The following is a 111,973-nucleotide window of genomic DNA, read 5'->3' on the forward strand; positions in this document are numbered from 1 at the left end:
TTTTAGTGTCTATGTCTTTTTCTTCTTAGTATGATAGATCACATCCCAAGTATCTGAAAGTGTTTACTTGTTCTAGTATTTTATTATCTATCACTATTTTACTTCTTATTAGGTTTTCTCCTTTGAATGCCATTATTTTTGTTTTTTCTTTAGATATTGTCATATTATATTGTTTTGAGATATCATTTAATGATCTCTGTAAATTATCTTCTGATGTAGCTAATACTATTTGATCTTCTGCAAATAGTAGTGTATCTGTCTTCATTTGCAGGGTTATTTGTATACCAAATAGGTTATACTGTTTCCAGATTGTTATAATTTTATTTATATATTGAAAAGTAGAAGTGAGAGGGTACATCCTTGTCGTACTCCTCTTGATATATCTTTCCATTCTGAGATGTGTTCTAATTTAACTGCTATTTTATTTCCTGTATATATTTCTTGAGTGGATTGTAAAAGTTGGTTTGGTATGTTTAAATCAGTTAATATTTTAAACAATTTTTGTCTATTAATTTTGTCAAAGGCTTTTTTATAATCAATAAAGGCCACGTGTGTTTCTTTTTGAAATTCTCTTCTCTTTTCTATTAATAATTTTAAAATAAAAATTGGATATATGCAGGATCGGCCTTTTTGGAAACCATTTTGTTCTTCTAGTAGTTTGTCCAGTCTGTCTTGTATACTGCTCACTTGGTATTTTGACTGATTTTTCTCTCTTTCTGCATGTAACTTGATTCAACTGGCTTCCTACCATAGCAGCCTTACAGAAGCAACAAGCAGAAGAATTAGCAAGAGATTGTAAATGCTAGCAAGTGAGCACTGGCAAGCAAGAGCACATTAGTGAAAATACGTTAGTGAATGCAATAAATGGGGAAAAAAAAAAAATTGAAAATGGTAAGATGAAAAATGAGATGAAACATGTAGCATGAAAATAGATGACTGATGGATATAAATGGAAGGTGTAAAAGAATTTTTAAGGAGAGAGGATATGAGTTAAGTGGTGGTTGCAACAATGATTTTGGCTCGATAGAATGAAAACAAGAGGATGGATATAAAAAGAATGCTAAGGAATGTGAAAGATAGCAATGTAGTGGGAAAGGCAATGTGCATTTATTTAAGATAATAAATGGCTATTTGAGAAGAAAATATAGTCTGTGCAGGATGAATTGAACTGTACAAGGTGCTGGATTTCATTGAAACAGATTAAACATGGATCATCACTGGAATCAAGATTAATGAAAGACAATGGCAAAGAAGATATCTGAGGCACTGAAAGGGCAGAAGTTACACTGAACCAAGACTTCTGAATGAACAGATGCAGAAGAACAGTGTGAGACTGATTTATTTATACAGGAAAAAAAAATGATACTGCCGAGATGAATATAAGTTCTGTAACCTGTGAATAATGTGTAACAATGATAAACATTTAAAAGCAACCTCTAAATAAATTGTAATAGCCCTCACCAACTCTAGGATAGTTCCCAGATTGTGATCAAATACTTTTTGATTACAACTCTGAGATATGTGATGGTACAAGTTTTAAGAAGTGATCTTAAATACCAAATATCATTTTAAATTCCATCATGACAAATAGTAATTATTAAAATTTTAAATTATTTTGCTGATAAAACCTGAAACTATGTGGGGGAGGAGGAGAAGAAATCATTATTTGCTTTGAACCTAATACTGATTCAACAATAAAAACTACTATGCTACAATATATACATTTAACTAAAACAATAAATTAGCAAGCTGATGTAATTATTCTATACATACAATTTGAAACCGTTCAAAAGATGAATGATATACACACACACACACACACACACACACACACACACACACACACACACACACACACACACACACACACACACACACACAAATATTATATTTCTGTGATAAATTTACATGATTCAAAGAACTATCAAATAGTGGCACTTCTATAAAAATGTAACAAATGTGTTAAAAGTTAGGATGTTCTTTTTTCCTATTGCCACTACAAATGCCCTGATTAAAATCAAATTTTAATAGAGATTCTAAACTTCATTAAATTCCATCCAGCCAATGTGGAATTATTAATATCAGTTTGAACTGTTTGCAAATAAAAATAATCTAAATGAAGCCAAAACTGCACAGATATCTTCTTATATCTCAAATGTTATTAATTTTAGCACATCTTGAGCCTGAAAATGATCCAAATAAAATAAATTAAAATGGCACAGAAAATATTCCTCAAGATTCAAAATACCAAATTTACAAAAAAAGAGTATGTACAGGCAGACAAAATGAATCTACTAGGTACTTAAACAATCTGCAATGTGAATTGCAAAATGTAAAAAATAAAATCCGCATATTCCATCTTTCAAGATGAAAGGCAGAACTGAATTCCATCTCGCTGTTGCACCCAATATCTGTTTTAGAATTAAACAGCATCTTGTAAGTTAATCCATATCCAGCTTATTCCAAAAAGTCATTAGTACTGAACTCCTTTCCCATTACACTTGGTTTCACTCTTTTGCATTACTCAACCAATTTCTTCATTCTCTAGAATTCCAGATTAACAATGGATTCTTTCTTCAATATAAAAGAGAGGTCTTATTTGTGTTATACCTCTGAACAAGCATCATTTAAAGGGTCAAAGAAATTAAGGATATTGTTCCTGAACAGGATATAGGCACAGAGGCCTTCTTAGGAAGCAAATACCCTATGGGTAGCAATGTGAGTAGCATCTGTTTCGTAACGAAGGCTATTGGCTGGATGCTTAAAAGAAATTACATTTATGCAAATCTTCAAGTGGTAAATGAATTTCATCATCTGGTACTTCAATACAGCATACATTACATGATCAATGTAGCCAGCTTCCTGTAAGAAACTCATCTTTTTTTACTCATTACAATTATTATTTCTACTTAGCATCTCCACGAAGTTCCAAGACTCAATGAAGGATAGCTCTCTCCTAACTACATAATCCAATTAACTCCTTTCCATAGATAATATATTTTTGCTTGTTAATTTTTGTTCTCCAGCTGGTTTGCCTGTTGTTGGAAAGAGCAACCCATCTCCTTATGAGAGTAGTTCCTCACATCATGTCAAAAATCCTTCTGACATGTGCTATGGATGTGAAACATACTACAAACCAAAGCATCTATGGTTAAGTCAAATGGCTGGAATTGCCTCATTTTAAATTCTGTTAAGCATTAGCAACATTTTAGGCCTTTTCAGCTGAAGCAGAGCTAGCATATTTCAGATAGGGATGGTAAGGTATGTTTCCTCTTGAAAATTCAAGTTCCCACTCGAAAGAGACAAACCACCTAATAAACCCAATGTAACTGTTCCTCATGTTCATACCAGTGTCATATCTCTCTCTTTCCATTTCTTACTCCATTCTCTAATTTGTGTATGTGTGTGTATCATTTTACCATTTTATTTATACAATATACCTCACCCATTTACTCACCACTTTTATTTATAGCATTAGAGTGCAGCTAGATAATTTGAAAGCCTATCCTTGCTCTATACCAGTGAGATGTTGGATGGTATCCATAGAGTAATATTTGCATACAATTACCATGCCTGTGGAGCTCAGCAAGTTTCTTTCTCTCTTGCATCATTATTATATACTTCCTCTAATCATTGTTCACTCTGTTGGGCATATCACTTCAGGATTTGAGTTTTTTTTTGTTTTTTTTTTCTTTTCCAATTACTTAAAAATTTATTTTAGAAAAAATCTTGCAAAATAACCCTGTTTGCACTTAAAAAATTTAGTATTCTAATCATATAATATGTTACATATTTAAGGTCAGTCATGGCTCTTTACCTCAATATGTTTTCTTCATATTTTACTTATCAGTCCCTATGTAATTCACCTACCAAATTTAAGCTGTTCTTATTTGTAATGTATCCTAATTTGTTGTAAATAATGTTGTATCACTTGGGTTTAGATATAAAATAAATAAACTTCAATGTGTGTTTTCCATTCAAAATATTACATTTGTAATCGTACAGTTGCCTCTCACTATAGCATATGTTGTTGTAACACGCTCACTATAACAAACAAAAAGTCTTTACCAAAAACCCGTCATAATGGCATTAAAAAAAAAAAAAATTGTAGCAAACTGTCCAGTCTAACAGATCTTTCCTGTATTTCCTATAAGTTTGCTATAGTGAGAGATGAGTGTAAATGTCATTCCTTTTATGTGCTTTATTCTTTATTATTTTGTATTAACATAATTTTAAACAGTAATAAAAACTGCAATTTTATAACTATTACCTACCCTGCCAGAAGAAATGTTATATGATAATGCATAATTTTTGTTTTGTGATCTAAAACAGCAAGCAAATCATGGCTACACCTAACCTGACAATATGATGGCATCACAATGTTTGCCTAGTCTTAACTCTCAATAACCAATTTTCTAGAAAGCTTGACTTTCAGTCTATACATTTTTTTTCTTTCTTTAATAAGTACAAATGTCCAAATCACCTCAACCTTAGAATGTGTACATAATTTGTGAGGTAGATTTTTTTTTTTTTTTACAGAAATATTACTGAATATCTGTCATTCGTTCAAAACAGCAAAATCAACAACTGATGATCCACCTGCTTTTTAGCTTCTGATTTCCTCCACCATTACACAGTCTTTTTCTGCTTTTTGCCACAACATACTGGCATTCATAAATACCCTCCAGTTGTCCCACATCTAGAAATCTGCATGTCACCAACTTCCACATGTAGCCCAAATTTAAATTCATCAGACCCAGCATTTGTCACTCTTCTCATCTCTATCTTTATTGTATGGAACAGTCATTTTCCTTCTGTATTTCTCAAAAATTACAATGTACAGTAGTTAAGAGGTTAAGAGAAATGTCAACCCCAGCCTGCTGTTCTGATATAATACCACTGTGCTAGAGATTCTGTAATTTTCATGTGTCAAAATACCAAATAATTTGATTCTCATTGTACAATTCTGACCTCATTAGTCATTGCTCTTGACCTTCTCTGCATTCCTCACTAAGCTGTGTGTTTTTATTCCTTTTGCTTTGTTGCCTCCTTCACTTTCAATAATTCCCACATCACACAATTTTCATTCTACTAATCGTTCCAAAATTCAAAATGCTTTTGTTGGTAAAAGCATATTTAATGCTTAAAGGCTGAAATAATTCGTGTTATACACAAGTTCCAACCTCTAACAGAAAATGGTTCAGTATATCATCAACACTGTTTCCCATTGTAAATATAAAAAAAAAAAAAATTATTTAAAGAAAATTATTTGTCTATAATCAGTGTTCTAAACACGTCAATTCACATTTCATGCACACAAAATAGATGAAACTCAGAAAACAAAAACAGCAACTCATGACAACATTCAAATGGATTTGATGACACAATAACCAATCACAGGCACTGATTTCTGGGTGCTATTATCTCAGTGTACACCATGCCTCACCACCTGGGTGGTTTAAAACCACTGGAACGCTAAGAATTTGAGCCGCTGTGCCATCTGCATGTGTGTTCAAAGGTGTCCATATTTGTGATAGTGAAAAGAATCTTCTTCATGAAGTATTAGTATATTGTGTTTAATTATCGGAATCACTCGAAGCCAGGAAACAATTAGGGGAGTCTTTAATAGGAATAAATGCAAAAATATAATATTGGTGATATTGCTATTCATGGATGCACACTCTGAATATACCCCCCTCCCCCGATATATATATATATATATATATATATATATACACACACACACACACACACACATATATATATACATCTACCAAGATTAACTACAAAAGTTTTACTGATTTAGAAGTTTTACATTAATTCTGTTTGGAAATTACAGTTGCCTTGTAAATCACACACACACAAAAGCATTTTGTGTTTAAGTCAAGGTTTCAAAGAGAATGAAAGCTAATGTAATAATAAAATATTTATTTACATTTGTCACCTGCTGACAAGTGTATTCTTCTCAGGATAACTATGCATCTTATGTACAACTCAAGTCTCTGCAAGACCAAATACATGCAATCAGAAGAATTGCAATGAACCCTTTAACCTTCCAGTTCTGTTGTTGCTGCAGCTGTTACCTGAATGAATAGTCATTTTCAGTTACTAGACAATGAAAATCATCTTTTAGAAAAATATACAATATATATTACATTACTCGCTCAAGAGAGCCATGACACGTAGGTTAAACTATTCAGATAACAGGTCCTACTGCCTAATAAATAAATTCAAAAATAAAATAAAATAAAATAAATATATATATATATATATAGATATATATGCAATCCAAAAAATTCCTTTGCATTCACCCAGAGTTACTGCCTGGCTCAGGTTTACAGCTTCATTTATCATTGGGTCATTCTTCTTTGAGAACATTTACCAGTCAGGTCATACTGTTTATCATATCATGATACCTCTGGGCAGTAACTTGCTCAGTTACTGCCCAGAGGTATCATGATATGATAAACAATTTTGTTGTGCCACAGCTACAGCGGTGCCTGTGCATGGATTCCTTTATCCATTTCAGTCATTTTCTTGTAGAATGTCTCTCCCCCACCTCCACACATGGTCGATCTGTACAGGAAGTTCTTCAAGAACATTTCACGGAAGCCATAGTGATCAGCTGTGCATTTCCCATTGGATGGCCATACAATCTGTGACTTCTGGTTGTGGAGATTTCTCAAAGATAGGGTTTATTGGGATCATCTTGATAACTTGCCAACACTGAGAGACAGCATAACATAGCATGTGCGCAACTGCGTTCTGCAGCTGAATATATTGTGCACAGGATGCAGTTTGTAGCATACCAGGAAAGGCAGCAGTACAGTCTGTGAATGCATAATGGAAGTGAATAAAAATGTATTATTTATGTTTGTGTCACTTTTCTCCTTACACACACAGAAAAATTACATCTACATTTGATACATCATACAGTCTCTCCCCCCCCAAATGGTGAATTTTAGAACTACTTTTTTTTCCTCTCAGATATTGCTTCCGCATGATGCAGAAGTATTCCTTAAAAGTTTTGTAACATTTGGATCACTGAATGGTGCTCCATAAGGCCATCATCATCATCAAATTCCTGCCATGTACCCTCAAGGGGTGTACAGGATATGATAGTACTACATGAAAAATTTACATAATTACTAACCTCCCATCTACAATTTTCCTCCACATCAGTCTATTACTTGTCAAGACTCCAATATTATCATTATCAGATCTATATTTCTATCGCCTGAGTCACATTGTACCGTATCAATCCACCTATATCTTGGTCTTCCTCTGGGTCATTTTCATGCCAACCTGGCAGAGAACACTTGTTTTGCTAATCTTTCTTCGCCCATTCCACCATACCACCTTCGCCCATTAAGTGACCATACCATCTGAGATTAGCTCTGCTAACGCATTCCTGAATGCTGACAATGTCAAGTTCTTTCCTAATATCCTCGTTTTTAATATGACATTGCCATTGATGCCATCTGTTCACGCCTATAAGGCCTTAAACAGGGATATTTTAATTTTGGTCACTCTGTATATCACTAACATCTCCGATTGTCCTGCCTATTCTTACATCATCAGCCACCATCAGCCAATATTTGAACATCTGTCAGATCCTTCCCAATATCATTAATGCATAAATTGAACAACAATGGTCCAAGGACTGATTCCTGGAGGAATAGTCCTTTGTCATCTTAAATCCAGCAGATTCACACCCACCATACACCACTTTCTGATACCCACTTATCCAAGTCAATAGTGTATGTTTTAATCCTACATTCTTCAGTTTATGTAACAGCCTTTCATGTGGTATTCTATCAATTGCCTTAGCAAAGTCCAACAATATCACAGTGTATCCATTTCTTTATCCAATTCATCTGTAAACATAATTATAAAATAAGAGAAAATTGCTAAAAGATGACCTCCTTTTAGTAATCCCACGCTGGTACTTGTTTACCAGCATGGGTTTACTAAAAGAAGGTCATGAAAAGTATAGATTATCTGTCAACTTCTTTTTGTAGCGAGTTTGCAATGACTTCACTACAATCTTCATCACCACTTCAGATGTACTGATAGGTCAATAGTTCGATACATCTCTGTTTTTGCACAACCATTGTATGGCAGAACTCATATATTCTTTCTGTTCCTGTAGTATCTATTCCTGAGCTGAGACAAGCTATACAAAGAATGCCAAAGACCTGGAAAAGGCAGTTTGAGACAAATTTCATTCAAACACAAATAATTATAAATGTATTTATTTTTTAACATTTGCATTATAATAAATTACAAACGTCAAATTTTTTTAAAATTATTAAGTACGTTTTAGTTATACAAATCCAATATACATACAGCAGAAACAAACTTAAGAAATTTAGCAGAGTTCTGACTGTACTATTCAAACTATTTGAATTTAAACTTTTAATGCAAACAGTTTCAACAAAGCAGTTGGAACAAGACAAGATTGTGGCGTCAATGAGATACAGCCCTAATGTACGAGTAGTAAGTCAGTCAATTGTGCAGAGACATTTTGTTTAAAACGGTCTTTAGATTTTTTAGTTATTGAAAAATTAATTATAGAATAAAGCTGCATTTATCTGTGATAAGACAACAAAAACAGGTAATAAAAAATGCCTCATACTCCCTAAAGACCTTTGCCTATCCTTTGAGTTATGTGATACCACACTTTGGCAAACACCGTTTTAGCATATGTGTTACCATATCTCATCTGTTCATATTGCTAAATTCTTATTCAGGTTATGCAACAGCTTTTGAACTTCCTTCTTATGCACCTCTATCTCTTTTCCAATATTGTACTGGTAGAACTGTGTGCCATGTTACATGGCATTGCATGCACCTGGTCGATAGATCTTAGCAAAGTGAACACCCATTATCTGAACGATCTCATCAGCTTCTAACACAAGGGTATCATCTGCATTCAGAAAGTTATTCTTCCAGATTCATTCTTTCTTTTACTTGCGGCATAACAATAAAATTCTTTAGCCTGCACAGACAATTTAGCTTTCCATTACAATACAGCTCCTCTGTCTTATTATAATTCTAAGACAGCTGAACTGTCTTATTCTCATGACATTCCTTTCACTTTATCTTCTTATTATGGTTCTCTTGTTTACTACGGTTGCACATTAATTTCACTTCCACCCTATTTATTACTTTGAACTCTAGGGATACATTTAGATACTATGTCAATTAAGCACTTTTTCAATGCTCCCCATGCACTGCTGTTATCATTCAGTAAGTGATACCATGGGACCAGAAATAGACCTGTGTTTGTCAAGCATATAATATAGCCTATACCTGTCATCACATTTACAACTATATATATATATATATATACTGCTGGTTCTTCATAACAGAAATAGACAGAGAGAACAGATGATGCTAAACTGAAGTACTTTATTTTTGAGATGGATATTTAATATCACAAACTTATAATACATTAGCACTTCAGAGTAGTGACAAAAGTACCAGTAATTGAAGTTCTTCCAACTCGTTTTAGCTTCAAATGAAGTTACAAAAATAACTGCAAGGTCCTGCATTCTACTGGTGAAAAGTTAATACCAGTCAGTACCATTCCATGTTTATGGAAGAAAGCAAGAACATCTGTCAAGTTCACTGACTCTATCCAACAATACATTGAATATTTTCGTGTATCAATTCCTGAAGGATTGATATGTACTCCTGATTACATTCCTATTGAATATTTCTCACCAAAGTTCTGTCACTGATTATCAAATTTAATCTTTCAAGTAATTACTCCAGAAATACAGACTATCTTTATCTTCAGTTTTTATATCACCATTATCATTACTGATTCCTTTTACAGTACTCATTACTCCATTTTGAAGCTTTTTTTTTTTTTTTTCAATAGCCTCCAGAATATTTTGTCCTCCTCGTGTTTTTTTTTATTCCATATTCTAACCAGTCTCCCCATGACTTTTGTTTAGTTACTGTAATACATAAGCTTAGCTCACTTATATTTTACTCTCTATTCTCTCATGGCATCTGTTGACTTGCAAGGACATCAATTCACCTAAGACACCTTGGTGAACTGTTACAGTCAGAAATGCCTATGAAGACAGAAATATAAGATCTGACAGACTGGAATGCTTGTTACCTAATTTGGAGCAAAATTTTTGACACAGGCTTCAGCTAAACTGGAAATATGAAGCCTTATTGCTACAAAGAAACCAACCCTGTAGTACTATTAGCTAAAATATTAGCAAAAGGTCCTAGATTAACAAGGGAACTGATTTTTTATGCACAAATCCAAGAGATACACTCTGTCTACGATATTTATGCAAAGTAGATATTATATAGTGCCTTCATTCTTAAAAATTTTTTTTTGAAAAGGTGTGTGTGTGTGTGTAGGGGGAATCAGTGTATTAAACTCCTACCATATTTTTACTCTGAATGCTATATAGGAATTACTCTATTTACATACATATTCATACCCGTAGTAAGTTTTGCAAAGTATTATCCTTTTGATTTCAAATTCTAGTGAAACACTTACCTAAACTTCATATATGTTGACATGCTTGTCGGCACTACCACTTAATAAATACCTAGGGAGTGACCAATCCACACAAAAAATGTAATCTTCATGACCAAACATATCATTTAATGGTGCCTTTGAGCTGAAATCAAAAAATAAAACAAAATTTAAATACATAAAAATATTCATTATCAATTATAAATTAATTATATTTCACATTACATTATACTTTTGTAGTAGTATTCTCTGGTCTTTGAACAGATCAGATGAGAACTAATCTTTATTAGCAGTGGGGATTAGGACAATTAAGCTAAGAAAATTAAATAATCTCCTAATCAAGTATTTCAGCAAAATCTTTAAATCAATAATCTGGTTAAGAAATAAAATGGAATTCAAGCGGTCTTGCCAAATGGTCAGTCACCTGAAAGTGATCACTTGGACAAATGCTTTTACTGATGTATGATATCATTATCCATACTAAAATAGATGATTTAGATGAGTTAAATGATAAAATGGATGAGTTGTTTGAATGAAAATAAATGCTGCAAAAAAGAATATATTGGTGATGTGAGTGTGTGTGCACATGCACACACACACACTCACAAACTTTACTAAAAACATACTGTTTAAATGCAAATATTTCAGTTTGTTTATCACTGAAGAATGATAGGATGACATGTTGCAGGCTATCTGTTCAGCAAATTGGGCCATCTCAAATCAACAATCAGTGATACCATACTGAGAGAGAAGCTCATGAAGTCAACTACAAATACTACCTGCAGTTGGATGACCCTTCACACTCACTGAACTTGATCACAGAGTGCCACAAAGGATAATTTGTATAAACCACCATTCGTCAGCCAAAACATGAATATGGAGTTCCGGGCATCAACTGGAACACGAATCAGCACAAAAACATTTGGAACCGAGGCTCACAACATGGGTTTCCACAACAGGACTGCAACATGCAAGTCCTACATTACGTGAACCAACATGCAGCACTGTCTTCAGTGTGCAAAGAGCATATACAGTGGCATGTGGAAGCTTGGAAAGCTGTGATAGGATGACTTTAAAAAGTGCTGATGGCAGATGGTAACAGAAGCAAACCAAACAGTGAGTTACTGCTTGATCATTTTGCAAGGATGTATCATCTAGGTGGTGCTACTGCAATGCCAGATGTGACATTGACTAATAGGAGAATAAGATTTGAAAAAATGGAGATACTTAGAATACTGCAGAAACTTAATGCAAACAAGCCATGGGATTAGATTATAGCCCATGTATTATGATAATCTGCAAGGGAATTATCAGCTTCTCTGATCAAACTGTTTAATTTACACCCCCTGTCCAAAAAGAAACCGAACTTTTCGAAAACAGAAGAAACTGGTGGCGCCACCTGTTGTATCTTTTTGTTGTCGAAAGTGGCAACCTTCATTAGTGTTGTGTCAACTGTTTATGACATTGTTTCATTAGAAACTGAGTTTCAAACAGAGAGCTGTGTTTGACTTTTGTGTTAAACTTGGTAAAAGTTTTACCAAAATAAATCAAATGCTTCAAAAAACATATGGTGATGAATACTTATCCCATACTCAAGTTTACGAGTGGTTTAAGCGATTTCTAAGTCGTTGTGAGACGCTTGAGGACGATGAAAAGTCGGGCCATCCAAAAACTGGACTTAACGAAGTCAACATCCAAAAAGCATGCGATTTCATCAAAGAAAACCCGAAATCATCCATGAGATTGATTGAAGATGAATTGGGGATTCCAAAATCAACTGTTCACAACATTTTGACCGAGAGTTTGGGCCTTCATAAATTGAATTCGCGATTTGTTCTCCACAAGTTGACTGATGACCAAAAAATGTATCGAATTGAACACTGCAAGGACCTCATTAAATCATAAGGACTCAAACTTCCTTGAAACGATTGTTACTGGTGATGAAACGTGGTGTTTTGAGTATGAGCCCGAAACAAAGTGCCAGAGTGCTGAGTGAAAACCACCAGAAGAGGAGCATCCGAAAAAAAGTAACTTAAGAAGTCAAAAGTAAAGACAATGCTGATTTGTTTCTACGATTCCATGGACATTATCACAAAGAATTCATTCAGCATGTCCAAATGGTCAATGGCGAGTTTTATCTCGAAGTTTTGAGGTAATTGATAGCGAGAATTCGTTGCGTACGGCATGAATATCGTGATCCAGGCAGATGGTCACTTTTGCACGATAATGCACCATCTCATCATTCGAACATTGTGAGACAGTTTTTGAGCAAAAACCAAGTTTGTGTGTTGGATCATGCCGTATTCACCTGATTTCTTTCTCTCCCCCGACTTCATTTGGCGATGAAAGGAAAGCGATACGACACCATTGAAAACATTCAAGTGGCAGTAACCATTACCCTCAACAGTATCCCAGAAAACCAATATAAAAAACTCATTTAATGAATTAATTGACTGTGCCAAACGCTGTATCGAAGCTGAGGGAGAGTATATTGATTGAAATAAATGATCTGAATAATTATAATTGTTGTGTGTTTTATTTTCTATCAAAAGTTCGGTTTCTTTTTTGGACAGAGGGCATAACCTCAGTACTGGGAAGGTACCAATGGAGTGGAAAGAGGACAAAATAGTTCTTGGCGCCTCCAACGCAGAAGTAGCAAGTCATAGGCCAATCAGCATTTCAGGAGTGGTGGTGGTTAAGGTACTGGAAAAATTAGTAAAAGGCAGAATTCAGGACTGGATGAATAGGAATATGACACTTTATAAGTGACATGGTTTTGTGAAAGGTAGGACTAGGTCTTGTGTTAGTAATTTGCTTACTTTTTATAATAAAGTGACAGCAGAGTTGAATAAGGGATATGCTACTCATACATCTGGATTTTTGCAAAGACATTTGACATAATTCCACATAGAATTCTGTTGTATAAATTGGGACAAATGGTATGGAGGAGCTCAGTCCAGGAGAAGGCAGGTGATTAGTGGTGTATCACAGGGCTCAGTACTTGGTCCAATGTTGTTTAATTTGTACATCAATGATACAGGAAATTATTTGGCAGGAAGTATTCAGTCGTTTGCTGGTGATATAAAACTGGGAAGAGCTATAGTAAATGATGGTGATGTAGAGAGCCTGCAGGATGACTTAAATAGACTTGCAGTATAGCCAAAGGTAAATGACTGCCAGTTCAATGTCACTAAGTATAAGGTGATGGATGCACTTTGGGAAGAAGAGATCACAAGCTATGTACTATATTGATGGAAATGAACTGCAGGAAACTGAGGCCAGGGATTTGTAGGCGATAGTGGACAGGAAGTTAAAGTTTAGAGGGCACAATGCAAAGGTAGCCAAAACAGTACATCAAGAGTATATGGTGTTGAAAAACACACTAATGAGAAGGGAAAGGGAAGTTATTGTTCCCCTTCATGAGACTTGAATTAAGGTCACATCTTGACTACTGCACAGAGATCTGTTCATCTGGATCCCATAGGGGGATGAAGAAGTGGTGGAGAGGATCCAGAGGTGAGTGACAAAGATTGTGGTAGGTCTATGGGATGCTTCACCTGAGAACACATTGAAAGCCTGTGAGCTTCAAAAACTAGCTGATAGGTAGAAAAGAGGAAACATAACAGAAGCATGTAAATTAAAGGGATTTTATATGATTACATTGAAGAATTTTTTCAATAGAAGGAAGGGAGAGAATAAGGGGAACCATGGAAATTATGTAAGAGTGTGGTTAGCAAAGGTGTTAGGATTAGATTTTTGCTTGGAGGGTGAGGAATAGGTTGCCAGAGGTGGTTATGAATGCTTCATCTCATCAGTAAATGATTTTGAGGGGAGGGGTATGATAGGTACTGTGTAATAACAGCTAGTGGGTGTTATTACACAGTATTATTAGTTGGATAAAGGATTAAACTAAATTAATTATAGTCTAACCAAGTGGGAAAAAAACTTCCTACACAGAAGTACATTGGCTAAGCAGAGGGAACTGTTTGAAATGGTTTTTTGCTTTGAGAAAGGAAATAAAACGGTTTTTAGAGGAACACGAGGATACAAAGAACTAATCACAAAACTATGTGATCCTCATTTTACGAGCTTACTCGCCTTTCTAACAGACATCACACACACCACATGAATGAATTCAATGTGAAGTTACAGGGACATAACCAAACAATCTCAGATTTAGTTGGACACCTAGATGGGTTTATAAGTCAACTGAAGGTTTTTAAATTCACCCTAGTCAGAGGAAACCTAGTACATTTCCCTTCCTGTAGGGAGTTGATGGAGGAGAGCCACGACATTGATTTCAAGTTTTCTGCGCCAATATTAGACCAAATTTTGGAGGAATTCAGTAAGCGATTTTCTGACTTCAGTGACATGGGGCCACAAGTGACATTATTTAACAACCCAATGAAATGCGACATTTCAGAGCAGCATGACACTTTGAAGGTCACACAATTCCAATTGATTAGTGGAGTTGTGTGACGTTCAAAGTGACCCCCTTTTTCCAGTCAAGGGTGGAGATAGGCACTGACTTTTGGAAACTGGTACCAAGGGAAAACTATACTACTGCATTGAGTGATTTCAGCTTGAGAATTGCATCTATGCTTGGAAGCATATACATGTGAATGCACTTTCTCAACTATGAGGGCAGTTAAATCGTCACAAAGAAGCCGACTGACTGATGGCCACGTTCAGGATTTGTTACAAATATCGTCATCATCCTTGAAAATCGACTTTGATGAATTTCTTGCCGCATATGAATGCCCACAGTGTTCTCATTAACTTGTGTTACATGCAAAAAACCAGAAATATGTAATTAAATTTAATTTAACAACTTATATTTAAAATCGATCAAGTATTTTATATTGTTCTCCCAGCAGTAAAATGATTTAACAAATATAATAATTTAATACATATAACTATTGCCTTGAAAAAAATGCAGAGTTTATTTTTATTTAAGTTCTGTCTAAAAGCGTGCAGCCCGTGAAGCTATCACTCATCATATATTGGCCCTCGTATAGAATGAAGCTGGTCACGCCCGATCTAGATGATGTCTTTGACATTACAAGACACCCAAGTTTGCAACTTTATTCCTTCATAAAAAGAGTTTCCTCCAAACTCAATTTGCCTAGCACAGCCTTTGGTCTTTTATCCTGTTGAGTGCTATCATGCGATCCCTTTGCACTTGATTTGAAAATATAAATGTGTACCCACTTTCTACTCTAAATCATCAGTTATACAAATTGCCACATGATGATTTGTCTGAATTTATGGTTGCAATCTTCAGAAAGTGTTCTTAATTAGGTTTTGGACACCATGTATTTAGTATTTCCTTTCATCCTTCTGTTTTTGGCATGTACAAGAGTAGGCAGAATGTTCTCACTGACAGTTAACACACTTAATTTTCTATTCCAAGAAAGAGTTATTATCATGCTCTTTTCTTCCACATCAGGCACAGGTGGAAGAACCACACAAAGCAGTTTGGGCATGCCTATATTTCTGACTTTTAAAGCATCTTAGCAGATCAGGAATAAAAAAAATTTAACAAGACAACTGAGATATTCTGCTTTTATTCATGTTGGAAGTCTGGATGTATAAAAAGTAATGGTGATGTTTCTGTTGGAAAACCAAGTAACCATTCCTACATAATTAGGATTTGCACCATACCTGTGACTCTTTGATTTTTGAGTTCTGAACATAACTCTTCCTTTGGAACATCAAGGAGGTCACATTCTTATATTACACCTCTAGAGTGTTTAATGAAGGGTGTTTAATGAAGTGCTATGATAATTGGTATTCCATCAGTTGATGTTGTTCTCAGTAGTTTTTTTTTTTTTTTTTTTTTACTGTTGCTGACATGCAATTTCTACAAAAATAACAACAGAATGCAGTTTAAGGACACCATATTCTGGTCACATATTCTGGAACAAATCTGAAAACACACCCAAAATCAACTTCACCAGAGTTAAAGATCGGTACTATCAACATAAGAAGCCTGAATGGCAAAGAAATGGAGCTAGCTGAGGAATTAGATAAGTACCAGATCGACATAATAGGGGTGACTGAAACAAAAAAGACAAAAACTGGTGACATCTTTCTGAGCAATAAATACAAAATGTTATATTCAGGAAATGACAATCAAGGAAAAGAAGGATTAGCCATAGTATTCAACACAAAATAAGAGGCTAATCTTCTTGAACGGGGCAGTCTCAAGTACAGTGATGTGGGCAAATATGAGAATGGGGAACTGGACAATGAGACTTATTTGTGCCTATGGTCCCACAGAAGGTTCTACTAAGGTAGAAGTGGAGGAATTTTTTGATGCTTTAGAAAAAGCAACTGACACAATGAAAAAGGAAAAGTTGGTCCTTGTTGGGGATCTAAATAGCAGAGTAGGAAATGATTGTGAGACATACAAAAATATTTTGGGAAAATTTGGAGAAAAGAGCAAAGCTAATAATAATGGCAAACATCTGTTGGATTTCTGCTCAGGACATGGACTGGTTATTACTAACACCATGTTCCAACATAAAAATGTGCACAAATTCAGATGGACAGAAGAGGCTAGGAATAAGAAAAGTCTCTTTGACTATGTTATTGTTGATAGTGATGTTTTCTCCCTGCTGCAGGACACCAGAGTTTACAGAAGATTTGAAATTGGAATTGATCACTATTTAGTCCTGAGCAAGATAAAATTGAATTTCATATTGAAAAGAATAACATGTAAGAAAGTTTTAAAGCGAATAAAAGTTGAGCAGCTTTCAGATGTGAACTGCAGACTAAAATACACAAAGATTATTGAAGAAAAAATGAAAGAGTCTGAGAACAGAAACCAAACCATGGAGATTCAGTGGCAAGCCTTGAAGAAAACCCTGATTGATTCAGCCAGAGAGGCATGTGGTGAGGTTGTCTGCAAGGATAGAAAAATCAGGACTCCATGGTGGACACAGGAAGTTAAAGAGGCAGTGAAGGAAAAGAAGAAATCATATCAAAAGTTCCTGACAAATAAGTCAGCTTTTGCTCTTAGAGAATACAGAGACAAATGCAAGAATGCAAAACACTGTGTAAAACTAGCTAAACAAAAGTCATGGGAGGACTTTGGCAAGAATATAGAAAATAAATATCAAGAAGGTGGCAAAATATTCTGGAGGTTGTTGAAGAAGCTTAGAATGGAGGAAACAGTGCTGTAAAAGGAGTTAGAGATGATAAAGGTGACATGAAAACAGGAGAAAAAGATATCCTTGAAGTATGGAGTAATTACTTCGAAAATTTGCTAAACGAAACAAGCAGTGATGACAGCACAGTGGTAAAAAAACACTACCCAGGCATGCAGTCAGGAATACATATCCATTCTTGAAGTAGAAAAAGCTATCAAAGGCTTGAAATATGGAAAGGCAGCAGGAGTAGATGATATTCGATCAGAAATGCTGAAGTATGGTATTATAAAAGTTTTACAAGTGGCTGCACTGAATAGTTCAGAAAGCCTGGACAGAGGGACGAATTCCTGATGATTGGAGTAGAACTCTAATAGTGCCCATATATATAAAAAGGGAAATAAAACTGAATGTGAGAATTACAGAGGTATTTCCCTACTGAGTATTCCTGGTAAGATCTATGCAAGTATACATGAGAAACAGTTGATGAGAATTATTGAAGAAAAGCTTGTTGAAGAACAAGCTGGATTCAGGCCAAATAGAAGCTGTCAGGATCAGATCTTCACTTTACGACAAATAGTCGAGAAAGCATGGGAATATAACAAAGATCTGTATTTAAGTTTTGTTGATCGGGAAAAGGCATATGGCAAGGTGCCAAGAGAGAAGTTATTCAATACGCTACAGTTATATGGTGTCAATGGGACATTATATCAAGCAATACTTAGTCTGTATTTGAGTTGTAAGTCGGCAGTTAGAATTTAAGGATGTACTGGAAGATGGTTTAATGTTAAATCTGGTGTGAGACAATGATGTACATTATCCCCCCTGTTATTCATTATCTATATGGATCACATTATGAAGGAAAGTTTTATTAAACATGATATCAGAATTGGAGACATTAATGTCAGCTCTTTGCTTTATGCAGATGATGTTATACTTCTGAATAAATCCGCTGCAAGTTTGCAAGATTCTCTGACTAAAATGAATAACTGTTGTAATAGATATGGTATGAAGGTCAGCATTAAAAAGACAAAGACAATGAAAATAGGTAGAGTTGTTGAAAATGTCAACTGTGTTGTGAACGGGGAAGCTGTGGAACAAGTAAAACATTTCAGCTACTTAGGCACGATTTTTAGTGAAGATGGTAAATTAAATATGGAAATAGATAACAGAATCAACAAAGCTGGTATGGTAGGACGTCAATTGAATAAATTCATATGGAATAAGAGAGAAATTAGTCATAACACTAAATTAGCTGTATACAAGGTAGTGCTCAAACCAGTTTTAACTTATGGATCTGAGAGCTGGGTCAGAAGTAAAACACTTGACCAAAGACTAGAGACTGCAGATATGAGAGTCCTGAGAAAGATTAGAGGCGTGAACAGATGGCATCAATGGCAATATCATATTAAAAATGAGGATATTAGGAAAGAACTTGACATTGTCAGCACCCAGGAATGCGTTAGCAGAGCTAATCTCAAGTGGTATGGTCACTTAAACAGAATGGGTGAGGAAAGATTAGCAAAACAAGTGTTCTCTGCCAGGTTGGTAGGAAAACGACCCAGAGGAAGACCAAGATATAGGTGGATTGATACGGTACAATGTGACTTAGACGATAGAAATATAAGATCTGATAATGATAATATTGGAGTCTTGACAAGTAACAGACTGATTTGGAGGAAAACTGTAGATAGGAGGTTAGTAATTATTATGTAAATTGTTCATGTAGTACTATCATATCCTGTACACCCCTTGAGGGTACATGTCAGGAATATGATGATGATATTCTGGTCTCTGGTTGGTCCTGTCGGGTGAAATTCTTACGAAAATTACGGACCAATAATAAGCCAATCTCAGGGGTATGGTCACTTAAACATGCTGGAAATGAAAGATTAACAAAGCAGGTGTCTGATGCCAACAAGACAGGAAAAAGACCAAAAGGTCTTTTTCCTGTCTGAGAACTAGTAGCCAATGAAGTTAAGAAGTGATCTAGAAGAAAAGAATATAAGATCTGACAAGTGACAGACTAATTTGGAAGAAACTTGTGGTGATGATGATCCATAGTTAATGGATTATCATCACCAATTTACATCGAAGTAAATCGATGATGATGATCCATTTCATGACTGTCTGTGGAGACACGTGCAGTGAATCCACCTATTTCTTTGATTGTGAGTAAAACATCTTGGTGCTCACTCTTATGAAGTTAATAACTTTTTCCTGTTTGACCTGTGTAAGGATTTCTATATAAACAATGAATGTTACATACACCTAGATGCTTGTGGTCCCTACAAACTTAAAAGTTTCTGAATCGTGTTATAATTGATGGGTTACATCTTCTAACATAAAAACAATGCATCCAATTTCTGTGAAGATACTGTAATGGTTTATACATATTACAATTTATCAACCGTTCTTTTCAGATAGGAGGTCAAACAATCCTCCCCACCCCCCCACCTCAAATTCACTACTTCAAATCTTGTGCTAAAATGGGCTGGTAAACAAACCAATGAACTACGATTTGTTTCTTTTGTATCTGCAAGCTCACCAAAAAAAAGTATCTGTTAATATTAAAAAAATTACCACAAATAATTTTTTTTTACCTTCTTGTGTCCCATAATTTCACCACTTTATCATCTGATCCTGATATAAAATGATGCTCATTCAATGGAGACCAGTGAACCGATCTAACCCAGAGGGCATGAGACGTATATGCACATTTCACAAGTGTGCCATCTAGAAAAATAAACACAAAAATACATACAAAAAATAATTGAAATTATTCTTGAAAAAAAAAAAAAAAAAAATTTTTTTTAAATTATTATCATCATCAAATTCCTGCTATGTACCCTCAAGGGGTGTACAGGATATGATAGTACTACATGAAAAAATTACATCATTACTAACTTCCTATCTACAATTTTCCTCCAAATCAGTCTGTTACTTGTCAAGACTCCAACGTTATGAGATCTTATATTTCTATCATCTAAGGCACTTTGTACCGTATCAATCCACCTATATCTTGGTCTTCCTCTGGGTCGTTTTGCTGCCAACCTGGCAGAGAACACTTGTTTTGCTAATCTTTCTTCACCAATTCTGTTTAAGTGACCATACCACCTGATTAACTCTGCTAATGCATTCCTGGATGTTGATAATGTCAAGTTCTTTCCTAATACCCTCGTTTTTAATATGATACTGCCATTGATGCCATCTGTTCACGCCTATAATCTTTCTCAGGACTCTCATATCTGCAGTCTCTAGTCTTTGGTCAAGTGTTTTACTTCTGACCCAGCTCTCAGATCCATAAGTTAAAACTGGTTTGAACACTGTCTTGTATACAGCTAATTTAGTGTTCCGACTAATTTCTCTCTTATTCCATATGAATTTATTCAATATGGAATAAGAGAGATAAAAGAGAGAGAAACACCATACCAGCTTTGCTGATTCTGTTGTCTATTTCTATATTTAATTTACCATCTTCAGTAAAAATCGTGCCTAAGTAGCTGAAATGTTTCACTTGTTTCACAAGTTCTCCATTCACAACACAGTTGACAATTTCAATGATTCTGCCAATTTCATTGTCTTTGTCTTTTTATTGCTGACTTTCATACCATATCTATTACAACAGTTACTCAATTTAGTCAGAGAATCCTGCAGACTTGTAGCAGATTTATTTAGAAGTATAACATCATCCGCATAAAGCAAAGAGATGACATTAACATCTCCAATTTTGATATCATGTTTAATACCACTTTCCTTCATAATGTGATCCATATAGATAATGAATAACAGAGGGGATAATGTACATCCTTGTCTCACACCAGATTTAACATTAAACCATCTTCCTGTACTTCCTTCAATTCTAACTGCTGACTAACAACTCAAATAAAGACTAAGTATTGCTTGATATAATTATAATTTTTTAATTATAAAACATGATTTTATTTTATTTTCAGAAAAGCCTACAATTGTCTTCCATTCAATTATTATGAAACCATATCATACTAGAATGGTAAAAGTTAAGAAAAATTTAACAAAAATCAACATTAATGGAAAGTGTAAACAAATAAATGTCACTGGTACTGAATGATACCAAGAGATGAATTGCTGAGAAAACCTTCAATTTTGTAACTGAATTTAATGCATTCCATACCAAACAAAATTTGATGACTGTACCCAAGTTTCGTAGCAGAATGAACATGCAAAACTAAACAGCAGAAAAAAATCATCTTTCCTTACTGTATCATTTCTGGCATTCTCAGCAATGAAGTCATTTCAAAGTAGAAGGTACACACACTGGCCAATCTGTTTTCTCCATTAGTCTGTTAGGTATGAAAAAAAGGAGATAATTCCAAAATGAATTGCAAACCAAAAACAGTATGACTGATATCACAACACCAGTTGAAATAATACAATTATCTGAAATGTTATGATAATGTTATTTACTGATATCTTCATTTTTAATATAGTTCTGTCATCTACGGAACTCTATTGCTGAAAATCTCCAAACTGATCCACTAAATTATTATCATCCATACTGATACTTGGTTTTAATCCTTTAGCCAAGGAACAAAACAATGTTTGGCATATGAAACATATTCATGTCTGAGCTACTCATATATAGAGGCTAATGACTTCCCCTCACTTGCCTTAGTACATATCCTATAAAGCAAAGCACACAGATCCTTTTGGACGTGTAAAATGGGAAGTGCGACGACCCAGACCCAGGGGAGAGATACCTAAGTTGAAGTAATGCAGAAGTCGAGAAGCAGGTTCAGTGTGTTTGCAGTTGAACAGTAAAGGAATGCTAGCTGTCAATTCACTGGAACAGTGACCAGTGAAGTATCTGTAGAATAGAAACGGTACTAAAACACTGGGCCTGTGAGATAGAAGTTGAAGTGAATCTGCAAGAGAGAGAGAGATCATCTATGCACCTAATTGCTTAGATGATCTCTAGCAATTAGGTGCATAGATGGATAGCATTGAGGATTTTAAGAGAAGTTTTAGGTATACTACTCCAAACATGTTAATCTAAGCATGGGCAGATTTGGAATCCATATATATAGTTAAAAGTTGGTTCAATGTAAAATAGGCTCTTGAACAAAAGAGAATTCCAAGTTTCTTGGATGCTGAGGAAGCTATTGATGTGATGTGATGTGTTTATGCCAGGAAAGACTGGAGGAAACGTTAGTGCAAACAAAGACATCTGATCTTGTCTTGTGATTTGTGTATTACTGAGGATAAGGGTAGGTGAGCTGGGATCACCTACTGGGATAAAGGATATAAGCGGCAACCAAGTGCTGCCACTTCTTGGTATACCTAACCTTATCAGAATACTGTCTGAAATAATATGGATTCTACAGATGATTTTCTTCAGTTTACAGGGCAAAGAAAACCTGCTTGCCTGTGCCAGAGATTGACTAACTTGGGAACCTGTTGAAGAAAGGTTTAGAAAAAGTTCCTCCAGTTGGCTACTAGCACCTAGGAAACAAGTGCCACTTCCACTGAGCTACACAGGCATTTAGATCAATGTTTAAGGTACTAGGTGGAGATGATCTTGTAGCCTGCATTGTCAGGGTACTGCATGGTTTGTCAAATGTCAAAAGTCTATTATTCATTCAATGGCTTAAATTCAAAAACTCCAACTTCTCATTCAGCACAAAACAGGTGTAAAAATCTATCAACAATTCCAAAGCGGACTTCATAAGAATGAAATGCAATAGGTTTCTGGTACCTCACTGAGGCTGTTAGGCATAATTTCTTCCTTTCCTTGTTTACACATCTCTCACCATCCTGATGGCACCATGATAATCTCATGGTAAACTGATGCCAAGGATAGTCCTCTTGGCATCAGTTTTTCCTCCAACTCTTGTTTAGATGACCAAGGCAAATCATCTCCTGCACTACCACAAGCTGCCCACTGCATGATTCCATTTTTTGCTAGAAGGATATCAGAAAAATCCTGATTATTCTTGATACTAATAAAGCTCCTAGTTCAGATGGTTTCCCTTCAGTTGTGCTAAAAATTTATGATCCAGAATTAACACTCAGTGTAACTCTATATACTCTGTCATATTCATCTGGCATCTACTCAATAAAAGCATGAAAGGGAGATGGAAGACGGCCATCAAACTGTTGTCCCACTGGTGAGACCCATCAGTTAGCAATCATCAATCTGATAAGGGATGTAACCAAGCACATGGTCACTGATACCTTCTTAAGCTAGCTAATTCTAACTTACACACTACCTTACATCTAACTTAGACTATCTTATGTCCAATACTGTGATCTTGGAGTAGCTCTATTTGGGATCTTATTTGCAAAGTGTCACTGGTACAGTATATTATTATGGCTGGTTGTCTCACCAAGTCGACCATTGTTAGAGAGTACATCTCTATGACTGCATGCATAGAGGCATGATGAGAGCCTCTGTAGACATGCCCACTTCTTCCCAACCATAAAAATGCCATCAACAGTGGTCTTAGTTGTTTGTGATGAGCACACAAGTACACTAGGATGGGTGACCAACTCCATGGTTCTAAGAGGATCACTCAGAATTCTCTCTCTCTCTCTCTCTCTCTCTCTCTACAGGATCCTTTCTAAAACAGAGGCATACCAGACCTGCCCTTCCAACAGGAGTTTTAAACATAAGCTATCTTATTTGACCAGCAGTAGCAAAGCTCCACTCAACGTCTATTGATTATCTGCCACAATGAGAGTCATGAATATTCTTTCACTTACATTTTCACAACAATGGGCAGGAATCACATGGTGGCAACATCTATCAACAGCCATTGCAATGCTTTGTTTTAATTAGACAATCTGATTCCCCTGGTCTGTGCAAGTTCTGAGCTGGCTGTTAGCTGAAACGGTTGACCAAATGGGCTATCCAGCATGCTGTACAACTGAGAAGTTGTACAGAAGAAGGCTCCTGACACTGATTTAGAGTTTGTCTAAAACTAACTTTAGGAAGATGTCAAAAGATAAGAAAATGAAATGGAAATGCCGAGTTGCATACATACATATATTATATATATTTTCAGTAGCAAATAGGAATATTAACAAAAGGGTTCCAGCAACTCTTCAGAAAATGTATGTACAAATACAAGAAGACATGACTGGCATAAAGGAAGAAATTATAGGAAAGAACAATGCAATAAGGAAAGAAATAGAGATTTTCTAAGCCGAAATTAATGATCTGAAATCATCACCCGAATTCAGTTTTGGCTGCAAACCTGATAATCAAAAATTAAAGAAACAATCAACACAAATGTAGAGCTGACAAATGAAAATAAACTATTAAAATAAGAGATACATGATCTGAAATCAGAAGTAAGAGATATACAACAGTGCTTCAGATCAAACAACATTGAAATAAATTTACTACCAGAGCTACTAAATAAAAATATATGCACCTTAACAAATAAGCAGTATCACTACTAGTAATAGCAAATGAGGATATAGTGAATGCACATAGACCACTATAGTGTGGTCTATGTGCATTCAGCCACGATTCACATTATGGACCACTCCAACTAAGGAAAATAAAGTATTGGCATATATCAATGATGGAGTATGTACTTTGAAGGAGAATGATTCCATATACATCTTTTTTGATATTAATCCACTTGTTATCTAACTGCACAACAAAAGTGCCAAAATAAAATGTAGTGAAACAGTTCCATGAACAATTGAAACCTGTGCCAGTATATATAGACCAGTTAACAAAATTGAATTAACAATTGCTTCACCAGACAAAAAATTAGAGCAAATTGGGTAGTTAAATATGTGTGGGTAACACACGTATGGGAAGATATTTAAATAAAAAAAAAGACAACAGTAAAATAATTTGGAAAAGAATACTAAAAGACATTAGTGAATGAAACAGAAAAACACACGTAAAGCAATATGCATTCTGTGTGATCTGTGTTATGTATACTGTGACCTAACTGAAACAATGTGTAAATGGATGTAAAAGATCACTTAAATAGGAATTCCTCTGCTGCATGAATTACAGGAGTAAAAAATGGAAACTACTCAATTCTATAACCAGAAATAAAAAGATTACATGTACATTCCAGAATGGCAATGATGTCACATCAATGAGCACAACTAGGCTCAAGAAAATGAATCACCAACTTACCAGTTATGGTGGCTGCGCCTTTGATCTATATCACTGTATCTATGCAAAGTCGATAAGGAAGAGATCAAGAGCAAAGTAAACAACTTACAAAAAAAGGGGGAAAAGATGGATTATGATCAAAGTAATGCCATAAAATTATAAATTATAACTAAATACAAGTTAAAGATTTTAACAAATATAATAAATAAAACAATCAAGAAATCAAGAAATAAAAAAAAGATTCGTTGACTCATTGTTGATAGTGATACCCTTATGCTGGTTCAGGATACAAGAGTGTGCATAGGATTTGATATTGGAAGTGACCATTACTTAGTACTAAGTAGGATAAAAATGGACGTCACATTGAAAATAACAGTATGTAAAAAAGTTTTAAAGAGAATTAAAGTTGAGCAGCTTTTACATGTAAATTGTAAACTCGGCTATACAAACATTACTGAATAAAAAATGAAAGAAATTGAAAACAAGAATCAAACATTGGAGCCTCACTGACAAACTCTAAAGACATTGACTGATTCAACTAGAGAGGTATGTAGCGAAGTTGTCTGCAAGGATAGAAAAATAAGAAAGAACATCATAGTGGACACAAGAAGTTAAAGAAGCAGTCCTGGAAAAAAGAAAGCATAAAAAATGTTCCTAGCAAATAAGTTGGCAGATGCCCTAAAAGAATACAGGGAAAAATGTAAGCGAGCTAAGCTGTGTGTAAAAGTAGTTAAACAAGAGGGGTGTCATGGAAAGATTTTGGTAAGTGTGTGAAAATAAATATCAGGATGGTGGCATAATGTTTTGGAGGCTATTGAAGAAGTTTAGAAATGAAGGAAAGACTACTATAAAAGGAATCAAAGATGATAAAGATGACATGAAAACTGAAGATAAGGATATCCTAGATGTCTGGAATAATTATTTTGAAAAACTGTTAAATGGCCAAGCAGTGACAAAACTACTAGAAAAATTTCAAGAGAAATGCAAAGAGGAGTACATATCAATACTTGAGGTAGAAAGAGCCATTAAAAATTTGAAATGTGGAAAGGCAGTTGGAGCAGATGATATTCGATGAGAAATGCTTATGTATGGAGGTAGCCAGTTTTGCACTGGCTACACTGCATAATTCAGAGGGTCTGGTCAGAAGGTCAAATTCCCGATGATAGGAGTAGAGCTCTCATAGTACCTAGTACCCATCTATAAAAAAAAAAGTAATAAAGCTGAATGCATAAATTACAGAGGAATTTTTCTACTAAGTTCAAAGTAAGATTTATGCAAGCATACTTGAAGAGATTGAGAAAGATTGTGAAACAGAATCTTGGTGAACAAGCTAGGTTCAGGCCAAATAGGGATCGTCAAGATCAGATTTTTACTTGAAAACAAACAGCGAAGAAATCATAAGAAAGTGACAAGTTGCCCAGAGAAAAGCTTTTCAAAACACTTCAATTGTATGGGATGAATGAAGCATTATACAGAACAATACATATTGAAAGACAACTATATTTAAGTTGTCTTTCAGCAGTTAGAAATCAATACAGGAAGATAGTTTAATATAAAATCAGGGGAAGACAAGGATGCACATTGTGAAAGAAAGTAGCATTAGTCCTGATATTAGAACTGGAGATGTCAAACACAGTTCTTTGGCTTTAGGCAGATGATGATTTACTCCTGAACACGCCAGTACAAGTCTCCAGGATTCTTTAATTAAATAGAATAACAGCTGCAACAGATTTGGCATGAAAATCAGCAATAAAAAGACCAAAACTATGAAATTGGCAGGAACATACAAAACTTCAACTATATTCTGAATGGAAAGCATAGAGAGCAAATAAAATATTTCAGTTCTTTAGTGAAGATGGCAGGTTAAATCTGGAAATAAACAACAGAATAAGCAAAGCTGGTATAGTGGTGAGCCAGTTAAATAAATTTATATGAAATAAGAAATTAGTCAAAACACTTAGCTAGCAGTATACAGGTCATTATTCCAACCAGTTTTAAGTTATGGATCTGAGATTTCAGTTAGAAATAAAGTACTTTATCAAAGATTAGAGACAACAGATGTAAGAATTCTTGGAAAAATTAAGGGCCTGAGCAAATGATACGAATGGCAGAATCATATTAAAAATGAAGATATTAGTAAGGAACTTGGCATTATTAGCAGAGCTAATCTAAACTGGTATAGCTATTTAAATAGAATGGGTGAGGAAAGGTTAGCAAAACAGGTGTTTGATGCCAAGATGGTAGGAAAGAGACCCAGAGAAAGATTAAGGCCTAGGTGGATTGATTCAGTCAGAAGGGGGTTAGAAGCAAGAAATGTTACATATGATAATGTTGGAGTGCTCATAAGTAATAGACTGGTTTTGAGGAAATTTGCTCGTAGAAGATTAATAATAATGTAAAGTTGATCATGCAGTGCTGTCATAGTAACCTGAATGGTTCTAGGAAAATTCACCGTAAGACATTTTGCATTAATTTTTGTAAATAATCAACGGATGATAAAGGGTATTATAAAATCATTAGAAAGGCAAATCTTTATTAAGGTGAATGTCAGTGATACATGACAATGAAATCATTTAAAAATTGTGCAAATTACAAGAGATGCTACGAAAAAAAATTTTTGCTGCAGATCGTCAATTCAACAAATCCATAAGTAACATCCCTCATTGGAAGAAATACTAATGCTGTGAAGCTTTTAATTTTCGTGTTGAATTCAGCATCTGTGTGATATTGTAACTTCAAACCAATGGCAACATTTTTGCGATAAAGATTTTGTTGACGTAAATATGTTAGAAAAAGCGTTGATAGTTGCTTTCTCAAAGTCAACTATTAATGTTTCGGGATCTAATGATGAACGTAAGCCTTTTAAAGCAGTGAATAATCTGCGGTAAGTTAATTCTGATTTGCCAGGAAGCAAAGCAAAAAGCTGCCATGGAATCCTTAGGAGTCTCATGCCAGTCCCAAGCTTGGATAAAGGAGGAGGGTCAGTCAGATGAGTGTCTATGCTCTGACCGTAAAGAAAAAACACGATTGTTATCTGATGCCTATACGATCAACAACTACAATGCCGGCTCGGACGTTGCCTGGATCAACAAGATCTGCAATACCAATTGAGCTATCGGGGTCGGATCGAAAAGTGGGATACCAAAAGGAAACAGAAAATGACACTAACAGAATTATTATCAATAGGAACATAGAATGTACAGACACTTTGGATGTCAGGAAAACTAGAATTACTTCACCAGGAAATGAAGAGATATCAGTGTGATATACTAGGATTGTCAGAGATGCAGTGGGCATCATCAGGAGAGAAAAATGGATGCTAAGTCATATGGTCAGGGCATGACACCAAACACGAAGAAGCAGTTGGCTTCCTTCTTAACAAAAGAGCTAGAGAGGCACTATTAGGCTACAAACCAGTCAATGAACGAATCATAACAGCAAGATTTCAAGCAAAACCATTTAATATATCAATAGTCCAGATATATGTACCCACATCTGACAGCACAGATGAGGATATTGACTTATCCTCATCTGTGCTGACAAATTACAAAGATCTGACAGAGACAACAGGAACAATACCAAAGCAAGATGTACTAATTATTGAATCAGATTGGAATGTCAAAGTCGGTGCTTAAGTAAATGCACTCAGAACACTGATAAAAACATTAATAACAAGAAGAGACAGATGGATTGGATATATCTTACAACATGAAAGTCTGACGAGAAGAATAATAGAAGGCAAAATCAAAGGAAAAAGAGAAAGACCAAGACGAAATAAAGAGGAAAGCAAACAGAAGAGAAGAATGGAAGGAAATGCTACTGAACTACCAGTCATAAGACTGATGCAATAGAAGAGATATACATAAATGGGAAATATAAAAATTTTTCATGTTATATATTTCAATTAAGGGGTTAAGTTCTCATTCAGATTCAAACTATTTCTGGAAATTTATTGTTAGTATTCTATAAAATCAGCAATATCAGTTTGTGTCAATAAGCTGGATTAGGATAAGACAAATCAATTTTAAACATCTTTTTAAAATGCATCACTTTCTATTAATGGTAAAAGACAAAGTAATAAAATGAAATAAGTTATAAATTTTGTTATTTCTTTTATTATTCTTGGCAAACTAAGCTGAATGTAGCAGTTAATAATTTAAGATTGAAACAAAATTAATAACATAAAACCGAGAAGCTGTATCAGACCTTTTGTTCGTGGGTCCCATAATCTGATATGTCTATCAGAAGATCCAGAAAGAATACAACGAGACAGAGGAGAATAAGAGATTCCAAAGAAAGCCTGGGAGCCATTCTGAAAATAGAATTAAATAGCATAATCAAATAAACTAATCATAATATAATGCTGACTACAATTTGTAATCACAGGCATTTAATATTTACTGCTCATGCTCATAATAACAATTCTGAAACTGAATTATTACAAAGACATTCAAATTAAACACATACCTGCTTCCAAGAAGAGAAAGCTAGATTATATGCAATTTATGCATAACCACTACCACAAAGTGTGTGTATTATGTATATAGTACACAAGTGTTTAGTAGTAGGTCAGATTGATAAAAGGGGCAATTTATTTTTTAAACGAACAATTACGATCAGATAAGCTAGTCACCTACTCTACAGACCAAACATTGTTTTTTTTTTTGAGTCACTGTTTTCATATTTATTTTAACATATCTGGCTCAACGGCTTATTGTGCCAATCTAGCTGGCCATTACAGGGCATGTTAGTAATAAAAGTGGTCATAAATCAAAGTTCATTAAGTAATAAGCCTAATTAATGGTTAATCTTATGTACACAGTTTGCTATGTCTGTTACTGGCTCTGTTTTCTGGTCAGTTTGTTTTGCAGGATAAAAATAACACTAATTCTACTAATAATTAAAATAATGCTAGTAATACTGTCACATATAACCATCAAACTTACTTTCAGTTACAAAGCCCTTATAAAGGTTTATCCCAGAGAGGATTCAAAGCCAGGTCTTTGCGATGAAAGGCACTGATAATATTAACTGGGGCATGGAAAACTCTCAATGCACTTAATGCTTCCAATAAGCAAGGCAGTAGAATCACACCAGATTATGAGACCAGTATTATATCTCTTAACTGCATTTTCTTCTGGCTGTATTTTTTCTATTTTACAGAAAGAAAAACCTGGCATAGCCTCATTCAATCACTATTCAATACTAATGACAGGAAAGGAAGTAGAAGAAATAGTTCAGTTACAAAGCGATCACTTTGCAAGAGTGTATAATACAAGTGATTTTAAACTTGCCACTGTGACAGACTGTTAACGAACTGAGGCAGATGAACTGGAGAGACTCAGCACATTAAAAAATATCAATGCAGACACAGCAGTCAGACAGGATGGCATGCCAATCTGTGTGCTACGAGAATGTGCCAGAGAACTGACAGTATCTCTGACAAAGTTGCTTAATATGAGTCCCAGTGCAGGCAAAGTTCCACAGGAGTGGAAAGAGGGTAAGATAATTCTGTTTACATAAAGGTGGTCCAAGACAGAGATTGCAAATTAGAGCTCAAATTATGAATTGAGACTTAACTTCTGAAACAGGAATTCAGTAAATGAAATTTTTCATTTTATGGAGGGTGGAGAAAGGATATCCTTGGAAGTTGAGAATGAATGCCATTAAGAAGGGGGAAGGGGAGTGAGAGCTCGATTTTTCTCTCATAGATTTGATTGAAATGGATTGCCAATGGATGTCTAATTACAATGAGACCATCTTTTCTAGCTTAATTGCATATATTTAAATTATAGTTAGCATGTATATGTAAAACTAGTTCATAAAGATACCAAGTTTTGATCATTACTTAATGTAACCTAGAGTTCAAGTCCCAACTTGTAAGGATCAAATGGACAGTCATACAATAGTAGTTTCCTACAATGTATGTGAGTATGCAATTCTGTAAACTGAATGTATATAATTTACAATAATATACTCAATTGTATTGCAATGATGAACAGATACACACTAACTGTGACTTTAGTCCACCAAGTTCAATATCCCATATGCGAAGAGAATTATCCACTGATGCTGAACAAACTTCATTGGTATCTATCCACTGCACTCCAAGAACTGCATCACTATGACCTGCTAATGTCATTAAAGGAAACTAGAAAAAGAGTGAAAAAATAAATTAATTCTAATTAAAATGTGATATGTTATAAATAGACATGATGTAATTTATTTTATACTTCCAAAAAATACATGGAAATCATATTACTTCCTCAACTAATCTTGAAAAGAACAAATGGCATGTATTTAATGTCAAGAATAAATAAGTATAAAACATATTTGAAAAAATTAATATATTTGAAAATAGCAATGTTCACTGATAATCCACATTCCACAAAGTTTGTTTGTTTTGGGTTTAATGGCACAAAGACAGCCTGGTCACACTACACCAGTACATAAGATAATAAAATAAACAGCATAAAAATGGGAATAAAATTCAGTATATAAAAACAAAGTGCACTGAACAAATGTAAAAAGAAGTATAAAAAAGGAGTGTAGGAAAATTCATAAAAACATGCATTTAAAAAATCAAGTATTAAAATAAAGTTATATACACTAATAATCTGTAAAAATTTAAAAAGGGGGGGAAACGCTTGATGAATTTAATAAAGATATGCCTGAGTGTATAGAGCTCAGTCACATTCACAACCTGTTGATTAAAATCTGAATGGTGGTTACTCCAGTAACACAACACTCACAGTAGGTATTTCATCATCCGTCAATAGACAAGAGTGTTTAATATGATGGAGTTAAATTTTTTTATTGACTAATCCTATGTAAAAATATTTAATATCTTTATATGATTTTTGTTCATTGATTAACTAAAAATGAAATAAAATATGTATAAAAATATCATTATGCTAATAAAATTATATTTGTTAAAATGATATTCAACTGTAATAAAAATATAGCAGTAGCTGTTGTAGTTTTGCTATTAGTATGATAGTAGCTGATAAGCAAGGCCATTTAGCCTAATCACACTTCATGTTTTTAGTCGTCAGTGCAATTAGTATTTGACTTAGCAGCAAAATCAAGAATCAGCAAGATGTACATACCTTTCTACATTGTAGGAATTAAAATACCTGTAGATGTATTTTATGCAGTGTACTTGAAATAGTCAAGTGGAAAAGAAACTCTAACACCACAGATAAATGTATCAATCCATCATTACTGAAAACTTATATTTGCTGTTCATGACTTCATTCACACAACTGCAAATAAGAAAATATAGTATATGCTCTACTGTGATATGAAACAAACTGCTGATGGACAGGAGAGATAGAATATATATATATAGAGAGAGAGAGGGAGACATTAAAAAATGGAATGAACAGAAGAAGAAAAGGGAGAGTTGTAAGAAAGAAAATTTTAAGGAATTAATGGTTGTTTCTTGTGGATTCCTTATTATTCTAGCTCCTATTGAAAAGTTACTGTTATAATTTTTGGTTTCTTGAGTGAAGATTAGATGGAAAACTGTTTTCAATTAGTGGACCTGACAGCTGTCAAATAAAAAAAAGGAAAGAATGTTTCAAAATAGTAATATTCTGTTTCAGTGCTGGCTGAATTTTATGAAGTAAACTGTTAGTATTTTTGGTGCCTGCTTTAAAGAGAAATTGAATATGCTTGGGTTAAGGCATGTATCGAAGACACAGTTTTGAGTTAGCATTTTCTTGTGTGACTATTGATTAAGGATCGATGAAGAACTTGTGTTTTAACTTTCAAAACAAATTCTGTCAAGTCCTCTATTATGTCTGAGTCTTTAACTACGAATGTGTGTGTACGACAGGATTACACACACACACACACACAAAAAAAAAAAACCTGTCATCTTCTTCTTCTTCAGATTAATGGACTATTTAGGTCTAATGCTGCCATCACTTAGCGTTCTATCTGTCTCTATTATAAACTACATTTGATGTAAAGTGTTCATCCAACTGTCTTAAGTCTCTCATTACCACATCCATCCATCGTGTTAGAGGTCTTCCTGTTAATCTTTTCTTGTCAATTTTATCTGTAAGTGCTTGTTTGATTAATTGGTTATCTACTCTCTAAATATGAAAACACTCAATTCTCTTGCTTTTTATAAATGATAGGATGTTGGATCTTTGAAACAGGTTTCATAGTTCTCATTATGTCTTTGTTAATACAGTCCAGTATTCTGATTGTAAGATGGTCTAAAATATTGAATGATAAATGCACGTAAACACAAGAAAGATATTTAATTAACCAAATATTTCAATCTGGAAATAGCAGACCACCTTCAGTGGTTTAAAAGAACAGTTTTAAAAAATACAAGCTAGAATACTAACAATAGATCGTTAAAAATAGAACACGCCACGTGATGTTATATCATTAAGTATTAAGTATAAACGGAACATTTTGAAGTAAAGACATGATTGAAAAAAAAAATAATAATAATGAGTAATCTTGATTAGACTTTCCCAGATTTTTGATATAGATATACAGTCATTACGATTCAGGTTGGGACGATGGAGTAAGGCCTCCATGCTTTCCTTGAACAAACGTTTGAACTTATAATGGGATCTATGTAAAAGGCGAGTCCTGGACCAAAAGATGCTGTGGTCAGTTTCAATCCCGTGTCGAGCCAATCCAGACTTTTCAGGTTTGTTGTGAAGAATGGAGGATTGATGTTCTTGGATTCTTTTTTCAAGAGAACGTCCAGTCTGTCCAAAATAGGAAAGATCACAATTGCAACGAATTTGATAAACTCCAGGAAGAGAAAAAGTTGAGCGTTTGTCTTTAGGAGAAGGAAAATGAGAAGACAATTTGTTAATAGGTGAATACGTAGTTGTTAAATCATATGTCTTCAAAATTCTTGCGATAGGTTCTGAAATACCGGAGATATAAGGAATAGGCACTCTACGTATTGAAACTTTGTTGTTTTGTGGAGAATTATAAGAAATGAGATGTTGAATACTTTTTTAGAAGAGCCATTGAGTTTCATGTGTTGTTGGATAGTAGAAAGTTCTTTCTGTAGATAATCAAAAGTAGAACAATTAGTTTTGGCTCTTCTGATGAGGCATTTTATAATTCCTGTTTTTTGACAAGGATGATGGGCTGATTCTTTAAGAATATAACGACCTGTGAACGTTGGTTTCCTGTATGCTGTAGTTGTAAGAATATTTGAAGGTGACCAGATGAAGAGAACATCTAAAAAAGATAACTGGTTGTTTTCTTCTATTTCCATAGTAAACTTTATACGATGATGCAAGGAATTAATACTGTTTAAAAAAGAAGGTAAAAAGTTTTTGCTGTGAGGCCAAATAGTAAAGATGTCATCTATATATCTTATCCAAAAGGATGGTTGAGAGAAAATAGATGAGAAGAGGACTTTTTCTAAATGTTCCAAATAAAAGTTGGCTAAAGCAGGAGAAAGAGGACTTCCCATGGCCTGTGTTTACGTGCATTTATCATTCAGTCTTATGTCACAAGTATCCTTAAAACGTTAAGGTCTAAAATATCTTTTCAGTAGTTTTCTTTCTAATGTGAGTTTTTGAACATGATTCAAAACCATAGGTTAATATCGACTGTAGATAAGCTTAAATAGTTTCCTTTGGATTTTCTTGATAATATTCAGTACTTCAAGAGTTATAAAATTGCAAAAATAACTACAACTGGCCTTCTCAATTCTCTCCTCTATCTCTTGATGCATATCATTGTAGCTGTTAATGTTGACTCCTAGATAGTTAGCTATCTACTTGCTTGAAGATCATTTTCTCCTAATTGTTGTAACTGATGTAAGATTTTCATCTGGTGGTGGTGACTTGTTTAGTAGTCTCTCAAAATATTTTCTGAATTATGTATAATGTATAATATATTTTCCACTAAGTTGATAGGCTCTATTCCCAGGTCTATGTATTTGGTGTTTCACTATGCTAATACAAGAATTGTAAGTTTTGTTTTTATATATTTTATTAACGAAGTACACACTGCTTGGAAAGAAGTCACCAGACACCCACAATGGCAAGGTACATTATGCCATGTAACAAGTCATGTGTTTGTAGCTCATATAAATTGGAGAAATATGATGACCCAAAGTGAGTGCAACTGGCTGAAATGACTGTGAGGGTGAAATTGCTGTGAGAAGAGTACTGACAGAGTTTGAAACAGGCATTGTGATGGGATGCCACATTGCAGGCCTGTCTGTTCAGCAAACTGTTGACAAATTAGGCCATTCCAGGCTAACAATCAATGATACTATATTGAGATGTATGCACAGAGAATCAACTGCAAGTGCTACCTGTAGTGAATGACCCACCACACTTACCAGAAAGGTTAGTGTGGTGGGTCATTCACTGCATTCAATTCATGAAAGAACTCTGCATTCAGCATTTCATTGACTGAAATGCTGAATGCAGAGTTCTGGGAATCAACTGGAACATGAAGCTACACAAAAAAACATTCAGAACCAAGGTTCACAACACATGGGTTCTATGGTAGGACTGTAAAAAGTGCCACATTACACGAACCAACATACAGAGTCGTCTTTAGCATGCAAAGTGTGTGTACAGTGGGATTTGTAAGCTTAGAATGCTTGTTATGGAGCAATGAATCACTCTACATTCTCTACTGAGCAGATGGACAGCTATGGAAGATACCCAGTGAACATCTCTTACCAGAGTGCATAAACACAACAAAAATTCAGATATGGTGGTGTAATGGTATGGTCTTATTTTTCGAGATTTGACTTTGTACCTCTATTTGTGCCATGAACACTGACTCCAAGAGGTATCTGAACTTTCTGGACAATTCCTACTTTGTGATATGGAACTAACCATTGTCTCTATCAGCAAGACGATGCACCATGTCATAAGGCTGTTACTGTAACTGCATGGGTTGTGGACATGAATGTCACCATAATTGACTGGCCTCTACAGAGCCCTGATCTGAACCCTATTGAACATTTGTGGGATGAACTGGAGCATCAGTAAGATCAAGGGATGGCTATTCCACTGATCACTGCAATCATCGCAGCGAAAGAGGTCCCACATCTTATGAAGGTGGGTGTCATTGCTGATTGTTCTTCACATTCTGGTGTCCATTGACTTCTTTCTAAGCTCTGTGTGTGTATGTGTGCAGTTGATTCTCTGTGCACACTTGGAATATATGTCAGGTGGATATATTCCAGGTGTGCAGTATACATCCATGGAATAGCAATACCACCAATATTATTTTTTTGCATTTATTCCTGTTAAAGACTTCCCTAATTGTTTCCTGACTTCATGTGATTCCTAAAATTAAACACACTATACTAATGCTTCATGAAGAGGGCACTTTCGACACATAAACCTTGCATTGCATTCGCAACAACAGCCCGCATGTGGTCACCTTTGACTTTTGAGCAGATGTATAGAAGGTACAGCAGGTCAAATTCTTAGCGTTCCAGTGGTTTTAAACACCCAGAAGGCAATGCAGTATGTGCACTGAGACAATAGCACCCAGAAATCAGTGGCTGTGGTTGGTTATTGTGTCAATAAATCCAACTGAACATTGTCATTTGTCATGAGTTACTCTTGTTGTTTTCTGAATTTCATCTGTTTAGCGTGCATAAAGTGTGAACTGACGTGTAGGACACCGATACAGACAAGTTTTTAACATATAATTTCTGCCTGAGCTGCTGCAGATTGTATGATTGTAGTCAAAGGAAGTAAGCCTTGTCCTCCTCTTCCAAATTTTACATGTTTGAGTATTTAAATATAACAACCAAATATAGCATTCTTCTTCTTCATTATTGTTTTCTAATATATCTTAAAGCAAACACATTGTCTCCCACTACACAGATTTGGTTACAATTAAATGATAAATTAAAATTATTCAAAGTTATTCTACAATTAATGCATTGGATGAATTAAGATGAGTACTGATGCGCTATGCACTCTTAAAACTTTTATACATCAATAAAAATGCATTCATAACAGTCGAATTGATATGAATTTTGTAGCGCAGGTTGCATAAGCCACACGACAACACACCCAACCTAAATGGACACACAATGCCACTGATATATATATATATACATATATATTAACTCAACATATAGAATAAACTTATATATTAAAAAAAAAATTAGTGACCCTTCTACTCTCTCTCTCACGCACACATTCATAACCTTAAAATATGGGATCTTCTGGCATTAAATACAAGATATCTGCAGAGGCAGAAGTTAACATGTTTTAATTAGAGATTCAGGTAGACATAACAGAAGACATGGCAAATCTACATGCTCTACCACTGGAATTTACAATTTATGCAACTCAAACATTTCCATTTTTGTGATAAGATTAAAACCAAAATTTATCAACCTCCATTCCTAAGAAAAGAAATGGAAGCAATCTATGGGGGAAAAAAAAAAGAAAAAAATGTATTAGTTTATTAAGCCACCAATGTGCTTTTAGAGAAAACTAAGTTGTATGTAAAAGTAACTAACTAAAAAAGTAATGTAAAGATTTTGGGAAGGATATACAAGACTGCAGAATACATCAAACTGTTCTGTAGGTAAGTAAGAAAGCTTTAGAAATGGAGATAGTGGCAGCTGTGTTGATAAGTGTACCATGAAAGAAATAAACAGACATAAAGGATATATAAAAACTGAAAACATGGATATTTCAAATATCTGGAGTTCATTAATTTGAAAATCAAAAAATTATTAAATATCTTAATAGATGACAGCAGACTAGGAAGTGAGTCCCACCAAGCATACAGAAATGTTCTGAGAAAATGCAAAACTAATAATAATGGTAAGTATCTGCTGGATTGTAGCTTAGTACATGGAATATTTAACACTAACACCATATTCCAACAAAGATATGCACAAGTTCACATGGAGAAAAAAACATGAGAAATAAGAAAAGCCTCACTATGTTGTTGTTGACAGTGATATATTCATGTCAGTTCAGGATAGAAGAGTGTGCAGATGATTTGAAATTAGAAGTGACCATCACTTAATTTTAAGGCTAAAACTGAACATCACATTGTAAAGAACAGTATGTAAGAAAGTTTTTAAATTAATTAAAGTTGAGCAGCTGTTAGAGGTAAATGATAGACTCAACTATACAAACATTATTAAAGAAAGAATGAAACAGTTCGTGCTACATTTGTGAAAAAAATACAGCATAAAGCATAAGGTTTAACTGAAAAAACTGATGTTAGCACACAGCTGCCACTAGATATTGAGAAGAAACCTAACAACAAATGAGTAAAGAAACTGAGGAAGTCATGATTATAATTATCATCATTGACATAATGCATATTTATAAGATTTGGTTAACTACATTAAATTACAGACATTCTGAGTTGCTAAAGGAAACAAATTAAACTACTGTGCAACTATGTTTAATGTCTTTTTCTGTTACTTTTGTGTAGTAGAGCAGTGATACCTTTCTCCTTCGATGGCTATCAGCTATACAGGCTAAATATAGATATTAATAAACATCAGTGAAACACTTTTCTGAATATGAGCATATCTTCGTTTTCTACAAGAATTAATATAGTATGCATATGTATTCATGGCTTGTCTTTTTATCTTTCACCTAACTACAACACAACTATTTAATACAAAAATTAAATTAATACACATTTCTCTAATGAATTTTAAGCTTTCAGCATGAAGGAAAAACAAAAACTTTTGACTAAAAAGTTCAGATAATTTTCTCTGAACTTGAAGATATTAGCTGATTATAAAGAAACGAAATTTATAACGTCGAACCCTCTATGGAAATGTATTATATGAAGCATTTCCAAAATGCTTCATATAACACATTTCCAGAGGGGTTCCAAATAAAACTGAATAAATAAAAATAAATAAATAATATTTTATTATAAATAAAAATAATAATTATTAAAAATAACATTTATTATATTATTTAGCATAAATAAAATGTATTTGTTCTAAATAAAGCTTTTAGCCCACAGATAAATTATTTGTACTAAAACTGACCTTATGTACAATTTTTGTTGAATCTGTTTTAAGCTTTTTCCTGTTTCCACCAATGCTCCCATCACATGTGACTTCCTCCTCAATTTGCAGATCTTCAATGTTAGGAAAATAAGTTTTCAAACTCGATTAATTATAAATCAGACTATATACAATTATTTATTTGCTTCAAAATATCTGAAACACTAGTTAACAAAAAATAAATATATTTAATAAAATAATACCTAAGGTGAGCAGATTTGCATTAAAAAAAATATTCATTATACAAATGAATGATTTTAGTTTCAATAAATCTGTGAAGTGAAAGATAAGTTCTCATGAAACAAAATTATTCTTTAGTGTGTTAACACTGAAGTCCGTGTGGTTAGCCTAGTAGCTATGCGCATTGCAACCATATGCCTGGGAAAGGAGTGCCCCGGGTTCGATTTCCATCGCCGACGTGAGGAGCTTAAGGATCTTTCTCAGACATAGCCAAGTTAGCCGGTCTTGGGTGTGGACAGCAGGGTTTTTCTCCCCAGTTTATCTGGGGGTTTTCTTCTTTTTTGCAAGCAGGCAAACAGCCCTGTGAACATGCACATCTACAGATATAGGACACACCTGGATGGGTATGGCTTAGAAGGGCTAAGGATAGCTCTGTAACAGACCACTAGGCTTAATACATGAAGAGAAGAAGTGTTAACATTATTACACTGATTTCCTATTGGGGAACATTTTTTTCACACAACCCAAAATATTTGTGATATTGTAATTCATCATTATCATAATTAGCTAAGAAGGGAGGAGGAGAAAAAAAAATAATCAGCTAATGCCTTTTATTCCCTTATAGGGAGCAGGCGAGATCAATTCAATCTACCAAGGAGTATAGAGGAAAGTATCCTGTACTATGATAAATGCTGAAAGTTTTTTCACTTGGTTATACTATAAATTAAAGTTGAGCAGATAGAGTTGATACCAAGAAATTATATTCTTAGTTTCATCCCTTTATTCAAGTGTAAGCAAACAAAGTCTGTGCATGAAGTAACGTCATGTGAAATCATTAGCCTCTATATACAAGTAGCCCAGTCGTGAAGTTACTTCCCACACAAACTTTGTTTGCTTACACTTGGATAAAGGATGAGACCAAGTATATAATTTGATGATGATCAGCCCATTTTCCACCCCTACAGGATGAAGGTCTCTCCCATTGCAGGAGGGTTAGGTCTACTTCTCCCATGGTGATCCAGTCCATCTTGGGAGAGTGTGTATATATATATATATATATATATATATATATATTCATAAAATTTATTTAACTGACTAGAACCCGAGGAAGTATAACAAAAACCTTTAATAAATCATGACTAGTTTCATCGGTGCTCCGACTTCTTCAGGTGAGAAAAAAACAACAACATACACAACAGACTTATAAAAATAACAAGGTAAAAAACATGGACTTTCCAGCTTAATAAAAAGAAGTAGAATAGTAACAGTCATATTTGAATAGGTGACCGCATGCATGAGATGAATGTGTGCGACAGCTAATTTTAGAGCGCCAGTACTGGATTCAATTCATGCCAACGGTAGCACACAGTCACCTATTCAAATATGACTGTTACTATTCTACTTCTTTTTATTAAGATGGAAAGTCCATGTTTTTTACCTTGTTATTTTTATAAGTCTTATGTTTTTTTTGTTTTTTTTTTTTTATTACATAGCACCAGATTGCTTTGCATTGAGTTTAATGCTTGACCTGTTTTTTACTATTGTGTTTAAAGTGGGCACAGAGAATCCAAGATTTTACTAAATGCATGCACACGTGTTCCAGCATGCCAATCTACATGTCGCAAAATTGCCATCTTTTCTTCTACCGAAATACATTTTCTGTCTTTTTTTTCCATGCTACTCACATGGATAATCCACCACCGCAACTTGAAAGCAACTTTCACACGCTAAATTACATAGCAGAAATTGTGCAATATCAATTCATACTGTGATTAAAAAATCATGTTATCGCTCATAACTATATTACTGCCGCAAGCGTGCAGGTCACCGTGCTGGCCTTTTTTTTTTTTATTACATAGCACCAGATTGCTTTGCATTGAGTTTAATGCTTGACCTGTTTTTTACTATTGTGTTTAAAGTGGGCACAGAGAATCCAAGATTTTACTAAATGCATGCACACGTGTTCCAGCATGCCAATCTACATGTCGCAAAATTGCCATCTTTTCTTCTACCGAAATACATTTTCTGTCTTTTTTTTCCATGCTACTCACATGGATAATCCACCACCGCAACTTGAAAGCAACTTTCACACGCTAAATTACATAGCAGAAATTGTGCAATATCAATTCATACTGTGATTAAAAAATCATGTTATCGCTCATAACTATATTACTGCCGCAAGCGTGCAGGTCACCGTGCTGGCGGAAACAAAACTACAACCGAAAGCAACGCCACCTGGGAACAGAAATGCGCAGATTTCAGCAGAAATCAATTCGAAAATCAGTATTGCCACCCGAGAAAAAAACGCAAATCACGGGAAATAACGTCCACATCAAGTTGTTAATGGTGGGAAAATGATATATCGTAAGAATAGGCCTTAAGACGGGACCAACGGAAAATGATGTAAATGGCAGGAAAATGTAAAAAACGGGGTTTTACTATATATATATTAAAAAAAAAATGTTAGAGATGTGGAGAAAAAAACAAGAACAAGTGCATAAACTTGGATTGGCCCTTCATACCACCCATGAAAACTATCAAGTCAACTGGCAAATCACCAAAATACCATACACAGAATTGAATACTTATGCATGCAAATTTAAAGAGGCTAGTCAGATGACAGGAAGTCTGACTCGGTGTAATAAAAACCCTGGTATGATATTAAATCAGTCTGTTGCCTGTCAAGACTCTAACATTATCAGATCTTATATTTCTATCTTCCAAGGCACTTTTTACCATATCAATCCACCTATATCTTGGTCTTCCTCTGATCTTTTTCCTGCCAATCTGGCAGAGAACATTTGTTTTGCTAATCTTTCCTCTCCCATTCTGTTTAAGTGATCATATCACCTAAGATTAGCTCTGCTAATGCATTCCTGAATGCTGACAAAAATTAGGATATTAGGAAAGAATTTTGCAAATTCTTTCCCAATATCCTCATTTTTAATATGATATTGCGAAGTGTTTTACTTCTGATCCAGCTCTCTGGTCCATAAGTTCAAAACAGTTCAAACACTGTCTTGTATACAGCTAATTTAGTGTTTTGAACAATTTCTCTCTTATTCGATATAAATTTATTCAATTGACTTCCTACCATACTAGCTTTATTGATTCTGTTGTCTATTTCCATATTTAATTTACCATCTTCACTAAAAATTGTCTAAATAGCTGAAATATTTCATCATCACATCACATCACATCATATGATATATGATATTTAGATTCTTTCCAAATCACTGGAATCCCAAGTCATCAACTGCCTTCCCCTGAATCCAGCAAGTCAAATCAGGATACAAGACAAACAGAAATAATGAATAACTAACTCCTCTATTTCACATCCAAAGTAATGATGTTATTTCACACTTATCACTTGTAAATGAACTAAAAGCTGTCTTAGCTTGCTTATCTGTATTTTTTTTTTTTTACATGTAACAATTGATCTGAGACAGATTCAGGTTATTATGTTCAACCAGTCCACCTTATTCGCAGTGAGTTAAAATGGCTTTAACAGTACAATTAAACAACAGTAAGTAACATTTCGTTTATTATTATTGACTGAGATGAAATAGTTCAAAAAAATTATAAAACAGGTACTCATCCCGTTAATAAATAAATAAAAATTCACCACATAAAGAATTTTTCTGGATTGCAGATTTGGATTTAGCACAGGAAAACGTCGCTTAAAGTGATTAATTAAACCATCAATTAATCACGCTAAGCGAAATTATGTTAAGCAAATACAATAAACAATAGGAATGATTATAATTCATACATCAATTAGTGTAATTTTTGAAAAAAAAATTACAGTATAAGCTATATTAGAGGATAAAACCATCAAAATTACTAAAAATCAATTGCTTAAATTTTTACTTGACATCTAAAGATTTCATTGAGCTACTTTTTTTCCAAAAAAAATTAAGTAAAGATGTTTGAATCGTGCTCGACTTTTTCATCTTGTCATGCAATTTTACGATAGCTGGCAATAGCTTTATCAAGAATTCAGCGGACTCTGAAGCTTCATTTCATATCAGGATCAGCATCAAACAAAATTTCATTAGCATACTCAATGGGATTGAAAACTAGCTCAAGTTCTTTTGCAGTTAGCCTCTTAGTTGTAACATTCTCTTATTGTTCACACTGTTTATCTTCTTCTTCATATGCACGCTGTTCGTCTAGTTGAAGGAGGTCATTCTCGCTTAACTGTTCTGAATGGGAATTGAGAAACTTTCTCACACCTTCATTATCCAGTTCATTAAATTGAAGTTCTTTTCCAATTGTGCTTATTTCTTCAATAATGTTAGATCTTGGATTTTGTGCACGATAAACTAACATAGGCTTGAGTTTAAAGTCACCTTCTGCATTGCTTCCTAATAAAAGCGTAAGACGATCTTTAGATACTTTGTATCCTGGTTGAGATGCTTCAGCTTTAGCTAGGAAAGTTTTTATTGGTATATGCTTCCAAAAGAGACCAGTTTCGTTTATGTTGAATATTTACCAATCATCATAATCACCCTCCTGAATAATGCTTTGCAATTGAATACATTTTTAGTGCATCTAAATAGCCAACATCCTAAATTCCACTTTACAATGGAACTAGAAGCCAATGACTGCCTGCCCTTCCCAGACACACTGATCACACGTCTTCCAGAAGGTTCCTTATCATTTTCGGTTTATAGAAAACCCACACATACAGGGAGATATTTACACAAACAATCACACCATCACCCTTCTCAACAATATGGTATCTTAAAAACACTAACCCATAGAACTAGAGCAATCAATTCCAACGACATTGCTCTCACTGCTGAACTTTCTCACCCGCACCAAACTTTCCTAACCAATGGCTATAATCCCTATAAGATAGATAAAATACTAAATGCTCCACAAATCTCCCACACACCACAGAAGACTACAACAAAACTATCACCATCCCATACATGAAAGGCACATCTGAAAAGATATCTAGGGTGCTTAACAAACACCAGCTGTGCACTGTATTTAAACCTTATGTGAAATTGGCAACTCTTATCCATTCACCTAAGAACAGATTCACTCCTTTATCACATCCAGGAGTCTATGAAGTGCCCTGTTCTTGCCATCAAGCCTACTATGGACATCTGCCTCAGTGAACACAAAAAACATATCCGGCACTTTCGTTATGGCAAGTCGGGTCTGGCAGACCATGCTTTGGATACCCCAGCACACAGGATCAATTGGTAAAAAACAAAAGTACTGCACAGAAGCTTCTACAAATCAGAGAGATTGTTCCTGGAATCAACAAAAGCCTTAAAACATACTCCAAACCTTAACAAGTATGGCTGTATAAATCTACCAAAGATCAGGGAGACAGTCATCCTAAGAAAAATTAATATTTATTTATTTTAATTTCATTTTTTTCAAACTTTGGACTACTTTTTTTTTCAAAAGTTTCAAAGAAAGACTACTATTTGGACTACTGTTTTTTTTTTTAATTTTTTTTTTATAACTTAGATGGTGCCATATTAGGACTTTAGTCTTGTGTTGCACGCTGCAATTACTTATACTAGCCCCACTGTTACACCGAATTGTGGTTGTCTCGCATTTGTAACAAACTTTGTTTGTGTGCTCTGAAGATGCTGGATATAATACCAGTGAAATATTAGCTTTTAAGTTAATAAATAGTTATTTTCTTATCAATCTGTGTTCGCATCAATACCGTTTAAAACCAATTCAACATGTGTGACGAAATCATAAGCCTATCCACGCGTTTAAAATTTTAAAACAGTCAAACCATCCTAAACTTGCAGTAAAGCTTTCACATTCCTCTTGAAATTTGGTCTCTTTTAACGAGGCAAAAATATTGAGAGCTTTTGCCTGAATATTCCCTGTGCAAGAGGTATTATTTTTTGGTTATAATTCTCAATCCATAGTGATAGAAGACACTCCATCTCAATCATCAAATAGCTTCTATTTGGGGTGCTCTGCATGCTTCAAGAAGCAGTAGCAACTCTTCCTTGTTCTTTGCTCTTATTTAATATAATCTGAACTGTTGACTCGCTGTATCCCAGGTCTCACACAATCATTGTATTACTAGCGCTACTTTCATGTCTCTTAATGACTTCCAGCTTTTCTGATTGCTGCAGATTGGCGACAAAAAATTTCGTGGAATGTAAAATTTCGCATAATTTAAAAAAATTGCTTTAACTGATTAATCACTCACTTAAAGAGGGAAATAGTATAATTTTACTCAATCGTGCTAACTGATTATTGTGCATATTGAATTCGCGTTAAGCAAGGTTTTCCTGTATCTCAATATACGTTAGATCGGAAATTAATTTCCACTGCACAAAAAACTGGATATAAATTTATTTCACATACTGGATATAAATTTATTTCACATTGGAAAAATTTTTGCTAGCAACTATGACATGAATCCTTATTGAGAAATTTGTATTTTTTTGAAGGAGTCACTTTTCAGTTGTGGTTCAAAAATTTCATATCCATGCTTCATACCTATGGAATTTGAACACACTTTCTGAACAGAATTATGCAATAATTCTGTTAGAAAATGTGGTTTAGATGTTTGCTGCATTTGCAATTTCATCATATATTTTCAACCTGATTTTCCAGATAGCTGTTGACAATAACCACCAATGGAATCTTGGAACATCTTTAATGCTTGTCTGACCTTCAAGGTAGCAAGATGCCAACCACAACACTAAGTGGGGCAGTGCATCAGAGCTCCATAATCATCACATACAGCATTATGAATTTCAGTTTTTTTTTTTCCAAGTAAACTTTCCATTTTGATGTATGATTGCTGGTCATTGTGTGATATCTGACCTTAATAAGATGTCTCATTTAGCAGAAATAGAGTGGTAACAGAAAAACTAGCACATTATATTTTTGATCAGTCTTACATCTGACATGAAGGGGTAAACTATTAGAATGCTTCCAGCTTTGTGTAATAACTTGTCAGGAAACTGAACAGGCATGCATGATACAAAGAACTTTTGAAATGAAACTTGTATACTTTAAGTCAGATACAAGGATTATTATTCTTCTTTTTTTTTTTTTTTTAAAAAGTACACATTAATAATACTTACCAGTTGACCATACTTTCAGCATTCGATCATATGATCCAGTAACTGCCTATAAAATATGTAAATTTCTAAATTAAACAAATTTTACATGTACATTCTAGATAAAGATAAACCAATTCTGAACTAATATTTACTAATTATCAGAAACAAATGACAAACTGTTTTATTAATATTTTATTATTTTAAGTTGAGTAAACATGGCAATATTCACATGAATTAAAACAACCATGAAAACATTCTTCTGCAAACAGCCACCTGAAATGTGGCATTTCTGCTCTGATATACCATGCCAGCCAGAGAGTTTCCAACATAGGATATACTCTTTATTTTTCTGGCTAAAAATCTCTCAGTCACACTCTCTCAGATTCATTCATTGTTTCTATTGCTTTCTTAACATCACCAACCATTCATAACTTTTCAATTTCCTTAAAACAGTGATTTCCTCCAATGTAATTTTTCTAACAGTCAAGTAAATCTAACTCTAAATCTAATAAGATAAAAAAAAAAGTAGTGATGCTTAAGGATCAAAGATGGATAACTGGGAGGAGACCTCCATGTAGCATTTTAAGGAATGCAGAGAACTGACCAAGGCTTCTGACCTAGTATCCAATTTCACATTCTTGTGGGGCACCCCATTAGTAAATATCCAAATGGATAGTGAATGAACAAGGGTAGGCTATTTGGGATTTAGCCAACCAAATTGTATTCCTATTGGCTTAAACCATAATGCAAAATGATGGCACAAATGATACAATTTCATGCCAGATGGGGAATCACCTGGTTAAAAAGGCCCTATTGTTTTCATCAGGGAATCAGCAAAAAAATTCAGCTACTGGAATAAATCCAAACTGGACATAGTAAAGTTTAAGATTGGCATCATCAATGGAAAAGAAAATGTTGAAAAGGAAAAGTTGATCATTCTTGGAGATCTAAACAGAAGAATAGGAAATGAATACCAGATATATAGTAATGTTCTGGGAAAATTTGGAGAAAAGATAAAAGTTAATAATAATGGTAATACCTGATGGATTTCTGTTCAGGATATGGACTAGTTATTACTAACATCATGTGTCAACATAAAAATGTGTGCAAATTCACATGGAGAGAGGATGCAAGAAATAAGAAAAGTCTCATTGGTAATGTTACTGTTAGCAATGTTTTCCCACTGGTTCAGGACACAAGAGTATACAGAGGATTCAAAATTGGAAGTGATCACCAAGTAGTGTTTAGTCAGATAACACTGTATTTCATATTGAAAAAGAAGAGTGTGTAAAAAAAAAGTTTTAAAGCAAATTAAAGATAAGTAGCTTTCAGAGGTGAAATATACAAACATTATTCAAGAAAAAATAAAACACCTTGAAAACAAGAACCAAACCTTGGAGATTCCCTGGCAAATCCCGAAGAAATCATTGATTTAGCCAGCGAAGAATATGGTGAGGTTATTTTCAAGGATAGAAAAATCAAAATTCCATGGTGGACTCAGGAAGTTAAGGAGGCAGTCAAGGAAAAGAAGAAAGCGTATCAAAAGTTGGTGATAATTAAGTCAGCATGATCTTAGAAAAATAAAAAAAAAAAAAGCAAAGGATTGTGTAAAACTAGTGAAACAAAAGTCAGAGGAAGACTAAAAAAACATATAAAACAAATATCAGGAAGGTTGCAAAATATTCTGAAGGCCATTAAAAAAGCTTAGAAATGGGAAAGAGTACTGTAAAAGGATTCAGAGATGATAAAGGTGACATGAAATCTAGAGATAGATATTCTAGATGTCTGGAATAATTACTTTAAAAGATTGCTAAATGAAACAAGCAGTGACAGCATGGTGGTAGAAAACACTTAACAGAAATGCAAATCAATACTTAAAACAAAAAAAAAAGTATCAAAAACCTGAAATGTGTAAAAACAGCTGGAGTAGATAGTATTCGACCAGAAATGCTCAAATATGGAAATATAAAAGTTTTGCAGTGGTTACACTGCATAATTCAGAAGGCCTGGACAGAGATCACATTCCAGACAATTGGAGTAAAACTGTCATAGTACCCATCTATTTATTTCTATAGTTCTCCATTCAGGAGAACCTATAGAAATAAAACATTTCAGCTATATAGGAACAATTTTTAGTGAAGATGGTAAATTAAATGTGGAAATAGACAGCAGAATTGACAAAGCTGGTATGGAAAGAAGCCAATGAATAAGTTTATATGGAATGAGAGAAATTAGTCAAAATACTAAATTGGTAGTATACAAGATAGTGTTCAAACCAATTTTAATTTATGGTACTGAGGGGAGTTAACAAATAGCATTAATCGCTGTAACATATTAAAAATAAGGATATTAGGCAGGAAAAGACCAAGATCTAGGTGGATTGTTATATTAAAAGTGCCTTAGAAGAGAGAAATATAAGATCTGATAATACTCAAGTTTGGAAGTTTTTTTTTTTTTTTTTTTTTACATAGTCTTAAGAAAAAAAAAAAAGACAGGATGTTATAATCTTCAAAAACTCTAAAGCCTACCTTCTGGTGGACTTGATTCACATCTACACACTGCAGACTTCTCTGATGACCACGACATAATGCAACACATTCAACTTCATTTGTAGTTTGGTCCCACTGCCAAATTCTTGCAGTGCAATCATGAGCAGTACTAACAAATGTACTAACAGGGTTACCTATGATTAAAACAACAGAACCAAGGATATCTTTTAGCACTAGAAGCACTTAGAACATATTAATTAGTTTTCAGTTCATGTTAAAAAAAAAATGATAAAATAAAATAAATAAAAAACAATTTACATTTAGTCCTTAAAGCCACTTATTCCACATTACCACAGATGAAAATTTACATTATTTTTACCTGATGTTAAAAAGTAAATCATGGGGATTTCAGGAATTCCATAAATTGCTGAGTGTATAAAGATGTCCAAATGATACAGTTCATAAATGATATGAGCATAAACCGCATTTATATCTGCTAGCAATTTTACTAATAACAGAGCAAATTATCAGTAGATAATAGGTTAGAAATAAGTTCAACAAGCAATTAGTTTATGGCTTTTTGTAGAAATATCCCAGCATAAGCAGATTTGAAGTGTCACCCTTCCATCTTAAGGGGGGGGGGTGACACTTCAAATATCACATTGCTGATATATATTTTAAAAGAAAAATTTATGTTAGTTATAATGCCACTTTTAAATAAAAGGTAATTTTTATCTAATTTTTTTTTTCTTTTTAATGTGAATGCCATCCACGAAAGATGACTGCAAACTTATTACACATATTTTAATACCATATGGTGGGTGGACTAAGGATTACATAATCCCATTCTCCTGTTTAAAAAAAACAAACTAACATGCTACTTTTTCAAGCTGCTTCAGGCATCTAATAAAAAAAAAGGTGATCTCAAACAACTATGTCAATGGGATTTGAACTTCATGGCCTGCTGTAAGAGAGCAGAAACCTGCCAACTTGATCAATCACACAAATTAACCTTGCCTTGTATGATCTTCATGAGTTATTTTAATTATATTACAACACCAAACAAACCAAATTATAAAACAACACAAAAATAAACATCTTCAGAGCAAACAACAAAAGCAAAAGAAGCAATCCATGAAAAATGTTCATGTCACATGTTAGAAAATACAGAGAAAAGGCCATGAATAAAAGTAGCTAAACAAAAGTCAAGGATAGATACTTGAAATAATATAAAAGAAATCATGCAGGTAGAAAAATGTTTTGAAAGCAAATAAGAAAGCTTAGAAATGATGTAAACACAACACAAAAATAAATTCGTAAAGCTGATAATTAAAACAAAGAAAATGATATTCAGAATGTTTTGAGTAATTACTTAAAAATTATTTAATGAGTAACAAACAATAGTAAAGTGGTAGAAAATATCTTGGAGGAATGCAATTAGAATTACTATCAATATTTGAAGTAATACTGAAATGTGAAAAGGCAGCTGGAGTAGATGATATTTGATTAGAAATGTGTAAACATAGTGGTATAAAATTTTTTTAGTATGTACACTGCATAATGCAGAAGGTCGAATTACAGATGAATAGAATGAGTTTTCACAGTACTAATCCATAAAAAGTGAAATAAAACTGAAACAATAATTACAGAGGAATTTCCTCATTGAGTATTCCAGAGAAGAGATTTATGAAAACATACTTGAGAACAGACTAAGAAAAACTGCTAAAGAGAAATGTCAAGAAGAACAAGATGAGTAGGCCAAATAATTTTAGGACCAAATTGTCACTTAAAGAGCAGAGAACTCATGGAAATATATATGAATCATCTGTATTTAAGTTTTGTAGATCTGGAAAAGACAGATGCTTCATACAATGGAAACATTTTTCCTGCTTGGTTTATCTTTCTTAACTAATGAACAATTCCTGGACTGCAATTATCCTTTCAACTTTTTTTTTTTTGACTAAATTCTAATGAAACTCCATATACTAAAAAAATTGTTATATGCATCATCCATTTTTGTTCTTTTTTCTTGTGCACATGCTCAGAAAAATAAGTGAGCACACTTCTTGAGTCCTGTTTGTTCACTGCCAGTAATGGCTTTATGGCAGCATTTGAAATAGCAATGTAGTTATTTTTCATAACATGAAAAATAACTATATTTGATTATAGCAAGAAAAAATCAGAAATTATGGGATTTTTTCATTCCACAAAGTTAATGTACTATTTTCATAACTTAAGTGCAGTGATAAATTTGACGGTTCTCATAATGGCATAGTAGTAAGTTTCTAAAATAACATTTATCTGGATAAAAGTAGTAATAAAATTTCAAAACTATTCAGATGAAGAAATGTAAGTGCTAATTTCTTAAATTTCATTTCGAACTAAACAAGACTTCAGTGACCAAAGAAAAACAAAATTACATCTCAAAACTGTTCAAATACAAAAATGAAATTCAGAATGATTTGAGATGGAATCTCCAGTTGTTTGCCAATGATGTAAAACTTGGGAGAGAGCCATAGCTGATGATGTAGAGGCCTGCACGATTATCTAATTAAACTAGTAGTTCGGGCCATGGATAATGGTTCCAAATTCAATGTCTCAAAGCATAAAGTTAAATATATAAGCTGCACTGCACAGATGGAACTGCAATGCAAGAAATGGAGGCTAGAAGTTTAGGGATAATGGTGGACAGAAGGTTGAAGTTTGCAAATGTGGACAAAATATCTGAAAGAACCACTTGGTTGTAAACAGGCACAATTACTAGCAGAGATTAGGAAGTTATGATCCCTTTGTATAAAGCTTTAATATGACTACATCTGGACCAACGTGTACAGATTTTGTCTGGGTTTCTTAGAAAATGTGAAATGGCAGAGGGGATTCAGAACTGACCAAAAAATACTTTCTGTTAAGAAGACCAAAGTTTTGTGGGATATCCAAGTGTCTAGATTTGACATTAAAGTTTAGATAATAGGTAGAAAAGAGATATGATAAAAAAAATATAAGTTACTAAAGAGTTTTATAGATAACAAGATGTCATCCACAAAAGTTGTGTGATAAGCAGAGGTTTAATGACTTGATTTTTTGCTTTGAGAATAATAAACAAATGAAGAGAAGATTGTGAGTGTTTTGCTGGTGAGCTGGTGAACAACTCTAATGAAATATATGATTGTGCAAGTAATAGTTGGTGGGCCTCCCATTATGAGTCAAAGGCAGTAATGTTTGTACTATGTCACAAACATCCTACTTGCGACATAAAAGTAGGGAAAAAAACATGCATTTAAATCAAAATCTTATAAAATTATAGCATGTTATAGCATTAATTAGCAAGAGAGTATCTTGTATCAACAATAGGTCAGAATGGCAAGTCCTGTTTATGCATCACAGGGACCTCATATATTCATGGAACCAGGTGTCTAAATTCGACATTTGCTTCCTCAGACCAGTTCAGCTTTAAGTTGTTGGTCTTATTACGTTACTGGTGTTAATGCCATCTAGAAGTGAATGCATTTTTCTATTTATTCTATTGAGTTGCTTTTGTCAGCTTTTGATACTAAGATATTTTTATCTTTTTTTAATGTTTTTTAAAGCCCTTCGTTCACTATTAGTAGGTGGTTTTGTTTGTAAAAGTAAGGAGGCTGTTTGCATTTGAAAAAAATCTGCAGCATCTCTTGGAATTCTTTGAAGGCTTCTTTCTACGCTTGACATAATATCTAATTTTGGAATCCTAATGGGTAAAATTGCAAAGTTAAAACCTCAGGAAAATCTCACATAGTAGGATTCCAACATCAGATATTATAGCAAGTTCTTTGCACAAAGTTCCCAATTCTTTGCTATCAAAATAACTAGCAAACCTAAGTCCTTACTCTGGCAAAACATCTTCTTATGCAAAGAATACACTTAAGCATCAAAGCCATCACAATAGTTTCTACTGATATACTTGCAAGCCTGAACATATAAGGATTTTGTTCAAGAATGTACTAAGAACAGAAACCATATAACTATTACAAGACCTCTTCCCAACAGACACAGTGGATCACTTTCAACAGTGCATCAGTAGCATTTTTTAAATTCCGAGATGAACATTTTGAACAGAAAGAAGGAATACCAGAGGGCTATTCCCCACCTCTCTTGCTAGCAAAGCTATTCATGGAGTGGTTTAGGGAAAAAAAAAAAGCCTTTCAGTATCAGGGAACACAACCTAAAATTTAGCGACGATATGTTGACAATATTTTCATCATCTGGCCTGGTTCTATTACAATTAGAATGAGAAGATTTCATTACCTACCTCAACAACCTGCACCCTTGAATTAAATTCATTGTTGAATTAGAAACAAACAGGTCTCTACTGTTTTTGGATACATATATCTGAAAACACACTCAATTTCTCAGTCTATAGGATGCCAACAAGCACTGAACATTACCTACACACCACACTCCAACACTATCTGGCATAAAAAATAGGCATCACCCATTCCTTAAGTGATAGGGCTTACAGAATTTCTACTAACACAGAAAAAAAAAAAAAAAAAAAAAAAAAAAAAAAAAAACAAGAATTACAACTTGAGTTCAATCCTACAGAAAATGGTTGCAATAGAATATTAATAAAAAAAAATCCTACATCAAGCTCCAAAACAATCAGATGAAGAGGAAAATCAGGACTAGAGGAGTAGTGATTCTCCTATATATACAATCAGTCACAAACAAAATAGCAAGGTTACTTCATCAACAAAATATAAGGGTCACCTTTTACCCAAATCAAGATCTCTAATCACCTGAACCATAACCTCCTAAAGTTCCACATCCACCACTTAAAAATCCAGGTGTCTACAAGATCAGTTGTAGTTGTGGTTTACATTGAATAGGGCAAAGAGGCAAGTTTGGAGAGGTACGCTGATCAGAACTTTTCAAGGTCGTTGAGAACAAAAGAAGACAAAAATCAGGACTGGCAGCACATACAACTGAAACAAAACATCAAGAATTATGGCAAACAAGCAAAAATGCCTCCATACAGATTACATTTTTTCTTAAGAGCATTCAAAGAATCAGATGAAATATCCCCCACAGTGCAACAAAAAACAAGGGACAATTGTACATTAAGTTTGGTCATCACTAATTCATCACGACATGCTCGTATTTATCAGTAATATAGAGCAGTCCATGAATGAGCAAACATCATAGCAAATGAATGCTTTTCTTTCTTTTTTCCAGAGATCAATCCATTGTTATTTATGTTCAAATATTTTTACTATGGTTGTTATCTGTTATTACCTGTTTTCTAGTGTTTCTTTAGTTTATTCATGTAATTATCCTGATGACATGAAACAAAAGAATTTCAAGAAACTAGTATATAAATCAATAAAAATAGTTCTCATTCTGTGACACTTTATTTTGTGGAATAATACAGCAAATCATATTCCTAGCATGTCTTCTCACTAAGCCTATGCAACAGTAGTATATTTGTTCCATGGATGATCTCAAACTGAGATCATCCATGGAAGAGAAAGAAGAAACTTCTGCTAGCTGAAAGGCTTCCAGATTATACCTTAAGAAATTGCATCAGAGGGAAAGCTGTTCCAAAGGACAACAACAAAATGTGTGTGTGTGTGGGGGGGGGTTGTTCTGTATGTTTGCACTTGAAATTTGAAGTGGGGGTTAAGAAGCAACAATGTGCATTTTAAACATCCTTTCCTCTACAGATGCATAACTATAATTTATTTTGACAAATCATTGAGACTACTACTGTGTTGTAGTAACAACTTGAAAATGAAAACTAATCACTACGTTTTGATATTCATATCAAGGTACTCGCCTGAAGTAGAAGTACACCTATGTCGCCAGCCTGGGTGACTGAGTGGTTAGCATATCTGCTCTCTCCAACCAAAAGGTTGCAGGTTCAAATCCCACTGTGGGCATAGATGTTTGTAATCGTTTTAGAAGTGTGAGATTAATTACACAGGGTAAAATCACAGCCCCAAATGCTGGAGGACTGAATCAGCTTTAAAAAGTTCCATATTTGGTCTCTAGAGCAGGATTTTTGGACTAAGAAAAAACAAAAATATTCAAAAACATTTTTTAAAAGTTAATTAAAAAAAATAGACAAAACATCCTTAGCTCATCCCACGGTACTAATGTGCTATAGGTTTTCAACCTTTTGTGGGTGGGAATCACATAAAAAAAATGTCTGGAATACAAAGAGATACCAACTACATTGCTCTGAGCAGAAATGTTTCCCAGCCACCTAAAAATGGCAGAATTTTAAGTATGATGAACTCTACCTTTTGTATATACACATACATATAATTTTTTTTTTCCTCCAGAGATCAAGATAGGATCACTGATTACCAAACTATTCATGCTATGATATATTATGGTCACTTATAATCCACCTTGGATCTCTTTCTGTATACTCCAGATAATCACCTTGATATGATGATCAAAACACTAATGAACAGTGACCATGGAGTGTTTTAGATACATCATGAAGTCAAAACTAGTACTTATGCAAGAAGTAACTGAACACAGGTATAAATGATTGTAGCGAACTGCTGCGAGATGCATCACTTCTGTAATGGATACTTCTCTCCTGTACAGCTGTGTACAAATCCCATATTTATCCAACCTTAGAATACTGTTCTTTATTACACTAAAAACCTCCTCAAATATTCTTCATGCTATCCAGATGAAAATAAGGCTAACTGATGAACTTCTTTCAAACACTTGCTCCAACTACTATCTCATAGATTGTCCATCTTTTCTGTAGTATTTCTATGGGTGCTGTTGCAAAGAACTGCAATCCATCATTACACTGCTACCCACTGCACATCAATATCAATATCAAATTCCTGATTTGTATTCACAAGGAATGTACATTAACTATTTTAATTTCTATATATTCTCCATTCAGGATGTTGTTATTGTCAATGTACGTGCCTATTTTCATAGTATCTTTTTTTTTACTGCTGATTTTTGACCCAAATTTATTTCAGTTCTTCAATTTAATTACAGAATCCTGCAAACTTCACTGGCTTTATTTTGGATTATAACTTGACCTGTATAAATTAAAGAGCTGAGATTAATGTATCCAATTTTGATATAAACAGAAGAAAGATTTGGTATGTGGTTGGCTAATACAGAAAAAATCATAACAAATCACAGTAATAAAAGACAGTGAGTTTTTGAAAAGTTACTCCTTAATCTTGTACATGCTAAGACTTGTTTCATTTGCTATAGATTCTTTGATGTTGTCTTTGTTTTCACTTTAGTTTAAATTATACAGTCTTAAAATACTGAAAAAGAGTGCAGTTTTGGCCATGCATAATAAAAAGTGCAATATTTAGAACTTTTACAATTTATGTGAAGATTAAAAATTTTCAAAATGTAAAATATGCCAACTTCAAATATTTCAAGGTGTACAGAAAAAATTCATATAGATCTATGATCAATCACATAAATGCACGCATAGCAGTGGTACACTCAGGATTTAATCTTGGAGGGGGCCGAGTACTCAAGATTTAATCGGGGGGAGGGGCTGAGTTGAGTAGACGATTTGAGAATGCACACTACGCATTGCATACGACCTATTACTGAGCATCTGCAGTGTTCGCCAATACATGATACCCGTGATCTCTGGCAGGCTCTGACAAACAAAATATCGCCCGAGCACTACTTCGTTAGCCTTGCGTTCATAACAGCCGTGATTTTCCGATGGCCAGAGGGTATTCCCAGCTTATGTGACCGCTAATTCATAAGTAGTATAGAAATAGAAGATACGACACAACATAAATAAAAAAAAAAAAAAGAAAAAAAAAAGACTTTTAATTAGGAAAAGATTTTTTGAAATTTTTTTAGTCTTCCCCCTTTTTGAGGGGGGAAGCCCCCCCCCCATGGAATGCAGATGGTAAATGCACAAAATCTTTACATTTCACCACACCTAAAATGATTGCACTGGATAACGTGCAATACTCATCGCACTCAGTTCTTCAAGATGAAGGATTTACAATATTAATAAGTAAGCTCCACAATATAAATTGCCTTATTTGTGCCTATAGCCCCACAGAATGCTCTACTAACGTAGCAGTGAAGGAATTTTTTGAGGCTTAAGAGGAAGCAACTGACACAACAAAAAAAGGAAAAGTTGGTCCTTGTTGAGGATTTAAATAGCAGAGTAGGAAATGATTGTTAGACATACAGAATATTTTGGGAAAATTTGGAGAAAAGAGAAAAATTAATAATAATGACAAATATCTGTTGGATTTCTACTCAGGACATGAACTGGTTATTACTAACACAATGTTCCAACAAAAAATGTGCACAAATTCATATGGAGAGAACAGGCAAGGAATAAGAAATGTCTCATTGACTATGCTATTGTTGATAGGGATGTTTTCTCCTTGGTGCAGGACACCAGAGTGTACTGAGAATTTGAAATTGGAAGTAACCACCATTTGGTCTTGAGCAGGATAAAATTGAATTTCATATTGAAAAGCAGAACATGTAAGAAAGTTTTAAAGCGAATAAAAGTTGAACAGCTCTCAGATGTGAACTATAGACTAAAATACACAAACGTTATTCAAGAAAAAATGAATGAGTTTGAGAACTGGAACCAAACTTTGGAGATTCAGTGGCAAATCCTGAAGAAAACATTGATTTAGCCAGAGAGGCATGTGGTGAGGTTGTCTGCAAGGATAGAAAAATCAGAACTCCATGGTTGACAGAGAAAGTGAAGGAAAAGAAGAAAGCATATCAAAAGTTCCTGGCAAATAAGTCTGCTTCTGCTCTTAGAGAATACAGAGACAAATGTAAAAAAGCTAAACACTGTAAAACTAGCTAAACAAAAGCCATGGAAAGACTTTGGTAAGAACATAGAAAATAAATATCAAGAAAGTGGCAACATATTCTGGAGTTTGTTGAAAAAGCTGACTAATTGAGGAAAGAGTGCTATAAAAGGAATTAGAGATGATAAAGGTGACATGAAAACTGGAGCAAAAGATATCTTTGAAGTATGGAGAATTACTTTGAAAAGTTGCTAAATGAAAGAAGCAGTGATAGCACTGTGGTAAAAAAACACTCAACAGGCATGCAATCAGAAATACAGATGGCTTTTTCTTCTCCATACTTGAAGAAGAAAAAACCATCAAAAGCCTGAAATGTGGAAAGGCAGCAGGAGTAGATGATATTCGACAAGAAATACTCAAGTATGGAGGTATAAAAGTCTTACAGTGGCTACACTGCATAGTTCAGATGGCCTGGACAGAGGAACAAATTCCAGATGATTGGAGTAGAGCTCTCATAGTACCCATATACAAAAAGGAAAGGAAATAAAACTAAATGTGAGAATTACAGGCATATTTCCCTACTAAGTGTTCCTGGTAAGATTTATGCAAGTACACTTGAGAAACAGTTGAGAAGAATTGTGGAAGGGAAGCCTGATGAAGAACAAGATGGATTCAGGCTAAACAGTGGCTATCACGATCAGATTTCCAACTTGAGGACAAATAGTTGAAAAATCGTGGGAATATAACAAAGATCTGTTGAAGTTTTGTAGACCTGCAAAAGGCATATGACAAGGTGCCAAGAGAAAAGTTATTCAATTGAGCATTATATCAAGTCAGTCCAGTTGTAAGTCAGAAGTTAGAATTGAAGAAAGTACAGGAAGATGGTTTGATATTAAATCTGGTGTCAGACAAGGATGTACATTATGAAGGAAAGTGGTATTAAACCTGTTATCAAAATTGGAGATGTTAATCTCAGCTCTACTTTATGCAGATGATGTTATACTTGTAAATAAATCCAGTACAAGTTCTGCAAGATTCCCTGACTAAACTGAATAACTGTTGTAATAAATTTGGTATAAAAGTCAGCAATAACAAGACAAAGACAATGAAAATAGGCAGAAACATTGAAAATATCAACTGCATCGTGAATGGAGAACCTATAGAAAAGTAAAACATTTCAGCACAATTTTTAGTGAAGATGGTAAATTAAATATGGAAATAGACAACAGAATCAACAAAGCTGGTATATGTTAGGAAATCAACTGAATAAATTTATAGGAATAAGAGAGAAATTAGTCAAAACACTAATTTAGCTGAGTACTTCAAACCAATTTTAACTTATGGATCTGAGAGCTGGGTTAGAAATAAAACACTTCACCAAAGACTAGAGACCACAGATATGAGAGTCCTAAGAAAAGATCAGGGGTGTAAACAGATGGCAAAATCAAATTAAAAAGGAGGATATTAGGAAAGAACATGACATTGCTAACATCCAGGAATGTGTTAGCAGAGCTAATCTCAGGTGGTAAGGTCACTTAAACAGAATAGAAGAGGAAAGATTAGCAAAAGAAGTGTTCTCTGCCAGGTTGGCAGGAAAAACACCCAGAGGAAGATCACGATATCTTCTAGTGCCTTAGAAGATAGAAATATAAGATCTGATAATTTTATACAGCGAAGGTTTTTCAGAAGCCTGAAATATTTATGAAGAAACCAGAAGTAGACTTTAGAAAAAAATTGCTTTTCCTAGGTCACAAATTTATCATGACTTCATTTTGATTATTAAATCCATAATTATTCTGCATATAATAATTCTAAATCAGGTTTTGTTAATATTTTGATTCTGTTACATTTTTTTTTTTTTTTTTTTTTTTTATGTTGGGCCAATACACGAGAGGTTGGTTGATCAACCTATAGTACATTAGTACCATATATGGGTTTCTGTTTTGTATATGGGAAAATGTTCCTTGTCAAATTAAATGGCAGTTTTTATTAAATTTAAGGAACATAAAATTTTAGTTTTGAATTTTAATGTGGTTACATTCTTAGGTGAAGTATTATCATGCACTTTTTTAAATCTTTTTATAATCTGTTATAAAATCAATTTTTAATGCGGTTTTGTTCAAAAATTTTTGTTGCAAAATTTATTCAAAAGGTTTAATGTTTAATTCACTATGCTACAGCCAAATAGCAAACTATTGCTAACTGTTTATTCAGCCAAATCATGCTTTGGGGGTAGTACCTATAATTATTAGCTCTACTCTTTTTCTCAAAATTTTCCCAAAACAGCATCTGGTTGTGTTTCTTTAAAAGCATATGCAGCATGTAGCCAATATCAATCCGTTCAGTTCCAATTATACATCCGGCAAACACCAGCTTCTCTTATTTCACTCTTCTCAGTACTATTCTATAGAACAATCTTCCTTACATAGTGTTCCCTAAAAATTGGCATCAACACACTCTTCCCAATCCATGATGTCTACAGATGGCACTAATGTGCAATCAATCTCTCATCTCAGACTGATATAAAAGAACATATTAATAATAAAAATTTATACCAGGTCATTTCTTGGACAGGGGAAAGCCATTCATCTCAATATGAGACTAGCTAAGTCACTTTTATTTGCAAGGGAGAGGAAGAAGCTAATTAATGATAAAACGTAATTTTTATTATGCATAAGATATATAGAGGTTACACCAGGCTATGAAAAATGTATTACCAACAGTTTTTTCCCCCAATAGTATAATTTCCTTTCATGTCATTAATATATACAGTTACAACTATTTTAGTTGTAACCCAATATAAATCCAACTTCATTTTCTCCTTCTGTCAAATATACCGATTGTTAGCTTACACATTTCAAAAGCTTTTCCTCCCATGGTGTCAACACAAGTCCCTTGACAATGTTAAATATTTTTCAACACTTGAGCCTTCCAATATATATGTTCTAAACACTATACTAATTAATATTCTTTTTATTTTGTCTTTTTCATTTGGTTAAGTGTTACATTTTGTATGCCTTTACTCATTGACTATCTTTTTCTCAATATCCAGATTTTTCATTTTACTCTATTTGATCAACAAAGATTGGTATAACTCATGTGGCTGCTATGATTATCATATAACAGTGTTTTCCAAACTGTGCAGCATGGGATATTTTAAATTTTTTAAGGAAAACACAGTGATACTTGACATCTGTCAGCTGGTGGTGAAGTAGTAGCTCAAGGTAGTTCACAGTTTCAATATTAGTGAATACTAATTCTATTTGTGATGTCATATCTTTGTAAAGCTGGGTTTTCAGCAGCTGCAAGCTGAACAGGCACACTCACACATTCCATTAGTAATTATAATTAAAATAACGTTTTTTTTTTTCTTTCAAGTTATGTGTATTATTTTCAAATGGCTACAAAACCTAACTACTTAATAGAGTAAACTGTTAGATATTTCTTTTGACTTAGTGGTGCCATGAAAAAAATTACTGAGACACTAAGGGCACACTATGAAATGAGAAAGTTTGGATACACCTCTACCATATGAAATATCATTAACATCAAATAGTAGTCATCTAACTGGTTTCAGTCACCAATGCTAACATAGCATCTCTGAGTTACCATTCTTGTCAGCTAAAGTTGAAAAGAGCAAAACTTCTTTGAATTACATGCTTTCTGTATGGTCACAACCAATGAGAGTTTAACAGCTTAACAAATTTTTACATATCCACAAGTTGGTTTTCCACAAATTTGCACTTCGTTATTTAGTCCAAAGTATCAAGACTTATTCTGTAGCTCATTCAGTTTTGACAATGCTCTTAAGAAAAATCATGGGTTTAAACCTCATCTAGGATGCAGAACCTTCATTAGGTCATTTTAACTGAAGGTTGATTGGTCTCATGCAGAGTAGTATGGTTTTTCCTCCTGGAAACTAAGTGTTTTTCATCCTGCAGAGGCAAACTGGCCACCTTGATGATGAAGAAGACTGTGATCAAGAACCGACTGTCCCTACTAGTAAAGAAGCAATGGAAGTTATCTCTGTTTTGAGGCAGTACATTGCAAGTGCATCAGAAGACGATGGGGCATTTATGCCTTATGCACTGTGGAGAGGCAAGTGGAACTTATGAGTGCAGAAAAAGCAAAAACAATCACAATTAAAGATTTTTTTAAATAGATAAATGTAAGTGATTGTAAATTCATTTATTTTCAGTTAGTTATTAAATTTTGTAATCTAGTATATAGAAGCCTTTTTTTAAATGTTTTTTACATTTCCTGCTATTTATACTGTTTTCATCAGTCCCCTGGAAAGTGTAAAAAAAGGGTTTTACTGTAATTGGATTTAAAGAATCCAAGTTATTTAGCAGTACACAGGCCAATGACCCTAACATGGCATGGAAAATGTAGGGATAAAGACTTATCTAATTTTACATTTTATAGTAGAATCCGGAATTTCTTATCCCCTGAAGGTATCCTTCCCTGCCACCAGTTACAAATAGTTCCACTTAAAAATGCACTATTTCAAACTGGTTGTTATATAGCTGAACACAATTCATAGATGTACCACATGACTTCACTAAAGTTACGTTCCTAATGTGTGTTACATGATTATAAATATTTAAGTGTAATATTTATAATCATGTAACACGTCTTACCTGAACGTGTACGTTATGTTCAGGTAAATGTGAAATTTCATGAAGACTAAACTACATTCAAACATGCATGTTATATTTTTGATAGCTCTAGTTTTGTTATATATTCAGTTCTAGTTTTGTTATATTTCAGTTTTCTTTGATTTGGCATTTAAAGGAGTCCCCTTAAAAAGTGCAAAACTGGCATTTTACTGTGTTAAATGAACTTACTCTAAGTTAATATTCTCTATAATTATCTGCAGTATTTACAGAGCAAATCAGTTTAGTCATAGTTTAACAGTTTGTTAAACAAAGTAAAGATAGTTTTTTTTTTTAAATGATTAATATTTAAAAAAAAAAATATGTAAAACAGCAAACAACTAACTTAGATTAATCCATGCAACAGCCAGAACAGCATCTTCATGAGCAGGAATTGTGAGTTTGTGCTCACCACTTAATGTCCAAATATGTAGCGTATTATCATAGCAGCCAGTAAGAATCCTGTGATAAAATATTATATATATATTCAGTAACTATATTCAGCAGCTGCTTAAAAACTGACACATAAATTTGCACAATAAACTTCTAATAAATTAATTCCTACAGTGCTTAAGAATCTACCACAGTTCATCATCTGGTATATCATGACATGTAACATGTTACATCAGTAAGATATGTGCTATAAAAATCGATACTGTACATTGTGCTCCACAGTACAGTTCAGCCTGTTCCTATTATCTACTAAATAATAATTATTGTTATCAATAAATAGCAAAATGTGAACTTCAAAACTTGCGTTAAACCATACTTTTAAAAGACTATACTGAATATTTTAACTATAACTAAATTCATTCCAATTTTAAGTGATTCTAATCATTGAATAGTGCGTGCCCTGCCAAAAATGATACATTAGAACTCTGTTCAGATTCTGCCTACAAATGCAAATATGCATATTATTTGGGTTGATCAACTGAATAGAAAAAATGTAGACAGTGCATGGGAGATGATAAGGCAGTAGCTAACAAAAGCAGTGCATACCAAGAGCTCAGCAAATAAACAGAGTAAGAAATGATTGAACAGTTAAATCAAGCAATCAGTGTTACAAAAGAAGTTATGGAGGTAGTACAACAGTTTGCAGTGGACAGATGCATGAAGAATATAAACTACAGGCCAGAAAAGTGACAAGCATGGTTAAAAACGTAGAATATGAGAGGAGATTGGTCAGTCAGGTCAAAGCTAATCCAAGGGAATTTTTCTGCATTGTGGCAAACAAGAGGAAAAATAATTATGGCAGGTTGACAGTGGTTGATAGTTATGGTAGCAGAGCAAGCAACCATAGCAAATGATATAGCTCTGTTTTTGGACTCGTCCTATTAAACTTATTTGTTAATGATATTTCGTGTGGGTTGACTGAGATCTTCAAATGTTTGCCGATGCTGCAAAGTTAGGCACAATTATCAGGAGCAGTGCTGATTTTAATTCACTAGACGAAGATTTGAATAGACTTTTAGCTTTAACAAAGAGTGGAATTGCAGTTTTAATATTAATAAATGCAAGGTTCTCCTAAAGTAGAAGTGAAGGAATTTTTTGAGGCTTTAGAAAAAGCAACTGACACAATGAAAAATGAAAAGTTGGTCCTTGTTGGGGATCTAAATAGAAGAGTAGGAAATGATTGTCAAACATACAAAAATATTTTGAGAAAATTTGGAGAAAAGAACAAAGCTAATAATAATGCCAAATATTTGGATTTCTGTTCAGGACATGGACTGATTATTACTAACACCATGTTCCAACATAAAAATGTGCACAAATTCACATGGAGAGAAGAGGCAAGGAATAAGTCTCATTGACTATATTATTGTTGATAGTGATGTTTTCTCTCTGGTGCAGGACACTAGAATGTACAGAGGATTTGAAATTAGAAGTGATCACCATTTAGTCTTAAGTAGGATAAAATTGAATTTCATATTGAAAAGAAGAAAATGTAAGAAAGTTTTAAAACGAATAAAAGTTGAGCAGCTCTCAGATGTGAACTGTAGACTAAAATATACAAACATTATTCAAGAAAAAATGAAAGAGTTTGAGAACAGGAATCAAACCTTGGAGATTTAGTGGCAAGCTCTGAAGAAAACACTGATTGATTCTGCCAGAGAGGCATATGGTGAAGTTGTCTGCAAGGACAGAAAAATCAGAAGAACTCGCTGGTGGACACAAGAAGTTACAGAGGCAGTGAAGGAAAAGAAGAAAGCATATCAAATGTTCCTGGCAAATAAGTCAGCTTGTGCTCTTAGAGAATACAGAGACAAATGTAAGAAAGCTAAACAGTGTGTAAAACTAGCTAAACAAACTTCATGGGAAGATTTTGGTAAGAACATAGAAAATAAATATCAAGAAGGTGGCAAGATATTCTGGAGGTTGTTGAAGAAGCTCAGAAATGGAGGAAAGAGAGCTGTAAAAGGAATAAGAGATGACAAGGGTGATATGAAAACCAGAGAAAAAAGATATCCTTGAAGTATGGAGTAATTACTTCGAAAAATTGCTAAATGAAACTAGCAGTGATGAAAGCATAGTGATAAAAAACACTGACCAGGCATACAATCAGTAATACATATCCATGCTTGAAGTAGAAAAAGCCATCAAAGTCTGAAATGTGGAAAGGTAGCTGAAGTAGATGATATCAGACCAGAAATGCTCAAGTATGGAGGTATAAAAGTTTTACAGTGGCTACACTGCATAGTTCAGAGGGCCTGGACAGAAGGACGAATTCTAGATGATTGGAGTAGAGCTCTCATAGTACCCATATATAAAAAGGGAAATAAAACTGATTGTGAGAATTACAGAGTTATTTCCCTATTGAGTGTTCCTGGTAAGATTTATGCCAGTATACTTGAGAAACGGTTGAGAAGGATTGTGGAAGAGAAGCACAAGCTGGATTCAGGCCAAATAGAGGCTGTCAGGATCAGATATTCACTTTACGACAAATAGTTGAAAAGTCATGAGAATATAACAAAGATCTGTATTTAAGTTTTGTAGATCTGGAAAAAGCATATGACAAGGTACCAAGAGAGAAGCTATTCAAACGCTACAGTTGTATGGTGTCAGTGGATCATTATATCAAGCAATACTTAGTCTTTATTTGAGTTGAAAGTCAGCAGTCAGAATTGAAGCAAGTACAGGGAGATGGTTTAATGTTAAATCTGGTGACAGACAAGGATGTACATTATCATCCCTGTTATTCATTATCTATATGGATTACATTATGAAGGAATGTGGTATTAAACCTGATATCAAAATTGGAGATGTTAATGTCAGCTCCTTGCTTTATGCAGATGATGTTATACTTCTAAATAAATCATCTACAAGCCTGAAAGTTTCCCTGATTAAATTGAATAACTGTTGTGATAGATATGGTATGAAGGTCAGCAATAACAAGACAAAGATAATGAAAATAGGCAGAAGCATTGAAAATATCAGCTGCATTGTGAATGGAGAACCTATAGAACAAGTAAAACATTTCAGCTACTTAGGCACGATTTTTAGTGAAGATGGTAAATTAAATATGGAAATAGATAACAGAATTAACAAAGCTTGTATGGTAGGAAGTCAACTGAATAAATTTAAATGGAATAAGAGAGAAATTAGTGAAAACACTAAATTAGCTGTATACAAGACAGTGTTCAAACCAATTTTAACTTATGGATCTGAGAACTGGATCAGAAGTAAAAAACATGACCACAGACTAGATGCCGCAGATATGAGAGTCCTGAGAAAGAGTAGAGGCATGAACAGATGGCAATATCATATTTAAAATGAGGATATTAGGAAAGAACTTGACATCTTCAGCATCCAGGAATGCGTTAGCAGAGCTAATCTCAGGTGGTATGGTCACTTAAACAGAATGGGCGAGGAAAGATTAGCAAAACAAGTGTTCTCTGTCAGGTTTGCAGGAAAAAGACTCAGAGGAACACCAAGATACAGGTGGATTGATATGGTAAAAAGTGCCTTAGAAGACAGATATATATAAATATAAGATCTGACATCATTCTAGCTTTGACAGATAACAGATTGATTTGGCAGAAAATTGAGGTAGGAAGTTAGTAATGATGTAAATTTTTCATGTAGTACTATCATATCCTGTACACCTCTTGAGGGTAAATGAAATGTCAGGAATTTGATGATGATGAGGTGTTGCACTTGGGGATACAGAGATATAAGGTTATGTGCTGTATTGGCAGAGTTGTACTTCAGGAAGTGGATAAGATTTGGGGTCTTGGAGTGATTGCAGACAGTGGACATAAGTTCCAAGAACATCATGCAATGCACATTGATATGTAGGGGTAAGGAGGTGGTGCCTCTATATAAGGCATTGGTCAGACCACACATGGACTATTGTGCTCAGATTTGGTCACCTAGTTTTCACTGTAATGTAGAAAGAGGATCCAAAGACGAATGACGAAAATGTTTCAAGACTCTGGAGTGTTGGTTATGAAAAGCATTTGAGGGAATGTGAAATACAGAAGTTGGTGTCCTTTCCTTCATGCTTACACGGTGATCAGAATACATCATGAAAATTATGGAAACAACTACCACGTTAAAGTAAAACTTTAGTTTAATTTTCATGATGTACAAAGGTTTGGTGGATAAGAGGAAAAGAGAAGAGATAGAGATCTTCAAGTTGGTTGTTAAGGAATCTTATCAGATTAATACAGAAGGAATTATAAAAAGATTGGATGTTAAGATGGGAAGAACAAGAGGTCATCCCTGGAAGTTGTATAAAGAAGTGGTGAAGAAGGATGTGAGGAGTACACTTTTTACATGAAGTTGTTAGTGAGTGGAATGCACTGCTGGAGTGCAATTATGCAGGTAGTGTAAATAACTTTAAAGCTCATTATAATAGACATGTTGCTGATTGAGTGAGCCTCCCACAATGAATCTGTTGAATTGATGGAGGTTACCAAAATAATAATTATCATTATTATTATTTCCTTTCTCTAATTACTATGATGAGTATTAAGCATGTATCAGTGATATGGATTTCAGGGTAAATGTTGAAATTATGAAAAATTCTATGCCACCTCCCTCTGCATATCTTATTGGCAGTGGCATGTTACAACAAACTAACCATTTCTTCATCATCATATTCCTCATACACTCATGTTCATAGAAAGTGAATCAGCTGCTGTAAACATGTTTTTCATAATTAAATTTGAATGCCTATTTGAAAAGGAATAATAACACAATAATCATCATAGATAATAAAGTAATCAACATTTTATTTTTGATTAATATTTGGCTCTTTTTAGTACAAGATGTGACATAATTCTTAACACTTAAGCCCTCATCTCTAGTAAAATTCCAAGCGAGTGAAAAGAGGGTGAAATAATTCCTTTGCATAAGGAAGGTTCTAGGACTCCAGTAGCAAATTATAGACCAATCAGTATCTCAGGCACAGTGGTAAAAGTACTAGAAAAATTGGTAAAAAAAGAGAATTCAAGAATGGGTAGATAAAAATATGATACTGTATGAGGGTCAACATGGTTTTGTGAAGGGTCAGTTATGCCTTAGTAATTTACTAACTTTTTATAATAGAGTAACAGCTGAGTTGGATAAAGGAAATGGCTACATGATGATTTTGCAAAGGCATTTGACAGAATAACACATGAAACTCTGTTACGCAAATTAGAACAAATGGGGGGAAGGATAAGACATTGGTTAAGTGGATAAGAGGGTAGCTGCTGGAAAGATATCAAAAAGTGGTATATAGAGTGGCAGAATTGAGGCAAAAGCAGGTGACTAGTGGTGTGCTGCGAAGTTCAGCGATGGGACCACTGCTGTTTAATTTGTATATAAATGATATAGGAAATAACCTGAAAGGAAATATTCAGTTGTTTGCTGATGATGCAAAATTAGGTAGAGTAATAATTAATCAAGGTGATGTGGAAAGCTTGCAGGATGATTTAAATAGGCTGTCAGTATGGGCAAAAGTTAATAGGTGTCAGTTTAACATCGAGAAATGTCGTTATGCATTTTGAGATAAGCCACGTGTCACACTGATGGCACTGTACTCCAGGAAATAGATGAAGCTAGAGATTTAGGGGTGGTGGTAGACAGACAGTTAAAGTTTAGAGGGACATATTGCTAAGGCAGCCCATATGATTACTTTGCTATTGAAGAACACATTAATAAGTAGAGATAAGAAAGTTGTTACTCATCTTTCTAAGGCCATGATACACCCATATCTGGATTACGATGAATGTGCTGAAGTCTAGTCCCCTGGGTTTTTTGGGGATGAGGAAGCGGTGGAGAGGATTCAAAGGCAAGTGACCAAGAATGTGACTGGCCTGTGGAATGTTCCCTATGAGGATAGATTGAAGGTGTGTGGATTGCAGAAGTTGGTTGATTTCAGAAAAAGAGGGGATATCATAGAAACATTTAAGTTGCTTAAAGGGTTTTATAGGATAAATGCATGGGAAATGTTTCAGTACTTGACTAGAGGGACCAGAACAAGGGGTCATCCCTGGAAGCTTAATAAAGGTGTAGTTAGTAGGAGCGTAAGGACTAGATTTTCTGCTTCGAGAATTCTGAATGAGTGGAATGGTTTGCCAGTCAGTTGTGAGTGCTTTGTCTCTTAATGGGTTAAAGGAGAGATATGATAGATTGGGTCTCCTGCAATGAGTCTTCAGACTCCATGGAGATGCCCATATAACAATAATAAGTAGAAAATGACAACAGACTTGACAAATATTTCAAAATGGAGTGGACAGTGATATTTTCACTAGAAAAACAAATATTGGTATCAAAATTTAGTTCAACTACAATTTTACTAACATTCAAAACTAAAAATTTGCTTTTTGCTGTTTAGTACTTCGTGAGTCCTCCTCTTGCCTTTATTATAGCTTGGCATCAGTAGGGCATTGAGAAAATCGATTTCCTCATGGATGCAACTGTAAATTCACGGTTTTCCATACCATTATAATGGCTTCTTGGAGTTCCCCAAAGTGTTTTCGGCTTCTTCTTGTGTATTTAAGTCTCCATTTGGTAACACAAATTCTCAATGGGGTTGAGATCTGGGCTATTTCCTGGCTACGGTAGTAGCTGAATCGAGTGTTCAAGCTGCTTATTAACCTGCAACAAAAAAAAATTAAAAGCTCTATTTGACTACTAAACTCAATTCGTATGGTACATTTTAGAGTTACAATAGCATTACTTACACTTTTTGCCCAATGACGAGGGACAGAGTCATCCTGAAAGATGCAGTTCATTGTTACAGTAAAGTGGTCTCAGATAGTAGGCAGCAATTCTTCTAAAATTTTCTGGTATATGTGTTACGGTAAAAGTGATAAATCTGGTTATTATTAATAATTACCGGTTAAAGTGAATAATTCCCAGGAGTCTGGTAAATGTAATAAAAACATGTTTATAGGTTTTCATTCTCAATAGAAATTATAACAGCTTAGGTTAAGTTAGTTTATAATGAAAAAAGTAAGGAAAGTACTCCTTTTGCACCCAATGAAATCAGAAATCATTATAAACTAACTAACCTTTATCGGTTGGAAATCATTATAAACTAACCTAACCTTTATTGGTTGGTAATCATTATAAACTAACCTAATCTAACCTTTATTGGTTGGAAATCATTATAAACTAACCTAATCTAACCTTTATCAGTTGGAAATCATTATAACCTAACCTTTATCAGCTGGAAATCATTATAAACTAGGGATCCCAGATACATTGGAAAAAAATACGGGACACTTATGACTGAGGGTGAAAGTTTAGTATGCGCATCCATCACATATGCCAGTCTTACAAAATGATTCTAACTTTCCAAGTGTTTGTGTGGTAAGGTTTACTAAGTATAAGTAAACAAACACTTGGAAAGTGTTTGTTTACTTATACTCATACAAATAGTAAATCAAATTGTTAGGCTACATATTTTCATTAAGCCACTTTAAGTTGCCTTCAAATGGTTTCTTACTTATTATTATGTAATGACTGTAATGACAGAGAGCAATGTTTGTAATAGAATAGAAATTTTAACTCATCGATTTTGTTATTCAGTCTTGAACTCTAAAATACAGGACAAAAAGCTGTCCCAAAGAGTTTTCTCGGGACAACGGGATGCATTAGCCAAAAATGGGACGTCTGGGATCCCTATTATAAATTAACCTAAACTTTATTGGTTAGGTTAGTTCATAATGAAAAAAGTAAGGAAAATACTTCTTTTGCACTCAATGAAATCAGAAATGATTATAAACTAACTTAACCTAACCTAAATTAACCTGGATGTCACATGTTGAACCAGAGTGTAGTCGTAGGCAGATTAATGGGGATAAAAGATAAACGTTGTTGTGGGTCGAGCTTAATGATTGCAGACAGATAAATGAGGGATAACAAATAAAAGTTGTTGTGGGCAGATAAATGGGGATAATAGATAAATCAGAGAGGAACTGATCAGTGTTTTTCTCCATTGATGAGGAAAGAGGTACAGCAACGACGTTTATCTATTATCCCCATTCATCTGCCCACAACAACGTTTATCTTTCAACCCCATTAATCTGCCCACAACAAACTACAACTACACTCTGGTTTGACATGCGACATCCAGGTTAGTTTAGGTTAGGTTAGGTTACGTTAGTTTATAATGATTTCTGATTTCATTGAGTGCAAAAGAAGTACTTTCCTTACTTTTTTCATTATAAACTAAACTAACCTAACCAATAAACGTTAGGTTAGGTTAGTTTATAATGATTTCCGATTTCATTGAGTGCAAAATAAGTACTTTTTTTACTTTTTTCATTATAAACTAACCTAACCTAAGCTGTTATTATAATTTCTATTCAGAATGAAAACCTATAAACATGTTTTTATTACATTTACCAGACTCCTCTAGGAATTATTCACTTTAACCGGTTAAAGTGATTAATTCTTGTAAATTATTCAGTTTAACCGGTAATTATTAATAACAACCGGATTTATCACTTTAACCGTAACATATATACTGTTGCATTCGCTGAACCTTTTGTGAAATCATCTGACAGGCTGAGAATTTGACTCTTGATGCCAATCAGAGACGAATTTTTCTCTTAATCATCTTCAAACTGTCTGTCTGCTACTGGTGCCCTGCAGGAAAAGCTTTTTCTCATCAGAAAAAATCACTCTTTTCCAGTGATCAGGGGTCTATTTGGCATGCTCTTTACACCAATTTAACCAAGCCAATCTCATTTTTTGTTTAACAAGGGCTTCTTTTTAGAGCACCTGATTATTAGTCCCTATCCAATGGGTCTTCTCCTGACATTTACAGAGCTTGCCACAACTCCCATTTGTTCTTCCCAGTCCTGTTTCAGTTCTCTGGACAATGCGCGGCAATTTTTGAGGCAGAGCTGCTTTACAACTCGATCTTGGCACAGTGTAAACAGTGACTTTCTTCCTTTCAGCAGATCCAGTTTCCATCACTTTTGACAGCAGTCGTACCACGTCAGACTGACTACAAGATACTATTTTAGCTATTTCAATAGCCATATCTATTCAAAGCTTGAATCATGCTTTTTCTGTGAGGTGTAACTGCATGTAGCCATAGCAATCTCAACACAAAAATGTGAAAACTAGCTCTTGCTGTTTATTTGTAGCATAAAAAATTCTGATGCAATAGCAGCAACTATTGCATTATACAGAAATATGTTAGATACAATACAACAAAATATCTAATGAAAAAGACTATTTATCTACTAAAAACTATATTTATGTAAAGTGATGCAGTTTCTATGAACATTAGCGTATATATCCTCAAGGGGTGTAAATAAACTGTGATGGTGCTATATGTCAAGTTTACATTATTATTAACCTTCCTATAAGCAATTTAATTCAAAATTAGTCATATATGTCAGGACTCCAATACTGTCACATATTTCCATCTTTTATGGCACTTCTAATTGCATATATTTGCCTAGATCTTGGTCTTCCTTTTTTTGCCCCCCTCCCCTCCCCATCTTTAAACAACTATTTTGCTAAGCTTTCCTCTCCAATTTTGTTTAAATCACAATATCACCTGAGATTACTTCTTATTACACATTGCCAAATACTCAGAAAGTCAATATCCTTCCTAATATCTTAATTTTAAATATGATTTTACCATTGATTCCCTTTCTTCACTCCTTTAATTTTTCAACGGTCTCTTTCTAACCCGAGGGTCTTGTATACACATAATTTAGAGTTTCAATTAATTTCTCTCTTATTTCATATACACTTATTCATTTGACTGCCAACAATGTCAACTTTGTTTCCTCTGTTGTGTAGGCCAGCCTGGTTGGCTGAGTGGTTAGCGTATCCATTCTCCAGATAAGAGGCTGCAGGTTTGAATTCTGCCAAGAGAATGGATCTTTGTGATTGTCCTACTAACCAATTACCATATGTACTGCTGTGATCTGTGTCCTGGCACAGTACTTTTGATGTCTTTGCCCCATAAAAATCAAATTAAAAAAAAAAAAAAAGTGTATTTCTACTGGCTTCTTACTTTTTCACCAATTATTACATATTGATCTTGGTATTCTTCCTACCATTCCAAACACAATGTTCAATGCCACCTTTGATTTTTTTTTTTTCTTTTAATCAAGATCAGAAAGCTTGTTAGATACCAAAAAGTCTCTTGTTGCTGATGAGATTTCTCCAATTGTTCTACAAGTTTATGCTCCATTGCTGACTACTGTTTCTATGTGGGCTTTTATTTTCTCTTATTCCATTGATACACCTCAAAGTCTAGAAATTAGCCCCTATTCAACTCAATCTTAAGAACAGTGTGAAAAATCTTAGATTACCATACAGTTTTGATCATTTCATTTCCCTCCCCTAAATTAATGGAGAAACCATTACAACTGAACTTAACTGCTATAGACACCTGATCATCATCAAATTCTTGATGAGCCACTCAAATTAATAATAGTCAATATGGATTTATTACTGTTGAATAACATGGGATCTGTTTACATATGCCACCCAGCTTTAGACAAATGCTAGGGAAAATATTACTGAATCTCAAGTGGTTGCTCTTGATTTAGTACTATATCAAGAGCAATTTGCACTTGAGTATCAAGATGCTCTAGTGCAATTATATCAAGTGATGATGCCATATGATTTTTTTTTTTTTTTAATATCCGATGTAGAGAAAGGAGGCATCTGTTCACATTTTGTTTGAACAGCTAAGGGTTGTAATCTTTGGGAAAAGTAGAGTGGGTGAGACTGTTCCAAAGGACAGAAGTAGATGGAATGAAAGACGAGGCAGTGAAGGTGGTTCACTGTGTTTTGAAATAGACTGTAAAAGGGTGTTGGTTAGCAGTGGCTCTTGTTTTAATGATTTTGGAGGGGAGGTTAATTGTCCAACTTCATAAAACAGCACATGATGGTGGTTTATCAAATTTCCTATAAGCTGTGTCTTTAGTTTTGTTGTCTATGAGAAAGAAATAATACAGCTTTCCTTTTACTTTTCAATACATATTATGCAGGGAAATCTTAATGGAGTCCAAAGATCCCCTCCACAGAACTTGCCTGGTCATTTTCCTCTGGATCATCATCCCAAGAAACCTAAGTGACAAAATCTGAGTACAATAATCCAGATGTGGCCTTATAGACTGATTGGTCTATAATTTGCTATTTCTATCTTGGAGCCTTCTTTATGCAAACACACAATTTTGCAATCTTCCACTCCCTTTGCTTTATAAGAGCTGATTCTAAAGTTAAACACCCTAGTCAAAGCCAATGCAAATTCCTTTTCACATTCTTATAATATGCAGACTGATATTGCACCTAACCCAATGGGCATATTTGCTTTGAGATTCTGCAATATCTGACACATTTTTAATCCATCAATCTCTATTCCTATATCATCACAACTGCCACTGCATATTTTCACATGGACTATACACACTCCCAAAGTGGTCACTCAGTAACTCAACTGTTTTATCTACTTCTGCAGCCTCACTACTACTACTACTAGTAACACTCATTAAGATGATACTTCCGTAGTCATTCATCCTTTTCTCACCACACAGTGAAGGAACGCTTTGGGATTTCCTTTGGCCTGCCTGGTTAATTTCCTCTGATAATCTGATTTTTCATTCCTTAGCATGCTGGTTCTTATACTATTCAAGAGCTTGATATTGACTTTCCTGACATTCTCTCCCATTTCTGAGCTCCTGCTTAATGAATACTACTCATCCATCTAACTCCTAGCTGATTTAACTTCCTGACCTAGGGTATACACCATGATAATGCTTCCTTGAGCGACTTTCTTAACCATCTCCCATGATTTGCTAACATCCTTCCAGATTCTTATGACATAGCATTGTTTCCAAATGCCTTCTAAGCTTGTCATAATCACCTGCCACACAATTCTTTATATACCCTTTGTAACTGAAAATTTTAAGTTTGGGAACCTTCCAAGTCAAGAATGTATGATCTTTCTCTCTAAATGCAATTTAGAGAGAAACAATTTGTAAGCGTGTACCATTGCAAAGGCCATCCTTGATACTTAAATTTCGAATAAGCATAACAACTGATCCTACTTTCAATTGTAATTTATGCACAGGGAATCCAGGAAAGTTTAATGAATTCAAATATTCAATCTGATATTCTAATTGTACATATTCATCTATTTGATCTATTCACAACCAATGTATTGTATTTTTTGCCTGTAATTCTCAGTTTTTTGTAACTTCAATTTTTTATTACTGTGTTCTACCTTTAGTGGATAACTGAAGAAAGCTGTAAAAGTCTGAAACTAGTTGTATCATTATCATTAAAATTTAATATTTTATCTCGGTTTAAAGTCATTTAAAATTTATTCTCTAAAATATATATATATATATATATATATATATACTAGGGGGCTATGCCCCCCGAATGTTGAGTTCCAGACTGGTAGGGCGGTTCTCCTTGAATTCTAATGACTCAACACTCAGGGGGGCTACCTTCGCTTGTCATTTCTGGAATCCTGATATTGGATAAGGATAAAAAAAAAACACAATGTCTTATGGCAAAGTCTTTATTTATAACACTTCTTTTCATACAATATTTTTAATACTTTCAATTAATCCTTGATAACGCTCGATTCTCAGTTTATTTTGATTATGTAAAAAATAATTAAGATGTTGATTTTCTATTCAAATGTATGCATGAATAACGTATTGCTGATGTAACCGGCCTCCATAATAAATAGGATTGAACTGATCTATGTTTCTGTACATCAAACGGTAGGCATAGTACTGTAGCACTGACATCTGTTTTGATGTAACCTCTCCTATCTGCATTATACTTGGTGTCCAACCTAAGTCGCCATTTGGAAATAATAGTGGAAAAATCATGGGAACTATATGCGTAGACAGTTTTGGTAGCAGAACACCTTCGTCACTGGATTTAGGATAAACATGTAAATCAAAGTCTGGAACTATACCATCCTTTGAAACTATTATTGCAGCACATTCAGACATTACTGGTTTATTATATACTCTTTTGTCAGGCCCTCTTGTAAAGTATAAGAAATATTCCTGTTGGTTTTCTTCTACTACATTTTTCAGTGCTCTGCATTTTCCAACACATGGATGTTTTTCTAAAATTTCCAATGTAACAGTATAAACTAGTTTCTGATCCGAAATTTGTTCTATAACGCAAAGCAACATCAGGTTCATACATATAAATCTGACCACAATACGATTTATTAGTTGTACATGATCCATAGAGAGATGTTGGAGCAATATGATGTACCTGTCCCTCTACTCTCAGAATTGGCAGCCATCTGTCTGAAGTTATATCTGCTTGAAATGTAGCAAAAGCAAACATCGAGTTGAATATACGAATATCATTTCTAAAGCTTCCAACACAAAATATTTGTTGTAATTGAATAGAGAATGGAGATAATTCTGACAACCTCACATTACTATTATGACAGCAACTCTGTTTGCAAAATTCATTTTCAAAATATATTGCATTACAATTTTGGCACTTTTCAGTCATATCCCCGACATCGTGAGCTGCTACTGAATCGAGGTTTGTAGTCTGAGCTGATGACTGTCGTTCCCTACTTTCGCTCTTACGTTCAGCAGGTGTTTTTGCTGGCTCTATGGATGTCGAAGGTCCCTGTTCTTCTTGCAGTTGTTGTTCCCTACTTTCTATCTTATGTTGGTGTTTTCGCTGGCTCTTTGGATGTCGAGGGGTCCCTGTTCTTCTTGCAGTTGTCATTATCTACTTTCTCTCTTACGTTCAGCAGGTGTTTTCACTGGCTGTTTGTATGACGAAGGACTATTGTCATCCAAACTATGATTACGTTTTCTTCTTTTCCGATAAGACATTCATTACGTTATTTTAAGAAAAATTAATTATTAAAGGATTAAGTAATGCATTGTCTGTAATGCAGGTATCCTTTTTCATTCATTTCTGTTTGATGTATGAACCTTATGAAACTTTTTAGAACATTCCCCGTTTTCGCTTAAACACGATGAATCATCTGTGTGCTGTCTGTGTAACATGTATTTAATAACTTTCGCTAGTCAAAATCAAGAAATTAAAATATGTGTCAGTAATGAATACTGACTTTGATTTGATTTGACAATCAAACTCACTGTTGTAATGGTCGACAATGAGTTTGATTGTTGTAATCCTGAAGCAAAAGTTATTAAATACATGTTACACAGACCGCACACAGATGATTCATCATGTTTAAGTGAAAACGGGGAATGTTCTAAAAGTTTTGTAAAAGGATCATACATCAAACAGAAATGAATGAAAAAGGATACCCGCATTGCAGACGGTATAAGAATACGTCCCCGTGTAATGAAATCAGCCCCCCCCCCCCCAGTGCCCAACCCCCGAGTTCCAGACTGATAGGCCGGTTCTCCTTGAATTCTGATGACTCGGGAAAAAAAAAAAAAAAAAAGAAAAGAAAAAAAAAAAAAAAAAGGGGGGGGGGGTCATGGTTATTTATTGTGGCATACATGTTATTCTACAGTTATTGATAAGTAATTTGCAATATTACTATTTTAAGAACTTGACGAATTAGAACATGAGTCATGATAATTAATTAAACATAATATGGATTTTACTCATGTAATTGTTTTTTTTACATAAGGAACTTGAGAAGAAGTACTATTTCCAATATAAGGTGTATAATTTCTGTCCATCACTTCTGTTTCGATTTGGGATATGTAGCAAGGTTTCACAACTTTATATAAGCATTCCATGAGCTAATTACTTTTATGGAAAACCTTTATCCTCTTCATAAGGATTTGATGAAGGTTCATGGAAATTAATATAATCTAAACAGATGTTCATCATGGTGCACAGTCACTGATCTACCTGTTCAGTCAAAATATAACCCACACTGGCAAGGAATTTAACAGACTCTGGGGTGGGCCAAAGGCCAAAAGATAAACTTCATCTTTTGCAGAGCCTAGAAAAGTAGAAATCTTGTTAATAAGGTGAAATGACACTTGCATGCCAACAAATCTAAGTAGCTTGACTAACTCTCAGAAACACCTTTAACATAAGGAATGGTAACACATGGACCACCTCTGTATTGCCACCACGATGAGAGACATTTGACAAGAAGACTCTATAACGATTTTGCTGACATAAGATTTGATAACGCCATTAGCAAGTAAGGTGGACATGATGTCACCAAAGAGAGTGAGCTTGATGCACCAGTCTTAATGGTGCCAGATTTTTGACAAGTATGATAGTGTGAAAGTCTGGCATGAGTTTTCTTTCTAAAAACCAAGAAATGAAGGCTACCATCTGGTTGGCAAGGTATAAGGAAATCTAAAATTGCATTCCATTTTTCCTATTCTACCTCAAGAGTGAGCTAGATATGATGGTAAAAACTGCTCATCTTATTGACGAACTCTTGTAGATCTGTGAAGAAACCATGTCAATCGCCAGGATATCATCTACATATCAGCAGCATAAGGATGGTTTAGGAAAGATGCTGTTCAGTATTTATCCGTATCCTTGAATCATTCCATGAAGTATTTAGCCAGTGAAGAAAGAAACAGGACTACTCATTGATGTACTCATCAATTTGCTGGTAAAGCTTAAAATGGTATGTGAAGTAAGCAGAAGGAATGATAAAGTCAAATAGGCAGACAATATCTACTAGACAGTCTTACTTGAAGAAGTCAACTGTTTCATCTAAAGGAACATTTGTGAATAAAGACAATATCTAAGCTGAAAAGGAGATCACCTGAGCAAAGATATAGCTATGATATCTTTGCTTTGAAATGAGAACTATCCTTGATAAATAAAGAGGACGCCCATGAATGCCCAAAGTAATTTAGAAAGAGGTTTAGTAATTTTGTAGCAAGGAATGCTAATGGTGTCCATTACAAGATATAATGGAATATTTGCTTTGTAGACTCTTGGAAGTCTATACAAATGAGGATGCTCCTGGTAATATTCAAGTTTCTATGAAAAATGTGCAGTGATGGTTAATTGTTGACTAAGTTTTCAGCCTGGGTCTAGATTGCCAAAATTGATATTGATGGTCACTGATTAACTAGTGGGCCTTTGGGTAGTGAAGAAGTTGACTATTGATGACTTTCTCCATTATTCTGGAGAGGACTGAGGTGATAGTGATTAGTCAAATGGCAGGCTTTTATCTCAACTTTTTTGGAATAGGTTGGATATATGCTTGCTTCCATGCAATGGAATAAGTGCAGCTGAGTACAGAATTGTAAAGATAATAAAGGACAGGTATATCTTGGAGCACATCTGAGTACAAATGGGGAGATGCCAATAGGACCAGAAACTTTAGTCTCTAAGTTGTTTAGTATTCTTATGTCATTTTGCTGAAAACACACAGGAAGCATAAGGTGCTCAGTTTCTGGTATGGTAGGAGATGATTTTGTCAGGTCATCTATGCAGGAGTTGGAAGAAAAAGTGATTCTAGAAAATCAGGTTTCTCTTTAGGTGTTGTTACAGTAGTGCCATTTGGATGTGAGAGAGAGAGAGAGACAGAAGTGGAAAGGCAAATAAGTATTACACAGTGTAACAAAACAAATGATTTATAGAAGGAAGTGAGTTTAGTTAGGCATTATGCTTACTAGTTTTCCACACTATTACAGAACTGAGGAGTTTTTCTGATTCCACGGAAGCTTGGAAATTATAATACTAATTGCAAGGGCAGTTCACACTGCACACCAGTACTGTGTAAACGTGTAAGGATATGTCATCAGAAGGCTACTTTGTTTCATCCACCTGAACAATGCATATCAGTTCATTTCCCTCTCTCCCTCAACCTGTACACTCCAGGTTGAGGCAGAGAGCTAAATTGCATATTAGATCACTGCATTGCTATTTTTTTTTTTTTTTGTAGATACCATTACCTCTACACAAAACCTACAAAATTGTGTTCCACAGTATATCTGATTATTAATCTATGCCAGTATATTAATAGCTGGGGAAAAAATGTTAAAAATTATAATAATACAAATTGGTGGTCACTGATTAACTAGTGGGCATTTGAGTAGTGAAGAAGTTGACTATCAATAACTTTCTTCATTATTCTGGAGAGGACTGAGGTGACAGCGATTGGTTATTAGCTGGATGACAGACTTTTACCTCCACCTTTTTGGAATAGGTTGGATATAAGCCTGCTTCCATGCAATGGAATAAGTGCCAGCTGAGTACAGAATTGTAGAGATGATAAAAGACGGGTATATCTGGAGCACAACATCTGAGTAGAAATGGAAAGATATCATCAGGACCAGAAGATTTTGATAATGCCTGCCTACACATATCAATTTGTTCTCTGTGCCCTGACTGTTGCCAGTGACTTTTCACTTCACAAAATCAACAGAACTCTTTACCCCCCCCCCCCCCCCCAACACACACCAAATTCAGTGCCATTCTCTACATCTGAGGCACCTTAGAAAAAATCTCATGCATTCTTAAAAGGTAAAACATATGGACCTCCTTCACGACATGCCAAAATAAGCTACCATTATCTGCTTATCCACTCCTACAAACTAACTTGCTTTGGACAAATGAAGAACAGTAGAAATTCATCAAAGGATGTGGAAACCATATACATTATCTTTATTACAGTAATTCTGGAGTAGTAGGCCACCCTCATGATAACAGATAACTAGATCTGTTGAGGAAAAAACATCCATTTTATATAGAAACGGATATAAATCTAACAGATTATTTCTGAAATCTGCCACAGTATATTTCTTTGTACATTCAAGTGCTTCGTTTTATCAAAAGTTTGGGAGACTTCCATATTAAGACCTTCAGCTCCAACACACCAACAGAGGGTACCAGTTAGGACTTCAGGAGCCTGATTTTCACATTCAGTTTGTCTGTGTGTGTGTGTGTGTGTGTGTGTGTGTGTGTGTGTGTGTGTGTGTGTGTGTGTGTGTGTGTGTGTGGCTTCCTGTTGGTGTACCATGCAGACACACCAAAAGGAAGCCACATGCTTAGTATATTTCTTTGTACCTATGAAGATGCTTTGATGACTAAGGCAAAATTTGGAATCTAATTAGCTAAATAAGCAGTTAATTATTATCTCAAGACGTGTTTTCTCCACAAAACATCAACATGAGTATTCTTATTTCTACCAAATTATAATTATATAAAACAATTTTTCAGTTAATTAGGCAGTCAAACAAGTAAACAAAAACAGGTAACAGGTATTTGTTTTGGTGTTTCTGTTTCTAGGTTCAAACATAAAAATTCTCTTACCAGTTACCAGCAGCTCTCACTGAATGAACCCAATCATCATGAGACAGAGTTCCCTGGGGAGAAGGTGATGGAGAGGTCTCAAAATATTCTACTTCTATTACAGATTCCTATAACCACATGAACATGTTTTATGAAAAGATCAAAAATTATAATCCAATAAAACTTTAACTTTACTTTGATATGGTTATTGTATATTTCTAAAGAATGTTGTTCACAAGATATGACCTGGTTCAAAACGAAAATATATGTAGAACGTTTTTCATGGTAAACATTAAGGGAGGATCACTACTCAAGACTAGTTTCAATCTTTATTGAGTTAGTGAGCAAAAAAAACTAGCACATGGCCTTCCTAACTACACTCACTGTTAGGAATTAATTTAGAGGGATGACCCCTAGTTTTCCCCACACTAACTATGAATGTAAAATTTCTTCAAAATTAATTCTACAAACCTTCTAAGCAACTTATATGCCTCTATCATACTATCACCCCCCCCCCCCGACTTTCATCTATTAACAGCATCTGTAACCCACAAATCTTCAATCTTTCCTTATATGGAGGAGCCCACAGACCTACCACCTTCCTGATCACTCATCTCTGCATCTAATTCTACCTGCTCCACATCTCCAAGAAACCAAAGTGACCAGATCTGTCTATAATAGCCTAGTTGGCTCATACCAAGGCCAGTGGTTTTGAGGCAGTATGGTGTGAGATAGAGGTGAAAAGAATAAAATATTTAGTCAGATGTTGCTATAGGCGATGTGGATAGTAATGACCATGGAATGCATAAAATTAGTGAATTAGCCAAGCAAATAAGAAAAAGATGATTTTAATTATGGCAATATAAACAAGGACTGAGGGATCACAGGGTATTATAAATGAGTTGACAAATCATCCTCCATTTGGTGAGAGTGACCATGAAGTGATTAACTGGATGGTTGCCAGCAGTGTGAGGAAAGGATGTATGTGGAACTACAAGGCTGGTGATTATGAGAAGCTCAGGAGACAGCTTGCAGATGTGGCATGGAATGAGGAGTCGGGTGAAAAGGAGATCAATGCTGCTTGGGTGATATTCAAGAACTATCTAGTAGAAGCAGTGTCTAAATGTATTCCAAGGATCAGAAGGTTAAATAAGGTAGGTGGGAAATGGATGAATGAAGAGATTAAGCATACAGAGGAAAAAAGGTATTACGGAGGAAACACAAGATGAGTAATAATAATCAATTCCACAAGGATTACAAAGAAGAGGCAAGGAGAGTTAGCAAGGTTGGTAAGGGTAGCAAAAGTGCAGTATGAGTGGCAGTTAGTTAAAAAAATAAAAAAAAAAAAAAAAAACCACAGGGAGTTCTTTTGACATGTAGCCAGGAAAAAAAAATAATGATTACAGAAGGATGATATTGATTGGAGAAAATAGTATAAGACCAACTGCTGCAGAGGATATAGTTGAGATATTTAATGAACAGTTCATAAAGGTTTTTCATTCTTGTGAATGTGACATCATGGAGAGTTTGAGAGTAGTGGATGATGAGGAGGAGGACTGACTGACTAAGTGACCAAGTGGTGTATGGGTAATTGAGCAAACTTGATGTTAATAAGGCTGTGGGACTTGATGATATATCACCACGTATCTTGAAGGAATGTGCCAGGGAGCTGACATCTGCCTTGACATATTTGTTTAATATGAGTCTTATATTAGGTCACGTTCCAAAGGAGTGAAAGGAAGGTAAGATTGTGCCACTTCGTAAGGGAGGTGATAGAACTCAAGCACATCAAATTATAGGCCTATCTATGTGTAAGTTTTGGTTAATGTGTTGGAGAGGCTGGTGAGAACCAGGATGATATATCACCACTCGTTGACAACAGTGGTATCTTTGATGGAGAGCATGGATTTGTTAAAGGAAGGTCATGTTTTACTAATCAACTTACTTATTACAATAAGGTGACAGCTTCATTGGACAAAAGAGATGGATACACAGGATATACATACTTAAATTTTGCAAAGGCTATCAACTACATGATAAGTTGATAGTCAAACTAAAGCAGATGGGATTAGATATTAGACTAGTGCAATGGATTAGCTATCTGATAGGTATCAGCAAGTTGTGTATGGGGGGACAATATTCCAGAAGAGGAAAGTCACCAGTGTGCCTCAGGGATCTGTTTTAGGACCATTGCTGTTTAGCCTGCATGTTACTGATATTGGGGAGGATTTGGATGGGCATATTCAGTTCTTTGAAGTGATGCAAAGTTGGGACAAACTATGAGGAGTAGAGCATGTTCTGGCCTTACCAAAAGACTTGAATAAATTGAGTGAATGGGTGTGGGAGTGGGGACACTAGTTCAATGTTGCAAATTGTAAGGTTTTAAAATTTGGGAAACAAAGATGGGATGTAGAATTTACTCTTGGGGGGGATATATTGTTGGAGGTGGAGGAAATAAGAGATCTTGGGATGGTGGTAGATAAGGATCTAAAATTTAGAGGACACATTGCCAAAATTGTGAAGACAACGCAACAAATTCTAAAAATGATGCAGAGAACACTGACTTGTAGAAGTAAGGGTATTTTGGTTACTCATATGTGGCCTAATCAAGACCTTAAATGGACCACTGTGCACAGATTTGGTCACCTGGTTTTCAAAAGGACAAAGAGATGTTGGAAAGGGTCCAGAGATGACTAACTTAGGTAGTTACTGATTTCTGGGATGTTGAATATGAAGAAAGGTAACAAATTTACAGAGTCTAGTGGATAGGAGGAAAACAGGTGATATGATAGATGTACAAATTGGTAAGGGGTTGAAATAGGATTAACATTGAAGAGACTTTTCGTTAAATGGTGGGAAATCAAGGAAGAACAATATGTCATCCCTGGAAGCTGTATAAGGAGAGTGTGAGCAAGGGAGTGAGAAGCAGGTTTTTGCATGGATAGTTGTGAATGATTGGAATGTATTGCCTAAGAATGTGGTGTCTGCAGAGAGACACCACATTCTTAGGAATGTGTTTGAACGTGTTTAGTCTTGAGCAGGATAAAATTGAATTTCATATTGAAAAGAAGAACATGTAAGAAAGTTTAAAAACGAATAAAAGTTGAGCAGCTCTCAGATGTGAACTGTAGACTAAAATACACAAATATTATTCAAGAAAAAATGAGAGAGTTTGAGAACAGGAATCAAACCTTGGAGATTCAGTGGCAAGCTCTGAAGAAAACACATATTCATTCAGCCTGACAGGCATGTGGTGAGGTTGTCTGCAAGGATAAAAATATCAGAACTCCCTGGTGGATACAGGAAGTTAAAGAGGCAGTGAAGGAAAAGAAGAAAACACATCAAAAGTTCCTGGCAAATAAGTCAGCTTGTGCTCTTAGAGAATATAAAGACAAATGCAAGAATGCTAAACACTGTGTAAAACTAGCTAAACAAAAGTCATGGGAGGACTTTGGCAAGAACATAGAAAATAAATATCAAGAATGGGGCAAGATATTCTGAAGGTTGTTGTAAAAGCTCAGAAATGGAGGAAAGGATGTACATAAAGCTGATATGAAAACTGGAGAAAAAAATATCCTTGATGTATGGAGTAATTATTTGGAAAAATCACTAAATGAAACAATCAGTGACAGCACAGTAGTAAAAAAACACTCAACAAGCATGCAAAAATACATATCCATACTTGACGCAGAAAAAGCAATCAAAAGCCTGAAATGTGGAAAGGCAGCTAGAGTAGACGATACTCAACCAGAAATGCTGAAGTGTGGAGGTATAAAAGTCTTCCAGTGGCTGCACTGCATAGTTCAGAAAGCCTGCACAGAGGGACGAATTCCAGATGATTGGAATAGAGCTCTCATAGTACCCATATATAAAAAGGGAAATAAAACTGAATGTGAAAATTACAGAGGTATTTCCCTACTGAGTGTTCCTGGTAAGATTTATGCAAGTATACTTGAAAAACAGTTGAGAAAGATTGTGGAAGAGAAGCTTGGTGAAGGACAAGATAGATTCAAGCCAAATAGAGGTTGTTAGGATCAGATTTTCACTTTAAGACAAATAGTTCATGGGAATATAACAAAGATCGATTTTAAGTTTTGTAGATCTGGAAAACACATATGACAAAGTGCCAAGAGAAAAACTATTCAAAACACTACAGTCGTATGGTGTCAATGGGACATTTTATCAAGCAATACTTAGTCTTTATTTGAGTTACAATTCAGCAGTTAGAAATGAAGGAAGTTCTGGAATGGTTTAATGTTAAATCTGGTTTAGATGTACATTCATCTTGGTTTTAGACAAGGATGTACATCATCCCCCCCTCTGTTATTCATTATCTATATGAATTGCATTATGAAGGAAAGTGGTATTAAACCTGTTATCAAAATTGGAGATGTTAATCTCAGCTCTTTACTTTATGCGGATGATGTATATACTTCTAAAATAAATCTGGTACAAGTCTGCAGATTCCTTGACTAAATTGAATAACTGTTGTAATAGATATGGTATGAAGGTCAGCAATAACTAGGCAAAGACAATGAAAATAGGCAGAAGCAATGAAAATATCAACTGCATTGCGAATGGAGAACCTATAGATCAAGTAAAACATATCAACTACTTAGGCATGATTTTTAGTGGAGATGGTAAATTGAATATGGAAATAGACAAAAGAATCAACAAAGCTGGTATGGTAGGAAGTCAACTGAATAAATTTATATGGAATAAGAGAGAAATTAGTCAAAACACTAAATTAGCTGCATACAAAATTGTATTCAAACTAATTTTAACTTATGGATCTGAGAGCTGGGTTAAAAATAAAATACATAACCAAAGACTAGAGACTGCAGTTATGAGAGTCCTGAGAAAGATTAGGGGTATGAACAGATGGAATCAATAGCAATATCATATTAAAAACAAGGATATAGATATTAGGAAAGAACTTGACATTAATAAATTTAGTTTAATCCTTTATCCAAGTGTGAGCAAGCAAAATTTGTGCCTGAAAATATCTTCAGGACTGGGGTAAGGTAGTACAAACTACCTTGCCCCAGTCCTGAAGATATTTTCAGGCATTAACTTTGTTTGCTCACATTTGGATAAAGGATTAAACTAAATTTATTATAGTCTAACCAAGTGAAAAATAAACTTTGAACTTGACATTGTTGGCATCCAGGAATGTGTTAACAGAGCTAATCTCAGGTGGTACGGTCACTTAAACAGAATGGGCGAGGAAAGATTAGCAAAACAAGTGTTCTCTGCCAGGTTGGTAGGAAAAAGAACCAGAAGATGAAAAAGAACAACTAGGTGAATTGATACAGTAAAAAGTGCCTTAAAAGACAAAAATAATAAGATCTAATAACGTTGGAGTCTTTACAGGTAGCAGATTGATTTGGAGGAAAATTGTAGATAGGAAGTTAGTGGTGATGTAAGTTTTTCATGTAGTACTATCCTAATCTGTGCATCCCTTGAGGATACATGTCAAGAATTTGATGATGGTTTCTCTCTCTCTCTCTTTTTTTTTTTTGTGTGTGGGTGGGAGGGGGGGTTGTACCCAAGGCACTAGGCCATCTAGCAAAAGACCCACATAGTCGCAGACTATAGGAACCTTTTCTAAGTCTTTCTTCAACCAGTTCTCAAGTTTGTCGATCTGGCACAGGCAAGCAGGTTTTTTTCTCCCAGAAACTCAACAAAATCGACCAGAGAGCTCACACTATTTCAGACATTAAAAATATAGTGTTAGGATGAAGAACCATTAGATGGCAGCACTTGCCAACTGTTTCTGTAAGATGCTTTTAATAATTATAAATAGTCTTGGCCAGCTTTTTCTATTGGTCAGCTATTGGCTACTGCCTACTCCATACAAGGAAATAAAATACTGCTAGCAGATTTTCTTTTTTCTTTTATTTTTAGAACGACTTGTGTTTCAATCAACATCTTTATGATAATTTAGCCTGAAGAAGCCACTCATCTCTTGTGCTGGAACTAGTGAGTGTTTTTTATTCTTTGATAACAACCAACTAAAATCTAATTCATGTAAGATTTACAGTACATCCTGTATGTTAATTTATGTTCTCCATGTGTCAGTATTTTATTGGTTGGCTGAGTGGTTAGCATATCCATTCTCCAGCCAAGAGGCTATGAGTTCTGGGTTCCAAGGGCATGGATTTGCGATTGTCCTACTAATCAAGTATGATATGTACTGCTGTGACTTGTGTCCTGGTGCAGTATCAAAAATGAAATAAAAAAAAAAATATTGAAAAAAGCAGCTCAGTTTACTGAAGGATATTAATTTTAAATAAATGGTATAGAATTTGTGTGTATGTAACAAAAAATATTTTCTCAATGAATTCATTTCATTGCTGAGAAATCTCTCCTTAAAACAACCAATAAAACTTTTACTGCTCTTAAGAAAATTATAATACACAATTCTCCAAACAATGTACTTACAGTTGATGCATTCCTCTCTTCTAAATGTTGAGAAAGAGAAAGTCTGAGTAGTTCTCCCTCAACTAAAAAGTCAAACTGCACTGATGATTCTTCAAACCCGCTTTCTAAAAAAAGTTACTATATTTTTTAATTCATATCAAATTTATCTTATCTATATATTATATACAAAAAAAAAAAAACATCAAAAAGAGAAGGTAATTTGTTAAATTTGTAGGTGTAAGAATAACACAGCATATCATAATACAATCACAAAATCATCTTACTATGTAGTTGTAATAATGTAGTGTGCATGTGTGTATGCACACTGTTACATACTGTATAATTCAAATATACAGAGCCTCCATAGCTCTTTGGTCAGAAAGACCTGGGTTTGATTCCTGTCTATGACGTGACGAACCTTCATCTGGTCTCTTTCGACTAAAGATAAGGGATTTTTTTGTCCCGGAAACTCGGGTTTTCTGTCCCTCAGAACAGGCAAACTGGCCCACGAACACATGTGAATCTACAGTCAAAACCAGTCCTAAAGGACGGATGAAGAAAATTGGGAGGGTGGGGGGAAACCTCACATGACAATGCCAACAATTCAAATATACACCAAAAACTGAATACCAACCTATTAGTCAAATACAACCAGCCATAAGTTAGAAAATATACTTGGAAATAAGATCCAACTCAAACTGATATTTCAATAACATAATGTAGTTTATTTATATTTTCCACTGTCAATCAAGCTGCATTACTATATATATATATATATATATATATATATATACATACACACAGATAAACCTCGTTTAATGCAATTAATTAATCCATCAATTTATGTGTGATAAGCAAAATCATGTTAAGCAAATACAATAAACAATAAGGATAATTATAATTCATTCATCAGTTAAAGTAAATAAATTTGGTAGTTGGCGATCACCTCATCAAGATTTCAGTGTACTTCGAAGCTTCGTTCATATCAGGATCAGCTTCAAACAAAATTTGCTTAGCACACTCTATGTGATTGAAAACTACCTCAATATGCATGCTGTTCTTCTAGTTGAAAATCATTCTCGCTTAACTGTTCTGAATGGAAATCGAGCAAGTTTCTCACATCCTCGTTATCCAGTTTATTAAATCCAAGTTCTTTTCCAATTGTGCCGATTTCTTCAATAATGTTAAATCTTATTTTGATTTTGAGCTAACTAGGAAAGTTTTTTTGGCATACGCTTCCAAAAGAGATCAGTTTCGTCGAAGTTGAATATTTGCCAGTCGTCATAATCACCCTCCTGAATTATGTTTTGCAATTCTTCAGGAAACTTGGCCACAGAATCTTTATCAGCACTAGCAGATTCTGCACTTATTCTTACGTTATGCAGTCCATTCAACTTTTAAAATGGTCAAACCATCCTAAACTCGCAGTAAAGCTTTCACATTCCTCTTGAAATTTGGTCACTTTCAATGAGGTAAAAATATTGAGAGCTTTTGAATGAATGTTCCCTGCACTAAAAGGTATTCTTTTTTGGTTACAATCCTCAATCCAGAGCGACAAGACACTACATCTCGATCATTAAATGGCTTCTATTTTGGATGATCTGCATCCTTGCAGTAGCAACTATTCCTTGTTCTTTGTATTCTTTGCTCTTATTTAGTATAGTCCAAACTGTAGACTTGTTGTATCCCAGGATTCGCACAGTCATTGTATTACTAGCATAACGTTCATGTTTCTTGATGACTTTCAGCTTTTCCGCTCGCTGCAGATTGGTGACAAAAAATTCTACATAATGTAAAAAAATCGCATTAACTGATTAATCATTCACTTAAAATGGGAAATGGTATCAGTTCACTCAATGTGCTAACTGATTATCGCTCATATCAAATTAATGTTAAAAAAGATTTTCCTGTATTGTGTGTGTGTGTGTGTGTGTGTGTGTGTGTGTGTGTGTGTGTGTGTGTGTGTGTGTGTGTGTGTGTGTGTGTGTGTGTGTGTGTGTGTGTGTGTTGGATGTATGATTGAACTTTCATGATAACATACATCAGAACCCTTATGATTAAAATATTCCTATTCCCAATCACTAAAACAAAACAAAGAAAAAACATCAACTACCAAACTTGTGTTACATACTGTACAAATGCAAACATACACTGGGTAATGAAAATAACACTGCATTAGATTTTCAAAATAATGAAAGAAAATATTTCCAAAACTCTGGCTATTAGAGCAAACCTCAATGCCATAAATTCCTACATCCCACTTAATATTGACAGCATGGCAACTAAACAAAAGGTATTGCCCTGTATTCCAATCAATTAATCATAACCTGCCTTAAAAATATTACTTATCTATAGAGGACACTATTCTCGTGTTCTTTCCAATCTCTTTTCATTCCAAGGAGACTAAATGATAAAAATGACTCTCACACACACGCTGTAATTTTGGTCATCAACCTGCCATACAGTATTGCATCGTCATTGAGAAACTTCAAAAATTGACATTTCTGCATCTTTTTACTATTGCATTGGTCTTTTATGTTATGCATATTCATGTTAGGCCCATGCATGAAAGGCTGATTGATAAACTTACAGTACATTAGTACTGTGTAAGGGAATCTGACTGAATTTTGCAGAACTTTTTATGTTTATTATTATCTGAAGGATTAAAAAAAAAGTGTGTATATTCACATATGTGTAAAATGATCACAGTATGGTATACAGAAGCTAGATAAGCATTAGTGAATGAGAAAAAATAAGAATATGCAGTCTGAGAATGCGATCATCATTGTAGCTTCTGACTCACTACTCTCTTTCCCCCTCACCACTCTGCATGTTTAATGGCCTAGATACAAATAGGTAACACCCAGTTAGTGTTGGAAAAATATGAAATATTGTCTCTGCAGGTAATTCAAACAGTACATTTGCTGTATCTTGCTAGTTCAGCATCTTTATTCTCAGTGGAAATTATTACTGTCAGATTACTGGCATATTCTTTTGTATATAGATGAGGGTGTTCTGAAAAAGTTCTCGGCCTAACAATGAAAAAACGAATTTATAATTTCAAAATTATTTTTATTTTTCAACATAATCCCTCTCTCTTAAGACTAATACATTTATTCCAGCAATCCTCCAGTGCCATTATCCTGTCCCTATAGTGGTTATCAGTAAGATTCAAAATACCCTTCTACAGCTGCAATCACCTCTTGATTCGAAGAAAAACGCTGACCAGCGAGGAAGAGTTTTAGTTTTGGGAAGAGATAGAAATCAGAGGGGAGTCAAATCTGGGGAATAGGGTGGATGTTCCAACAGTTCATAGTGTAGATCCCTTAATTTTCCCATTGTCAAAACACCTTTGTGGGCAGGTGCATTCCTGATGAAAGATGATTTTTTTCTTCTGCAAACCAGGTCTTTTCTCATGAATTTTTTCATCTAGTCTGGTTAAAAGATCGGAATAATATTCCCCGGTTATTGTTTTGCCCTTTTCAAGATAATTAATAAACAAAATGCCTTTAGCATCCCAAAACACCAATGCCATGACCTTTCCTGCTGATGGAACTGATTGTCTTCTTTGGCATTGAACAACCAGCTTCTGTCCACTGTTTTCACTTCTGTTTGGATTCTGGTGTGTAATGGTGAATTCAAGTCTCATCCATAGTAATATTCTTGTTAAATTGCTCCAAGCACTGTTCAGAGATTTTCATGTGAGTGTGTTTTTGATCTGCTGTGAGAAAGGGCAGCATCCACCTTGCACAAATCTTTTTCATATGCAATTCTTCATGCAAAATATATCCTACACGTTCTTTCGTAATGCGTATGGTCTCAGCAATTTCACGCACTTTGACTCGCCAGTCATCCTATACCATATCGTGCACTTGATCAATAATATCCAGTGGTGTTGTTGCACTTTTTTGGACATCCTCCACATGGATCATCTTCAAGGCTGGCACGGCCACGTTTAAACTCGGCAGCCCATTTCTTAATTGTCAAAAACGAAGGAGAAGAGTGCCCATAAACTTTTATGAACTTCGAATGAATTTCTTTTGGCATTAAACCTTCTTTTACAAAGAATTTTATAACTGCACGATACTCAATTTTATCCATTTCAAGGGATACAGACAACACTTTTGCTTCAGACAGCTGTATAAAACAAACTACTTTATAGAATGACTTGCAATTTCGCATGGATGCTTATGACAGACGTACCAACTTAAAAAGTGGGAAAAAGAACAGTTTAATTACTATAATTACTACTTTACAATTAATGGAACAGATTGTAATGAATGTATCAGTATGCAATGTCTTACAGTAACAAGTCAGTAATAAGTCTGCATTTTGATGTGAAAATTGTTTTCTGTCCACATAGTGATTTGTTATTATAATACATTTGAAGATACTAAAGATTTCTGCTACTAATTGGTAAGAAATGATATGACAGAAATTCTACCATTTCTATTAGTGTTATTTATCTATCAGTTGAAGTATTTATTTATCATCAGAAAAAATAACTCAAATTCTCTACAAATGATCTCCAAACCACTTTTAAATCACCCAAGCAGCTAGCCACTTTCACCTGCTCTCCTAAAGATCAACTTCATCCTCTTCCACATCTAAGATCATGTATAAAGTTCTTGTGCTTGTAGTTTTGCATACTTTGGATAAACTGATAGACCAATTAACATCAGACTTGAAGAACACAAAAATTATATCCACAATTATCTTTATAGCAAGTCAGGACTAGCAAACCATGTTCTGAATACTCCTTCACACAGGATTAAATAGAAGAAGACATCAGTTTTCCACAGAAGTTACTATATATATAAATATCCAAAGAAGCTATTTTTAGAATCAGCATCTGCTATGAAGCACTCCTCCCCCAACCTTAAAAGGTATGGTTGCATTAATATGCCAAAGATCTAAGAGACAGTCATTATGAGCCAGACAACCTGACTTCTCCAAACAGTTAACTAGCCCATACAGGGTGCCTTGTTAGGACATTAGTTCTCTGTCAGTTACGAACTGAATTGTTTCAAATGTTTTAGTGTAATGCTTAAGTGCTTGTCACAGTTATAATTTGCGCTCTTATGATGCTGGGAAGAAAATCATTGAAATATTAGTAAGTTCAATAAATTAACTTATTTTTGCATTTCTTGCGTCGTTTATATCGTGAAGCACTAATATGATTAATCTGACTTCATATATTATCTTGCATCAAATATAGTCTGTACCACACAAACAGGTTTTCAAATGCACATAATTTCTTAGGATAAATAACACATCACCTGTCTATACTCTATACTGTCTCTTTTCTATATACTCTATAAACTTCTCTTTACTATACAAAATTTCTAAATTTTATCACATACTAAAATCATTAGGAACTGAACTGAAAATCAGGTTGGCAAGGCAATTATATTTCATTTAAAAACTAAATGAATCAGATTGCTAAAAATTAAAATTAAAAAAAAAAAAAAATCACACATCAAATTTACAAAAAATATGTCCTGAATGACAGGACATATTTTTATTATACAATGATAAGAATAACAATCTCATCTTCTTTTTACTGTTAATTCAAAACCAATGTGTCAGATTGCATCTGTTGGGTACAACTATAATTACTGCAGGTGATTTTTAAGTGTGCTCATGAGTAGCACTGCTCATTTATTATTATACACACTCACTAAGAGATATATTTCAATAAGTTTTTATGATATATATTTTGATAAGTGTGGAGTAAATGAACATACCTTTTAAAAGAGTAGTAATGAGGGCATTCAGTTCAGAAGTAGTAGCACTTCCAAGAACAGAAAAAGGTGTGTCAGGAATGCTATACCTAATTTTTAAGTACAGGGAAAAGAGAACATTACTAATCAATTAGTAAAATTTTTGATGGGCAACGAAAATATAAGGCAATTTAAATGTAAAGCAATAAAAGTAATGAATAATTAAAACCATTTCCCAATGATCTCCCAGATTAGACTTTGACTCCATGGGGTCTTGGGTAATGATAATGATAATAATAATTATTATTATTATTTGTTTTTAAATCAGTATCAAGGAAATGTTAACTTCATGCAGAGGAAGAATCAAACATTTTCAAATGATTTTTTTAAAATACTTGTTTGCTTTGTCTGATAAGAACTTAAAAATCTAAACCAATCATCGAATTCAACTATAATGAAAAGTTAGGACCATGGCAAGTCAATGCTTGATTCTAATCAATAAAATTTATTTTCTTAGAGCACAAATCTCTGTGCTCTAACAACTCATTAGAGGATAATTTCCAAGATCAATGGTAAATGCCAACAAAGGAGACAAGCAGAGCAACAGAAACCTGTCACTTTATACAGTTAATGTAGTCCATGAGAATGCAGTGCAAAGCAAAAATGTGTTATTATTATTATTTTGCAACACCTGTCTACACCACTCAATCCACCAACTACAGCAAAACTGCCACTACCATCATCATCTAAGCAACGCCATCTAGTGCCCACCGTCACCACTAGTATTTTTTGTCTGTAAATTGTATGTGTTCTAAAGGCTGATTTGTCTGCATCTTTGTGTTAACTGAATATTATTAGCAATGAAAAAAAAAATGTAACTTATCCATGGACTGTCTTCAAAATCATTACTAGATTTTTTAAAATATTTGTTCTAACCATTTTTACTGCAATATAACTATAAATGATAACAAAATGCCTGATAACAAATAAAAATTAATTAAACACTGCATAATAAGTATTCATAATTATACACACAAGTATTTGAACAAGTTTAGTTTGCACACTTTTGTTCCACCTCTCTTTTTTTTTTTTTTTTTTGTATGTGCATCTCATGGTAATACAGATCAAAATTTTTGTCGACATTCCAGCAGACCTACATACTGTGATCAAATTTAGGGTCAATATCCATAAGTTATTATTTTAAAGTTTCAACAGTTCAAAACAATTATTCAAATTATTTTAAAGTTATGTCCTTTGTTGGTACATTTTCTTGTACATCGCAAATCAATCATTTATCAATCTTAATGAAGACATTGTTACTAAATTCTTCCGATTTTTTGATAATTTGTAAAGTGTCCACTTTATTTATGTGCCCTTCTTTCGCAGTGTTAGCTATTTCTTCAACAATGGAATCTGTCTGTTGGGTAAAACCAACAAAATCCTTTTCACAATGTGGCAGAAGTTTTTCCATATAACTCTCACGTTATTTTATTAAATGACAAAATTTTGGTGCCATGCTTTGTCAATGCTATTTAAAATTCAATAGCATTCTTTATATTATAATTTTTCCAAAACTTTCACAAGTGTAATTGGCTTGCTGCATGTAGCTACTTGTTTGAAAGCCTTAAAAGTTTCTATTTCTTGATCCAAAGTAAAACTGACATACTTGATGATAAATATAATCATCTTCATAATGATCCTATAATTCATTTAGCAAAAGAGAAAGCTGGGAGAATTATCTAAAAGCACAAAGGTTTAAAACCATGATTATTTTCTTTACAAGAAGTATCAGCTGATGAACAGAAATAAATATTGAATCAGTCATGAAAGAGATTAAGTCATCCATGATTTTTTTTTTTTTTGTGAATATAAATAAATCTGCTAACATCTGTTAATTCCCCATGTAAAATGACTCTAGGGTGTTTGTAACAATAATAATGATTACTAGCTGTCAACTCTAAATGGCCTAGGATTTTGCATATGGTAGAAGCATGGGTTTTAGTTCGATAACGGATTTGCATTATCACCTATTACAACTGCTTTTGATGATTTTTAACTGGATTGTAATTTTTCATTCTTTGCAAGAAAAGTTGCAAATTTTATTTATAAAATTATCTGTGAACTATCTCAATGTTATAAAAAAAATCTCAAATGCAGTTCTGATTTCAAATTACAGTGGTATCTCGTTAATCCAAACTAATAAAAACCGAACTCGTTCGGATTAGCCAATTTCCCCCCGAGATTATTATTATTAGGGGCAACTCCAAGGAGTCCTTAGACTCATCAAGGGAGGCCTTAAACATGTCAAGAACAACTATTCAACATCCACACAGTGTCTATCATACTTCGCCTTGAACTCATTCACAGGCATGGCATCCACAACAGACTCTGGCAACTTATTTCACTCATTCACCACTCTCCAAGTAAAAAACCTAGTTCTAACACCTTTGCCAACCACACTCTTGCCCAGTTTCCATGGATGGCCCCTAGTCCTCCCAACACCAGTCCTGTTCTGAAAAATATCCTCTGAATTAATCTTATAGAAACCCTTCAGTGATTTGAATGTATCAATCATATCACCCCCTTTTCCGCCTACCAATCAATTTCTGCAACCCACAAATCTTCAACCTGTTCCCATAAGGTTCATTCCATAGACCTGTTATCATCTTGGTCACTCGCCTCTGGGTCCTATCCACCTCCTCCCCATCAAGAAGAGACCCTGGCTCACAGATCTGGGCACAGTAGTCGAGATGGGGTCTTATCAAAGCTCCATACAGAGGAACAATAACTTGCTTGTCTCTCCTCGTCAAGGTATTCTTCAGTAGCGAAGTGATTTGATGAGGTGATTTAGCCATTTTTGCAATGTGCCCCCTAAACTTCAACTCCCTATCCACCAACACTCCCAAATTCCTGGCCTCACAACCACCTGGAGTACAGTTCCAATAATGCGGTATTGCAATAACAACTAGCATTTAAGACCAAAATAATCATATTCTAATAGTACATCAATTTAATTCTGTAAATAAATGAAGTAACTGATAGAAAAAATGCTACTGTACTGTACTATAATGTAAAACTTAAAAAAAATACAGTACAAAAGTTTATTTTAGTAAAAAATTTAGCTTTTATGTACGTGTATTGTTGAGAATTCTGATTTAATAAAATTGCATACTTCAGTAATAACTTAATTTGTGTAAAAAATATCACTTTCTTGTACACAACACAAAAAAAGTTTCACACAATAACACAAAAACAAGTTTTTATTTCCTTGTAAAAAAAAGTCACTGATTTTCTTTTGCTTCTTGTAAGCAAACCTTTTTTCGAGTTCTTCTTCTCGGAGCTGCATTAGCAATAAAAATTTGTGGAATGGGTATCATTCTGTTTAGGCCATTCTATACGCATATTAAAACTGCCAGCTGCCTCTTCATGTTTCACTTTTTTTTGTTGAGTTCTTTATCGTCTTCTAATTCATTCTGCAGCGTCATATTTATAATTAAAGCATCTTATTTGATTTCGAATTCACTTTCCTACTTGTAATCCAATCTACCTGTAATCCATTCAGTAACATCTGTTTGTAAAATTTCAACAGCTGGATTTATATTTTTAACCAAATTATGCACGTTTTGAATTTCTTCTTTTTGTGTATCACGGTAGTTATACTGTACTGTAATAATAATAAAATAAATAATAATAGTTGAAATAATAATCATTAAATAAAAATAATAGTACATAAAATAATAATACGTAATAAATAAAACTTTTTTTCCTTTCAAACCGCAGTTCGGATTACTGGAGGGTTCAGACCAAAGAGGTTCAGATTAGCGAGATACCACAGTATAAAAAATCTTTATTTGCTTTTGAAAATTTGCTTTACATAAATTGTTTGGTTTCTACACCCACTGACTGTATAATAAGCAGGTGTTACCATGTATTTTCTGCAAACTGAAATTTCAGAGTGGATGTTAGGACAAAATATTTCGTCACACACAATAGTTGCTACTACAATAAAGCTGTTTGGCTTTAAGTCCCCTCCCACAGAGGGGAGATGGTTTTCATTATGCACATCATTTCATTCAGTTGTCTCTAATGATATTAATTGTCAATAAATATAGCAGAGACTAACTGTTTCTGTGCTGTATTTAGTGATATGATAAAGCTATGCCTCACTCAAGTTCAAGGACAATCTCACAAGTTTCATCTAGGCCAGTGTTAAGGGAATTTTTAACCGATGTTAAACATATTGGCCCATGTTATTAGTCCATAATAAATCAATTTATTATGGACTAATAACATGGGCCAATATGCCATCTAATCCTATGGTTGTGTTTGAATTAAGGTTCTGTCACATTCTAAGTGCCTCTTTTCTTCAATCTTATTCTCTCACCAATGAGCATCAGAGATGCTGAGTGGTGATTTGCTACTTCTGTCTTAGAGTGTCCTTTATCCTTTTTATCACCTTTATCATTATTATCTTTAAATATAGATTACAACAGAAGTGAGCTACGAGTTTAGCCAACAAAAAACAAATAAAAAATCACCACAAGTAAAAGCTATCATTTCAGAATAAACAAATTTGCTCCTTTTGGATTTTTCAAAATTAAATTTGTATTTGCTGATAAGCACTTGTAAATATGGCATTAATGCACTTCAGGCAGACAGTAAACCTAAGTTTTTCCAGCCTAAGAGAATTGCTAGTAAATGGAACTACCACTACTTTAAAATTCAAGATACTCAAATATTATAATATCAAATCAGATACTATTTGTGAGATCAGTTCTAACATAGCAAACAATTGTTTCATACAATACATGTTATTAAATGCAAGTGACTTTAGTATCATCTAATACCTTGAGAATTAAATACAGTATGAGTCAAATAAAATCGGAAATGCACAGTCAACAATACCCCTGAAAGTAATCCCTTATTAGTTATGTAACATGATGCTCCTCGCCCCCTCCTCCATGCAAAGTAGATATCTAAATATGATATTCTGGTATAAAAAGCACTTGTGTAAACTTTGTTTGCTTACACTTGAATAAAGGATTAAACAATAATGTAATTTTTTGGCAAGCAGAATTTACTTTGTAACCAAGTGAAATAAACTTTCTACATGCAACTACTTTTTTTTTCAGACAATCATCAAAACCTTGTTAATCTTCTATTTCTGCAACAACAAAAAGCAATTATTATATCACTTAGATGCTACAATAATTGCAAAAACTGTACAAACCATTTTTGTTTTCACTTTTAATATTTTCAAGAAATTTTGTAAATCGAGAGGATTTTGTTCACTTAATGCAATGAGTTAGATTCAATAATCTGTAGATCAAGGGTCCCAGTTGGGACCCTTGATCTACAGGTTATTGAACTGCAGATTTGTACTACATTTAACTACTTCATTGTCGAACACTTAATAAAGTAGAAAATTATCTGATTGATCACATCACTGCAATTTAGAAAATAGACCTGATCAAAATGGTTGATGCATTTAATATTCAGATGATAAATTCAGGATTCATGGTTAGTCCATTTAAAAATTAGGGTGACCTTGCAAATACAGTACTCTGTGGTGCCATCATTATCGACATAAGCAAATGCTTATAGCTTTGTCTGTGTGTGTTGCTTTTATTCATTTTAATGGCTTTTTCTAAATTAGGGAAGTTATTTTATAACAGCAGGTAACCTGCAGAAAGCACACATAAGTTGGCTTTTCTTTTCCACCTGTTCACTAGTTTGTTGTTGTGTCTTCAGAGTTCTTTTGAAGATGACAGTAGCTGGAAGAAGATGAGCGTGTTAGTGTAGTTGATGCGGTTCACTGTAGTTGGTGGATTGAGTGAGTAGTGGAGACAGAATTGTAGAGTAGGTGCCCTCCCTTGATGAGTCTTTGGACTCCTTGGAGGTGTCACGTAATAATAATAACCTAAAAAACTATGGGTGCTTATTGCAAGATGGCCTACTGAATTCATCACTTCAGGTTTTTTTGCATGGAGAGTGGTTGTGATAGGAATTCAATGCTTGATGGATGACTATGGCTATTACTGTTGAGATTAATAAGCAGCACAGTAAACAGCTTTCTTGAAATACATAATTCAGTATGATAAACCAGCAGACAATTGTACTTCATGTTCACAACTGTTATCTTGTGTAAATTCCAGTCATGTTTTTTTCTTGATACCGTATTTGATTTGCTTAGATGATTTTGACTTACCCCCAGATTCCTTGGCGACTAATATGTGGAGTAGGTAAGGAACCTGGGAATGTTGGGGGAAAGAGTAGTTCAAGGAACAAATTGCAAAAGTTTTAAAGATTACCCAGAGAACTGCTGACACCAATTTCCAGTCTATTCAAATCATTCTGTAATTGTGGGATCAGTAACATCCCCAACTGCCTTGCCTATCTTTGCATCATCATCAGCAAACAATTAAACATCTGTTAGATCCTTCCTAATGTCATCAATGTATAGACTGAACAACAATGGTCCAAGGATTGAACCCTGGTGTACACCACTAGTCACCTTAAATCTGGAGGATTTGCCCCCACCATATGCCGCTTTTTGATACCTGTCTGACAACCATCCATTCGAAGGCTGTTGCATAAACTGAAGAATATAGGGTTTATATTCCAAATCCATATTATCCAGTTCATGCAACAGCCTTTCATGTGGTATCCTATCAAATGCCTTAACAAAATCCAAATCCAACAGTATCATACCATGTTGTTCCTGCAGAGTATAATTTGTCTGTCTATCCATTTCTGTATGTTGTTCTTATCAACTTCTCCAAAATCTTCACCACCACCACACCAGAGATACTGATAGGTCCATAGTCAGACACATCAGTTTTTGCACCACCCATGTACAATAGAACTATCATACATTCTTTCCATTCTCATGGTATCTTTCCTGAACTGAGACATTGAAGTTATGCAAACTGTCAAAGCCTAACCAATTCAGTCAAACATTCCTTTAGCATATGCCCTGATATTCCACCCATCACTATTGCCAAATTCTTAGGCAGGTTATGTAACAGCTCTTTAATCTCATTCTCATGTAGCTCTAACTGTTCATCCAACGTAGTAGTAACACTGTGCATCATGTTACATGCACCTAGCTTATGTTAACTGAACAATTCATTAGCTTCGGACACTTCTGACACCAATTTTTTTCATTCTCCACTTTAGCTTTCTGCACAATAGTTGTTACTTTTCTGGCTGTGTATTATATATTTCATTACTCCTCTTACTCTTTTTCTCAAGATATTCGTTCTGTGTGATTTTCTTCTTATGGATCTCTTGCTTAATAAGGTTGTTTATATATTTATTAAGGCTATTTATTCTTCTAACTCTGGGGATACATTTAGATACTGCCTCATTTAAGCACTTTTTTTTAAAAATCCCATACATTGCTGATATCTTTCCCATTCAGTAACTGATACCATGGGACCAAAGATGGTATTCTCCTAAGTTTGTAATATGACAGATAATATGATAGAGCAAGAGGACATCTCAAGAATCTATGTGCAGATAATGTGGGTAAGTAAAGGAAGAGATATTTTTGCACGGTGAATGAGTGGAATGCATTGCCAGAGTGGGTGGCGAATGTTCCAATACTAAAAGCCTTGAAGGCAAGGTATGATAGTTATTATGGTCTGTGTGTGTTCAAACTCATGCAATAAGTCTTGGGCTCCATGAAAGCTTGGAAGTAATACTAACATTACTTTTCTCATCCTTTATCCAACTGTATGCTGTATAACACACAAGATTGAAAAGAAGCCAAACTTCTTTTCACTAAGCTATTTTCTTCATTATAAGTTACATTATTATGATTAACACCAGACCTCCATGGAGTCAAAAGACTCATTGCAGTCATTTGAAATTTGAGTCAATACAAATGTTACTAACAAAAATACTTGAGTTTTACACAATTATGGTGGTATTCTGCATTTCCGGATAGACCGATGAGATACAATGGTTCCAAAGAGCTGTCAAGCCATTGGATCTATTAATCAAAATTTAGAGCACTAACAAAGAGTTAAGATGCAAGCTCCCAGGCAGCATCATCTTATGATTTCCCTTCTCATCTGTCCATTAAGACGAGTAGAGTTTCGTAATGAGGGGGTTTATGGCCAATTAATGCAGCCAGCTCATTACTCCTCTGCTGCATCAGCTAAGGGTAAGTATTCATGACTATAGAATCATGTGTTCACGGCACAAGTTTGCCTGTTCTGAGGGATGAAAAACCCTCTACCCATATAAGGCTGGCTAACTCACCTTTTAGTCAAAAGAGACAAGAGGTTCCTCATGTCATGGACAGGAATCGAACACAGGTCTTTCCGACCAAAGTGCTTTGTCTATACCAACTGAGCAACGGAGGCTCTGCATCATATTCTATTTAGAGCAACATCATATCATGGCAGATCATATCAAAGACTGGTTCCCTAAAATCTGAATGACTTTAAGAAGCAAACAATTTTTGCATAGGTAATATAAAACAATGAAGATATGCATTTTTTAATAAATATAAACTTATTGTCGGAGCCCATGTGGCTCAGTTCAGTAACCGTGATATCTGGTTGGAAGAGTCCGACTAGTCTAGGACAGGAAGAATCTTAAGTGCTTTTCAACTGTTGATTTTTCCTGTCTCATATGGAGGTAGGAGAGTTTCCCTACTGCAAAAGACAAACTGGGAGGGGAAAAAAAAAGAAAAGAAAAAAATGCAATGCTACTACTGAAATATAATACTGGCAGAGAAACACAAAAATCAAAACAGTAGTTACCAATTAACTACTGCCAAAACATAAGTGGCCATCCATAAAACATGTATAGTTTTTGAGTGTTCAAGGAAGCTCAATGTTCAGCATACTACTGCTCATTTTTTTTAAAATTATTTTTATCACCATCATGCTTTTCAAGAATTTAGGCCTAGAGTGCCTATTCCAGCCTCAGGTAATCGTTCAATCTTTTTGAGAATATCATAGTTTTCTTTTTCCTAATGGTTTGTAATTTAATATGTGTTTCAGTAATCTTTGTTTTCATTCTTTCAATGTGTTCCATCCATTTATGTGTCTATATATTTTTATTTTTTTATATCTGATTCCTGGTTTCTTTCATAATTTCTTCATTTCTTTCGTGGTCAAACAGAGTATACTTTGCAGTTTTGCTCATAAACTTCATTTCAGCTTTTATTAATCTTTGTCCTTTTGTTTTACTGTCCAGATTTCACATCCATACAATAGGACTGGTAGGGCTAATGTATTCTATACTTTCAATTTAGTTTGTTTTAGAACTAGGTTAGGTTTAAATATAAAGTTGTTTACACCTGTTATTTTTAAATATTTCACAATTTTTAGGTTTACATCTTTTCATTTTCATTTGTAATCATACATCCTCGGTAGTTAAATGAATTCACATGTGCTAAAATCTCGTTATCTATTACTATTTTAGTTCTTACTGAATCTTGTCTTTTAAAGGCCATCGTTTTTTATTTTTCTGTTGATATTATCAATCCATAATCTTTGACTACTCCATTTAAATTTAAAATATCTTTCTGCAAGTTATCTTCAAAATTTGTAATTATTATTTGATCATCAGCAAAAAGAAAAGTGCTTAAGTTCACAGTAGGAGAAAGTTTAATACCCTGATGGAAAACTTTTATTCTATTTTATTATTATTTCATTTAAATAAATATTAAAAACAGCTGTGGAGTGGGGATATCCCTGTGAGACTCTGATTTATCTCTTCAGATATGGTAGCTCATAATTTAATCTGGTCCCTCTCCAAATCCGTTAAGCACAACTTTTGTCCATCTGTGCTTCCTCCTCTATCTCACTCTAAGAGGAGCAATGTAACATCACCGAAAGACAAGACTGATGCCTTGGTTTTATTCTTCTCTTCCAATTCCTATATAGATGACCAGAGTAAATTACCTTCATCCTTGCCTAGAACATTGCATCTCATGCATCCTGTGACTTCTGATTATTTTCATATATACTGATGATAGCTTTCAGAATATTATTTGGTATTTGTCTTCCTTTTAATATGTTAAATAAAATTTCTTTTAACTTTATCAAATGCTTTTTCAAAGTCAATAAATGTAATGTTTCTAAATTGTGTTCTATTCTTTTCTCTATTTCTTATTAATTTTAGGCAGAAGGCCAGGGCTATACATGATCGTCTTTTTCTAAATCCATTTCGTACTTTTTCTAAAATAAAGCCTTTTAAATATTTTTAACATGAATTTAGAATACTTATAACTCTATAATTTTTTGGGCATCTCTACACCTTTTCTTTAAAAACAGTGATCATTATTGCTTCTTTCCATTCCACTGGTGGGTTACTTGTTGAATAATCCCATTTAAAAATAATAAGTCATTCTTTAAACCTCATTACTGAATATTTATTTAATTCTGAACCAAAGTTATCTTCATTAAATGTTTGCCAGCAAACATTTAATGAAATAATTTATTTTTATGATGCTGGCCAGTGTTTGGTAGAAATATCACTAATTAATGTTAAGATAAAACTTGCTATAATTAATTAGCATAATCGATAGATATTACCTTTGATTTTTAGTAATGAATTTTATTTGGTGCTGCGCCATTATAGATGCGTCCAGTTTTTTCTTTTGCAATGAATTCGGGAATACCAAGTTTCTTACACGATACTTACATATCAAACTAAACTACTGTACACAAGTCCACGTGCTCACAAATTTACACTGTCCACAGGTGGCGAAGTAATCGTTGCCATTTAGCGTCCTCTGATCAATCACAATAAATAACCAGGAAATTACATAAAATGTTTAAAATACTATTTTTATTAATACAATACTCAAAATATATTAATATTCAATAACAGAAGGCTAATCAGTACTCATTATTATTAATCATCATCATCATCATACGTATCAAGGATTTAGACCAAGTATGGCCTGTTCCGGCCTTAGAAGTCATCGTTGAATAGTTTAAGAGGACGTCCTGGTTTTCTTTTTCCTAATGGCTTGTACTTTAAGGCTTGTTTTGGTAATCTTTTTGTTTTCATTCTTTGAACGTGTTCCATCCATCTATGTTTATATTTTTTAATTTTTTCAATTACTGGTTCTTGGTTTAATTCTTTCATAATGTCTTCGTTTCTTTTGTGATCAAATAGGTATACTTTGCAGTTTTTCTCCTAAACTTCATTTCTGCTGTTGTTAATCATTGTTTGTCTTTTTGTTTTATTGTCCAGATTTCGCTTCCATACATTAAGACCGGTAGGGCTAATGTATTGTATACTTTTAGCCTGGTTTGTTTTTGAACTAGGTTTGGTTTAAATATAGAGTTAATTACTCCTGTTAGTTTTAAATATTTTGCAATTTTTATGTTTATATCTTTTTCATTTTCATAAGTGATCATACATCCTAGGTAGTTAAATGAATTCACCTGATCTAAGATCTTGTTATCTAATACTATTTTAGTTCTTGCTGGATCATGTCCTTTAAAGGCCATAGTTTTTGATTTTTCCGTTGATATTATCATACCATAATCTTTGGATATCTCATTTAGATTTAAAATAGCTTTCTGTAAGTTATCTTCAGAATTCGTAATTATTATTTGGTCGTCTGCAAAGAGGAGAGTGTTTAAGTTAACTGTAGGTGAAAGTTTAATTCCTTGATGTAAATTTTTACTCCATTTTATTATTATTTCATTTAAGTAGATATTAAAAATAGTTGCTGAGAGGGGACATCCCTGTCGGACCCCTTGGTTTATCTCTCTTGTATATGATAGCTCATGATTTAATCTTATTTGTATTTGATTATTTTCATATATACTTGTGACAGCTTTTAGGATATTATTTGGTATTTGTCTTTCTTTTAATATGTTTAATAATATGTTTCTTTTAACTTTGTCAAATGCTTTTTCAAAGTCAATAAAGGCAATATGTGTTTCTAAATTATATTCTCTTCTTTTCTCTATTATTAATTTTAGGCAGAAGGCTGGGTCTATACATGATCGTCCTTTTCTAAATCCATTTTGTACCTCTAGAATAAAGTTTTCGGAATATTTCATTAGTTTGTTATTTAAGATTCTGCTGCATATTTTGTAACATGAATTTAGTATACTGATACCTCTATAGTTTTTAGGGTCATCTCTATTACCTTTCTTAAAGATAGGAATCACAATTGCTTTTTTCCATTCTATTGGGGGGATTCCAGTTGAGTAAATTTTATTTAAAAATAATAAGGGTCTTTCTTTGAATCTTGTTCCTGCGTATTTATATAGTTCTGAACCTAGCTTATCTTCTCCAGGTGATTTTCCGTTTCTTGTTTCTTTCAGGCTGATTTCTAATTCTTCTTCAGTTATTTCCTTTTCATTTTCGTTAATTGTTTGCCAGTTGTCTTTTTTAAAATATTTGTCTGTCCACAGTTCTGTGTAGTAATTTAGAAATTCTTCTAATTTCAATTCAGTGTTTAATTTTATGTTTTCTTTGGTATCTGCATTTAGGTGTTTCAAAACTTATATATATTGGGTCTTATTTAATATAAATCATGTTCTAAATTAGAAACAAATTTATTCCATGATTCTCTATGTCTTTTTCTGACTTCTCTTTTAGCTATGGTTCTTATTCTTTTATATTCTATTTCATCTTCTAATCTTTTACTGCTTAACCATTTGTGATAGGCTTCTTTTTTCTTTTTGATTATTTCTTTGATTGTATCATCCCAGATCTTCAGTTTTTTTCTTTTATTGAATTTTTTGGTCTTTCCTAAGCTTTCATTTGCTGCTGCATTTAGTATCGTTTTTATATTAAGCCATTCTATTTCTATTTCTTCATTTTGTTTTATTTTATCTAGATACTGGTTAATTCGTCTAGTTTTATAAACAAATGTTTCAATTTTTCTTTCTGTTCTTGTTACTTGTAGCCATTTAGGTGGTAATCTTAATTTTATTTTAACAAGGAAGTGGTCACTGCTTATTTCATATCCTCTGTGAACTCTAACATCTAGTGAAAATTTTGATGTCTTTTCATTTAATATGAAGTAATCTAATATTGATTTCCATACTCTTGCTGCCCAAGTATATTTATGTATGTCTTTATGTTTATAGAAGGAATTCATTATTTTTAGATTATTATAAACTACAAAGTCAATCAATTTTTTACCATTTCTGTTTAGAGTGTGTTCTCCATGTATTCCTATATTATTATTAATTTTCGTGTTTCTAATTCTTGCATTTAAGTATCCTGCTAAAATTATGTAATCATTTTTATTTATTTTATTATATATGTTTTGTAGCTGATTATAAAAATCAATATTATCCTGTTCTCTTCCTTCTTCTGGGGCATATAAACCAATTATTGTTAAATAGCCTCTATCTATTTTTATTCTAACTTCTATTATTCTTTCATTCCATAATTTATAATGTTTTAACTGTTTTGAAAGTGAGTTATGAATCCAAATCATGACTTCTGCTTGTGCTCTTTGGTCTCTGTCGACTCCACTGTATATCACATTAAAATTTTCAGTTCTCATAGTTCCTTTTAATTTCTTTTTTGTTTCAGTGATTACTGCTTTTTTATTATTACTATTATTACTATTATTATTATTATTATCATTATTTAGAGAGGGCGTTGTGTAGGCATACGACCGGTCGCACGGTGTTATCGCTGCTCCAGTTTTTTATAGTTTTAAAGTGGTTCCAACTCCTGTTTTAAGTTGAAAGTGCTCCCAAGTAACCCTACTTATCACGCCGAAGACAGTGATATAAAATTCAACGAGATCGGCTAAAAAGAAACCAACTTTTGAAGTGTTGAAAAGGGAACAGAGAGGACCGTGGTCAACAACCAGCGAAGAACAAAGGACGCCGCCATCTTTATAATCACACACCTCACTGCCTAAGGGAAGAAAGGTGAGTCATGAAGTGTATCAAATGCCTGGAGGAGTTATCGTCCAACGGAAATAATATAACTTGTACGAAATGCAGTAGGATTCTACACTTAAAATGTGCCGGCTTTTCAGAAACAACCGGGCAACATAAGTATGAACCCGATGTAACACGTGAGGAATGGAAGTGTGTAATCTGCATGAGGAACAAAGAAACGCATGTAAGGCAGCCACCTAAGATGCAGCAGATTATACAGGAGGCAAAATCAGATGACGAATTGAACAGACAAAAAAACGCAGGTGAGTCTTATAATTTAAACTCTTTAAGTATACTAATAGAAAACGGTCTAGTGACTATAAAAGCCAGCTTTGTAGATCTTGTGCAGGAACTCTTTAAGAAACAGAACGAACAAATAACAAAAAAATCAAGCGAATATGAAGATTTGTTAAAACATAATAATTTAGCAGTTATAGAAGTGTTGCAAACGGTAAAAGACATTAAAATGAGCATTAACGCACTAAAAGACAGGCAACACAATTTGATGAAAGAGACATCCGAACTCCGTCAAGAACTTCATTCTCTAAAACTACAATACGAACGTTTAAATCAGCAACAACATAAAAAAGATCTTGTCATAAACGGTCTTCCTGAAACTGCACCTACAGAAAACCTCAGAGACGTGGTTTTAAAATTAGGCCATGTAATTGATATCCCCTTACAGCTTAACGACATTCAGACCGTAAATCGGATTCCTAGGAAGAGCAAAAACCAAGGCTTCCCACGACCTGCACCAGTCATAATTCGTCTTAAGAGCAAGTCCACAAGAGACAATCTCATAAAAGCCAGCAGGCAGAAAAAACCTGTTGCCAAGGACTTGAACGCACAGCAAGACAATACACCAATCTTCCTATCCGAATATTTAACACCATTCAACCAGAATCTGTTGTACCAAACAAGAAAAGCAAAAATGGAAAAAAATTACCAATTTTTGTGGACCAGAGATGCCAAGATATTCATAAGGAAGTCACAAACTTCAAAGCCGATACAAATTAAAAGCACAGAAGACATAGAAAGGCTGCCACTGTGAAGAAAAAAGCCTCCTAAATAGTTCAAAAAGAAGCCAACAATAAAAAAAGAACGTGAACCATCAAGACAGATGCAATAACATAGGATATATCGGCAATTTCACTTTGATCCGACCTTTCAGATCATTCATTTGACCTCCCAAAGATCTGCCTACTTCCAACACAGCAACCAAATCAATAACAAATATATGTATATATAACCAGTATCACCCTCAGATAAGCTAATTACAAAGCTTCGAGGGTGCAGTTGAGTTACATCGCAGTAGTAGTATTTATCTAACATTATTCACTTAACATTCTGTAATGAATTCTAGTAGTAAACAGAAAATGTGATAGTAATACTTCAGTTATATATTTGAGTTTAAAATTATATATTTAATTTACAATTTAAATTTAAAAATTATTATTATGTAAACTGCAACATAAGTAATATTGTTTAACTTGTGAGTCATTAATAATAAACACGATTACTATGATTATTATTAATGGTAATAATACACACTTTTTACTCTTGTGTCAATGAGAAATTCTGCAAATGATAATGATATTAAGAGTAATTATAATTATTACTAAACCATTTTGCACGAAAAAGATGCATTGTTGCCTAAATATTAGTATATTCATGTAATTATTTGAGAAATAATAATAAAAAAAAATTATTATTCTTATTCTTCTTATTATTATTATCTCCACGACCGGCACCAGTCATAGTTCGTCTGACAAGCAAGGCTACAAGAGACAATCTCATAAAAGCCAGCAGACTGAAAAAACCAGTAGTCAAGGATTTAAATGCATCGCAAGACAATACGCCAATCTTTCTATCTGAGTATTTAACACCTTTCAATCAGAATCTTTTGTACCAAGCAAGAAAAGAAAAAACAGAAAAAAAGTATCAATTTTTATGGATGAAAGACGGCAAAATATTCTTGAGAAAGTCACAGACTTCAAAGTCTATACAAATAAAAAGCTCGGAAGATATAGACAGGCTGCCAGAGTGAAACAAAAGACTCCAACTTAGTTCAATAAGAAGATCTCAACACAACAAAAATGAATGTGAACCATCAGATAGATGTAATTACACTAGAATACATCAGTAAATGTACTTTCGAATCTCTTGATGCATGGAAACAAAACACAGTACAAGCAAGAGGTCTCTCAATCTTGCATATTAACATCAGAAAACATTGGTTATTGTTACAGGCTTATCTGAGGAATTACACTGATATTATTGATTCTTACAGAAGTATCCATAACTAATGACGAAGCGACTGATTTCCAAATTCCAGGCTTCGAACAATATAGATCATGCTGGCAAACAAAAAGAGGGGGTGGAATATTAATATTTATCAAACAAAAATTAATAGCAAAAGAAACGGCCTATCAGTTTGAGCATGCTGAAAAGCTCTGCCTCGAAATCAGTAATACCACGAATACAGAGCATCCCATAATACTAAATACTATTTACAAACCACCAAACCTAAACATGATAAAATTCTTACACGAACTCAATTGTGGCTTTCAAGCCAAGAAATATGCTCAACCGAACACCTAATGATAATTGCCGATATAAACATAAATATTGCAAATGAAAACCAGAACAACACTGTACAATATCTAGACACACTATCCATGTATAATCTAATACCAACAATAACGTCATGTACTAGAGAAGAAATATTCGGAAATACTATCACTGCCTTCTGTCTAGATCATGTAAACGTCCGAGCACCACCAGACAGTTACACTGCATCAGTCATAAAGTGACCATTACTTCACCGCTCTAAACCTGCACACCAAGACAATACCCATGCAATGTCCCACAGAAGAAAAACGACAGAAAACAATAATAGACGAAGAAACAGTCAACCACGAAATAAGAAAAACAGACTGGTAACACCTGGCATCAGATTCAGCAGATATCTTATACAACAACAACATTAAACTCACACTGGAGGAAATATATAAGAAAGCTACAAAGAAAGTCCGAATTCGTTGAAAAACAACACAAAATCCTTCGATAACACAAAACTTAATCCTAGAAATACACAGAAAGGACGCTTTATGGCAAGAATTAAAGCGATATCCAAATAACACAGCTTTAAAAACTGAATATAACAAGGAATCGCCTTACAACACAAATCAGAAATGCAAAAAAGAAGCTACTACAGAGAGAAACTAACCTCTGCACAAAACAACATGAAACAAACCTGGCATCTGATCAATGAGATGCTAGATTGTGTTCCCAACACCACCGCCTCCGAAACCATAAAACACAGCTTCATGAAAGATACAAAACCTATCCAACAACTAGCAATTGACTTTAACCAATACTTTGCAGACTTCATCCAAGAACTGCACAGAAATATTCCCCTAATCACAAAACGTGACCCTCCACTTGGACCACAATCAAAACAGACATTATGGTTCCCAACCATAAAAGAAGCAGAACTTCTCTCAGCAATACATCAAATCAAACCAAACAAAGGCCCAGGAATTTGTGGTATAAGACCTAAAGATATAAAGCAACATGCAGCTAGTTTAAGTCCTATCCTACTAAAACTAATAAATAAAATGTTTAAAACAGGACAGATATCAAGTATGCTAAAGACCGCCATAATCACACACATATACAAACAAGGAAAAAGAAATTTAATCAGCAATTACATACCCATGGCAACATTACCAATTATCAATCAAATTATGGAGCGGATCATACTGAAGAAACTCACAGCATACACAGAGACCTTTCATAATATCCCCAAAACACAATATGGTTTTCAGAAAAATAAGGGAACAACATCTCTTTTGGAAGACTTTACAGACGTAATTAATACCGCCTTAGACAAAAACAAAATTGCTATGGTAGTCTTTATTGATCTAACTAACGCATTCGATACACTCACGCATCAAACCTTGTTAGAAAAGCTGAGGCATGTTGGAATAGACGGGCCTTTTATTTTGAAGGTGGTTTACAAACTACCTTCAAAATAGAAAGATATCACACGTATCGGGTCAAACCGAAGCAGAGAGCCACCAGTAACCTGTGGAGTGCCACAGGGAGCTGTACTCTCCCCAACTCTATTCAACATTTACACGCACGATATTAATCAGTTACCACTCAAAGGTAAGATATTATAATACGCAGATGATACAGCAATAATATCCATCCATAATAACGCAAGCATAGCCCAAACAAATATGCAACATGACATAAATCTGATCATAGACTGGCTCACGAAAAAC

At 34.2% G+C, this 111,973-nt stretch overlaps 1 protein-coding gene across 4 annotated transcripts; it reads right to left on the reverse strand.

Annotated features, from left to right (window-relative positions):
- Positions 1 to 5,785: 5,785 nt before the first annotated feature.
- Positions 5,786 to 104,464, reverse strand: LOC150094547 (ribosome biogenesis protein WDR12 homolog). Of its 4 annotated transcripts, XM_090412156.1 has the most exons (13): positions 104,343 to 104,464; positions 93,811 to 93,896; positions 88,085 to 88,188; positions 81,662 to 81,768; positions 63,321 to 63,436; positions 49,585 to 49,739; positions 47,078 to 47,123; positions 39,795 to 39,886; positions 31,794 to 31,934; positions 29,990 to 30,095; positions 20,265 to 20,397; positions 10,532 to 10,655; positions 5,786 to 6,083 (listed from the first exon to the last, which is right to left on the reverse strand). In XM_090412156.1, exons 1-12 carry the CDS (start codon positions 104,381 to 104,383, stop codon positions 10,532 to 10,534), a joined length of 1,251 nt encoding a protein of 416 aa, XP_090268282.1. In that variant the 5' UTR covers positions 104,384 to 104,464; the 3' UTR covers positions 5,786 to 6,083. The 4 variants fall into 4 exon arrangements, 1 of the variants encoding a protein (XP_090268282.1); XR_016550247.1 differs by lacking the exon at positions 20,265 to 20,397 and having other exon boundaries at positions 31,798 to 31,934; XR_016550246.1 differs by lacking the exon at positions 20,265 to 20,397.
- Positions 104,465 to 111,973: the final 7,509 nt, after the last annotated feature.

The sequence above is a fragment of the Typopeltis vanoorti genome, chromosome 22 (genome assembly GCF_054136105.1).
Source record: "Typopeltis vanoorti isolate ZY-2024b chromosome 22, IOZ_Tvanoo_1.0, whole genome shotgun sequence".
NCBI lineage: Eukaryota > Metazoa > Arthropoda > Arachnida > Uropygi > Thelyphonidae > Typopeltis > Typopeltis vanoorti.

What these genes read in the sequence shown, in the direction of transcription:
- LOC150094547 (XM_090412156.1), bottom strand. Translation starts at nt 104,383, where the DNA reads ATGGCGCAGCACCAAATAAAATTCATTACTAAAAATCAAAG. An exon ending in AAGAGAGGAATGCATCAACT is followed by an intron (nt 81,769 to 88,084) that starts GTAAGTACATTG and finishes ATGTGGTTATAG; the next exon opens with GAATCTGTAATAGAAGTAGA. An exon ending in GCTGAAAGTATGGTCAACTG is followed by an intron (nt 39,887 to 47,077) that starts GTAAGTATTATT and finishes CTAACATTGAAG; the next exon opens with ATCTGCAAATTGAGGAGGAA.